We start from the raw sequence: 144,179 nt of genomic DNA, 5'->3' as shown, positions 1-144,179 counted from the left end.
ACCTTACACAGTGATCAATGCTCTGCAACCTGTCATTGGTATCACCTTACACCATGATCAATGCTCTGCAACCTGTCATTGACCACACTGCCTAAGGTGACATCCTCAGGGGACAATATAGAGTAGGGAGGGATAGCTGGAGACAAGAGGGTCAGCCTGATAGTCTGAAAGACCACTCACCACAACCGCAGATTGACAAAGGGTCAACAGATTCACTGCTGTGACTGTATTCAAGCAAGTTGCAGTTCTGACGTTCAACAAAACCTAAAACTAAATCTGTGTGTTATTATGAATACTCATACCTTAATACCGGATGGTTTTTGCAGAACCCCCCGTTTTGAATCAATTAGCCTGAAGTTCTAGTCAGCATAACATTCTAGTCAACATTGACAAATTGAGTTTCACCAAGCTTCCAAACAATCTGTCAAATGTACTTGTCCAATGAGCACAATCAAATGACTAACAGCAGGATGTTAAGAAACAAAGAACATGCAGTATCAATCACAGTCCATTTGGGCTGACTGAGATCCATTTGGCCCGGTCTCTGTATAGTCAGTCAGCAGACTGGCCTGGCCTACATCAGAAACATTCATTATGATAGATGTAGTCCTAGGAGAGCTAGAGGTGAACAGTGTCGTGATGGTTAATGTGTGGATCCATGCTAAATGTCATGCAATTAATATATGTCTGGAGGCAGCATGCAGTCTCTGGCTTAAATTAAATGAATATCACTCAATGGTGATTTCTCAACCAGGATGCCCTACTTATTGATCACCATCCATTCTGCTGTGTGACTGTGTCCTTGAGGAGAAAAGGTTGGAATGAGTCAGTAACTGTGTCCTTTATTGACACTATAGCTACTCTGCTACAGTATTCACAACGTCCCAAGCTCCAGTTCGGTTGGCCAAGAGTCGACACAATTAAAAACACAACATAGAAAGATATGTCAGGAGGATAAATTAACCATTTACAAAACAGTGTGCAGATAATAACCAGTCCACTTGAAAACAGTTTCCTCCACTTGGTTTCTGTTGAGACCACAATAGGTCCATAGACAGTGATGGAGGAAAGCAAGAAATGATGGGCCAGGTAGGATGAAGTATAACACTTGTCCTGCCACCTCACTTCCAGGAAAGACGCTTCACTGGCACTCATAACACCTCTCCACAGCCCTCAACAATAGCCCACAATGCCCCACTCTACAACATATTAAAGGAACTATTTATTATAGCAGCTTGCTAGAGGGTATGAATTGCTCTGAAAGTGGGCAAGGGCAAGCCATAGTATAAAATAGAGTGGGGTGGGATATTACTTCTAAAGTTAGTTGGAAAATAAACTGTCTTCTTTCAGAATCAGAGTATCATTAAATAGGCCTATCTACCAAAAGTGAAAACATCTGAGGAGATCTGTTTACAGTTTGGTCAAGGGTATGTTGTTGTTTACGTGGGCTACATGCTTCAAGGCATCTGAATACTACAAATAAATGCAGGCTTTTGTGAATCCCAGCAGCTTGTTTAGACCTACTCAAACACCAAATCCCAAAAGTGGCTAGAATAAATATACAGAGAAACAAGAACAGCAAAGCTACTAGGAGCCTGACATCTAGTGGCAAACTCAGGCTACACATGTAAAACTCATATACCTTTACCTAGCGTTACAGTAGGATTTCCAAGCTGTAAATGGCTATGTCTGTGGGTTAGCCTACCTGTTGATTAGCTATGGAGAACTATTAGAGGTCTGGCCCATACACTCTAGAGCAGCCCAGTCGGAGCCAAAGTTAGGCCTCAGACCTGCCTCTTCTACTAGATTCACCCAATCTGGTTCAAAGAACCCTACAATTCAACAAGAAGAGATAAACTCAGGATAATTCTCTATCTTATTCTCTATTATGTGTAATGCATTAGTGAACACGCCACATGACAGACAGACCTTGGATGGATATAAAAGGAGGTCATGCATCATTTCTAAGTCTCAAAATACCACATCATTCTAGGATATTTCTACATGCCATAGAAATACAAGAGTGAGCAGCACTTACTTTCTTGGCCCAGACTCTTATCATGATGTTGTAGAAACCTATGTGGAGCAGCTTGCGCCGGCTGATGCGGTGGTGGCTGAACAGGAAGCGATGGGCTCGGTCAATGTTCTCACAGCACACACAGACCTCTAGGTAGCAGCGCACACTACGCTGGACATCCCCGTTCACCCTGGCCTCGCTGTTGTCCTGCACGTGCTGGCCAACACAGCCCACTGGTTGAGCTTTGTCTCTAGCTCCTCCGCCTCAGCCAGCTCCCGGCCTTGGCCTCGGCCTTCCTCTCCCGCTCCTTCAGCTCAGCCAGCTCCCGGGCCTTCCTCTCCCACTCCATCAGCTCAGCCAGCTCCCGGGCCTCTGCCTTCCTCACCCACTCCTTCAGCTCAGCCAGCTCCCGGGCCTCGGCCTTCCTCTCCCACTCCTTCAGCTCAGCCAGCTCCTGGGCTCTGGCCTCGGCCTCTTACAACTCAGGAGCCGGCTCCTTCGAGGCATTCCCCTTCCCTTTGGCGTTTTTAATAGGCACAGGAGCAGCAGCATCCGGTGCAGCTGGTATAGTGTGCTTTTTGTTTGCAGCTGCCAAAGTTGGCGCTGGGTTTTTCAGAGTTTTGCTCTTTTTAGCCGTTGAACCTGTATTTCTTCCTGCTTTTGTCAATATGGTTTTATGTGAGGTACCTGTTAGCTTCAGTTTGCTCGTTTTCACAGGTTAAAACTCTAATTTCTGCTTCAGTGTCTTTGTTTTCTCCTGACTCAGTGTCTCCATCCAGCGGGATTTGGAAGCTGAAGCACCTTTGCCCCTTCCCTTACCAGTCTATCGTGCCCCCTTACTAATAGTCTGTCCCACATTGGGCACCTCAGTCCTCTCTTCTTTTAGTGGTCTTAAAGATAGCAGGCCTAACGGTGTCATGAGGAGGCCGCAGCGAGCATGCCCATCAGTTGTTGGAACGTTCGTACTTTCACCAACATGTTCAACTGGAATTGTTGCAGAAGATGAAGAACGCTGTCCATGCGCCGAGGGGTTATATACGCCCTCATGGTGCAGGAGTTCAGAGTCATGCCAATAAAGGTGATCTTTTAGCTTGATATTAAGTTGCTCTTTTCGTTCTTCACGGTAAGACAGTGACGTGGGTCAGTGTCAGTGCTGTGCTCTCGGCCACACTCTTGTGGGAGGGGGCCCAGATGAACCAGTCATTGAGGTAAGGAAGGATCTTGATTCCCTGTAGGTGGAGGAAGCTCAGGGCTGCACTCACACATCTTGTGAAGACACGAGATGCCAGGGAGAGGCTGAAGGGTAATACCACCAACTGGTATGCCTGGCCTTGGAAGGGGAACTGTAGAAAACGTCTGTGTTCCGGTGAGACAGGAACGTGAAGGACAATAACCACCCAAGCCACTATCTGTTCACCCCGCTACCATCCAGAAGGCGAGGTCAGTACAGGTGCATCAGAGCTGGGAAAGAGAGATTGAAAAACAGCTTCTGTCTCAAGGCCATCAGATTGTTAAACAGCCACCACTAGCACAGAGAGGCGGCTGCCTACCTACAGACTTGATATCAATGGCCACTTTAATAAATGGAACACTAGTCACTTTAATAGTGCCACTTTAAGAATATTTACATATCTCGCATTACTCATCTCATATGTATATACTGTATATTTCACTATCTATTCTTTACTATCTATTGCATCTTAGCCGCTCTGTCACTGCTCATCCATATATTTTATACTTATATTTTCTTATCCCATTCCTTTACTAGATTGTGTGTATTAGGTTTTGTTGTGGAATTGTTAGATATTACCTGTTACATACTGCTGCACTGTCAGATCTGTAAGCACAAGCATTTCACTACACTCTCAATAACGTCTGCTAACCATGTGTATGTGACCAATAACATTTTATATTATTTTATTTGAAAGTAAGCGTCCTTTAAGTCTACCATTCCCCTGTGGCTACGATCTGGAGAATATTGTAAAACATGTAACATGCAACACCGCAACATGTAAAAGGCGAGAACTTTTAGGAAAACATTTAACTGTTTTAAATCCAGAACTGGATGGAAGCCTCCGTCTTTCTTCGGAAACAGTTTGAGTAAAAGTAATCTTGCGGTTCTGATGCTTTTACTCTTGTGACTGCTCCCTTCACCAGGAGAGATGTCATCTCCTGGCTAAGATGTGTGACTGAGATCCTTCTGACCCTAGAGAATGGTAGGGTCAGCGTCAGAACTGCAGCGAGAGGGTCATCACCACCCAGGGGTCTGAGGAGGGAGATGCCCAATAAGTCAAGTGCTGCTAGGTAAATCGGCCAACCCCCACCATTCAGTTTCAGCTGAATTGTGGGGTTGGGGGTGGGGCTGACCACTCAGTGTATACACTCAGTGACATGTAAAATAGAAGACATGTAAAATGTGTCAAATTGCAGGAACTGAGCTTTAAAACTGATATTTTTCCTCTCTGCCAACAAGAGGGTGTAACGATTGTCTATTTCGTCCTCCTCATCGGACGAGGAGAGGCGAGGAGGATCGGACCAATATGCAGAGTGGTTCGTGCTCATGATGATTTATTAAAACCGAACTGAAGACTGAAATACAAAAACAATAAACGATGTGCAGAAAACCGAAACAGTACCGTGTGGTGAAAAAACACTAACACGGTAGACAAACACCCACAAATCAAACGTGAAACCCCGGCTGCCTAAGTATGATTCTCAATCAGGGACAACGATTGACAGCTGCCTCTGATTGAGAATCATACCAGGCCGAACACAAACCAACATAGAAAAACACACATAGACAACCCACCCCAACTCACGCCCTGACCATACTAAATAAATACAAAACAAGGGAAAATAAGGTCAGGAACGTGACAGAGGGGTGTAACCATTTTGGGTTTGCAAGGTGGGGGTTTGTTGCTATGATAAATGATAAATGACAATATCCATCCAGACCTTACCACCTAGAGAATGTGTGACCTGACCTTCTCAAATAGTATCAGCTATTTAAAATTAGTATCAGCTTTAAAATTCAGTTTTAAAGCTGATTTCCAGCAATTTGACACATTTTACATGTATTATACACTGAGTGTACAAAACATTAGGAATACCTTAATATTGAGTCGCACCCACTTTTTCCCTCAGAACAGCCTCAATTTGTTGGGGCATGGACTACAAGATGTCGAAAGCATTCCACAGGGTTTGTCACGATCGTCTTGACGTGGAAGAGAGGACCAAAACGCAGCGTGTGAAAAGTACATCTTTTAATAGATGACGAAGACGTAACACGAATACTTGATCAAAACAAAACAACAAACGTGAAGCTACAAACGTTAGTGCATACACAAGCTACAAACGTTAAACATAGACAATTACCCACAAACACCTAAAGCCTATGGCTGCCTTAAATATGGCTCCCAATCAGAGACAACAATAAACAGCTGTCTCTGATTGAGAACCAAACCAGGCAACCATAGACTTTCCTAAACACCTACACTCAACACAACCCCATACATTCTACAAATCCCCCTAAATAATACACACACCCTAAACTAGACAAAACACACAAACAACACCCATGTCACACCCTGACCTAACTAAACTTATAAAGAAAATCAATATAACAAAGGCCAGAGTGTGACAGGGTTACTGACCCATGTAGACGCCAATGCTTCCCCCAGTTGTGTCAAGTGGGCTGGATGTCCTTTGGGTGGTGGACCATTCTTGACACAGACGTGAAATTGTTGAACATGAAAAACACAGCAGCGTTGCAGTTCTTGACACACTCCAACCAATGGCACCTACTACCATACTCCGTTGGCACCTACTACCATACTCCGTTCAAAGGCACTTGAATCTTTTGTCTTGCCCATTCACCCTTTGAATGGCACACATACACAATCCATGTCTCAAGGTTTAAAAATCCTTCTTTATCGTGTTTCCTCCCCTTCATCTACACTGATTAAAGTGGATTTAACAAGTGACATCAATAAGGGATCATAGCTTTTACCTGGATTCACCTGGTCAGTCTATTTTGTGGAAAGAGCAGATGTTCCTAATGTTTTCTACGCTCAGTGTATTCTCTAATGCTAATATACTAATTAATCTAATTAACTAATACAATAGTAAGCAGAGACTATTACAGCAGCTATGATAATACAAAGTAAAGGTAGAGAGCCAAAATAATATGGCGGGAGTTGTACAGCAACTGCAAAATCATTTCAAAACATTTTTATTTAACTATTATTTAACTAGGCAAGCCAGTTAAGAACAAAATCTTATTTACAATGACCCAGTCGAAAACAAGGTTGAATCATGACATGTGTGATCTTCATGTCGGAGCTCAATAAAGTTTTCCGAGTCAAAGGTCTTCTTTTTCAGAGTTCTCAGTTGACATGAACTTACGGAAGTCTGAGATTTCCCAGTTCTGAGTTTCCAGTTGTTTTGAACACGGCAGAAGTCATGTTGGATTTACAACATGGCCAATGTTGAATGTTCATCATTTTAAACTTGGAAAAGAGACCCTTAAACCCAGACTTGGAAAACTCCACTGAATAGCAGGCTAGTGTTTGCTTTGCAATGCTTGCAGTTAGCCACTGATTCCTTCCAAACCCCTCATTGATGAATTTACAATTTCCAACTTGTTGTGTAATGTTTATGTCCAATGGCCGATGAGCAGCGATACGTTTTATCTATAATTTAACTTCATCATTTAATTTCATATGACAAGGATTGAATAGGATTTGCCAGTAGAATGTCAACTTGATTCATGATGACTGCTAGCTTGCTAGCTAAGATTTTGATGTATGACGTTGACATGATCAGTCCAATCAAAGCTATAACGTGATTTGACAATTTTATCTGTGGCCAATGACCTTGAGCCTTCTTGGATGGGCACTTCTTAATTACGTGCTGTTGTTTTTTTCTCCCCAGTTTCATGATATCCAAGTATGATCTTGTCTCATTGCTGCGACTCCCCAACAGGCTCGGGAGAGGCGAAGGTAAGGTCATGCATCCTCCGACCAATCAAGCCGCGCTTCGTAACACTCGTCCGCTTAACCCGGAAGCCAGCTGCACAAATGTGTCTGAGGCCTTTGGATGGGCACTTGTAATGTAACTCAATGGCAGCACCCAAGGGGCTTGAATTTTCGAGCTCTACCCGTAGATTTTGCGATGACGTTGTGTACCCGTGAGTGACAGAACACTGAGCCAATCATTGCGCAGCTGGAGAACATTACCAACTCCTATGCTCCGTATTTTCTGCTGGCTGCACCACCACCACAAAAAGCACTGCACTAGGCTGAAACACCTGCACACTCTTTATTGCCTTACTCAAGAAAGCAATAAAGAGACTATGTTTGTATGCGGCTTTATTAACCCCCTAATTTTTTTTACATTGTTTGCAAACTGATATGTGACACGTATTAATACCAAAATAACATGCAAAACAGGCAAAAAAAGTTCTGCCCCACCTGCCCTTAATGATGGTTCACTACTGCTGGTGAGCCTAGGTACTACCACAGGGTTGGAGCAGGAGAGATACCATGTTTAAAGTAGGCTTATTTATGTGAAACATGCACTAATGGCTTTCATTTGGTAACGCAAGCTGAGTGGCACACACAGTGGCATCTAGGTTGAGTTTGTAAGCTAGCTACAGTATCTTGTACCGTGCTAGTAATAGCAGGAGAGACGGATGCCTGGGGAGGCAGTCCGAATCTCACATAGTATAGCTGGCTAGGCTAACAACCTTCTTAGATGGCATGCGCTCTCAGAGAGGCAGTATAAGGAAAGTGACTAGTTCGAGTTTTAAATAGTCAAATGAAGACTAGTGCCCTGTGGCCTCGATAACGAGCATGGCAGCGGAGGATATCTTGACAAGTATAGCACTGAAGTATGGTGGCGAACACACACTAGCTGGTGGGGATAGTCAGCCCAGGACAAGGAAGAAGGATGTCCTCGGCTAAAAAGGATGGGTAGGGGAGAGCTGTCACAGCCTTGGAGGGCGGATTTTGCACCTACAGGTCACAGGCTGTTGCTAACAGACTGACAATATACACAACTCACTCAAAGTTTAGTTCACCCTACCTGGACCTGGGAAGATGCAATCCGAGAAGCGGAGCAGTCAACTTGCCCGATCCCGATACAGCAAAGATAACTTTGCAAGAAGAAATAACTGGCGGTGACTTTGTAGTTATTATTACTCCACCTGCACGGAGTGCAAGGGATATAATCCATACTTTCAACTGTACTGACGGTCTGAAAGGTATGAAGTAGAACCATTATATTGACCAGATACTCAAGGGGCCGCTCTAACAATGAAAATAAATATCTTTAAAAATGTAAGGCAGTCGGGAGGAGGCAAGATCAGGTGGGACCATTCTAGCCAAGGAGAGGGCAGATATGCCTGTGAGCAACAGGCACAAAATCAAATCAAATCAAATTGTATTTGTCACATGTGCCGAATTCAACAGGTTCAGACCTTACAGTGAAATGCTTACTTATGAGCCCCTAACCAACAATGCAGTTTAAAAAAAATACGGATAAGAATAAGAAATACAAGTGACAAGTAATTAAAGAGCAGCAGTAAAATAACAATAGTGAGACTATATACAAGGGGGTACCGGTACAGAGTCAATATGCGGGGGCACCGGTTAGTTGAGGTAATATGTACATATAGGTAGAGTTATTAAAGTGACTATGCATAGATGATAACAGGCTTTTTAAACCGGATGCTGCTTTAATTATTAGTATTATCATTATTTTAGCCAGCCTGCCAGCTTAGTGTAGTCTGCCACTAGCATAGTCAGTGTAGTCAGCTCAGCTATCCCCATTGAGACTGTGTCTGTGCCTCGACCTAGGTTGGGCAAAACTAAACATGGCGGTGTTCGCCTTAGCAATCTCACTAGGATAAAGACCTCCTCCATTCCTGCCATTATTGAAAGAGATAGTGATACCTCACATCTCAAAATAGGGCTACTTAATGTTAGATCCCTCACTTCAAAGGCAGTTATAGTCAATTAACTAATCACTGATCATAATCTTGATGTGATTGGCCTGACTGAAACATGGCTTAAGCCTGATGAATTTACTGTGTTAAATGAGGCCTCACCTCCTGGTTACACTAGTGACCATATCCCCCGTGCATCCCGCAAATGCGGAGGTGTTGCTAACATTTACGATAGCAAATTTAAATTTACCAACAAAAAAAATGACGTTTTCGTCTTTTGAGCTTCTAGTCATGAAATCTATGCAGCCTACTCAATCCTTTTTTATAGCTACTGTTTACAGGCCTCCTAGGCCATATACAGCATTCCTCACTGAGTTCCCTGAATTCCTATCGGACCTTGTAGTCATAGCAGATAATATTCTAATTTTTGTTGATTTTAATATTCACATGGAAAAGTCCACAGACCCACTCCAAAAGGCTTTCGGAGCCATCATCGACTCAGTGGGTTTTGTCCAACATGTCTCCGGACCTACTCACTGCCACAGTCATACTCTGGACCTAGTTTTGTCCCATGGAATAAATGTTGTAGATCTTAATGTTTTTCCTCATAATCCTGGACTATCGGACCACCATTTTATTACGTTTGCAATTGCAACAAATAATCTGCTCAGACCCCAACCAAGGAGCATCAAAAGTAGTGCTATAAATTCTCAGACAACACAAAGAATCCTTGATGCCCTTCCAGACTCCTTCTGCCTATCCAAGGACGTCAGAGGACAAAAATCAGTTAACCACCTAACTGAGGAACTCAATTTAAGCTTGCACAATACCCTAGATGCAGTTGCACCCCTAAAAACTAAAAACATTTGTCATAAGAAACTAGCTCCCTGGTATACAGAAAATACCCGAGCCCTGAAGCAAGCTTCCAGTAAATTAGAACGGAAATGGCGCCACACCAAACTGGAAGTCTTCCGACTAGCTTGGAAAGACAGTACCGTGCAGTATCGAAGAGCCCTCACTACTGCTCGATCATCCTATTTTTCCAACTTAATTGAGGAAAATAAGAACAATCCAAAATTTATTTTTGATACTGTCGCAAAGCTAACTAAAAACCAGCATTCCCCAAGTGAGGATGGCTTTCACTTCAGCAGTAATAAATTCATGAACTTCTTTGAGGAAAAGATCATGATCATTAGAAAGCAAATTACGGACTCCTCTTTAAATCTGCGTATTCCTCAAAAGCTCAGCTGTCCTGAGTCTGCACAACTCTGCCAGGACCTAGGATCAAGAGAAACACTTAAGTGTTTTAGTACTGTATCTCTTGACACAATGATGAAAATAATCATGGCCTCTAAACCTTCAAGCTGCATACTGGACCCTATTCCAATTAAACTACTTAAAGAGCTGCTTCATGTGCTCTATCCACCGGATGTGTACCAAACTCACTAAAAGTGGCAGTAATAAAGCCTCTCCTGAAAAAGCCAAACCTTGACCCAGAAAATATAAAAAACTATCGGCCTATATCGAATCTTCCATTCCTCTCAAAAAAATTGAAAAAGCTGTTGCGCAGCAACTCACTGCCTTCCTGAAGACAAACAATATATACAAAATGCTTCAGTCTGGTTTTAGACCCCATCATAGCACTGAGACTGCACTTGTGAAGGTGGTAAATGACCTTTTAATGGCGTCAGACCGAGGCTCTGCATCTGTCCTCGTGCTACTAGACCTTAGTGCTGCCTTTGATACCATCGATCACCACATTCTTTTGGAGAGATTGGAAACCCAAATTGGTCTACGCGGACAAGTTCTGGCCTGGTTTAGATCTTATCTGTCGGAAAGATATCAGTTTGTCTCTGTGAATGGTTTGTCCTCTGACAAATCAACTGTACATTTCGTGTTCCTCAAGGTTCCGTTTTAGGACCACGATTGTTTTCACAATATATTTTACCTCTTGGGGATGTCATTCGAAAACATAATGTAAACTTTCACTGCTATGCAGATGACACACAGCTGTACATTTCAATGAAACATGGTGAAGCACCAAAATTGCCCTCGCTAGAAGCCTGTGTTTCAGACATAAGGAAGTGGATGGCTGAAAACGTTCTACTTTTAAACTCGGACAAAACAGAGATGCTTGTTCTAGGTCCCAAGATACAAAGAGATCTTCTGTTAAATCTGACAATTAATCTTGATGGTTGTAAAGCCGTCTCAAATAAAACTGTGAAGGACCTCGGCGTTACTCTGGACCCTGATCTCTCTTTTGACAAACATATCAAGACTGTTTCAAGGACAGCTTTTTTCCATCTACGTAACATTGCAAAAATCAGAAATGTTCTGTCCAAAAATGATGCAGAAAAATTAATCCATGCTTTTGTTGCTTCTAGGTTAGACTACTGCAATGCTCTACTTTCCGGCTACCCAGATAAAGCACTAAATAAACTTCAGTTAGTGCTAAATACGGCTGCTAGAATCCTGACTAGAACCAAAAAATGTGATCATATTACTCCAGTGCTAGCCTCCCTACACTGGCTTCCTGTTAAGGCAAGGGCTGATTTCAAGGTTTTACTGTTAACCTACAAAGCTTTACATGGGCTTGCTCCTACCTGTCTTTCCGAGTTGGTCCTGCCGTACATACCTACACGTACGCTACGGTCACAAGACTCTACGGTCACAAGACACAAGAGATCTCCATTTTTATGGAATGGTCTGTCTACCCATGTGAGAGACGCAGACTCGGTCTCAACCTTTAAGTCTTTATTGAAGACTCATCTCTTCAGTAGGACCTATGATTGAGTGTAGTCTGGCTCAGGAGTGGGAAGGTGAATGGAAAGGCTCCTGAGCAACGAACCGCCCTTGCTGTCTCTGCCTGGCCGGTTCCCCTCTCTCCACTGGGATTCTCTGCCTCTAACCCTATTACAGGGGCTGAGTCACTGGCTTACTGGTGCTCTTTCATGCCGTCCGTAGAAGGGGTGCATCACTTGAGTTTGTTGAGTCACTGACGTGATCTTCCTGTCTGGGTTGGCGCCCCCCCCTTGGGTTGTGCCGTGGCGGAGATCTTTGTGGGCTATACTCGGCCTTGTCTCAGGATGGTAAGTTGGTGGTTGAAGATATCCCTCTAGTGGTGTGGAGGCTGTGCCTTGGCAAAGTGGGTGGGGTTATATCCTTCCTGTTTGGCCCTGTCCGGGGGTATCATCGGATGGGGCCACAGTGTCTCCTGACCCCTCCTGTCTCAGCCTCCAGTATTTATGCTGCATTAGTTTATGTGTCGGGGGGCTAGGGTCAGTTTGTTATATCTGGAGTACTTGTCCTGTCTTATCCGGTGTCCTGTGTGAATTTAAGTATGCTCTCTCTAATTCTCTCTCTCTTTCTCTCTCTCGGAGTACCTGAGCCCTAGGACCATGCCTCAGGACGACCTGACATGATGACTCCTTGCTGTCCCCAGTCCACCTGGCATTGCTGCTGTTCCAGTTTCAACTGTTCTGCCTGCGGCTATGGAACCCTGACCTGTTCACCAGACGTGCTACCTGTCCCAGACCTGCTGTTTTCAACTCTCTAGAGACCGCAGGAGCGGTAGAGATACTCTCAATGATCGGCTATGAAAAGCCAACTGACATTTACTCCTGAGGTGCTGCAACCTTGACAACTACTTGATTATTATTATTTGACCATGCTGGTCATTTATGAACATTTGAACATCTTGGCCATGTTCTGTTATAATCTCCACCCGGCACAGCCAGAAGAGGACTGGCCACCCCTCATAGCCTGGTTCCTCTCTAGGTTTCTTCCTAGGTTTTGGACTTTCTAGGGAGTTTTTACTAGCCACCGTGCTTCTACACCTGCATTGCTTGCTGTTTGGGGTTTTAGGCTGGGTTTCTGTACAGCACTTTGAGATGTCAGCTGATGTACGAAGGGCTATGTAAATACATTTGATTTGATTGATTTGAGAGTATCAGCGGTGTAAAAAGGGGGGGGGGCAATGAAAATAGTCTGGGTAGCCATTTGATTAGATGTTCAAGAGTCTTATGGCTTGTGGGTACCGCTCCGGTAGCGCTTGCCATGCGGTAGCAGAGAGAACAGTCTATGACTAGGGAGGCTGGAGTCTTTGACAATTTTTAGGGCCTTCCTCTGACTGCCTGGTATAGAGGTCCTGGATGGCAGGAAGCTTGGCCTCAATGATGTACTGGGCCATTGGCACGACCCTCTGTAGTGCCTTGCGGTCGGAGGCCGAGCAATTGCCATACCAGGAGGTGATGAAACCAGTCAGGATGCTCTCGATTATGCAGCTGTAGAACCTTTTGAGGATCTGGGGACCCATGGCAAATCTTTTTAGTCTCCTGAGGGGGAATAGGTTTTGTTATGCCCTCTTCACGACTGTCTTGGTGTGCTTGACCATGTTAGTTTGTTGGTGATGTGGACACCAAGGAACTTGAAGCTCTCAACCTGCTCCACTGCAGCCCCGTCGATGAGAATGGGGGCGTGCTCGGTCCTCTTTTTCCTGTAGTCCACAATCATCTCCTTTGTCTTGATCACGTTGAGGGAGAGGTTGTTGTCCTGGCACCACATGGCCAGGTCTCTGACCTCCTCCCTATAGGCTGTCTCGTTGTTGTCGGTGATCAGGCCTACTACTGTTGTGTCATCGGCAAACTAAATGATGTTGTTGGAGTCATGCCTGGCCGTGCAGTCATGAGTGAACAGGGAGTATAGGAGGAGACTGAGCACGCACCCCTGAGGGGCCCCTTTGAGGGCACTATGGTGTTGAACGCTGAGCTGTAGTCAATGAAAAGCATTGTCACATAGGTGTTCCTTTTGTCCAGGTGGGAAAGGGCAGTGTGGAGTGCAATAGAGATTGCATCATCTGTGGATCTGTTGGTGCAGTATACAGGGTTTCAGTACACGTCCTGGTAATCCGTATGGCCCTGCAGCCTTGTGAATGTTGACCTGTTTAAAGGTTTTACTCACTTTGGCTGTGGAGAACGTGATCACTTCCAGAACAGCTGGTGCTCTCTTGCATGTTTCAGTGTTATTTGCCTCGAAGCGAGCATAGAAGTAGTTTAGAAGTAGTTTAGAAGTTGTTTAGCTCACAATTTTCAGAATTAATCAAACCACTGTATTTTTTTTGTTAATCAATATGTTTTGTGCATAAAGGCTCACCAAACCAATTTTGTATAATTCAAAATTATTCCGAATTATAATCATAATTCATAATTTACAAGATCAGAGTATTTTTTTATCTACAAATTGGTGCTGTAACAGAAACAAATATGCATATATTTAAATGGCTTTCTTACATTGACCACTACTGCATTCTGAACCCGTTCTCTCGATTTATTCTAGTGAGTCTGTCAAAACAATTCTAACTAAAAGGTACACCGTATTTAAAGGGATGGCTTAAGATAAATGTACTGAAAACTCTATTGAATAAAACTCCAGGAGAAATCTGTTGGCCAGCAAGTGGGGGGGGGGGGGGGTTTCAGGGTTGAATTTCATTTATTCAGAGCGTGCAAGGTAGCCACACCCACAGAACGCCTTCCGTGACTGAATAAGGTAAGTATGAATACCAAATACTGAGAAGTGTGTGGGAAAGATATGTATCTGAATGGCATACATTTCCTAAATCAGAATCGGCCCCATGGAGGGGCAGAATAATTCATTTTGAGTTGTCAGGCAACTTATGTACCGGGTTAAAAATGCAGTCAGTGACACTTTCAGTACTGCCTTGCACACTCTTGCCTGCATCTAACTGATCTAGTGTGTAATAGTTCGTCCAAACAGTTTATATTGGCCGCGAGTTTATATTGGACAAGTTCAGGTAGGTCCATCCCCGTTTCGTTCCATTTCCTTCCTTTTAAGAAAAGTTTTGCAACGGAATCAACAGAATGAATATACCCCTGATCACCTGCACGCACTGTTCACTTTGATAGCAGACATACAAACAGCATCGTCACATCTGCGCGCTCTCCTCCTCCCACATTTTCCCTTTGCTTGTGCACAACACAACAGCTGTCTGTGACCAGGCGAACAACTCTAAAAGCCAAACCTTCATATCATAACCACTACATCGTTGTCACCATATTAGCTAACGTCATAGTCAACATAGCTACTATAACTAACGTGTTTGTAAACCCACAATCCCATCCATGTGTACAATCGCTCATTACAGTGCACAGCAAGCAGTGTAGTTAACAGTTACACACGGCAATAAATTAATTCAACTGATAGTTTACTTTGACTTGGAAGAGTTGGAGTGTTGGATAGCCTTAGCAGCGAGCTAACACAAATAGCGTTCCACTTTGTTTGTGTCAGGTTGTTGAGTAGGCTAAATTAGCTTTATTAGCTAGCTAATTAGTAAGTGAAAGTGAAAAGAATACAATAAAATATATATCTCTCTTTCTTCTCTCTCTCGCTTTCTGCTTGTAAGGAGGCGGACCAGCTGGAGAGGTGTCTAAGGTGCCAAAGGACAGGACAAGAGGATTGTTTATATTATTTATTTTTTTCAAGCAAAGGTGAATGGCTTAAAGTGCTAGAGTCCCAAAAATAAGAAAAATCTAACATGACAAATCAGTTTTTTTTTTATAAACTATAAACTCCAAGCATAAATTATAAACTTCAAGCATAAACATAATAAACTCAAATCAAAACAAAACCCTTGCACTGTGTTAGCTTAGCATTAGACTAGCATAGCTGGGAGGCAGGCCAGCCTGCTCTCTTGGCATTCCAGCTCTGACTGGTCCTGCCCAGCCAGTCAGGCTCTTTATACAATGACAATGTGGAACAAAGCAACATATTCGTTAACTTCAACATTCACCAGTTTACATGTTATCCCATTATCCTTTTCATATGTTCATATTTAACAGTTATACAATGTTGACAAATAATATAAATGTCACGGGAATTTGCTATCTCAATGGTTGAACTCAACTACTACAAAAACTCTGTCTAATTCCTGAAGGTTGTAAATCTCCAGTTCAAAGAAAAAGACAACGTCTCAGCCTGCAATAGATCAATTCTTTATTCAGAGAGCGCTCTATCTTCATAATGAGAACACAGTCTTTTTATAGCACACACACACACAATGAACTCACATCAGTAGAAACTCCACCTCGCTTTAGGTGGGCTGTATTTTTCCACAGTTCACATACATTGTTTATCGCCCTTCTGCAACATGTTTCATTATCTTCTGCAAGCCTAGCCGTTTCTAACAGTTTTTCTCCTCCCTAGGGTGGGCCTCTTTCCAGTTATTAGTTTCACCGTTATCACAAGTCGACAGTTCAGTTGTCCTTGAATGTCTCAACTATACCCTGCTCATATTGTGAAATAGTAACACAATGACCTAGTCTTAAAAAGTCTAGTCACACACATTATTGGATTATGACTCTAACACATTTCATACAATTATATGGTTTCAGGATGGAATACTTTAGTCATTATCTTAACTTCTTACGGCTGGGAACCCGTTAATTGGATCGACTTGACAACAGCCAGTGAAAGTGCAGGGTGCCAAATTCAAAACAACAGAAATCTCATAATTAAAATTCCTCAGACATACAAGTATTTTACACAATTTTAAAGATAAACTTGTTGTTAATCCCACCACAGTGTCCGATTTCAAAAAGGTTTTACGACGAAAGCACAACATATCATTATGTTAGGTCAGCACCTATTCACAGAAAAACACAGCCATTTTTCCAGCCAAATAGAGGAGTCACAAAAAGCAGAAATAGAGATAAAATGAATCACTAACCTTTGATGATCTTCATCAGATGACACTCATAAGGCTTCATATTACACAATACATGTATGTTTTGTTTGATAAAGTTCCTATTTATATCCAAACATCTCCGTTTACATTGGCGCGTTATGTTCAGTAATGTTTTGCCTCCAAAACATCCGGTGATTTTGCAGAGAACCACATCAATTTAGAGAAGTACTCATAATAAACATTGATAAAAGATACAAGTATTATACATGGAACTTTACATAAACCTCTCCTTAATGCAACCGCTGTGTCAGATTATTTTTTTACTTTACGGAAAAATCACACCATGCAATAATCTGAGTACAGCGCTCAGAGCCCAAACAAGCCATGAAGATATCCGCCATTTTGTGGAGTCAACAGATGTCAGAATAGCATTATAAATATTCACTTACCTTTGATGATCTTCATCAGAATGCACTCCCAGGAATCCCAGTTCCACAATAAATGTTTGATTTGTTCGATAAAGTTAATAATTTATGTCCAAATACCTCCTTTTTGTTCGCCCGTTTAGTACACAATCCAAACTCACGATGCGCGGGCAAGTCCATGCGAGAGTTCAGACAAAAAGTCATATTACAGTTCGTAGAAACATGTCAAACGAAGTATAGAGTCAATCTTTAGGATGTTTTTAACATAAATCTTCAATAAAGTTCCAACCGGAGAATTCTTTTGTCTTCAGAAATGCAATGGAACTTAAGCTAACTCTCTCACGTGAACGTGCGTGGTCAGCTCATGGCACTCTGCCAGACCCATGACTCAAAGAGCCCTCATTCCCCCATCCTTCACAGTAGAACCATCAAACAAGGTTCTAAAGACTGTTGACATCTAGTGGAAGCCTTAGGAAGTGCAATATGACCAATATCCCACTGTATCTTTGATAGGCAAAGGTTTTTGCCTGCCATATGAGTTCTGGAATACTCACAGACATCATTCAAACAGTTTTAGAAACTTCAGAGTGTTTTCCATCCAAATCTACTAATAACATGCATATATTAGCAACTGGGCAGAGTAGCAGGCAGTTTACTCTGGGCACCTTATTCATCCAAGCTACTCAATACTGTCCCCAGCCATAAGAAGTTAAACAGACAAATTCTTCTATCAATAAAACATAATGACTATCAATTAAGTCTGGAAATACACATAATCACGTTTCACTACTGACTTGTATGTTCTGTTACAGATTGCTGTGTGCCCACTATGTCTTCCCCCGGCTCCCAACACCTTGTGCATATGGCGGTATGCTGCACCTTACACACCAGTGCTCAATAAACAATTAAATAGTACCTTGTAATTCGTGATAATTTCTAATAGATGGTGACAGGAATGAGAACCGTCACACTGCTAGTTCTCCTTAATTTTAGAAGAAATGAATTTGTTCAAAACTGTTGTCTTTCTCTTTGAGTCAACTGCTCACCACATTTTATGCACTGCAGTGCTAGCTAGCTGTAGCTTATGCTTTCAGTACTATATTCATTCTCTGATCATTTGATTGGATGGACAACATGTCAGTTCATGCTGCAAGAGCTCTGATAAGTTGTAGGAAGTCCTCCGGAAGTCGTCATCATTACTGTGTAAGTCTTTGTAAGGGGGAGAGAATCTTGAACCTCCTAGGTTTTGTGTAAATTTAGTGTAAAAGTAAATAAGTTTTGTGTAAAAGTAAATGTAACCAGCGGTGCTAACTATGTACACTATGGTGCTAACCTACAGAGTGCTGTTAAGGCTGTTTTAATCAGTTATTTGGTGACGTGAATATATTTAGATTTATCTAAACTTTAATAATGTTTCACTAACCTGAGCTTGTGACTCCGTAGGAGAATAAGCAAAAGTCACTTTGACATTCAATTTGTTTCTCTGCATCTGTGTCAACTCCAAGCTGTGCTGTTCATCAGACTATTCATATACACTGAATATATCAAATATTATGAACACCTTCCGAATATTGAGTTGCACCCCCCCCTCTACTAGATGTCGAAAGTGTTCCACAGGGATGCTGGCCCATGTTGACTCCAATGCTTCCCACAGTTATGTCAAGTTGGTTGGATGTCCTTTGGGTGGTGGATAATTCTGTTGAGCGTGAAAAACACAAAAGCATTGCAGTTCTTAACACAAACTGTTGCACCTGGCACCTACTACCATACCCCGTTCAAAGGCACTTAAATATTTTGTCTTGCCCATTCACCCTCTGAATGGCACACATACACAATCCATGTCTTAATTGTCTCAAAGCTTAAAAATCCTTCTTTAACCTGTCTCCCCCCCTTCATCTACATTGATTGAAGTGGATTTAACAAGTGACATCAATAAGGGATCATAGCTTTCACCCAGTGGTGGAAAAATGACCCAATTCAATTGTCATACTTGAGTAAAAGTAAAGATACCTTAATTTAAAATTACTCAAATAAAAACGAAAGGCACCCAGTAAAATACTTTGAGTAAAAGTCAAAGTATTTTGTTTTAAATATACTTACATATCAAAAGTAAATGTAATTGCTAAAATATACTTAAGTATCAAAAGTAAAAGAAAAAGTATGAATAATTTACTTTAAGAATAAGCAGGGGCACACTCCAACACTCAAACATCATTTACAAACGAAGCATTTGTGTTTAGTCAGTCCACCAGACCAGAGGCAGTAGGGATGACCAGGGATGTTTTCTTGATAGGTGTTTGAATTGAACCATTTTCTGTCCTGCTAAGCATCAAAATGTAACGAGTATTTTTGGTGTCAGGGAAAATGTATGAAATGAAAAGTACATAATTTTCTTTAGGAATGTAGTAAAGTTAAAGTAAAAGTTAGAAAAAATATAAATAGCAAAGTACAGATACACAAAAAACTACTTAAGTAGTTATTTAAAGTATTTTTAGTTAAGTACTCTACTCCACTGCTTTCACCTGGATTCACCTGGTCAGTCTATGTCATGGAAAAGGCAGGTGTTCTTAATGTTTTGTATACCCAGTGTACAATTGAACAACTGATAATATGCTCACCCATCAGACTATTGTCAATTTAATCTGGTTGTTAGACTAACTCTATTATTATATGTGTGAAATTATCCTGAACAAAACTACGAACCCAACATGCACAATAATTTCATTTTTTTTTACTGAGTTACAGTTAATAGAAGGAAGTCAGTCAATTGAAATAAATTCATTAGGCCCTAATCTATGGATTTCACATGACTGGGCAGGTGCGCAACCATGGATGGGCATAGGCCCACCCACATGGGAGCCAGGTCCACCCACTGGGGAGCCAGGCCCAGGCCCAGCCAATCAGAATTAGTTTTTCCCCACAAAAGGACTTTATTACAGATGGAAATACCTCTTAGCATCCACCCGTCCCATCCACCCGTCCAACGAAAATGACGTTGGAGACGGATTATGGTAGAGAAATTAACATTCAATTCTCTGGCATCAGCTCTGTTGGACATTCCTGTAGTCAGCATGCCAATTGCACGCTCCCTCAAAGACATCTGTGGCATTGTGTTGTGTGACAAAACTGCACATTTTAGGGGCCTTTTATTGTCCCCAGCACAATGTGCACATGTGTAATGATCATGCTGTTAAATCAGCTTCTTGATAAGCCATACCTGTCAGGTGGATGGATTATCAAGGCAAAGGAGAAATGCTCACTAACAGGGATGTAAACAAATCTGTGCACAAAATTTGAGAGAAGTAAGCTTTGTTAGTACGGAAATATTTTTCTGGGATCATTTATTTCATTTATTTCAGCTCAACACTTTACATGTTGTGTTTATAATTTTGTTCAGTATAGTTTCGGGTATAGTTTGGGTGAGGTTTAGATGGGCCATCATCAGCTGCGCAAGCGGCGGCATGGGGAAAAAAATGACTACATTAAGAAATGGCAGTAAAAAGGTAAATACATTTTGAGTCAATATGACGCTCTCGGCTCACCTATTGTTATGGTTACATTTGTGACCGCCTAGCCTATTTTCTCCTGGTCTGAGAGGTTGACAAGCCTATTGTTTCAAATGTCAAGTTTTAATGTCACGTGCACATGTACAGTGAAATGCCTTTCTTGCAGCTCCAAACCCAACAATGCAATAGTCAATATCAATGTAGCTGTCACGCCCTGGCCTTAGAGAGCCTTTTTATTTCTCTATTTGGTTAGGTCAGGGTGTGATTTGGGTGGGCATTCTAGTTGTTCTATTTCTTTGTTGGCCGGGTATGGTTCCCAATCAGAGGCAGCTGTCTATTGTTGTTTCTGATTGGGGATCATACTTAGGCAGTCTTTTAACACCTTTAGTTGGGATCTTGTTTTTGTGTAGCTGCCTGTGAGCAGCACAGAACCTCACGTTTCGTTTGTGCTTGTTTGTTTCGATTTATTAAAATATGTGGAACTCTACGCACGCTGCGCCTTGGTCCATTCAATTCGACGAGCGTGACAGTATCACTAAAAATAACATGAAATAAAAATAAGAAGTAACAAGAACACGAGAAAGTATGAAGCTATTGCATATACAGGGTAATTTACAATGTGCAGGGATACTGGAGTGATAGAGGTAGATATGTATAAGGGTAAGGTAACCAGGCGTCAAGGACATGTGAGAAATAGAGTATCAGCAGCGTAAATTATGACTGTATGTGAGTGTGTGTGCATGTGTGTAGAGTCAGTATAAATGTGTGTGCATGTTATCTGCTGATCTGCGCATACTCTGAGAACACACCCTGGAATAACGTCTGGCCCCACGTCCTTGCGAGTGTTGATCTGAATAAAGATATTTTTCACATCTTATGACTTAGAATATGTGGACAACTAAAAATACCTAGGTGTCTGGTTAGACCGTAAACTCTCCTTCCAGACTCACATTAAGCATCTCCAATCCAAAAATATATCTAGAATCGGCTTCCTATTTCTCATCAAAGCATCATTCCCTTGTGCTGCCAAACATACCCGAGTAAAACGGACTATCCTACTGATCCATGACTTCGGTGATGTCATTTACAAAATAGCCTCCAAAACTCTACTCAGAAAATTGGATATAGTCTATCACAGTGCCATTCGTTTGGTCACCAAAGCCCCATATACTACCCACCACTGTGACCTGTATGCCCTCGTTGCATGGCCCTCGCTACATATTCGTCGCCAAACCCACTGGCTCCAGGTCATCTATAAGTCTTTGCTAGGTAAAGCCCTGCCTTATCTCAGCTCACTGGTCACCATAGCAGCACCCACCCGTAGCACGCGCTCCAGCAGGTATATTTCACTGGTCACCCCCTTAGCCAACTCCTCCTTTGGCCGCCTTTCCTTCCAGTTCTCTGCTGCCAATGACTGGAATGAATTGCAAAAATCACTGAAGCTGGAGTCTTATATCTCCCTCTCTAACTTTAAGCATCAGCTGTCAGAGCAGCTTACCGATCATTGCACCTGTACACCGCCCATCTGTAAATAGCCCACCCAACTACCTCATCCCAATATTGTTATTTATTTTTTGCTCCTTTGCACCCCAGTATCTCTACTTGCACATTCATCTTCTGCACATCTACCACTCCAGTGTTAAATTGCTAAATTGTAATTATTTCGCTATTTACTGCCTTATCTCCCTAATCTTACTACATTTGCACACACTGTATATAGACTTTTCTATTGTGTTATTGACTGTACGTTTGTTTATCCCATATGTAACTCTGTGCTGTTTGTGTCGCACTGCTTTGCTTTATCTTGGCCAGGTCGCAGTTGTAAATGAGAACTTGTTCTCACCTGGCCTACCTGGTTAATTAAACAAAGGTTAAATTTAAAAAATGAAAAACGTCGGCCTCAGAGAGCCAGATCACCCAGTACTCTGGGTTGGTGAGGGCCCTCACGCATGGTACGGTGTTGTTATTGTCAAAGCGTTGAGTTTGTTTGGAAGAGAGGCATCGTTGGGCCGATCACGGCTGGGTCTTCCTTTGTATTCAGTAATGGACAGTAGCCCCTGCCATATGCAGCGGGCAGTTGAGCCTGTGTAAGATGATTGTATCTCATTCCGATATTGTCCTTTTGCTCGTTTGATGACTGTGGTGGTCGTCCTCAGCTGTAGCCTGAGGGTTGTCTGCGATAGCCCTGTGTGCGGTAGTCCCTTTGATTGGGAACGTTGAAAACCTTCACTATTGGGACAACGTTCCCGATGCATTTCCTTGTGAAGCCGGTGACAGAGGTGGTTAACTCGTTGATGTTATCGGCAGAGTCAGCGCTAGCAAAGCAGTCCGGGTATTGTGATTAATACTTTCGTATCAGGGCATTATGTTCTAGTCTTATAGTCTATTAATTAAGATACACTGTGTACAAAACATTATGAACACCTGCTCTTTCCATGACATAGAATGACCAGGTGAATTCAGGTGAAAGCTATGATCCCTTATTGATGTCACCTGTGAAATCCACTTCAATCAGTGTAGATGAAGGGGAAGAGACAGGTTAAAGAAGGATTTTTAAGCCTTGAGACAATTGAGACATAGATTGTTGATGTGTGCCATTAGGGTGAATGGGCAAGACAAAATATTTAAGTGCCTTTGAGGTGCCAGGCACACCGGTTTGAAAGTGTCAAGAACTGCAACGCTGCTGGGTTTTTCACACTCAACAGTTTCCTATGTCTATCAAAAATGGTCTACCACTCAAAAGACATCCAGCCACAACTGTGAGAAACATGGGAGTCAACATGGGCCAGCATCCCTGTGAAATACTTTCAACACCTTGTAGTCCATGCCTCGACCAATTGAGGCTGTTCTGAGGGCAAAAGGGGGTGCAACTCAATTTTAGGAAGGTGTTCCTAATGTTTTGTACACTGTGTATATCGGCCTATGGTTTATTATGTATAGGTCTATGTGAGTCGCATGTTAAATGCATTAGCAATGGATTAACGTAGGTTTACGACTATTTTGGTCTTTAATGCGAAATCACATTAGATGGTTTGTTGTGTGTAATCGATTACAGTATGGTTTAGGGTAGGTTATGTTTTTTGGATAATTGAATGATAATTTAAGTGTCTAAATTTTGTCCCACATAAATCTTTGCTGGCCATGCCATCAATGGATTTCTGCCTACGCCACTGCTACATACCCTAAATTAACCAAACTAGCAGAAGAAGGCCACCTTTGGTCTGGCTGTGTTCTCGGTCTTCAGCTCCTCCAACTCTCTCTCACAGGCTGTCACTCGGTCTTTCAGGGCTGCATTCTCTCTCTCCAGCTCATCCACTTTGTTATTTTGGAACTGCAGTTCAATCTTAGTGATGCTCACCTCCTTTTTCTGCCCCTCCATCTACTTCTCACTGGCTGTCACTTTGGCCTCCATGCCTGATAATTCAGCTGCTGTATTCTCGGTCTTCAGCTCCTCCATCTCCTTCTTGGTCAGCCTAAGCTCAAACTGTTGCTCGTCTGCCTGGTCAAACCGTTGCTCGTCACTGTCTTTGTCTGGCCTCCATGTTGCTCAGCTCTATTTTCTATTCCACCACCACGTCTCTAAGTTCCTGATGCTGCAAAAAGCTGTGGGAGAACTCAACTTTTTATTTACTTGATGTTCTCTTTTTATCTTGATAAAGCCTCTACATGTTAGCCCTGGGTTTAGTGCAGTGTGAACACAGCTTTTGTGGATCAGACAAATCAACATTTTCAAAATACTGTCTTGAGTGAGGTTTATAAATCGAACACTTTTATTCTTAGGCTTATAATCTCTCTAAACTGGAAAACTAGCCGTCATGAAAAATATATTGCTGAATGTAGAAATATACTTATACTGATGATAGCAGTGTCAACTGTCTCCCCAGCCTCAATACAGTGGAACCACAGCTACACCACTTGTTCTGATTTAGTACTGCTACTAATATATTGGTCAAATCACTGTCATTCCCAACCATGCTCACTAGATGGCACCAAGAAAACAAATGTAATCAATATCAAGCTTGCCATTTCAAAAGCAGGATGTGTTACCGTTAAGCTGTGGGTAAAAAGCCCATAAACTTAGCAATAATTCACCATAATATGAATTAATGTATCTTAACAGTAAGTACATTGTCTGTATTTATGTGAACTTTGTTTCATGACAGACCGGGAATGCTTCATTCTTAAAATCATAAGTCATATCCCAATGATTAAAATACAGTCAATTGTCATGGCTCCTGCAAAGGACAAATGAAGATTGTATAATGACAACAAGTATATTATCGTAAGTGACTAATTTGACACTCAAGGAGAACTGTCACTATGAGGCTTGTACAGCATTATGTCACAGTATTTTATATGGGTGGGTCTAATCCTGAATTGGTTAAAAACGCATTCCAGCCAGTGGCTATTCCACAAGTTACCACCGGCTAAATCTATGACATTAAAATTCCTATTTACTCTGTTCCATCTGACTACGCAATCCACTGTCTCATCAGCCCAGCCAGGCAATTTATGAACTTGATCTCCACTATAAAAAGCATCTAGACATTACCTCACATTTCTTTTAAACTAACATTTAGTTTCAACAGTGGAGATTTGTATAAATCTTGCTGACTCTCTCCAACATTTTCAACATTGTTTCAATATTCAAATTCGATCTCCAGGTGTCCCGTAGTAATGAATGTGTCGGGAGTCAGGCAGGCAGACAGCTTTTCTCAGCTAGTTGAAATCATGAATCAGCATAACTTTTACGGATATATACAAAACTATCGAAAACAAGTCAAACGAAACGAAGTGCAGCTAGTTTGCAGTCTTTCCAGCTTCAGTTTGAAGTGATTGTGTTAGCTGTGTTGTTGGCAAGCTCCTCTGAACAACAGTGTCCTGACAAGAGAGAACATTTTCTATGCCAGGCAAAATTGTGCATCAAATCAAATTTGATTTGCCGAATACAACTGGTGTAGACCTTACAGTGAAATGCTTACAAGCCCTTAACCAACAGTGCAGTTAAGAAAAAAAGTGATAAGAAAGTATTTACTAAAATAAACTGAAGTAAAAAATTTATAAAATAAAAAATTAATAAGAAAAATAGAAAATAAGAAATAATTATTGAGCAACAATAAAATAACAGTAGCAAGGCTATATACAGGGAGTACAGGTACAGAGTCAATGTGCGGGGGCACAGGTTAGTCGAGGTAATTGAGGTAATATGTACATGTCATTAGCTCATTGTTTTGGATGTATCCAAATAAATGTCACTAGAAAACAGATTAAACAAAAGCAAATGCAGCTACTTTGCTATTATTCTGGCTGCACTTTTTGATGTAAGTTAGCCGTAGTTGGCTAGCTAGCAAGCAAGAGATCAAAACATTGCCAGCCAGTATGGCTATGGAACATTTAGAACTGTCACGGCCGTCGTAGGGAGGAGACCAAGGCGCAGCGTGATAAGCATACATTCTTCTTTATTTAAAGAACGAACACTGAACAAAACGAACAAAATAACAAAACGAACCGTGAAGCTAATATGGCTAGTGCAGACAGGCAACTAAACATAGAATAAGAACCCACAAAACCAAAAGGGAAAATTGCAATCTAAATATGATCCCCAATCAGAGACAACGATAAACAGCTGCCTCTGATTGGGAACTAATTCAGGCCACCATAGACATACATATGCCTAGACTTACAAACACCCCATGACATACAAAAAACCCTAGACAATACAAAACAAGCATACACACCCTCGTCACACCCTGACCTAACCAAAATAATTTTAAAAAAAAACATAGATAACTAAGGTCAGGGCATGACAGTACCCACCCCCAAAGGTGCGGACTCCCGACCGCAAACCTGAACTTATAGGGGAGGGTCCGGTTGGGCATCTACCCTCCGCCTTTGTAAATCCGGGCCGTGGATCATCGCCGGAGGCCCCGGACCGGAGACCCTCGCTGGAGACCCCTGGCTGGGGACCTTCGCTGGAGACCTCGGGCTGGAAACCGTCGCTGGAAACCCCGGGCTGGGGACCGTCGCTGGTGACCCCGGGCTGGGGACCTTCGCTGGAGACCGTCGCTGGAGGTCCCGGACTGGAGATCGTCGCTGGAGGCTCCGGACTGTGGCCCGTCGTTGGAGGCTCCGGACTGTGGCCCGTCGTTGGAGGCTCCGGACTGTGGCCCGTCGTTGGAGGTTCCGGACTGTGGCCCGTCGTTGGAGGTTCCGGACTGTGGCCCGTCGTTGGAGGTTCCGGACTGTGGCCCGTCGTTGGAGGTTCCGGACTGTGGCCCGTCGTTGGAGGTTCCGGACTGGGTACGGTCGCCGGAAGCTCTGGACTGGGTACTGTTGCCGGAAGCTCTGGATTGGGTACTGTCGCCGGAAACTCTGGACTGGGTACTGTCGCCGGAAGCTGTGGACTATGGAAGCGCACTGGAAGCCTGATGCGTGGTGCCGGAACTAGTGTTACTGGGCTGAGGCCACTTTCCTGCCGTACTGGACTGTGGAAGCGCACTGGAGGCCTGATGCGTGGTGCCGGAACTGGTGGTACCGGGCTGAGGGCACGCACCTCAATGCGGGTGCGGGGAAGAGGCACAGGCCGTACTGGACTGTGGAAGCGCACTGGAGGCCTGATGCGTAGTGCCGGAACTGGTGGTACCGGGCTGAGGACACGCACCTCGGGGCGAGTGCGGGGAGGAGGAACAGGATGTACTGGACTCTGGAGGCGCACTGGAAGCCTGGTGCGTGGTGCCGGTATTGGTGGTACCGGACTGAGGACACGCACCTCAGGGCGAGTGCGGGGAGCAGGAACAGGACACACTGGGCCGTGGAGACGCATTGGAGATCTGGAACGTAGAGCTGGCTCAATGCGTCCTGGCTGGATGCCCATTCTAGCCCGGCAAATGCGAGGAGCTGGAATAGATGTCACTGGGCTATGAATGCGAACTGGAGAGACCGTGCGCAATTCTGCATAACACAGTGCCTGACCAGTCACACGCTCCCCACGGTAAGCACGAGGAGTTGGCTCATGTCTCCAACCTGACTCAGCCAATCTCCTCGTGTGCCCCCCCAATTTATTTTATTGGGGCTGCCTCTCGTGCTTGCCTTGTTTATATTTCTCCTCATAATATCGCCGTTCCGCTTTTGCTGCCTCAATTTCTTCCTTCGGGAAGGCGATACTCCCCAGCCTGCGTCCAGGGTCCTGCTTCATCCAGTATCTCCATCCAGGTTCATTTCCCCATTAAACGCTGCTCCTCCTTTTCACGCTGCTATGTCCTTTTGTGGTGGGTTCTTCTGTCACGGACGTCAAAGGGGAGGAGACCAAGGTAATAAGCATACATTCTTCTTTATTTAAAGAACGAACACTGAACAAAACGGACAAAATAACAAAACAAACCGTGAAGCTAATATGGCTAGTGCAGACAGGCAAATAAACATAGAATAAGAACCCACAAAACCAAAAGGGAAAATGGCAACCTAAATATGATCCCCAATCAGAGACAACGATAAACAGCTGCCTCTGATTGGGAACCAATTCAGGCCACCATAGACATACATAGGCCTAGACTTACAAACACCCATAGACATACAAAAAACCCTAGACAATACAAAACAAGCATACCCACCCTCGTCACACCCTGACCTAACCAAAATAATAAAGAAAACATAGATAACTAAGGTCAGGGTGGACAAGAACGAACGACTGGGTAGCGTCCATAGATACAGAAGAAAAATTATGAACGACTCGGTCGCGCCTCTGGCAACCGAACCGATAGAACAAATGACCAGCCAGCTTGGGTAGCAACCCTAGAATTGTGTCGGGACTATATCTTGTGGAAGGATTAAATTGTATGAATAAATTAATCAAAATAATGTTCTCACGAGTCACCATCCCGGATCCGGGAGTACCCTCATCAGTAAAAAAGCTGACTAGCATAGCGCCACAAGTAAATACTAGCATCTAAATATCATGAAATCACAAGTCCAAGACACCAGATGAAAGATACACATCTTGTGAATCCAGCCATCATTTCCGATTTTTAAAATGTTTTGCAGGGAAAACACAATATGTATTTCTATTAGCTAACCAGGATAGCAAAAGACCCAACCGCATATTTCCACCATTTTTTTACTGCATAGGTAGCTATCACAAATTCGACCAAATAAAGATATAAATAGTCACTAACCAAGAAACAACTTCATCAGATGACAGTCTGATAACATATTTATTGTATAGCATATGTTTTGTTCGAAAAATGTGCATATTTCAGGTATAAATCATAGTTTTACATTGCAGCCACCATCACAAAATCTCACCAAAGCAGCTAGAATAACTACAGAGACCAACGTGAATTACTTAAATACTCATCATAAAACATTTATCAAAAATACACAGTGTACAGCAAATGAAAGAAAAACATCTTGTGAATCCAGCCAATATTTCAGATTTTTTAAGTGTTTTTCAGCGAAAAAACAATATAGCATTATATTAGCTTACTACAATAGCCAACCACACAACAGCATTGATTCATGCACGTTAGCGATAGCGAATAAACCAGCAAAAGATATTAATTTTTCGCTAACCTTCTCAAAATTCATCAGATGACAGTCCTATAACATCATATTACAGAATACATATATGGTTTGTTCGAAAATTTGCATATTTAGTGGTACAATTTGTGGTTGAACAATGTGAATACTAGCCAAACTGCCCAAAATAATCCGGATATATTTCTGACACTCACATCATCTTATCAAATAACTAATCATATACTTTACTATAAAATACAGGTTGGACAGCAAATGAAAGATACACTAGTTCCTAATGCAACCGCTGTGTTAGATTTTTAAAAATAACCTTATTACGACATACAGCTTACGTTATAGCGAAACAGCGCCCGAAATCTGGGCGGAATATAGTCTAAACATTTTTCGACAGAAATACGAAATAATATCATAAATGGTTCCTACTATTTGATGAGCTTCCATCAGAATCTTGTACAAGTTGTCCTTTGTCCAGAATAATCGTTGTTTGTTTGTAAAATGCCCTCTTCATCTGTAGAATTAGCAGCCAACGCTAGCCATGTGGCGCAGCAGTGTCCAACGCACCATAACGCAAGACAAAGAAATTCCAGAAAATTGCAATCAACTGATATAAACTGCTATAAGTCGGTTTAATATAACTAGTTTATGATGTTTTTAACACATATATCGAATAAAATCAGAGCCGGATATATCTAACGCCTATAACGACAGCTTTTCAGAACTCAATCCTGAGGTCTGTCTCGCGCCAAGACGAGCGGTGAAAAGATCAGACCTTCCGTTCCAAGACGTCTTGTTCGGCCTCAGATCTAGCTAGACACCCCATTCCAACTCTCACTGCATACTGACATCTAGTGGAAGGCGTATGTAGTGCATGTAGACCCATAGATTCCATGGAAATTAATAAACTGACCCTGGAACAGAGCCCTCGATTTCAGATTTCTCACTTCCTGACAGGAAGTTTGCTGCAAAATGAGTTCTGTTTTACTCAGATATACAGATATAATTCAAACGGTTTTAGAAACTAGAGAGTGTTTTCTATCCAATAGTAATAATAATATGCATATTGTACGAGCAAGAATTGAGTACGAGGCAGTTTAATTTGGGAACGATTTTTTACAAAGTGGAAACAGAGCCCCCCCTATTGAGAAAAGGTTTTTAATGAAAATATGTCAATCATTATTTGAGTATTTTGGTATCCCATTGTATAAAAGGGATAATGCCCTCGAAGCCGGTGTTTGGAGGATATATTGGCACAGTTTGCCGGCCCTCGACTTTCTTCTCGGTCCTAACAACACCAGTGCCAATATATCCTCCAAACACCGGCTTCTCTGGCGTTATCACTTAAATATCTCAGAGGGACTGAGAGGAGCTCTGGGGACAGAGAATAGCCATTTTCTCCAGCTAGTTTCCAATTTGACACAAATACCCTGAGGTAGCTACCAACACTGACTATGACTGCTTAATGCTGTAGCCTCTTTGATATTAGTATTGCTAGTTGCCAACATTATAGCGAGGGGGTGAATTCCCAAGAGCATGGTTAGGCTATGTATGCATCCTCCATCTGTCTACTTGGGAGAATATCGTGTTTGAATGACTTTTTTTTCCTGATGGCACTTTAGGAAATTATGACTTGTGGGCAATACAAAGTAATTACATTTCTTGTGCCTCGGCCCAGATGAGATTCAGCATTAATAATGAATTGAGAGTTGGAGGCTCTCTCTCTCATACAGCAGATGTGCTTCCTTGAAACAGTAGTCGTACAGGAAACAACAAATTGGTTTTATTGACAATGGCTGCCCAGGGCTATCAGGGATAGATTGAAGAGTAGATATATCATTTGAAGATACACAACAAGAAGTTTGGGTTAGTAGAATATTTGTTATAGCTTCACAACAGAGCTTAGAATATAATTATTGAGTGATATTTTTTACAACCAGGAAATGATGGATGCTTGATGAATGATGCTTAACATCTTATTAAACTAAGATATAACCTAAAATGCATTTATTGCAATTGCACTAAACAAAATTGTTTGTTATTAAATAATAATTTCCCCGCAAGAAAGAGAAGAGCTGGATCAAGTTTTAATTTTCAAAGTTTATTTGTTACGTGCACAGGATACAGCAGGTGTAAAACAGTACAGTGACATGGTCACTTGCAAGCTCTTTCCCAACAGTATTTTTTTCAGAGTTCTATATGCTCAATTTAGTGTTGATATTTAACTATGCATCATTGTGTTTCACTCTGTGCAGTATTATTGAAAAAATTACTGTTATTTTTTAACTCTGCAGTGTTGTTCAGTATTTTAGAGTTAGTTATTAGAGTAATGTTAACTCTCAAAATATAATCACAAGAGTGAATTCAACTGCTATGGCGTCAAACAACACTATTTGTGGGTTTACATGGTTCGATATGAGGTGTAAAGTCTCATTTAAATATATCTTACTGTGTCATATTATGGTGTCTTGCAATGTGACATCCAATCTCTATTAGTATCCATTTAAGAGAGAGGATGTCCAGCAATTTTACATCACCCACAATTTACATTCACAATGCATATCAGTGCAGAGACCAGATTACTATTGTTAGAGACTACCTATATCATGTCAACTGGAACAGCCTTCTCAGTAACGGTTGCAATAAATCCAACCAAATACAGATTAGATTCGTTTCGTTTAGAAAAATGTATGCTACACATCAATGTGTCGCATCAGATAAAAAAAAATCTATGTAAATGTGAAACACCCCTCCCACATCTGTGGATACGCCATAGTTTTAACTCCCTGTCACTGTTTACTCTTATTGAGTTAAAAGTACTCATTCCCAATCAACAATAACTCCAGGTAGCGTATCACTCTGTTGAGCGTTAAGATAACTCCAGTAATTTTAACTGTAATTTGTTCAAATCTGTGATTTAAACTGTCCTTAATTTACTGTGTGGCTGTTGAAAAAATAAAAAAGCAAGAGATAAAAATGTTGCCAGTCAGTATGGCAATGGAACATTTAGAACGAACGACTGGGTAGCGTCCATAGATACATATCAAAAAGACTGAACGACTCGGTCGCGCCTCTGGCAACCGAACCGATAGAACGAACGACCAGCCAGCTTGGGTAGCAACCCTAGAATTGTGTCGGGACTATATCTTGTGGAATAATTCAATTGTATGAATACATTTATCAAAATTATGTTTTTAATGAAAATATGTCAATCATTATTTGAGTGTCGTTAACCCATTGTATAAAAGGGAAAATGCTCTCGAAGCCGGTGTTTGGAGGATATATTGGCACAGATTGCCGGCCCTTGACGTTCTTCTCGGGCCTAACAACACCCGTGCCAATATATTTGGTTGAGGTCGGGAGATTGTGGAGGCCAGGTCATCTGATGCAGCACTCCATCACTCCCCTTCTTGGTAAAATAGCCCTTACACAGCCTGAAGGTGTGTTTTGGGTCATTGTCCTGTTGAAAAACAAATGACAGTCCCACTAAGCCCAAACCAGATGGGATGGCGTATTCCTGCTGAATGCTGTGGTAGCCATGCTGGTTAAGTGGGCCTTGAATTCTAAATTAATCACAGACAGTGTCACCAGTAAACCCCCACACCACCATAACACCTCCCCATCTATGCTTCACTGTGGGAAATGCAGAGATCATCCATTCACCCACACGTGTCTCACAAAGACACAGCGGTTCAAATTTGGACTCCATACCAAAGGACAAATGTCCACGGGTCTAAGGTCCATTGCTCGTGTTTCTTGGCCCAAGCAAAGTCTCTTCTTCTTATTGGTGTCCCTTAGTAGTGGTTTCTTTTCGGCAATTCGACCATGAAGGCCTGATTCACATCATCTCCTCTGAACAGTTGATGTTGAGATGTGTCTGAGATGAGGCTGGTAACTCTAATGAACTTATCCTCTGCAGCAGAGGTTACGCTGGGTCTTCATTTTCTGTGGCGGTCCTTATGAGAGCCAGTTTCATCATAGTGCTTGATGGTTTTTGCGACTGCACTTGAAGAAACTTTCAAAGTTCTTGACATTTTACGTATTGACTGACCTTAATGTCTTAAAGTAATGATGGACTGTCATTTCTCTTTGCTTATTTGAGCTGTTCTTGACATAATATGGACTTGGTCTTTTACCAAATAGGGCTATCTTCTGTTACCACCCTTACCTTGTCACAACACAACTGATTGGCTCAAACACATGAAGAAGGAAATAAATTCCACAAATTAATATTTAACCAGGCACACCTGTTAATTGAAATGCATTCCAGGTGACTACCTCATGAAGCTGGCTGAGAGAATGCCAAGAGTGTGCAAAGCTGTCATCAAGGCAAAGGGTTGCTACTTTGAAGAATCTCAAGTAAAAAATATATTTTGATTTGTTTAACACTTTTTTGGTAAAGCGGTAACGTAACAAAATTTGGAAAAATTCAAGGGGTCTGAATACTTTCTCTCTGTACTTTGCTCCATTCATCTTTGCCTCGATCCTGACTAGTCTCCCAGTCCCTACCGCTGAAAAACATCCACACAGCATGATGCTCCCACCACCCGGCTTCACCGTAGGGATGGTGCCAGGTTTCCTCCAGACGTGACACTTGGCATTCAGGCCAAACAGTTCAATCTTGGTTTTATCAGACCAGAGAATCTTGTTTCTCATGGTCTGAGTTTCCTTCAGGTACCTTTTGGCAAACTCCAAGCGGGCTGTCATGTGCCTCTTACTGAGGAGTGGCTTCCATCTGGCCACTACCATAAAGGCCTGATTGGTGGAGTGCTGCAGAGATGGTTGTACCTAGAAGGCCAGCATCCCGGAGTCGCCTCTTCCTTGTTGACAGAAGAGAAAGTTGGACCTGTAGCTAACTCTAGGGCTGGGTATGTTCCTAGCGGTTTGAACGTTCTGCAAACACTAGGTGGAAGATGGTGGACAAGAAAAAAAGTAGGAAAGTGGAAGATAGTTTGAGTAAATATGGAGTGTGGGATTGCACAAGCCTTTTGGAAAATCTAATGAAGGAGAAGATGGCGGACAAGGTAAAAAAGGAGAAGTGAGTTTTGAGTGAATATGGAATGGAGGATCACACAGAATGTTTGGAAGAGCTAGAGAAGGAACTTAAACGTGATGAGTGTGAGAATGGATTAAATGCGGTGGCAGGTGCAGTGATGACCACCTAGAAGGAGCTAAGTGTATAGAGAAGTGATGTGGTGAGGAAGGTTTGTGTCAAGTACAAAAAGAGGGATATGTGCTCCAGTAGCTCAGAGATTGAACCTGACGAGAGTAAGGAAGAAGTACCTGCGTTGAGGACCACCGAGTTCAAGCCTCATCCCAATGATATGAAGGATTCTGGCCCAGTGCGCGTGAGCTTTAGGGAGAGAATGGATCCTTGTATTCTGGCTGATCCATATGTGATGTCAGGTTGAGTGGAGAAGAGTTTGGGAACTTTTGAGTTGTTTAAAGTAACGCGAAGTGGACTTGTGGTGATTTATTCTGTCTTCCATCCAGAGTGCTCCGAACCACAGGACTAGGGACAAGAATTTACTTGCTTTGCTCTCCAGAGAAGGGTGCCTTTGAAAGGAGTGATAACAGGACTGGCATTAAATGTTGAGGAGGATCAGCGGAAATGGAAGATTCCTGGTGTCTGTGATGCCCGCCGTTTGGTGCGACGCAGACACGATGTAGAGCGTGGTGAAACGGAGAAGATATTGTCTGTCTTGCTGAGTTTTGATGCAGAGTCTTTGCCCGACAAGGTCAAGTTAGGCTTTGCCAGTTATGCCGTAAGAGCTTTTGTTCCAATAATACTACAGTATTTTAGATGCCAAGCTTATGGTCATGTTGCAGCAGTGTGTAGGAGGGGGATTCGTAGATGTGAGAAGTGTACAGTAGGGAATAAGACAAAGGAATGTGTAGTATTGGTGGAGAAAGTTGTGTGTTAGCTGTGGGAGTGCCCATGGGGCTGGAGATCGGAGGTGTCCGATGGGAGAAAGGCAGGTTGTGGTTACCAGGGTCAGAGTAGTACAGAAAGGGTTGTATGCTGAAGGAGTGAAGAGAGTGGTAGAGAAAGATGGGGTGAGGGATCCTGAGAGAATTCCTGTGAGTAGGCAGAGACCAATATAGAGGGATGGGAATAATATGTGTTTCAGCAAGGTGGGTGTCTTAGCATTCATAGTCATGTTTGTCAATTTAATGCAGAAATGGAACGTAAAGTCACAGAAAACAGAGGTTGCGGTGGTAGCTGCAGAGAGTACTTGGGGTTGCGAGGTTTTACTGCAGAACAGTTGCAGGGGGTGTTGAGGGGTAGTGTTCTGTCCTCCCAGACCGTTGGCCTAGAGTAGGATTAGACAGAGTTAAATAGTGGAGTGGGTGTTGGCTTTTTTAGTGAGAGCTATTAGTTGGAAGGTTCATTTTCCTTTACCATTTTTTCTATTTTCTATTACTGGAATTGAATGTAGGTAGGCCGTGACTGGCCTCACACTCCAGTACAGTAGGTGACGGTGAATGCACCTAAAATTAGGATGCGATCCGCAAACCAGATCATAAAGAAAGACAAATAGAATATGTATGTGTGCTATTTTTTTTATTTTACTAGTCAAGTCAGTTAAGAACAAATTCTTATTTTCAAAGACGGCCTAAAAACAGTGGGTTAACTGCCTTGTTCAGGGGCAGAACGACAGATTTTTACCTCGTCAACTCTGGGATTCAATCTTGCAAACTTTCGGTTACTAGTCCAACACTCTAACCACTAGGCTACCTGCCGCCCCATGTGTGCCATTCAGAGGGTGACTGGGCAATACTACAATACTGCCTTTGAATGGGGTATGGTAGTACTATAGGTGCCATGCACACTGGTTTGAGTGTCTCAAGAACTGCAACACTGCTGGATTTTTTATGTATCAACAATGGTCCACCACCCAATGGACATCCAGACAATTTGACACAACTATGGGAAGCATTGAAGTCAACATGGGCCAGCATCCCTGTGGAACGCTTTCGTCACCTTATAGAGTCCATGCCCCGACGAATTGAGGCTGTTCTGAGGGCAAAATTGGATGCAACTCAATATTAGGAAGGTGCTCCTAATGTTTTGTACGCTTTAATGCGCGTTTTGGATTAAGGCCAGTTCAAGTCATTTTCAGCTGAAGACCACAAGGGGGCTTATTGGTCCTATTTCATTGGCTATATTCTCCTTTACTTCCCACCCTGAAAGCGGGTACCCTCGCTCTCCTCCGCCGCGCTCGTGCAGACTGCTGAACAGAGCGTCTCCGGGACTGGTGAAACTTGTTTTGTTACAACCTCTAGGCTATTGCCTACCCACTTGTGTTGCCGACGGACCGATGCCTGTGTAACAGACCTGTAACGGAGTTTGTACTGAATGGAATAATATCTCTGGCGTCCAAGTTCTGAATCTGATACGGTTTTCACAAGTGTGGGATTTGTAACACTGCGCTGGTGTGACATCGTTCGCATGTAAACCGATTGAGCAGGATTGACTCTTGGAAGTGGACAAAAGATGGACTACTGTTAATTTTGATTCACAATGGGATTAAAACTATTTATTTTCCTCGGTTTATTCTGCGTCACCTCAGGTAGGACACACATAATGTCTTGTAGATAAAAATGTAAATTACTTGAGACACCCATTTTACAACAAAGTATGGTATAGGCTTTCATAAAAGGTATTGTTATTGTTTAGTGTTTATCCTATCAATTTTCACCTATTATTCCAAATTGCCAGTTTAAATATCAACTGGAATTCTGTACACTTTGATGCGCATCTATCTAGCACCTTATAACGGTTCGGAAACGGGTCACTGAATTGATGCTATGAATTGTGTCCATGCGTACTGTGTTTGTTTCTGTCACTTAAGTTTTAGGTTTCGGGGTTGATCCTGCTCTATGCATCAATGTTTTCGATGAATTGACGCTTGGAGGGGGTTTTGATGGAGTTACTCAAGTCCAGGGCTTCCACAGCGAGTCTCGGGCGTTCCACTTTCAAGGTAAGATGCTCCCATAAAGAAACCTAATAGGCTATGCTATGTGGTATGTTGAAGGCGAGAGGGCAACAATGGTTATTTGCAGTTTTTTCCTCATCAGAATGAGACAACAAAACAGCAGGCATTATGAGTTCAAAAACTCATGGCAAGGGAAAAAACGTGTTTCTTTCCATATAATATTAGATTGACTGTCATGCATGGTGAATGGGTGTTGATGCTTTTAGAAGCTCTCACATAAAAGGAAAACCTTCCATTTATACATATTGTCCACAATACAACCTGTTTGTTTGCGCAACCATTTATTTTGACATACTTATCCTAGTGTTGTCATTTTCTCTCTGAATGAGGCCAGGGGCCCGGGGATGCCACCTGCCCAAAGCAAAGAACAGTGTTCCCATAAGAGAGAGGGAAACGCACATGCAAAGAATTATGGAAAGACTGGGCATAATGAGAAGTCAGCAACAAAACCCCAGGCTCATGGCGATGTATGGAGTGTGGTTGATGTTGAATGAGCCACTCTACAGGCCCCAGCCAGAATGGACCTTTAATGACCCCCCTGTGTCTGAGGTCTATGGGTTGTCTAGCCTGAACCTGTTGTTGGCGATTCCTACAGTGGACCAGTATGAAAATGTATGCACTCACTACTGTAAATCACTCTGGATGAGAGAGTCTAGTAAAATGTAATTCTATGCTCCAGTTGTACATCCTACTGCTCTGCCCTCGGACAAGCACCTCTCAGAATATCACTACATGATACATCGTGTTTCCAGGATAAGTTCTCTGGAGAAGAATTTCAACCTGGACAAATTGGCACCTGATGCAGTAAGCATCCAGATCAATGTATACAAAATAATGAGTTATGGCTTCAAAAGGAACATTTGCCATCTTATAGCACATCATCCTGTATAAAAGTAAATAACATTGTTATAGGAATAACTCATTTCCAAATCCTTCTACGTGTACCTCGTATCTTCTCCTGCCTATCCTCACATATACTTCTCTGTAGCGACGCCAGCACAGTTACTGTATGTATAGTGCAGCTGGAGCCCCTCTTCCTCTTTGAAGATAGGGGGACATGATGTCCCGTCCTCTACTCCAACGCTTATACATTCCACCTAGGCGGGGTTCCACCCGCCCTCTCTCCTTCAGTTTGCTATTAATGTCACAAAATGGAAACATGACTCAGACATCCCCGTACATTCTTCAGCGTTGCCCCTTATTTCATTTAGGATGTCTCTGTTAAGTAAGAAATGCTGGGTGGAGGCGCGGAGCGGCAGTCAAACCTGCTGGCCTCTGTGTAGTGTAGTCACTGAGCAGGCTGTCTAGAGCGAGGGGAGCTGTCTGAGTCAGGAGAACATTCCCTAAATGTCAAACAGAAATTACCCTGAACGTGGTTGTCATGTTCTCAGAACATAAGATATTATTGTTCTAAACACATTTCAAGGGAATGTTGCAAGAACATTTCTGTGTATCAGTTGTCAGAACGTCACCTGATGGTCCCAAAGAAACATTCTCCCCAAAATGTTTTGTTTCGTTACACATTGTTACTGTTGCCGAGCCCATCAAGGACCTGATTAATTTACCGCTGATCTATTCACAGCTCGTTGTCAGTTGGCAATGTTAGGGGGACACATGGTGATTTTAAACAGTGCGTTCTATTGACATACATAATTACATTGCTCATGTTCATTTAAAGCATTCCAATCTTTCTGCTACGCCACCATGTCTGTCAGTTATCAGTTATGAGTTAATCTGACTATTTTCTCATTGATTTGATTTTCTTATTTTAGCTATTTTAGTGTTGGTGGGGCATTTTACCCTGTTTTAATGTTACTCCTGATTCACTACGATCAATAAAAGTTTTTTATTGTGTATACTTTTAAACAGAGCTGAGATTTACTTCAAAGTGTGTTTCAAGAAGATGACGGAGAGATGCTCAGCTATATATAATTAATGAATACTCATAAATTATGAGAGGTAGTGGAAATGTAATTTGTGCTCAAGGGGTAAACTTACAGATTCACTTCTTTCAATGATAAACTGATTTAAATTAGATCAGTTAGGGGTGTTGTATATGTTACCAAATAATGACATTAACATACATTGCTTAGAAAGGGAGAGTAGTGTGACACCCCATGCAGGTCTCAAACCCAGGCCACCAACACCAATGAAGAACACCCTAGCCACTCTCCCAATAAGGGATGTCCCTAGAGTGTACAGTATGTGCTTATTGGGCCAAAATAGTTAGGTCCTGTCCTGAAGCCAACCCTAATTCCTTCTCCCTAGACACTTGTGTAGATCTGAAACTGGGTGGATATAAGCAATAGGGCAAATTAACTTTGAAGTAAATCTCAGCTCTGTTAAAAGTACACAAGAAAAATGATTTTATTGATCATAGTGATTCAGGAGTAACATTAAAACAGGGTTATGCCCCACTAACATTATACAACTATACAAAAAGCCCTAAAATTGCTGAAATAAGTCAATCAAATCAATGATGAGAAACTGCTCATTAACTGATACAGACATGGTGGCGTAGCAGGATGATCAAAATGCAGTGAACCTAAAGGTTGAGTTCAAATCCCAGGGCTGGATATTTTGAATAATAATTACTGTACTAATGAAGATGCACAATATAATAATTGATGTCAAATGTAAGTTGAAAACACTGTTAAAAGCGTTGTTTGAGTGTACCTAAACTTGCCAACAAACAAAGAGCTGTTGTTCACCAATCAGCCTTGATGGGCTTGGCCACAGTAACAAGGGGTGATGTGTAATGATGAAACAAACATCTTTGGTGACCATCAGGCAACATCCTGAACACTGATACACAGGAATGTTCTTGCAACATTCCCATGAAACGTGTCTAGAACATTAATATTGAATATTCTGAGAACATGGTAGCCAATTCCAGGTAAGTTATGTTTGACATTAAGGGAATGGTCTCTGGGAAACAGTCCTTGCATGTCACTGGAACATTCCTATGAAAACGTTAGGTAATGACCTAATGAGGCTCTTAAGAGAACGTTCTCTAAAGTTGTTTCATTCTTAAAGTTGTGTGAACGTTTGTTGTTAGCTGGGTGCCTGATTGCCCATGGGGATGGCTGGTATCTCTAGGAGGGGGGAGAAGAAGGATATGTGTGTGTGCACTGGCTTGCATGAACTATGTGTGTGTGTGTGTTTGTGAGAGAGCTGGGAAGGTGGGGATTACATTTTAGAACTTCTCACCTGCTGCAGATTGCCTTTGAAATTACCTGTCAGCCGTACAGTGAGTGGCAGTACTATAGATATACAGAGGTAGGCCTCGGACTGATATGATAAAGCTGGAGGAAGGAATGTCCCTGTGCTACATATGAAGCAGACTGCCACAACCAGAGCACTGAACTAGGATCAGACTCTGTCCTAACTGATCCTGGAAGAGGAGCCTACAATGGTCACGACAGCAAGCAGCCAATGAGCAGTATCCTATCTACACAGCTGCATGCATGTGAGCCCCGAGACCCACATGCTGATTTTATGTCATCATCAGTGTCAGAAAGGCATTCGTTCTTGTTGAGTGTTTGGGCACTGAGCAGCACTGCCGGTGAAGTGTTTCTGTGTATCTGGTGGTGGTTATGCTCCTAACTGAAACTGCCCTGGAGGGTAGCAGGATGGAAGAGACTCATTTGTTATACAGCAGCGCTCCCTGTGTGTGTGTCAACTAAATAGGAGGCAACTAATGGGCTAACCTCTGGGGCTACAGCCACCAATGCCAGCTACCAAAGCTATTCTGGCAAAAACACTGAATTCCTTTCTGACTGATTCTGTGGTTGGACTTGTAACAGTAACTTGGAATCCAGGTGTCCAGGTGCCCTCTTAGTCCAACCAGATCCTTTATTCCAGAATTGCTTATGGTGGTTGAGTGATATTTGTGTCAGCTCCGGGCCACTATAAATAGAGTGTTTACACTTAACCTTTTATTTAACTAGGAAAGTCAGTTAAGAGCAAATTCTTATTTACAATGACAGCCTAGGAACAGTGGGTTAACTGCCTTGTTCAGAGGCAGAACAACCGATTTTTACCTTGTCAGCTCAGTGATTCAATCTAGCAACCTTTCGGTTACTTGCCCAACGCTCTAGGCTACCTGCCGCCACCATAGATATAGGACTAGTGGCTGACACAAGCTCAAAGACTCAATGTCAGACAGCCAGTGGCTGACGGTCAGTGCAGAGTCGATCAGAGAATTTGGGAGAAAGTGCTGCCCCAGCAGTCCTGGAGGTGCCCTTGGCTCGGTTTAGTATTTGTTCCAGTAGAGTGGACACACAGTGGAGGGAGAGACCATCCTCCGAATGCAGATTTCTTGAGTCAGCCGGAGCCGGAGCTGGTATTGGAATGTTCAGGGTGTAGGCTAGCCAGAAGGGGGCTACGTGAGGGTTTTGAGTTGCTGTTGAGTTTATTATTAATGTAATCCCCCTAGAGAGATGTTCTCAAGCCCAACCCTCCCACGCAGATGCCTCAGCCTCAGCACCGATGTTTAAAGCAGAGTGTTTTGAAAAAATGCTATGTCATTTTCTAACTGGCAGTGTTACGCAATGTTGAATGAGTCATGAATATTTTTATCGTCTACCTGTGGTAGAGCTCTGCTACCCGAGCCGAGCCTGATGGGCCCCAACATTATACATTGGGTAGGGCCTGTTTTCTTCCATCAATAACAAGGGTATAGGTACGGCTCGGGCATCATTAAATTGATCACTAACATTTTGAAGCTGAGCCAGTACAGTCATATCTTACTAAGATCAAAACATGCTGTCAGAAGTGCTTCAACCTCGTCAAATATAAGACAGGAGAGATTATTTCACAGAAAATAATAATGTTCCTTGAGTTTTGTCTGGGTTTAGAGTGACAAAAAGTAGTTAACAGCTCACTGCTCTGTCTCGTCATTGAGCAGAGAGGCCCAAGCGGAGCTGTTGCTATGGTTACTCACAGACTCAGAGCCGCCATGAGCAGAATGCATGCAGAGCGAGCCTCCTGTGCACAGGGAGCCAGTGACCAACAGAGACGAGCGGCTAATGGATTTACGGTCATGACTAGAAGGAATCCAGCTTTTGTCAAATTACCTTCAGATTTGACTTTTCGTAGCAGGTTAGGAGAATTAACGTAGCAGGTTACGTGAATTAGGTTAAGGTTAGGAAAAGGCTTAGAGTTGTTATTATTGGCTAAACAATTTAACTTTTGACGATAATTTTACAAAAGCTGGATCCCTTCTAGCCATGATTTGTATTTACTAACTGAGGAAGTTATTTCTGATTTCAGGCAGGGCTGGACTTTAAAATTTGGCAGAAGCAATCGGGCCTGGGTAGGGTAGGGCCTGAATGTCGCAGGCATGGGTAGGGGTCGGGCTAAAAATGAATGCCCATGCAGAGCTCTAATCTGTGGTATATTATTTGTTCTCTAATATGGCCGTTTTTGATTTTTTTAATGTTTGGACTGACTGGTCCCACTTGGTCATTCTGTGCCAAGGATATTTATGCAACTCACAATAATAGCATTTAATAATAAACCAATTCAAATACCCTGGGTTAAATAATCTATGGGTCTATTTCAATACCTCAGGTAAAATCACGTTCTCCCTTCTATAGTATCAATTATCAACAGTACAGTTCAATTCAGAAAATTACATTCAAATACAGATACAGTATTTCAGTCTTACCACATAACATGGGGTGATCCGTTACTGTTCAATTGAATGTTAGAATGGGCTAAACGAGTGACTTAAGTGAATTTGACTGTGGTATGATCGTCGTGCCAGGCACCCCAGATCCGATATTTCAGAAACAGCTGCCTTCCTGGGCTTTTCACACACACAACAGTGTCAAAGGTTTACATAGAATTGGGCGACAAACAAAAAAATATCTAGTCACCGGCAGTCCTGTGGGCGAAAACAGTTAGTTGATGAAAGCGGTTCGAAGGAGACAAACACAGTAGAGCTGTGGAGAATAGTGTACCTCAAGAAAAAGTCCTCTTGAAAAGATGTCTTCAGATGTTTTCTTTCTTTTGCATGCAATGGAAGATGTCGTTCTCCCTGGGTAGGCTCGCCATCCAAGAAGACTCAAACTCCATCAAAAAACCTGACCTGCGTGTTGAATAAGCAGGCCAAAACTTACAATCATGCATACTATGGATTAATTAACTGTACTTGGCTCCAAAAGGGGGCTTCGCCCCATACCGCATTGGTAATAAAACATCATTTGTTCGACCGCAACTTCTGGGGTAGCTAGCTTTAGCTTGGTACCTAGCTAGCACCAATACAACCAGCCTGAAAACAATGACCAGTAGAAACTGCAGTCATTTTCATTATTCTTAGCAATGATTTAGGAATTATTTTGAGTAAGTATTAGCTAGGTTGCCACTTGTTGTTCGCCTATTGAAATTGAACCTCAGTTCATGAAAATAAATAGCTATTAACCCTGTTGCCCAAAGCTAACATTATAAGCAGCCAGCTAGCTTCATTTGGCTAGTGATGCTCGACCGTACCGGGTTTTGTGTTGTGAAGCTAGCCACAATAAGGATTAGGCACAATAGTGGAATTTGTGATTTGCCTTCAAAATTACTTTTTGATTTGTGTATATTGTTGTGAATTGTTAGATACTACTGCGCTGCTGGAGCTAGGGACGCAAGCATTTCGCTACACCCGCAATAACATCTGCTAAAAATGTGTATGTGACCAATATAATTTCATTTGATTTACTCTTCGAGCTCCTTCCTGCGATCAGAGACTGATCTACCTTGCAGCTGCTTGTATGCATTAAAGATTTTTCTATGATACAATTAAATAGTCTCAGCCTTAATCTTTGGATCTAGTTTTCCACAATAATAACAAGGAAATAAATGTACAAATAGAATAAACTGCTATTAAAATGTCTTCTCTATGGTTACACAACATGTGCGTCTCAAAAGTTACCGTGAAATGGCATCTGACATTAGCTAGTGCTATGTACGTTTCAATGTGTCAGTCAACTAACAAATAACTGTAACGTCCTGACCAGAGTTACATTTACATTACATTTAAGTCATTTAGCAGACGCTCTTATCCAGAGCGACTTACAAATTGGTGCATTCACCTTATGATATCCAGTGGAACAACCACTTTACAATAGTGCATCCAAATCTTTTAAGGGGGGGGTTAGAAGAATTACTTTATCCTATCCTAGGTATTCCTTAAAGAGGTGGGGTTTCAGGTGTCTCCGGAAGGTGGTGATTGACTCCGCTGACCTGGCGTCGTGAGGGAGTTTGTTCCACCATTTGGGTGCCAGAGCAGCGAACAGTTTTGACTGGGCTGAGCGGGAACTCTACTTCCTCAGAGGTAGGGAGGCGAGCAGGCCAGAGGTGGATGAACGCAGTGCCCTTGTTTGGGTGTAGGGCCTGAAGGTACGGAGGTGCCGTTCCCCTCACAGCTCCGTAGGCAAGCACCATGGTCTTGTAGCGGATGCGAGCTTCAACTGGAAGCCAGTGGAGAGAGCGGAGGAGCGGGGTGACGTGAGAGAACTAGTTCTTATGTGAGTTCTTATGTGTCTTGCTTGTTTAGTGTTGGTCAGGACGTGAGCTGGGTGGGAATTCTATGTTGTGTGTCTAGTTCGTCTGTTTCTGTGTTCAGCCTAATATGGTTCTCAATCAGAGACAGCTGTCAATCGTTGTCCCTGATTGAGAATCATATATAGGTGGCTTGTTTTGTGCTGGGGATTGTGGGTGGTTGTTTCCTGTCTTTGTGTTTTGTCTGCACCAGCTAGGACTGTGACGGTTAGTTTGTTTTGTCATTTTGTATAGTGTCTTGTTTAGTGTTAATTAAATCATGGAAAATTACCACGCTGCACATTGGTCCTCAGATCCTTCTCGCCTCTCCTCGTCTGAGGAGGAGGACGACTTGGACTGCCGTTACAATAACTTTGAACAAAGTACCAATAAGTTGACTTTTCTACAATATATTACTGACACCAAATGCATCCGTTTGATATATTGTTCGCTTGGGAGAATTATAATTACTGCTACAAAAGTTTGCTTAGCGACTAGCACAAGTTACACTATTTACATTCACTAACATATAGAAAAGTTAGCATTGGCCGGCTAACGTGGCGCTAATACAATAGCTTCATTAATGAAAAGAAAACTCATCGAGTAGATGGTCCACAAATGCATTCAACCACTTCTCAAGATGTTGCAATGAATAGAGCATCAATTATCAGCGTTTTTCTAAAGATATATCCATGTTTTACTCATTATTTTTGCTTTAGAGCATAGGAGAGAATGTGCCATAAATGGCGCTTCCTCTACATGGCTTGCTCGACATTGCAACGATTGAACTGTCAAAGGTGGGACCTAAAGGATTTGCGCACTTCTGTTTGGGGGACAATATAATTGGTTTGTATGCTCATATTTACATAAATATTTCACCCATTGTTTTGACCTGGGTTACACACAGTTGCCTTTTGAGAGAGATGACATGAAATGTTGGAGAGGAGTGTTATAAACGTGACCAGTGTTATTTCGATCAGAACACCGCTGTGATCTTTTACTTGCTGTTGTTGCTTTGTTATGGGTAAAGTCAGGCATCTTCATAATTTGAAACCAGGGCCAAAATGAATTTAAATGTTACTGTCACGATCGTGTGGTGGATTGACGGACCAAAATGCAGCTCTTGGAAAATAAGCCATCTTCTTTATTAACACACAACACGAAGATGAACACGACACAAAACACTTTAACAAAAACAACAAAACGACCGTGAAGCTACAAACGTTGTGCACAAACATACAGGCTACTAACGTTCTTACATAGACAATTACCCACAATTAATGAGAGCCTATGGCTACCCTAAATAAGGCTCCCAATCAGAGACAACCGACATCAGCTGTCTCTAATTGGGAACTCATTCAGGTAACCATAGACTCTTCTAGATCACTCACCAACATAGACAACGCTAGACATCTACACTAAACACAAAACCATATTTTACACCCCATAACCCCTTTACCAAATAAACATCAAAAACCAACAAAACATAAACATTACCCATGTCACACCCTGACCTAACTAAAATAATCAAGAAAACAAAGAATAATAAGGCCAGGGCGTGACAGTTACCCAGTGAATTCATATTGTTCTTAGGAGGCTGTTTACATCTCAATAAACTAAGTTCTTCCCTGTACAGTATACAGTAAAGAAGTCACTCTGAAAATACAGGAACATATGAGAGCAGAAAGGATTATGTGATAGTTAGGTTAATGTACTGTAGGGCAGCTTTTCAAATTGAGCTTTTAAAGGCACCTGATCTAAATAGTAAACAAACGAACCATTGATTAGATTGGCAGTATTTATTTTGCAATGGTAGGGAAGCATTCACCGTTGTGCACGGACTTAGAGTTCAAAACGACAAAATAAGGTATTATTACTCAGTGACAGATTAGAGTCAATCCCTATGATGGAGACAATCGCCTGGTTTGAAACTGTTTATTAAAGCTGTTTATACTGGATCCTGCAGATAAGATTAGCGTGCCGGCAAGGCTACCACAAAGCTGTGCTTCCCAGGAACACTCTCTGAGACTTTGGACTTCTCACTCTGTCAATGTATTATTTGATTCCTGAAAATGTAAATGTTTTCTTATTTTTTTCAGTAATTATCTGTGTGCATTAGTTTTAATGACACATTGAAAACGGTGCTGATGTGAGATAAGGTATGCCGATGTGAATTGATTGGTATTTATTTGGTGGGGGGGGGGGGTCTGGCCCTCTTATCAGAGCAGAGTCTCATCCACTCCTCTTTCATGTGGAGGGTTTTTGGGAGGGTTACTGGTAGGGTACTACTGTCTGGTGGTAATCTTATGCCATGAGTGAGCAGCACCGATGCAGGGGTCCTATCTCTGTGCTTTAAATGCAGGCTTCTCCAAGGACAGCCGTGCTTATCAGTAAGTCTTAGAAAGGGGTCCGGTGAATCCCACCCTGCCCCTCCCCCCACTTGGGCGTCTCGCCATCCCCCGTGGGGAGGCAGGCTGTGTCCTGGAGAAGAGAAGCTACTAACAGATCAAAGGCTGATGGCTTTCTGTGGAGCCCTGTGGTGGGGCTCAGTGCCAAGGTCCCTCGGCCCAAACTGCCCCCTAACCATTGTGTCTGGGATTGAGGTATCACTGTGGTCCTCCCCTTGCCTTGCACAGTCACACCCGCCCTGCTTAGGTCTGGCACATGACTGACCAGCACGGCACTCTACCATCTTCGGGCTGGAGTCTTTTGCTTGAGTTTTGTTTTGTTTCAAGTCTGACAAATGGCTTATTGTATTTCTGTTGTAGAAAATTCCACGGGATCTGAATGCAATTGTATAATTTTTCCAAAGGGAAAAAATGCACCAAACCCTTTATTTAATCTGTAATTGTGATTCAATGAGGCGGTCTACTAAGACACTTCAAAGCATTAATCATTTCCACCAATGTCCTACATTATTATGAAAAGTGGTCACTTATATTTAATTATTCATTCAGAGGCTTTCTGTTGCTCCCATCATAACTGCAAAAAGTGAAATCTAGACAAGCCTAAATATATTTTGAGTGATAATTCACTTTTTAAAATAAATCCTCACCAAGCTAAAATTATCTAACCTCATTGGCAAAAATGGGTAAAATATATAGAAAAATTATCTTGAAATAAGATAATTTACTTGTATTAAGCCTTTGGGGGGGGGGGTGGGGGGGGGTAAAATAAGAACAAGTATCTACCAATGACGTTAGGTAATTTAGCTTGGTAATAGACACTAAGTGAATTATCACAATATAAGATATTTAGGCTTGCTTAGATTTCCCTTTTTGCAGTGCAAAAAAAAAAAGACCCAAAGACCCACCTCAGCCAATAACACTTTAATGATAGTAGCTCTGTTGAGGATGTACTCAAGCCCTGTATCTGTCTAGTTGACCTAAAAACCAGACAACCTTTTTGTTTTGACAGAAACGACTCAAAACATGGCCTCCCCATGGAGTAGCCTAGCCAGGATCAGACAGATGCTAATGCTAGCAGCACACGCTACACTCCTTCTCTGAAGACTGTATAACGTGCTTCTCTCCAATCGCATGCATTGAAGCATCTACTCTGTGTACTCACCCTGCACAGTGACAGGCTTCATCATGGCCTTTTTAGCATTTTCATACTACATTGTGCTAATTGGCTACTCCCACCAGCTGGAAGTAAAATGTTTATGCGCTGACGAGAAGAGAGGCAGCGATGCTAGCTTAGCTTCCTGTAGCTCTAAAGTGTGCCATGGCATCATGCATGCATCCCCTGGCTGGGAGTGAACTCTTTGATGTGATTTGCTTCTGAGAAACATCATCATTTATTGATGCTTCCATTAAAGTAGCATAGATGTCTGGGTGGAGTTAGGGGGAGAAGGTGGCACACTAGTGGGACTGGAGAACAGAAGACTAGCTACAGAACAGCAGCTACAGACTAGCCAGGCTACACAGAGATCTGAATGTCCACCGCACTTCTTCCTTCTTTTTCTTTAATCTTTCTTCTTCTTCTTATTTCTTCTTTCCTTTTTCTTTCTTCTTCAAGCTGAGCTCAAAAGGTGCAGCTCTGAAGCTGCTTGTCGGAGATTGTTCAGCTTCAGAGGAGCTGATGTCTTTTGTTTGTATTTTCTAAAACAGCCAGATGTGTTCTGCTATAATTTCAAGAGTGGATAGTTTCAAGCTGTGTTGAAATACTTATTTTAACTGTCTGTACCAACAACTGAGGCATTTGTGAATCACGCTAACGTGGGGTTGTTTCTCTATTCTGGCTCTGTTTGGCTTCAGTTGAGACACATTTACATTTTAGTAATTTAGCAGACACTCTTATCCAGAGCCACGGTGTAACACTGATCTCCCTGTTATTAATCTAAACACATTATACTGGTTGAAATAATCCTTCATTTCTAATATGGCACTATGGTTGAACAATCATGAATATCCTTTGTGTTTTGCAACAATGATAACCTGTAATGAATGAAAACACATGGAAAGGAAATGCCTACATAAATAATGCTAATGTATTTGAATGCACAAGTGCTACTACAATATTGCCTTTTAATGACCAAACTGCCAACCACCCTTTCCCCAGGTTCGTCCAGGGAGGTGAAGGCTCCTGAGGATGTGTCTGAGCGGATGCTCCAGAAGCTGAGGGGCCGGAGGGAGTTCACCGTTGTGGTCACCCTGAAACAGGAGCACTTCAACTCTGGGGTCATCCTCTCCATCCACCACTCTGAACAGAGGTATGGCCAGAGCCATTACAAATACGTACTGAATACAATGCTAGAGTCCTCACAATACCCACTGACCACAATGCCAGAGTCCTCATAAAACACACTGGTCAGAGTATGAATGGCTCACCTTTGCAGTGAAGTCCTTTAAAAAATATGTGGGATTGTCATCTATGCGTAAAATGTGTTGAGGGTACATACAGTATTTTTGTGTTTTTGTAAATCTGTTAGTGCTGCAGGAATCAGATGACAAAACAGACGAAACAATGCTGTACAGAAAAAGCAAATTACACCAATACTTTATTCCTAGTACATCACCAAACTAAACACACAACCGTGGTGATTGTGAACAGTTAGTTAGCTAGTATGCTGATCTGTTTTCCAGTCAGGACGCCACATAATGTGTTGATTGAACTGTGTATATTCAAGTCAGCGCAGAGTAAAGACCTCATAGCGACGTTAATGACTTTCCCCAGCTTTGATTAGCTGAGCCAGACTGTGTGCAGAATGTGTGTTCACGCTACAGAACCATTGTTTCATTTGGTTTAGAAATGGGTTGTTGGGTGATCCCGGCAGGCAGAGTTACTGGATTTGTGCAGCTGGTATATTGTGCATGGCTGGAGGACAATAACTCATTAGATTCGGTTTGTAGATAAATCCACTCCACCGCTACAGTTCTCCTAAATGGCTGTTTTTCTTTTGAATAATGCTTTGAAGTGAGTAGAAGTCTTTAAAGCCAGAGCTGATGAATCTGTATTGGCAACTCTGTCAGCTCTTTCCATTAGTGTCGCTACTTCATATGGGGAATCTCAACGGACTAGACAGAAGGAAGGCAGGGGTTTCCTGGAATACCAATGTACCAATGAGTTTACTCCTCTCACTCACATTACACATATGCATTAGTGTTGTCTCACTGAAGCTGTCCTTGACAGCCGTTGAGTAGCATTAAGCTTGCACTTCAAGTGATTGGATCTTGAAAGGGTTTGCAGATCTACAGAGGAATGTGTCATGATTCTTTGAAACAGGGTGAAGCACTTATAATTTACCATGGGGTGAGTGTGGTGCACAATACACTTTACTGGAAGTATTCTGATTCAGGGAATGAACAGGAAATGTTCAGCTATCTGTAGAGTTATGGGTGTGGTCTGTCCTCAATTTTACTGCCTTTTTACCTGTTAGTGATGTTGTGGTTGAATTGGGTAGTGTGGGTGTGCACGTGCAAAAAGTATGTGGACACCCCTTCAAATTGGTGGATTCGGCTACTTCAGCCACAGCCGTTACTGACAGGTGTATAATATCGAGCACACAGACATGCAATCGGCATAGACGAACATTGGCAGTAGAATGGCCTGTACTGAAGAGCTCAGTGACTTTCAACGTGGCACCGTCATAGGATGCCAACTTTCCAACAAGTCAGTTCGTCAAATTTCTGCCCTGCTAGAGCTGCCCCGGTCAACTGTAAGTGCCTTTATTGTGAAGTGGAAATGTCTAGGAACAACAACTGCTCAGACGTGAATAGGTAGGCCACACAAGCTCACAGAAGGGGACCGGTGAGTGCTGAAGCACGTAGTGCGTAAACATTTTCTAGTAGAAAACCTTCCCAGAAGAGTGGAGGCTGTTATATCAGCAAAGGGGGGACCAACTCCATATTAAAGCCCATGATTTTGGAATGAGATGTTCGACGAACAGTTGTCCACATACTTTTAGCCATGTAGTGTATGTGTGTAGCATTTTCTCTCTCCATATTCCATCTGTTCATTCTTTCAGGATCCACTTTAGACAAACTTGTGTCCATATCAATTCTTCTCCATCCATATTCTGTCTGCTCGTCCCTTCAGGTTCCTGGAGTTGGAGAGCAGTGGGCAGCGCAATGAGGTGCGTCTCCACTACCGCACCAAGGGTCAGAAGGCCCACACCGAGGTGTTTCCCTACAGCCTGGCAGACGGACAGTGGCACAAGGTTTCTGTGGCTGTCAGCGCCTCCCACATCATACTGCACGTTGACTGCAACAGGTAGGCTAAACGTACTGAGATATAAACATGTTTAATTTAATCCAGTATTATTCCCAGTATAAACAACCTATAATAAGTAGGGAATAGGATGACTGAAGAGGGTGTATTTTAGTGTTAGAGGCATTATTACCAATCAATTTAATGACTCACCACCTGGATTTTGTCTTATGTAGCAAAATTTGAAATTGTGTTTTTTTTTATATTGGATAAAAGTAGAGACTCAGAGCTACAAAATGGTATATCATACACTGCATTTCTGAGGAACAATGGGAAAGTAATTATGCTTTGAAAGTTGATAAACTTGTAAACTCACTTTTGAGAATGTTTTCTGAATGTTTTGGTGTCTAGTGAAGAGCTCTTCTTTGTCTACACCCATTCAGCATCGTTCACACCCTCTTAAGCTTGAGCCCCACCCACCTCGTTTCGCTTTCGGAGCGTTCAAAGCGCACACTTGACGCTCTGGATGATTTGTTTACCTCTGGATAGCATGAAAACAGCCTAACCAGCTCTGCTGGGAACAATTTCATGAATCTTTTTTTGCCGACGTTTACTGACACCGGCCATATTCAATGGGTGTTTTACACTTTAGCTTAAGACATGTAGCTAGCTAGCTAGGTAAACAACGTATAAGATCACACACGTCACGTAACGTTAGCTAACGAGCCAGCCAGCTAACGTTAGCTAGTTAAACAACAATGAACATCGTGCCAAATCATATCGCTAGTACCCTGCATGAATCTGCTGGGAGCTAACCAACCAGGTTCAATGTTAACTAGCTAACATTAGGCTCTAACTAGCAAAGCAAACGACTCTGGGATACGAATAATAACGTCATACACGTAACGTTAGCTAGGGAGCCAGCCAGCTAATGTTAGCTAGCTAGCTAACAGTATACTTTAGCTTGAAATGAAAACACTTTCTGACAAAATCAGAAACTTGTCATATCTGAAAATGTAGCTAGCTAGACTATCTTACCCGTATACATCATCATGCATGATGGATGCGTCTCCCTGTCACGGATGCCATACCACGGTTGCCCTTAGTTTGAAGATGTAATCCGGTGTTTTCTCCATCTCTTTAGCTATCATATTCCAATTCCACTGATTTCAAAACTCGATCCTCCAGAAAGTGGTGAGCAACACTTACGCAGCTCCACTACACAATACATTTAAAAAAAGGCTCATTCAACAGGATTACCAACACAGACTGACCAGCTCAAATAGACAGAAGCCCTCTATATGGCAGACCAATCCGAACTCCTCTTTCGGCATGTCTAGCCCACTCATTATCTCAGCCAATCATGGCTAGTGGAAAGGTTGCTGACTTTTTCTGTGTCTTAACCAACAAGGCTCATAACTGTAAAGTTTTATTCGTATTTACAGATGGCATATACGTTTCTTATTAAGGCACATGAAAGTTCACATGTTCCTGAAGGCATTTCTACCAAAAAACACATTTTGATTTATTTATTTTAAGAAAAAAAAGATTGGCTCTCCTCTGAAGTCATGACTTGTGACATACGCCTAGATTCCTGAAACGGGTCACATATTATTACTGTTACAAGCTTTAGTGGTTGTAGTATTAGAAGGTGTGGTGTGGTTGGCCAATACAGTATGTTTTATGATGAGCAGTAATCATGTTTTGCTGGCTCGTTCCTGTCTTTCTGTCTCTGTAGGATCTATGAGAGGGTGGTGGAGATCCCATTCATGGACATCCCTGAGGACACAACCTTCTGGTTAGGGCAGCGGAGCAGCGCCCATGGCTTTTTCAAGGTAAATATGACATGTTTTGTAAAGCTGAAGACACTTCATGGTGGCTTAGGTTTGACGGTGTGGCATAAACGGTGCTGATGCTGCATAATAAATTATTCAAATAATTGAAGAGGAAATTAAGCGCGTTGGCTCATGGACGTTGTTTTCCCACATGCCACCCTGGTACGTACCCCGCACCCCCCTTCCCATCCTCGGTTGTTTAGCCCTGGAATTGTTTTATTTATTATGGCTGGGAATTTAATTGCTCGCATTTTCTCAAGACTGTCAATGTAATTTGTGCATTCTTTCTCCTTTCTCTCCCTCACTGCTAAGAATACATTTACAATTGTGTCCCATAAATTGTTTCCCCCCTAGTCTGCTGCTCTATGCATTGCTACCGTAATTATCCCACTAACACTGATTTGGGAGAAATCATTAAACTCTCTGGACCGTGCTCATTAAAGATGGTCCATTGTTTATCAGACATGAAGACATGTATCACCCCTCACAGCGGTTTAATCCACATGGGAACATCCTTCCCATATTGATAACTTAGAGTATAATGTCAGCTTTAATGTCGGGTTTTACCTATTTTAACCACACTGGTACTACTTTTTGTTTGCTGTCGGGCAGAACGTGTATGTGTGTCTGTGTGTTGAACTGCGTGTGTATAATTTTATGTGACGCTCCTGGCTGTTGCATTTCCTCTGCGTTAATTGGCAGATGAAAGAAGACTTGGAGGTCACCCACTAATCTTGACGTGTGCCCACCACACCTCCCCCTTTTGTGCCTCTGAAGCCCTGATTAGTGCTGGGAAAGGAAAGCCACATCTCATCTAAAGGAAAACTCCTTCATTAACGATCAGACATTCTTTCTCTCGGTTTGGATGGGGGTTTAAAGGAAGCAAAAATTGCATCCCCAGCAGTATAGTGGCAAACACTTTTATCACAGAGATGTGATGATACCCATTCAGCAGTTCGATATTATAGCATCCTACATGTATAATATACCATGATGTGTGTGAAGGAGAAGTCCATAAGATGATTCATTCACAATTGATTACCAATTTAGTTGCATTTAGATCTTCATCTTTCATTAAAAGTCACTGTGTGTGGTTTACAGCTGTAGTCTACATCTGGAAAGGAGCTAGTTAGTAATCATACACTCAATAACCTTTCACACTAAATGCACACATTCATCAGTGATACATACATGCATTATCGTCCCTAGTCTAATGGTTTTTCAGCCTTCCACTGAGTTGGTCTAAATTACCGGGAGATGGAAACATGTTTAACAAAACATGACTCATGCCTGCTTCCATCTCGCATGATGTTGCCATGAGAAATCAGCTAATTGGTTTCTTTGGATTTTAATTCGTGGCCAGTAAATTAAAGTGGCAAGACAATTAAAAAAATTCTCATAAGTTGCGTGGCTCCACTTCTGTAAGAGAAGTACATGCACTCAAGGAATGAGATGGGCCAGGTGTCCATGGTTACTGAGTGTCTGGATGTGTGCTTCGACCACACGATGATATGCTATACAATGAGGATACCTATGAATCAAATTTAATGTGTATCTCATAGCTATGCTTATCAAAGGGAATCAGGAGAAAACAGAAATTGCGAATACATTCATTATTGGTTCACTTTACATCCCATTTCAGTCCAATTACCTCAACGGACATCAGGCTGTACCAGTCCAGAGAACACATTAGCTCAGAATAAACTTGTCAGACTCCCTCCCTGCTATCGAAACATACATTTCCAGTAACAGTAATCTTCACTAGATATGTAATACAGTTGTTTACTTATAGCACAGTATTTATTGGGCTTTGTGCGTGACTTGAGGTGTGTGTGTGTGTGTGTGCTAAGAATATTAGACCATCTCTCTTATCTATTTTCTACCTATTGCACATGTAGTTGTCCTAGCTTCTCTTTCTATAACACCGTCCACTGCACTGTGATGACGGCTATCCTCTCATTTAGGGGTGCTATCTGTGATCAAGTAGGACACATTTAGTCAGATGAGACAGTACGCTCTGTGCTGGCTGTAACTAAGCCAGTGTTTTTTTCTATGTGTGTCTGCAGGGTGTAATGCAGGACGTTCAGATATTAGTCATGCCTCAGGGATTCATCTCCCAGTGCCCAGATCTCAACCGGAGTAAGTCCACATTGTAGGAGGATGCTGAGGAGAGAACAGCTCATAATAATGGCCGGAACGGAGCAAATGGAATGGTATCAAACACCTGGAAACCATCTGTTTGATACCATTCCACTACTTATTGGTGCAGTCATATTAAAATGTTATTCATCTGTAACAAAGTTATGTGTAAACATGTTGTCTCTGTGGTCTGTTCTTTTCTAGCTTGCCCAACCTGCAATGACTTCCACGGACTGGTGCAGAAGATCATGGAACTGCAGGATATCTTAGCCAAAACATCCAGCAAGGTACTGTAATGTATCCTGATCATAAACCTTTGTTGTCAAGGCTGATACCTCAGGTTATTCATTTCTGTTTCAACAAGTTTCATTCACCATCAAAGGGCATCTATGGTCTACCTACAGTGCCTTTGGAAAGTATTTGATATTTTGATATGTTACAGCCTTATTCTAAAATGGATTAAAAAAATTATAATAATCCTCAGCAATGTACAAGCAATACCCCATAATGACAAAGCGAAAACACGTCTTTAGAAACAGAAATACCTTATTTACATAAGTATTCAGACCCTTTGGTACAAGACTCAAAATGTTTACCATTGATCATCCTTGAAATGTTTCTTCAACTTGATTGGAGTCCTCCTGTGGTAAATTCAATTGATTGGACATGATTTGGAAAGGCACACACCTGTCTATACAAGGTCTCACAGTTGACAGTGCATGTCAGAGCAAAAACCAAGAATTGTCCGTAGAGCTCCCGAGACAGGATTGTGTCGAGGCACAGATCTGGGGAAGGGTACCAAAACATTTCTCAAGCATTGAAGGTCCCCAAGAACACAGTGACCTCCATCGTTCTTCAATGGAAGAAGTTTGGAACTCCAAGACTCTTCATAGAGCTGGCCGCCCGGCCAAACTGAGCAATCGGGGAAGAAGAGCCTTGGTCAGGGAGGTAACCAAGAACCCGATGGTAAGTCTGACAGAGCATTAGAGTTTCTCTGTGGAGATGGGAGAATCTTCCAGAAGGACAACCATCTCTGCAGCACTCCACCAATCAGGCATTTATGGTAGAGTGACCAGACGGAAGCCACTCCTCAGTAAGAGGCACATGACAGCCCGCTTGGAGTTTGCCAAAAGGCACCTAAAGACTCAGACCATGAGAAACAAGATTGACTGGTCTGATGAAACTAACATTGAACTGTTTGGCCTGAATGCCAAGCGTCACGTCTGGAGGAAACCTGCCACCATCCCTACGGTGAAGCATGGTGGTGGCAGCATCATGCTGTAGGGATGTTTTTCAGCAGCAGTGACTGGGAGATTAGTCAGGATCGAGGCAAAGATGAACAGCGCAGAGATCCTTAATGAAAACCTGCTCCAGAGCACTCAGGACCTCAGACTGGGGTGAATGTCCACGTTCTAACAGGTCAACAACCCTAAGCACACAGCCAAGACGACACAGGAGTGGCTTTGGGACAAGTCTTTGAATGTCCTTGAGTGGCCCAGCCAGAGCCTGGACTTCAGAGCCCGGACTTGAACCTGAAGGAACATCTCTGGAGAGACCCTGAAAATAGCTGTGCAGCAACTCTCCCATCCAACCTGGCAGAGCTTGAGAGAATCTGCAGAGAAAAATGGGAGAAACTCCCCAAGTACAGGTGTGCCAAGCTTGTAGCGTCATACCCAAGAAGAATCGAGGCTGTAATCGCTGCCAAAGGTGCTTCAACAAAGTACTGAGTAAAGGGTCTGAATACTTATGTAAATGTGATATTTCAGTTTGGTATTTTAAATAAATTAGCAAACATTTCTGAAAACCTGTTTTTGCTTTGTCATTATGGGGTATTGTGTGTAGATTGATACATTTTTGGGATGTTTCAGTTTTAGAACAAGGCTGTAACCTAACAAAATGTGGAAAAAGTTAAGGGATCTGAATACTTTCCAAAGGCAATGTATATGAATCTACTTTGATGATGTCATACACTGTAGATCTCCTTTAGTGCATGGTTGACTCTAGCAAGGCTTGTAGTAGAATGCATTTTATGTGTATATAGATCAGTGGTCACCAACCTTTTCTGAGTCATGATCGCTTTCTGAGTCAAAATGCAAGCTGAGATCTCCTGCTCAGATTTTTTTTTACATGACCTAGAAAATGTAAGCCTATGCAACATTAACCAATCAAAAACAGTAGCAATGACGTTTGTGCAGTAGGCTATAGGCCCAATACATTCTCATTGCATATTGGCTAATCTTGAATTGCCTTGCCATTGCTGTTCTTCTCAGACCATTTTGAAATTATATTTACAAAATGTAGGTGTATGATCACTCTGGTAATAGATCATTTGTTGTATTACTTATGAAGCACAGCTGAGAGAGCATAATAATTATAATAACAACGCAAGCTTATCGGAAATAATTTGCTATACTCATTCTTTGCAGTGCTGGTTGTATTGTGAGTGGAAGTAGGGAGAACGTGCATTTTATGGCTTATAAAAGGGTTGAACAAAGTGTAGATAGTGCTGAATAACAATTTAAACATGAACATACTTTTAAAAACAGCAGCCGTTTGCTGTATGTGTTGAGTCTCTCTCTAGTCATGGTTTTAAGTTTTGCTGTATGTGTTGAGTCTCTCTCTAGTCATGGTTTTAAGTTTTGCTGTATGTGTTGAGTCTCTCTCTAGTCATGGTTTTAAGTTTTGCTGTATGTGTTGAGTCTCTCTCTAGTCATGGTTTTAAGTTTTGCTGTATGTGTTGAGTCTCTCTAGTCATGGTTTTAAGTTTTGCTGTGCATTCGAGATTTATTTTTTACAGTCTATGGCTCAAGGAAATTGTGCAGACACAGTGGTCTGAGCTATCTGATTGGCCAGCGGTAAGCCTATAGGTTCACTTGATCTTCTCTGGGCCAGACACATGAAATGGTTAAAAATGGGAACACTTTGCCTTTCCGGGGCTAGGGCTGCTGAATCAAGTGCACCTCCAGCCAACAGCACAAAACAAATAAAAAAACATAGGAACGCAAGGCTTTTTGGGGTTTTTACAGAAATGTTTGGTGATCGACTACGAATGGCTTGGAGATCAACAGGTTGGTGACCACTGATATAGATGGATTATATGCACCGATCTGAGACCCTCTCCCTCCCTCCATCCCCCTCCCTCCCTTTGTATCTGGGCCTGGCTTGGCCAGCTGTCCAGAGCAGAGGAGATGATGAATGGTCTGGATGGATGCTACTGTGAGAGGACCTGCAGCGTCAAGGGGGTCGTCTACAGAGAGGACGAATCATTGACAGATGGCTGCAGGAACTGCACATGCACGGTGGGCTATATCAGTGTGTGTGTGTGTGTGTGTGTGTGTGTGTGTGTGTGTGTGTGTGTGTGTACTATGACTGTACAAAATAATATGAACAACTGCTCTTTCCATGAAATAGACTGACCAGGGGAGTCCAGGTGAAAGCTTGGATTATTGATGTCACTTGTTAAATCCACTTCAATCAGTGTAGATGAAGGGAAGGAGACCGGTTAAAGAAGGATTTTTAAGCCTTTAGACAACAGAGACATGGATTGTGTATGTGTGCCATTCAGAGGGTAAATGGGCAAGTCAAAAGTTTCCCGTGTGTATCAAGAATGGTTCACCAACCAAAAGACATCCAGCCAACTTGACACATCTGTGGGAAGTGAACATGGGTCAGTATCCCTGTGGAACGCTTTTACCACGTTGTAAAGTCCCTGCCCCAATAAATTGAGGCTGTTCGGAGGGCAAAAGGGGCAGGGGTGCACTCAATATTAGGAAGGTGTTCTTAATGTTTTGTACACTCATTGTATATAACTGGTGTGTGTATGTGTGTGCACGCATGTGTCTGTGTGCGTGCATTTGGTTTTACTATCCTTGTGGGCTTCAGAAGTCCTGGACAGACCCTCTCAAGGGTCTACTTTCCTCTTCACCAAGTATGTCAAAGGAGCGTAAATACTTATGAGAGTGCTGTGGTTATTTACCACATCAAAAGAGATTTCACCTCTGTCACTCTCCCAGCTATAGGACATGCATTACTCTCTATGCCACTGGACTCCTGAAATGAGCCAATGGGGTGGATCTGTGGCTTAGCACCTGCAGCCGAGAAACTGAGGAGATCACATATTTCTCAGTACATTACATTGGTATAATGTGAGTAAATCACATCTCTCACTACATTGCACCTAATTACTCAAGACAGATGATAATTATCGTCTGCGATTCGTTCCGCCCCGTTCGTCGAATGAATCATCGGTGCTCATCGACGTGTCACTTCCCTGATGCAGACTGCAATTATGCCATTAGATAGGCGTGTTCGTTACCTTATGTGTGGCAATTAGCGGCGACCTTTGAAACTCAAAGGTCACGGCATTAAGATGTTATCAATTATGGTGGATCAGTCACATAGAGTGGTTCTTCCTTCAAAAGTTGCATCATACTGCAGCACAGCTTGAAGGGTGCTGCAGAATGGTATGGCACGTTGGAGTGCATGACACCATCGTATTTTACTCTCAGCCATTGTCTCCATTAATGCTAGTTAATTTTAGTTTGACCACCAGAGGACATCTTTGAGATGTTAAGTTATTGAAATGACATGGAGCTGTAGACCTAGTGTCCTGTTTACTGTAGCTATTTTAGCGTAACTTACTTATTGGCATACAGGCCTACTTCAATATAAAGTATATCAATCAATCAATCATTCATTTGTGTGTGTCATCACACAGCATACTGTAATGGTCTGGATGTAGCTGGTGCAGAGGAGTCAGGCGCAGGACAGCAGAGACGAGTAACACAAGTAACTTTACTCAAATATTCAAATAACATGTCGTAAATACCGAGGACACAATAACGGACCGAACATACATAAAACAATCACGCACAAAAACCATGGGGAAAACAGAGGGTTAAATAATGAACATGTAATTGGGGAATTGAAACCAGGTGTGTAAAACAAAGACAAAACAAATGGAAAATGAAAAGTGGATCGGTTATGGCTAGAAGGCCGGTGACGTTGACCGCCGAACGCCGCCCAAATAAGGAGAGGGACCGACTTCGGCGGAAGTCGTGACACATACAAGTCATCCATGTCTTTAAATACAGCATTTTAGTTCTAAAACGAAATAACAAAGGGTGCCTTGAATAATTAAACAATGAATAAACCGCAACACGTCGGCTAAAGCAATTGAATTCACAAATGCATTTGACTGTTTTTAATATTGGTTGTACTAGAGACGTTAAAACCGTTTTTGTTAATTAACAGACTATATGGGATTGATTATAATTTGTTTGTAAATTATTCATGTATTTGTTGTGCTGTTTATACTGTTAGAAATGTTGCTTAATTAAATTGATTAATATCATGGTGTTTCTATTCCAAGAAAAACTCAAATGCAATTTACGGTAGCCTATGTAGGCCTCAGAGTTTCCGTTAGGAAGATATGGCTCTGTACAATGTGACCGGTCGGGAGTAGACCTAAGCTACTAAGCGACTGCAAGTGAAGAGCAAAATAATCCTAATATTTCCACACCCTAATTGTAGGCTAACCAATACCCACATGGAGATTCAGTGAAAATAAAAAACGGATTTATCAAGACCAGTCCTCTCAAAGCAGCACGAAACGGTGCTGAAATAGTTGACCACATGCTGGTAGGGTATTGCTTCAAATCCTATTATCACAATTGGATGACTTTGGGTGTTTCATTAAGCAACAATTTGTTGCCTTCAATTCTAATAGCCTACTTTGTTCCAATATTTTTGTCATTCAGTGATATTTATTCCCATAGTAATTCGTTATGGATCCATCCAGATCTGAATGGAAAACAATGCATGTGGTGGGCTATACAAAGAGATGGGTGAAGTAACGTATCTCGCAAACATCCATTAATACATTTAAAGTCCCTAAACTCGGCAAGAGTCTATTGTCCTGCTGATAGCCCATCAAGGGTGAATGGCTTCTTTTCTATTCCAATTTATTGGAAAGGCTGCTGAACCACACTTGGACCACAGCGTTGTTGCATACTTACAGTACAGTGCACTTTCACTCCATTCTCCGCCTGTCTCTCTACCAATGCCACCAGATTATTATTGTTGTTATCGGTAACATTCTACAAGTAAATGTGTAAATGTAATAAATAAAATACCTACATTAAATAGCTCAGGTCTTCAAAATATGTGAAACCTTTTTTTAATTATTTTTTATCTACGCTTAGTAGCGGAGCTTTATGGCTTTGCCATTAACTTGCATATATTCAGTCAACACATATATTTTAAGAATATAATTCAATATAACAGACCATTTTTGTTTCTCTTACAATAAAAACCTTATAGTGTAACAACAGTTTTTAACTTGCGTATATTCAGTCAACACATACATCTTAAGAATATAATGGAATATAACAGACCATTTTTGTTTCTCTTACAATAAAAACCTTATAGTGTAACAACAGTTTTAGTAAGTAATAAGCTACGGTCCAGTTACAGCTTCTTCTGACAAAGTAGGAACAAAAAAAAGTATATTTTAAGTGTTCTCATGGACAGAGGAAGAGCAATTTTTACACTATTGTTCTAAATTCAATCACTCTTCTTCTTCATCCTCATCATTCAGTTCATTCAAATTCAATTGTAATACATTTTGTCACTCTCGTTGAACAAGTCCAAATCCCTTTTGCATGTGCTCCAAAGGGATAACTTTAAAAAAAACATGATATAGGTACATTTAAATAATCTAAAGGAAAAATGTTATTATTTATGCCTACTCTAGTGGATATAAGTATTTGAGGCATATCATGTGAATTAGGCCTCATGTAAAATCATTGTCAAAAGTGCCAGAGATACTTTTGCATGACAAACAGGTTCCGTTAGATTACAATATAAATTATCTCTCAGCTTGGAACAGTGTAAACAATAATAAATAAAGTAAAAGTAATACCAGAGTATGTTCTAATGTGAAAAAAATGTAAATCCTTTAATACAGCATAGCAAAGTTTAAAAACTGCCAGATTTGTGAAATTGCTATATCCAATATTTTGCGGTTGCATGAGGCTTGGCGATTACAGAATCAGTAGGATCTTAAGCAAACACTCACATAGGCAAGAGAAGCAGGAACAGCGGAAGGTAGTCTAGTGGTTAGAGCGTTGGACTAGTAACTGAAAGGTTGGAAGATTGAATCCCCGAGCTGACAAGGTAAAAATCTGTTGTTCTGCCCCTGAACAAGACAGTTAACCCACTGTTCCTAGGATGTCATTGAAAATACGAATTTGTTCTTAATGGACTTGCCTAGTTAAATGAATAGGGCTGAGTGACTCACTCATTTCTGGCTTCTGTTCAAAATAAGTTATATTAAGGTTAAAGACATTCTTTCTGATTGTCTATAGCATGCAGTCTCTCCTCTCGCTACAGGTTATTTTGTTTTAAGTACTATGTGGATTGTAATAAATATATATATTTGTAGGGATTGATGTATTTTTCGTAAGGCTAAATCTGGTCTGTGATATTGAGTACTTTGGCGTACTTAAACATCAAATACATTGCAAGTTTGCCCTTTTTTGGCCATTAGGATACACTTCACATTAGGTCTCAACTATGACTGACCACAGTATCTGTCGGTAGTCTAAACTGTGGCACAAATTTAGGTATTTTTCCCACCTAGCCGAGCTATTAGACTAACCATTTGTAAATGAATGGAGGTGTAAATGTTTCAGTCAGTCTTTCTCCTATCGCACTAGAGTCCTGCATCAGGCTTAACAAAATCAGCTGGTGGGTGGTCCTGGAGTTGAGAGAACTTTGGTAAATAAATGTTAAATAAATACACTTGACATGTGGAATGACAATTTTAGAAAAATAGGATACTTGTGCCCTACAGCCCATTACATAAATGAAAAGTGGATGTTATCCACCACGGAGTAGGGCAGAGCAGCTCAAAAATACAGATGACATAAGACCAGCTATTGTGAAAGAATACTTGTGGATCTTGTTGATTTCCTCTATCGCTTCAAGAGGCCTACTGTCCACCTGGTAATTGTGTGGATCCAAAGGATAAAGGGTCACCTTCAGATGGACGAAATGAATAACATACAGTTGGCGGTTATACAGTGCCTTGCGGAAGTATTTACCCCCATGGCATTTTTCCTATTTTGTTGCCTTACTACTTGGAGTTAAAATAGATTTTTGGGGGGTATGCATCATTTGATTTACACAACATGCCTACCACTTTGAAGATGCAAAATGTTTTTTATTGTGAAATAAACAAGAAGTAAGACAAAAAATAGAACTTGAGTGTGCATAACTATTCACCCCCCCAAAGTCAATACTTTGTATAGCCACCTTTTGCAGCAATTACAGCTGCAAGTCTCTTGGGGTATGACTCTAAAAGCTTGGCACATCTAGCCACTGGGATTTTTGCCCATTCTTGAATGCAAAATTGCTCCAGCTCCTTCAAGTTGGATGGGTTCCGCTGGTGTACAGCAATCTTTAAGTCAAACCACAGATTCTCAATTGGATTGAGGTCTGGGCTTTGACTAGGCCATGCCAAGATATTTAAATGTTTCCCCTTAAATCACTTGAGTGTTGCTATAGCAGTATGCTTAGGGTCATTGTCCTGCTGGAAGGTGAACCTCCGTCCTAGTCTCAAATCTCTGGAAGACTGGAACAGGTTTCCCTCAAGAATTTCCCTGTATTTAGCGCCATCCATCATCCCTTCAATTCTGACCAGTTTCCCAGTCCCTGCCGATGAAAAACATCCCCACGGCATGATGCTGCCACCACCATGCTTCACTGTGGGGATGGTGTTCTCGAGGTTATGAGAGGTGTTGGGTTTGCGCCAGACATAGTGTTTTCCTTGATGGCCAAAAAGCTACATTTTAGTCTCATCTGACCTTCTTCCATATGTTTGGGGAGTCTCCCACATGCCTTTTGGCGAACACCAAACATGTTTGCTTATTTGTTTCTTTAAGCAATGGCTTTTTATGGCCACTCTTTTACGTAAAGCCCATGTCTGTGGAGTGTACGTCTTAAAGTGGTCCTATGGACAGATACTCCAATCTCCGCTGTGGAGCTTTGCAGCTCCTTCAGGGTTATCTTTAGTCTCTTTGTTGCCTCTCTGATTAATGATTGCCTGGTCCGTGAGTTTTGGTGAGCGGCCCTCTTTTGGCAGGTTTGTTGTGGTGCCATATTCTTTCAAATTTATATTAATGGATTTAATGGTGCTCTGTGGCATGTTCAAAGTTTCGGGTATTTTTTTATAACCCAAAACTGATCTGTACTTCTCCACAACTTTGTCCCTGACCTGTTTGAAGAGCTCCTAGTTCTTCATGGTGCCGCTTGCTTGGTGGTGCCCCTTGCTTGGTGTTGCAGACTCTGGGGCCTTTCAGAACAGGTGTATATACTGTATATATACTGAGATCATGTGACAGATCATGTGACACTTAGATTGCACACAGGTGGACTTTCCTTAATTAATTATGTGACTTCTGAGGGTAATGGGTTGCCCCAGATCTTATTTAGGGGCTTCATAGCAAAGGGGGTGAATACTTATGCAAGCACCATTTTTCAGTTTTTTATATTTTTAGATTTTTTAAAAACATTTTTTCATTTCACTTCACCAATTTGGACTATTTTGTTTATGTCCATTCCAAGAAATCCAAATGAAATCCATTTAAATTGCAGGTTGTAATGCAACAAAATAGGAAAAATGCCAAGGGGGGTGAATACTTTTGCAAGGCACTGTACACAGTACACTGTATCGGCAGGATAGAACAGCAGCCTCTTGTAAGACAAGGGATGACGGTCTATGTATATTTGTAAACAACAGCTGGTGCACGATATCTAAGGAAGTCTCGAGGTTTTGCTCACCTGAGGTGGAGTGTCTCATGAGAAGCTGTAGACCACACTACCTACCTAGAGAGTTTTCATCTATATTCTTCGTAGCTGTCTGTTTACCACCACAAACCGATGCTTGCACTAAGACCGCACTCAATGAATTGTATATGGCCATAAACAAACAGTGAAACCCTCATCCAGAGGCGGCGCTCCTTGTGGCCGGGCACTTTAATGCAGGGAAACTTAAATCCGTTTGACCTAATTTCTACCAGAATGTTAAATTTGCAACTAGAGGGATAAAATCTCTAGACCACCTTTACTCCACACACAGAGACACGTACAAAGCTCTCACTCGCCCTCCATTTGGCATATCTGACCATAATTCTATCATCCTGATTCCTGCTTACAAGCAAAAATTATAGCAGGACTCACCAGTGACTCGGTCAGTTAAAAAGTGGTCAGATGAAGCAGATGCTAAGCTACAGGACTGTTTTGCTAGCACAGGCTGGAATATGTCCTGGGATTCTTCCGATGGCATTGAGGAGTACACCACATCAGTCAATGGCTTCATGTACGTACAGTGACTGTACGTACAGATCCCAACCAAAAGCCATGAATTACAGGCAACATCCGCACTGAACTAAAGGGTAGAGCTGCCGCTTTCAAGGAGTGAGACTCTAAACCGGAAGCTTATAAGAAATCCTTTATATTGCACTCCACACTGCCCTTTCCCACCTGGACAAAAGGAACACTTATGTGAGAATGTTATTTATTGACTACAGCTCAGCGTCCAACAGTATAGGGCACTCAAAGCTCATCACTAACCTAAGACCCTGGGACTAAACACCTCCCTCTGCACCTGAATCCTGGACTTCATGACGGGCCGCCACCAGGTGGTAAGGGTAGGTAACAACACATCCGCCCCTCAGGGATACGTGTTCAGTCCCCTCCTGTAGTCCCTGTTCACTCATGGCTGCACGGCCAGGCACGACTCCAACACCATCATTAAGTTTGCCGATGACACAATAGTGGTAAGCCTGACCACCGACAACAACGAGACAGCCTATAGAGTGGAGGTTAGAGACCTGACAGTGTGGTGCAAGGACAACAACCTCTCCCTCAACATGATCAAGACTAAGGAGATGATTGTGTACTACAGGAAAAGGAGGACCGAATAAAAAAAAAAGTTTTATTATCCAAATGTTGAACTCCGGGACCACCAGCAAGCCATTTTTTGGGGGTTGCTTGATGCAGGACTAGCGGCAGACAAGAGAGACTCTTGGACTGAAACATTCACACCTCCATTCATTTACGAGAAGATAGTCAATTTGTACGAAAGTTCCGACTACCGATAGATCAGTGTTCTAACTCCCCCTTGTGATAGTGTGGTGCCATGACAGAATGATGCAATTTACCACAATCTGCCACCATCTACCACAAATAGTCATGGCATATTTTTTTTATTTAACCAGGCATAAGCTCAACATTTAATTGAGGAACCACTGTACATGTTCCTTTTGAGCAAAGTTGAATTATCTGAGAGGAATGGGGTGAGCTACAGAGGTAGAGATACAGTATGCATCTCATACTTATTTCATTCTTAAGACTGAATACTCCCCTGACCTCTTATTTAAGATACGTTTAATTCTGTTGCCTGTCAGTTTGAGTGACTTCCTGTCTTTTCTCTTTCCTACAGAACGGCACGGTGCAGTGTGAGACTATCTCCTGCCCTCCCCCTCAGTGCCCAGCGGACACCACGCCTGCCTACGTGAAGGGTGCCTGCTGCATGGAGTGCCAACGTGAGTAAAATGTTTTAACATAAACACGCACAGATGGACACACGTATGCACACACATACACACATAAACACTCCTCTTCTCACACACACACACAGAAACACCAGAGACACACATAGCACGCCTCCACAACGGCTGCCTGGCAACTGACCACAGCTCTGCGTTGCTAAGCTGCTCCCCAACACACCTCCTGAGATGCTCCATACTTTTGCATATACATGGACCAATCAATTATTCAACAGCCAGCTTCTCAACAGAGCTGGCCACATTGACACAAATGGGAAACAGAATTCAGGGGTCGCAGGATATGAGATGAACTAGTTCCTGTTTACAATAGACAGGATGATGCTATGAGCCGGGAGCTCGTCCAAGGACTTTCAGGGAGTTTTCTTTATAAGAAAAATGTCAAATTAAGAAATGGAAGTTGGAAGCTGTTGGAGTATCCTTTTGTCTGGCTGAGTGGGTGGTTCTGTAACGGCTTTCCTCCTCCTCTTCATCCGAAAAGGAGGAGCAGGGATTGAACCAAAATGAAGCGTTGGAATATGACATACTGATTTATTGAACAAGACGAAAAAACACGAAAACACTTTAACAAACTACAAAACAACAAACGACGTAGACACACCTGAACATAAGAACTTACATATAACGAAGAATGCATGAAACAGGAACAGACTACATAAACCGAACAAACGAACAAACAAACCGAAAACAGTCCCGTGTGGCGCAACGTACACAGACACAGGAGACAACCACCCACAACAAACAATGTGAAAACACCTACCTTAATATGACTCTCAATCAGAGGAAATGAAAACCACCTGCCTCTAATTGAGAGCCATATCAGGTCACCCTTAAACAAACATAGAAACACATAACATAGACTACCCACCCAAACTCACGCCCTGACCGTCAAACACATACAAAATAACAGAAAACCGGTCAGGAACGTGACATAACCCCCCCCCCCCCCTCAAGGTGCGTACTCCGAACGCACCACCAAAGGTCTAGGGGAGGGTCTGGGTGGGCGTCTGACCACGGTGGTGGCTCAGGCTCTGGGCGAGGTCCCCACCCCACCATAGTCAATCCCAGCTTACGTCTCCCCCTTAGAATGACCACCCTCATAATACACCCACTTAATTTTAATGGTAACCTTACGATAAGAGGCAGCACCGGGACAAGGGGCAGCACCGGGATAGAGAGATAGCTCAAGACAGAGAGGTAGGTCAGGATAGAGAGGTAGCTCAGGATAGAGTGGCAGCTCCGGACAGAGAGACAGCTCTGGACTGAGGGGCAGTTCTGAATAAATGGCCGCACTGGGCTGAGGGGCAGCTCATGACTGGCTGACGGCTCTGGACGCTCATGGCTGGCTGACGGCTCTGGACGCTCATGGCTGGCTGACGGCTCTGGACGCTCATGGCTGGCTGACGGCTCTGGACGCTCATGGCTGGCTGACGGCTCTGGACGCTCATGGCTGGCTGACAGCTCTGGACGCTCATGGCTGGCTGACGGCTCTGGACGCTCATGGCTGGCTGACGGCTCTGGACGCTCATGGCTGGCTGACGGCTCTGGACGCTCATGGCTGGCTGACGGCTCTGGCAGATCCTGTCTGGCTGGCGGCTCTGGCAGATCCTGTCTGGCTGGCGGCTCTGGCAGATCCTGTCTGGCTGGCGGCTCTGGCAGATCCTGTCTGGCTGGCGGCTCTGGCAGATCCTGTCTGGTTGGCGGCTCTGGCAGATCCTGTCTGGTTGGCGGCTCTGGCAGATCCTGTCTGGTTGGCGGCTCTGGCAGATCCTGTCTGGTTGGCGGCTCTGGCAGATCCTGTCTGGTTGGCGGCTCTGGCAGATCCTGTCTGGTTGGCGGCTCTGGCAGATCCTGTCTGGTTGGCGGCTCTGGCAGATCCTGACTGACGAATGGCCCTAGCGGCTCCTGACTGACTAACGGCTCTGACGGCTCGGGACAGACGGGCGGCTCTAATGGCTCGGGACAGACGGATGGCTCAGACGGCAATGGGCAGACGGCACTGGGCAGACGGATGGCTCAGATGGCGCTGGGGAGACGGATGGCTCAGATGGCGCTGGGGAGACGGATGGCTCAGATGACGCTAGGGAGACGGATGGCTCTGGCCGGATGAGGCGCACTGTAGGCCTGGTGCCGGAACTGGAGGCACCGGGCTAAGGACACGCACCTTCAGGCTAGTGCGGGGAGCAGGGACAGGGCACACTGACCTCTCGAAGCGCACTATAGGCCTGGTGCGTGGTACCGGCACTGGTGGTACCGGGCTAAGGGCACGCACCTCAGGGCGAGTGCGGGGAGAAGGAACAGTGCGTACAGGGCTCTGGAGACGCACAGGTGGCTTAGTGCGTGGTGCCGGAACTGGAGGCACTGGGCTGGAGACACACACCATAGGGAGAGTGCGTGGAGGAGGAACAGGGCTCTGAAAACGCACTGGAAGCCTGGTGCGTGGTGTAGGCACTGGTGGTACTAGGCTGGGGCGGGAAGGTGGCACCGGAAATACCGGACCGTGTAGGCGTACTGGCTCCCTTGAGCACTGAGCCTGCCCAACCTTACCTGGTTGTATGCTCCCCGTCGCCTGACCAGTGCGGGGAGGTGGAATAACCCGCACCGGGCTATGTAGGCGAACCGGGGACACCATGCGTAAGGCTGGTGCCATGTAAGCCGGCCCAAGGAGACGTACTGGTGGCCAGATATGTAGAGCCGGCTTCATGGCACTTGGCTCAATGCTCAATCTAGCCCTACCAGTGCGGGGAGGTGGAATAACCCGCACCGGGCTATGCACACGTACAGGAGACACCGTGCGCTCTACTGCGTAACACGGTGTCTGCCCGTACTCCCGCTCTCCACGGTTAGCCTGGGAAGTGGGCGCAGGTCTCCTACCTGCCCTTGGCCCACTACCTCTTAGCCCCCCCCCCCCCCCCCCCCCCCCCCAAGAAATGTTTGGGGTTTCTTCTCGGGCTTCCTTGCTAGCCGCGTACCTTCATATCTGCGGTTTTGAGCTTGATTCTCCGGCTTCCAGCCACGTCTCCTTGCTGCCTCCTCATACCACCGCTCCTGGGCTCTCGCTGCTTCCATCTCCTCACGAGCGCGTCGATATTCCCCAATATGAGCCCAGTGTCCTTTTCCCTCCAATATTTCATCCCATGTCCAGGATTCCTGTGTAGCAGGCCACTGCTCGAATTCACGCCGCTTGGTTCTGGTGTGGTGGGTGGTTCTGTAAAGGCTTTCCTCCTCCTCTTCATCCGAAGAGGAGGAGCAGGGATTAAACCAAAATGCAGCGTTGGAATATGACATACTAATTTATTGAACAAGACGAAAAAACACGAAAACACTTTAACAAACTACAAAACAACAAACGACGTAGACGCACTTGAACATAAGAACTTACATATAACGAAGAACGCATGAAACAGGAACAGACTACATAAACCGAACAAACAAACCGAAAACAGTCCCGTGTGGCACAACGTACACAGACACAGGAGACAACCACCCACAACAAACAATGTGAAAACACCTACCTTAATATGACTCTCAATCAGAGGAAATGAAAACCACCTGCCTCTAATTGAGAGCCATATCAGGTCACCCTTAAACAAACATAGAAACACATAACATAGACTACCCACCCAAACTCACGCCCTGACCGTCAAACACATACAAAATAACAGAAAACAGGTCAGGAACGTGACAAGTGGACTATGAAACATAAAGATAAATGTCTGTGTTTTGTATTTGATCAATAGCCGTTTGCTATATACGCTCAAACTTGTAGTGTATTTGAGGTTTAAAACTGCTTCTAAAGTTTGTAGTTTCCACTTGATTTTCCCTGACAAAAAATGTATCAACCCCTAGAAAAATGTTAATTAATTATAATCCACATAATAATTCACATTTCCTTCTACTGCGGGATTATTTTCCTGCTGTAGCAAACTGGCTCAAATTAGGATCCTATATCTGTACATGCTGTATGTCATATATTCAAAGGTTCTCTCAACTTTGTTTGCTCTCAATAAGGCATGGCTCTTATTTTTGTCTCTTGTGTGACTACCTATACCTTATATATACAGTACCAGTCAAAAGTGGGTTAGTACCCGCAAAATACCAGTCTCAATGTCAACAGTGAAGAGGCGACTCCAGGATACTGGCCTTCTAGGCAGAGTTGCAAAGGAAAAGCCATATATAAGACTGGCCAATCAAAAGAAAAGATTAAGATGGGCAAAAGAACACAGACACTGGACAGAGGAACTCTGACTAGAAGGCCAGCATCCCAGAGTTGCCTCTTCACTGTTCACTTCACTCTTCACAGACGTTGAGACTGGTGTTTTCCGGGTACTATTTAATGAAGCTGCCAGTTGAGGACTTGTGAGGCATCTGTTTCTCAAACTAGACACTCTAATGTACTTGCCCTCTTGCTCAGTTGTGCACCGGGGCCTCCCACTCCTCTTTCTATTCTGTTTAGAGCCAGTTTGCGCTGTTCTGTGAAGGGAGTAATACACAGCGTTGTACCAGATCTTCAGGTTCTTGTCAATTTCTCGCATGGAATATCTTTCATTTCTCAGAACAAGAATAGACTGACGAGTTTCCGAAGAAAGTTATTTCTTTCTGGCCATTAGAGCCTTTTTATCGAACCCACAAATGCTGATACTCCAGATACTCAACTAGTCTAAAGAAGGCCAGTTTTATTGATTCTATAAATAATATATCATCTATAAAATGATAATGGGCCTATGTAGATATTACATAAAAGAAATCAGCCGTTTCCAGCAACAATAGTCATTTACAACATTAACAATGTTTACACTGTATTTCTGATCAATTTGATGTTATTTTAATGGACAAAAAAATAGCTTTTCTTTAAAAATCAAAGACATTTCTAAGTGACCAAAAACCTTTGAATGGTAGTGTATATGAGGCCTGGGTGGGTTAAACAGTACATACTCTCACATGTAAATTGAATTCACTTCAAACTCACACTCTACAAAACCTCCATTAGCTTAGCTAGCTAATCAGGCTGTGTTGATGTAAACACTCACTCCATACCCACTTCATACCCAACTGCACTGCGTTGTGGCAGGGGGAGTGGATCATAAGGCCTGTAAGCATCCTAATCTGACATCAACACACTGGTATTAATCCTCCTGCTACTGTGTCTCTACCGTGTCTCTGTGTACAGCGCTTATCTCACTTAGGTAGACAAACACAGGGTTTATTAAGCTTGCTTTGGTGTTAGACACAAAGACACAGCGCCCTCTCCAAATTAAAACCTTATCTGTTCACATACTGTACAGTACCCTCGTCCACGGAGCGGGAGGCAAGGAGCTAGGTTCTCGTTCTAATGACTTGTCAAACACAATGTTTAATTGCGTTGTCAAAAGTTCATCATTGATTTTCCTTGTAATCACCATTCTAACATACTGGATGTGATGTATCAGTTTATTCAGTTTTACTACTGTAGTTCTTGTGCAGATGTAGGAATTCACAGTTTGATTGAAGTGTGAAGTGGCTTAGGGCTAGTTCTATATCGTGCTTTCCTCCAATAATTCTGATAACCAGGTAGCCAACCACTCAAACCTCCACATCAAACTGACACATTTAATACGATGTTCTGCCCAAGTAAGAATGACATTGAAGTCCAATGCTCCAATTCTATTTTCTGATAATAAAGATTGCCATGTCTGATCCCAGTGTCTCCACACCACCACAGGTTGTCACAGACTGCCATACTGAAAAGTGTGTGTGTGTGTGTGTGTGTGTGTGTGTGTGTGTGTGTGTGTGTGTGTGTGTGTGTGTGTGTGTGTGTGTGTGTGTGTGTGTGTGTGTGTGTGTGTGTGTGTGTGTGTGTGTGTGTGTGTGTGTGTGTGTATGGATGTGTGTCCGTGGCATGTGTCTATTTCCAGCTGTATGCCATTTCGGAGAAGAAGAGTTGGTGGAGGGAGATCAGAAAGCGGTGCATTATAACTCTGGCAGATGCCAGCTGTCTGAGTGCAGGGTGAGTAACACGGCAGCCCTAATGAAAACATACAACTGTTTTTCTGCAGTACTGCTTGCTTAAAACTCCTTCAACTCTTCTGAAAAAATACAATAATTCAAGCAAACAAGCGCTAAAAGTGTATTTCAGTGTTTCCATTTTCATCTTGATGTGTATGACAGCCTCATTTAAATACTGATTCCAGACTGGAGCTGCGCTCCTCAGGCCAGGGGCTAAATCAAGTCTGAATGAGAGACTGTGATGGGCCGTCAACATCAGCTAAATGAATTGATCCGTTGGTTGTCAACTCTCCATTTTTTCTATTGCTCTCTAAGGAGAAAGTAAATGGGCAGAACTGAGTAATTGAGTTTCCATAAGGGTACCAAACTGTCACAGCATGTCAATCACTCCAGTGTTTTGATCCATCCTCATCAAATAGATCTCCTGTGGATTCATGCATGGCCCTATAGATTTTATTTAAAAAATACCTATATTCTGCATTGTTGGGAAGTGCACGTAAGTAAACATTTCACTGTTAGTCTACACCTGTTGTTTACGAAGCATGGGACAATTAAGATTTGATTTGAGACTGATGGATGTACACTCAGAAAAAAAAGGTGCTAAGTACTGTACAACCATACAGGGTTCTTCGGGTTGTCCCCATAGGGGAACCGTTTTTGGTTCTGTGTAGAACCCTTTGCATAGGGTTCTACCTAGAACCCTCTATGAATGGTTTTGCCTAGAACCCTCTATGAAGGGTTTTACCAAGAACCATTTTATCATCTAAAGCAGGGGTGTCAAACTCATTCCACGGAGGGCCTAGTGTCTGCAGGTTTTTGGTTTTTCCTTTCAATAAAGCCCTAGACAACCAGGTGTGGGGAGTTCCTAACTAATTAGTGATGTTAATTCATCAATCAAGTACAAGGGAGGAGCGAAAACCCGCAGACACTCGGCCCCCCGTGGAATGAGTTTGACACCTGTGATCTAAAGGTTCTTCCTAATACCGTCTATGAAGGGTTCTACCGAGAACCCTTTTATCTTTGGTGGGTTCTTCCTAGAACCCTCTATGAACGGTTCCACCAGCGTTATTAGCCTTTAACATGTATAATTTATGATAATACATTACATATATTGAGGCCTTTTTTAAGGCCTAGTTATACCCTAACACGGCGGTGTTAGGAATCTCCTGGTTGACAGGCCACATCAGGCCTGAAAGTTACATAATGCTGACTTGCAAAAGTGATGTGTAATTCTATTGAAATCGAGTTAGGATATTGTTGTTGTTGTTAATTGTTGTTAATCACCCGCAACCTACATTCAGGGTGACTGCCAGGGTAGGAAAGATTAAATACTGAGACGACCTACAATCATCTAAACTGAAACAGCCAGTAACGGGTGTAATAAATCCAACAGATTGGATTAGTTTAGAAAACCGTATGTTATCACTGTGTAGCATAAAATGTATCAACCAATCAATGTACATGCACAAACAAATATTACAGTAAAACAACCAATTCTGAAAATCTCCCTGCAATAGAGCATGCTGTGAAATATTATAAATGGTTCAATCTAGAACCCTTCTTGCCTTCCAAAGAATCATCAAAGAACCCTTTCTTCCAAAAAAGTTTACTATGATGTTAAAGGTTCTAGGTAGAACCTTTTGCCTTAAAAAAAGAACCCTTCTCTTCCAGATACATTTTTCTGATCAAAACAATTCTTGGTAGAACCCTATCGCTCCACAAAGAACCCTTTTTTTCTAAGAGTGTATGGTTAGGTCACTCACCTGGCCCACTGACAGCCCCTGCTTTCTGACAGCACAGATACAGACATGGATAAAGATACAGCTACAGACAGACAGACTCAGAGATAGACATAGATAAAGACACAGGTACAGACACAGATACACACATGGATAAAGATACAGCTACAGACAGAAAGATACAGACTCACACAGACATAGACACAAGCAACAGACAGAAGCTGCAGAACCAGACATCAGCTGCAGATGAAAGGACTGGGTGATGGCAATAGTCATCCTGGTCCTCCAGTCTCAGACAGGTGGCCATCTGGCTACTGGTGACAGCTGCCTGTCATGTCTTGTGTCTCTGATCTCATGTCTGACTGCTGCTGGTTGAAGGAGGTTTCTGGGGAGAGGGTGACTAACATAGAGAGACAACTCTTAGATTTATCTCTATTTTGACTGAGTTGTGTGGAACGTAGCTAGTCAGAGATTAGTTCTAAGTTGGTTTATTAGGTTGGTTTTCTCTTGTTGTGTGTTAATGATCATGAATTGGCATCAGTCAGGTAGACAGAGTGGAGAGGAGCGGAGCTGTTGAAGAGATGGTGGGAGAGGGAGCCCCCTTCTCCCACCATCACGTTACTGTCTAATCACACAATTGGGGACAAATAAACTGGTTTCATATCCTATCCAATGAGCTCTGTTCAATTGGATATCATGCTCATACTCATCATACATCTTAAAAGACGGGTTGGTTGTTTAGCATCAAAACCGACTCGTGCACAACTATGGGGCAAAACAGTAAGGGTTGGCTTATAAGCTATATTTCCTCTCCAAATGTTGATTAACAGCATAAATACTTTTGTACAATGAGCACCTGTTGTTGCTCAAATGCATAGTTACAGTTGTTGGTTAGCTAGCTAGGGAATTTTTGCCTTATTAGCATAGACATGACATGAGTCAAGACATGACATCAATAACAAGCTACAATGAGCTGAAATGAGACACCTACAATTCTCCACATGGCAGCTTCTTGTCATTGTTTCTAGCTATCTGACCATTCAGAATCATAATGTCACACGGCCTTCTACCTCATCGATGCAAGTGCATAATTTTCATGACGTTGTCAGCCAATCCATCTATAGGTAAGAGAATCAACGTGCAGAGTTTACTACATCGCTAAAAACTAACCTGAAATATGTAGACCTTACTGCTATTGACCCATTATGTCACTTTAGTTGGGAAGATGTGCACAGTGAGGAAGGAGGCACACAATGGATGGCTTACTGCCTCTAATTAAATTCAAGCCTTATCAAATCTGTGGGAAACTAGCAGCTGAGCTAATCTAACCCTCCATTGGGTTGTGTCTCATATTGTTTCTCATTGGTTCCCTGTTACTAGGAGAGGACCATGCATCGGGTCGTCATGACTTTCCCCTGTCCTGAACTCAACTGTCCAGAGTCCGAGCAGGTCACCCTCAACGACAGGTGCTGCAAAGTCTGCAGAGGTATTGGAAAATACATTCACCTACCTATATTCTACTGTACAGATGTAAACCTTAAAATAATCTGCAAATCATGACTGGAATCATTGCAAGAAACCCACCTGGACTGTTAGACCCAGTCTGAGAGGAGTGACCTGTGTGTAACCTCCATAGAGATGGATAGAGGATTAATCTTTGTATCTGTATCGTTATAGCATCTGTTACAGCATGGGCAGCGCCATTGAGGCTATCTCCATTTTAATGTAGTCCATTTTCTTCTTCTTCTTCATTGGCTGATTACTCCCAAGTCATAGGAATCCCCACCCAGTTGACTGTTTTAAAATGGTGGAAGCTATCAATGGCAATGTCCATGCTAAAACGGCTTATATCCATGATGAGTCTTCTATCTATCTCTATGGTAACCTCTGACCTCTGTGCCCTAGGTCACGACTTCTGTGCGGAGGGCCACGGCTGTGTGGAGCACTCTGACTGTATCAACTTGGAGGCTGGGGCCTGCTGCAGCTGCAAGGACGGCTTCCGCCCGCTCCGAGATGACAACGCATACTGTGAAGGTACATAAAGGATTCTAATAAAATAATAATAGAATTGATAACAAACGCCTTCCATTGATCTACTGTTTTCCTCCAGGATAATTTATTTTGTGTATCCAGTTTGCTTTTCCTTTTGTGCACTTTGGTTGAACTGTGAGGTACTTGTAACAGCATAATTCTTATTTTGCAACATAACTACATCTTTCAACACTTTGAGAGATGGCATACTGTTAAACAGACTCTCTGCTGTGATTTGTGTGGAGGTATTAGACATACGTACAGTGTCTGATCCAGGGACTTACTTTCACTGACATTCTCACACCACTCTTGTCCCTTTGTCTGCTTGTGGTTAGTCTCTACTGTCTATTGGTATGAAAATACAGAACGCTCCCTAGCTGTGTTTATTGTATCACTGTCAAGAATACATCAGTGCTATTTTATGAGCAGAGATGCTCATAAGTAGTGCTGTCATGTAAGTAGTTACACTATATATACAAAAGTATATGGACACCCCTTCACATGAGTGTATTTGGCTATTTCAGCCACAACCATTGCTAACAGGTGTATAAAATCGATCACACAGCCATGCAATCTCCATAGACGAACATTGGCAGTAGAATAGCCTGTACTGAAGAGCTCAGTGACTTTCAACGTGGCACCGTCATAGGATGCCACCTTTCCAACAAGTCAGTTCGTCAAATATCTGCCCTGCTAGAGCTGCCCCGGTCAACTGTAAGTGCTGTTATTGTGAAGTGGAAACGTATAGGAACAACAACTGCTCAGCCGCGAAGTGGTAGGCCACACAAGCTCACAGAATGGTACCGCCGAGTGCTGTACCGCGTAAAAATTGTCTGTCCTCGGTTGCAACACTCACTACCGAGTTCCAAACTGCCTCTGGAAGCAGCATCAGCACAAGAACTGTTCGTTGGAAGCTTCATGAAATGGGTTTCCATGGCTGAGCAGCCACACACAAGCCTAAGATCATAATGCCAAGCGTCGGCTGGAGTGGTGTAAAGCTCGCCGCCATTGGATTCTAGAGCAGTGGAAAAGCGTTCTCTGGAGCGATGAATCACGCTTCATCATCTGCCAGTCCAACGGATGAATCTGGGTTTGGCAGATGCCAGGAGAACGCTACCTGCCCCAATGCATAGTGCAAACTGTAAAGTTTGATGGATGAGGAATAATGGTCTGGTTATTCATGGTCCGGGCTAGGCCCCTTAGTTCTAGTGAAGGGAAATTCTGGACAATTCTGTGCTTCCAACTTTTGGCAACATTTTTGGGAATTCCTTTCCTCTTTCAGCATGGCAATGCCCCTGTGCACAAAGCGAGGTGATTTGGCCCTTCACTTTTGAAGATTGGAAAACGTGTTAATACATCAAGCGCATTATAATTTCACATGGGTTGCCTGCTAAAATACATGCTCGTAAATGCTATATAACACACTGTGAATATAGATGTCTTTGCCCCTCCTCCCCTCCCTCTGTTGAACTTCCCACATACATACAGTACATGTATGCTTCTTACTATACGGAATCTTCCTGGGATGATCAAAGACGAGATGACTGCTTCATCTGCAGTGATGTCATGCTTTAACATCTACAGTGTTTACCCCAACTCATAGTAATACATGTGGGATTCCGGGAGCTAAATCTAAACATGACGTTGATGACTAGTGCAAATAAGCCATTAAATCTTGGCTCCATATCGCTTTCTTCCTCACTGCCTCACTCCGTGCCTGTGTGCATACATGCCCTACTTTTAGCAAGCTGACAAATTCCCTCCAACTTCTCACCTTCACCAAGATCAGTGGGATGTCTTTGACTACATGTTCATTGGCACTGACAGAGATATCCAAGGAGGGAAAGGCATGTGTGTGAGAAAGAGAACAGTTATTCCTGACCTCATGTCAGTCTGTTTTAATATGCTGAATATGACCAGTTGGTCAGGTAATTACACTATCTCTGGGAATCTGCATAATTGAAGATGCCATCAGCCCCCAGTCTCAAATGAATGGAGTGTATGGTCTCTGGGCTTCAGGTTAAGCTCTTGCCACACGGCACCACCTCCACGCACTGAAATAGACTGGAACCTCCCTCCGCTGTGTACATGCAGCACTACAGGCAGCTTAACCCACTATATGTTGGAGGGAAGAATTTTGCTAAAGGCTTTGCAAAATCTGTGAAGAAGACGTGTCCAATGTTTTTGCACACCTATTGTGTTATGAACCTGAAGGTTCAAATTAGGTGTGCATATTTCAGTTTCGAATTTAGCCATATTAGTTTTTTTTGTGTTTTTATTTTGCTTTATCATGGTGTTGTAGTATGTTTGGAAATTGACCATATTCATGACTGTATTCAGTTGTTCACTGAATGACTCAGAACAGCCATTCCATCAAAGGGGCGATCAGCTGTTAAAACGACAACAAAGCGTTTTCCCTGCCACTGTTTCGGTAAAAAGCTGAGGGATGCGGCTGGAAGAATGTAATCACTCTTACATTCCTAGACTTAGCTATGGATGCATGGACCGGCCCACTCACCTCGAGAGTGACCCGGTCTCTGTATGAAATTGGATAGGGGTGTGATCTGAAAACTGCATTTGCATCTGAAATTGCGTAGGGACCAAATTGACTGTAACTCTCACAAAATAAATGTCTTTTTGAGGGTGTTTCTGGAAATCACTTACATTTTGAGTAATGTGCCCTGCTAAAATAAGTGGACCCGTCAACATACACTGTAGTTGTTTTGAGGATCACACAGGTGTATGAGAGAATGTTGTTGTTCAGATAATAGTCTGGACAAAGGTAGTTATGCCATTTTGCTGTTGAGGGTTGGTATATGTTAGTAGACAGATGCACACAGACATTGAAATTGGCAGGTTCCAAATGTTTGTCAGCTTCATTATCAGATCGCAGAAGAGATGAGATGGACTCTGATCGACAGTCTTGCTGCACACAATGTACATAAAGTACATACAAAATACCCCAATACAGTTCCCTGCACCCATCAGGCAGGAGTCAGATAGGACTAGGTATATCTCTGTCTAGAGGAAAAGACAGACACTAACATTAGCTCTTTAAAACAGTCCTAGGTCACTGATGTGCTGAAAATAGCATATGAGATCACTCCTGTGTAAATGTTTCATAGAAGCAGTGGTAGCAGAAACAAAGGGGGGCAGATGCACTCCTCTCCCAGCCTCTCTCTGCTCTGTGAGATAGATAAAGTGCTGTTCTCTCAGACAGAAAAGCACCAGAACCCATCTCTAAGGGGTTGTGTCCCAAATGGCACCCGTGTTCCCTATGTAGTGCACTACTTTTGACCAGAGCCCTATGGCACATGTGCAAAAGTAGTGCACTACATAGGGAATGGGGTACCATTTGGGATGTAGCTCAGTCCCTCAGAAGGCAGCCATTAAGAAGGCTCCTGAACAGCTTTTACCCCCAAGCCATAAGACTGCTGAACAGTTAATCAAATTGCTACCCAGACTATTTACATTGACCCCTTTTATTATTATTATTATGATTTTTATTTTGTTTGCACTGACTGTATGAGCACTCTACACTCTACCCACACACTCACACATACTACACTGAACCTTCAACACACACACTACATACGCTCACAAACACACACACACACACATGCATATTGACGCCACACACACACACTCACTCGTAAATAGACACACTTTCACACTCTTCACATATGTTGCTGCTACTCTGTTTAACTATGCAGTATAAGAGCAGTGAAGGCATTGTGTGTGAACAAATGTGTGAACAAATATTTGTGTGTTGTGTGTGAACAAATATCCTGTTTGCCTAGTCACTTTTACCCTTACTTACATGTACATATTACCTCAACTACCTCCTACCCCTGCACATTGACTCGTTACCAGTACTCCTTGTATCGCATTGTTATTTTATTCATACTATTTCCTTTTATGAATATTTTTTATTTTGCAAATATTTTTCAACTCTGCATTGTTGGGAATGGGCTCGTAAGTAAGCATTTCAAGGTAAAGTGAAATTTGACGCATATGTGTTGGGGTGTATTAAACATAACTGTTAGAGTAAGAGCCAAGCTGCTGTGGCTATGTGATGGACTGTGTTATTGGCTCTAAATTGAGGCATCAGTAAAGCGCTCTAAAGGTTGAAGCTAGTCTCATTATTAGTATTTTTACCACAGGAGAAAAGGCAAGGGGCAGATCGTGTAGGTTTTCCTCTTACGGAAATCATTATTTTCTGGGTCTCTGAAAATTACTGTAGTATCACTTTTCTTTTTATACCTCAAAAGGACAATTTGAAATGCGTCTCTATTTTGAAGTACACAGTAATTTAGTCAACTATCGGCATTTGCACATTGCAAACCTCACAAGAGATTCATCTAGTGTATGATTACCATTCAGAAGGACTATGGTTGTGTACCATCCAGTGCATTGTGACCTGGCCGGTGTATTTTGCAGCGTGTATTAATGTCACAAGGTGGAGGGAGGCTAATTGGTGTTGACTGAGGAGCACAGCTCACTCCCCAACGCAATCACTGCTGGGATGAGCCTGACCCACACAGCGTGCAAACGCCAAGACTGCTGACAAACACCCTGTGGTGCTGAAAACCAGGCCAGTCTGTAAATAGCAACAGCATATGACAGCAACCGCGCTCCTACTGTGTCCTTCATCACCAGAGACACTTCCCCTGTGTTTGTCAGGCAGCATTAGAGACAGCTACAACTACTAGCACCTGTTATTCAGAGAGAATGATGATAGATGATGGTGATTCATTGATTCATTCAGAGGCAAGATTCCTCAAGATTAATGAGTGCCGTGAAGGAGCGTAAAGCCCACTCACTCGCTCAGACAAATCCCCCATCATTTCCTTACATGCTTGATAGCATAGCAAGGACTTTTTTCCGTAAAATACATTAGCATTCATCTTGCTTGTCATGACACACACGCACGCACATGCACAAACACGCACACACACACACACATACACACACACAGTGCATTCCTCAGTGTCTGCAGAGTTCATTCATACCAGTCCATTATTCTAAACTCAGGTACTGTAGTGGGATGATTCCTCACTTCATTCTCGCTATGATTTATCACTTCTGGTTCTTGCTTTGAAAAGAGACAATGGCTGTACTGCTTTTTAAACAGAATTGAGACAGAATTGTTGTTGCATCCTAATGTGCTTCTTTTCACTCCATTGTGTTAATTGTTTCGCTTTCCAAAAGAGTTTGAGATGCTTTTCCATGTTTGTTTTGGTCTTTTTAAAGATTACTCATTGCCTGGTTTTTGAATGAAATGAAAAGATGTTGAGCATTGTCTCTCGCCCATTAAAACACAAGCAACAAAGCATATAATCTCCCCACCAATGTTTAGGCAATTGTTCTGAAGAGATACTAATGGCTTCCTAGTTGTTTACTGAGAGGCCTGTTTGCGTAGAGTGATTATAACATGTAGCTTGAAAATAATCGGAGACTCTTGGGATTTTAACATAAAGGAGCCAGCTATTTTTTCCTCTATCAATTACAGCTGCAGACTCTGCTGAATGAAGGAAATGGAGTCGCATTTACTCTCCCTCCTAATATACCATGCTCTGCCTCCTTCGACCTAAGCAATATATTGTGGAAATTATTACACAGGAACACTCAAAGTCAATCTTAAATTAATCATTGTTTATTGTCAGCATGCTTGAGAGGTTCCAACAAAGTTAATTCCCCATAGTGAACGTCTGTCAGAAGCTCGAACGGGGCAGTCCCGTTAGTTCCCTTATATACTGACAAGTCATATTTGCATGATTTAGCTTATTCACTGTTCCCCGAGCGCCAAAGACGTGGATGTCGATTAAGGCAGCCCCCCCGCACCTCTCTGATTCAGAGGGGTTGGGGTAAATGCTGAAGACACATTTCAGTTAAAGGCATTCAGTTGTACAGCTGACTAGGTATCCCCTTTTCCCTTTCCTAATGAATTAATCATTCATGTTTGCTTCATTCATGTGACCGACCAATACTGGGTCATGCATGTGACAGACCAATACCTCACAAGGCTTCTTCTCTCTAAGCGGAGACCTTAAAACTGAGATATCTCTTAACAAGGCTCTGTGTGTACTGACAAATTGCAGACACTGATAGTGAGGATTCGTTCAATCAGTCACTTGCATAAACACAGAAATTGGTTTATAGAAAAGCACAAACATAGAACATAGAAATTGGTAAATAGAAAAGCACCAACAGCAATAACCTAAAATGACAAAGCAAAAACAAATTTCACATTTACATAATCATTCAGACCATTTACTCAGTACTTTGTTGAATGTGGAAAAAGTAAAGGGGTCTGAGTACTTTTCGACTGCACTGTATACAGTAGATCACTGATTGTTGGTTGAGCTCTGTTTGCATTGCACTGTGTTGAATCACAATATGAGCATTTTATTTACCCCAGCAGTGAGATTCTGCATGTTGTGTATAATGCTTTTGATAGGTTATTTTGTTTGTGTACTTTACAAAGAGTTGCTGTGACCACTCTCCAAGGGTCTCTCAGGGGGATGCAAACCCATTTCACACCTCACACATGTACAGGTTACCCACTTGTACATACAGTGAAACAGAACTATATAAGCACCCCCTAATTATTATATTAGCTAATGGGATTAGGAATACATTTATAAAAGATTGAATCTACTGCCTTGTGGTGAGTCATTATGCATAAAGAACATATATAGACAGTTCTGTGAAGTTGACTACTTGGCTTCTCCAGTACAACAGCAGGGATAGGCAACTGGCCCTCCTTTTGAAGGCCCTCAATGAAAAATATATCTCACTCAGATATCATATTAAAACCTGCAAACATTTCTCTCCACCCTATTGGAAAATATGTAGAATTGCAGGAAATTAGCTGTTAAACAGCAACATTTTCTCTCCGCCCCATGGCAAAATGTGTAGAATTGCACAAAATTAACTCTAAAATGTAAAAAATGTATCTTCTGTCAAAGTGGGCTGCTAAAATGTTTTGCTTGCAATGTGGTGGTGGGGGAGAGGTACGCAGACCTGCGAGCAACTGTCGCCCTTCAAGATTTTTGATGGCCACCACCCCATCAATGTTGCCCATCCCTAATCTAAAGTATGAGTAAAGGATGTTGTTCTTTGAGTACATGGAAGATCTAGAAGCATACCCTCCAGTGTCCCCCTCCATCTCCCCAGGGTCTCCACTGATGAAGAAAAACTACACTTGAGCTCTCCCTCCTTCCCTAGCTTTGTATGAGGACTTTAAGCTGATCTGGGGCCCTTGTCTTTAGTAGAGCACCAGTTAGAGGATCCTAGGGTTGGCCATGCATGACCAGCTGTCCCATCTTTACACCTCTCCCCAGATATCGATGAGTGTGCAGAGGGAAAGCACTACTGCAGGGAGAACACCATGTGTGTCAACACCCCCGGCTCCTTCATGTGTGTCTGCCACACGGGTTACATCAGGATCGATGACTACTGCTGCACGGGTGAGTCCTTTCTTCTGGCAGACTCTTATGGCTGCTAACAGGAGAGACCCATACTGGCCTACCAAGCAAAAAGACAGTAACTGCTAATTTGGTCGAAAATGAGTTAATGTCATTTTTGCTACATTAAATACATGCTTAATCATGTGGACAAGTGTCCTTCCACTATTGTTTCTTGGAGAAAATGGGGGTCATGTCAGCAGTAACTGCATAAAGTTATTGTGAAACCACGTTAATAAAAGCCATTTTTCTTAGTTCCACGCTATGAGCAGTTACTGCCTTTTTGCTTGGTAGGGCAGCATACTGTACTTGTTTCATGTTTATGACTTCGGACTAAACCGTTGAAAGCTGCAGAGGGGAGCCTTTTCAACAGAAGTTATTGGAAGGGATATTATTTAATAAGGCAACTTAGCTGTGCTCAGTGTGTGCGTCAGCGTTTGTGTGTGTGTGTGTGTGTGTGTGTGTGTGTGTATGTCAGTATGTGCGCACAATTGTGACTCATGCTTGTGAGCCTTTTTAAAACAGTTCCAGAACTATCATCATGTGATGAAAACACTTCAAACACTGCATAGCCATGTACAATTGAAGTCAGAAGTTTAGATACATCTTAGCCAAATTGTCACGCCCTGGCCTTAGTATTCTTTGTTTTCTTTATTATTTTAGTTAGGTCAGGGTGTGACATGGGGAATGTTTTTGTTTTGTTGGTTTTGGGTGTTGTTTATGGTAAAGGGGTTGTTGTATAGTATATGGGTTTGTGTGGAGTACATGTTTCTAGTGTTGTCTATGTATGTTTAGTTGTCTAGGAGAGTCTATGGTTACCTGAATGAGTTCCCAATTAGAGACAGCTGATTTCGGTTGTCTCTGATTGGGAGCCTTATTTAGGGTAGCCATAGGCTCTCATTGGTGGTGAGTAATTGTCTATGTCAGAACGTTTGTAGCCTGTTGTATGTGCACGACGTTTATTAGCTTCACGATCGTTTGTTGTTTTGTTAGTTTGTATTAAGTGTTTCGTGTTTATTTTTCGTCATCTTTTAAAATAAAAGAAGATGGCTTACTTTCCAAATGCTGCGTTTTGGTCCATCAATCCGCCACACGATCGTGACAGAATTACCCACCATTATAGGACCAAGCGGCATGGAAAGCGGCAACAGGACCTACCTACACAGGATTCATGGACATGGGAGGAGATACTGGATGGTAAGGGGCCGTGGGCACAACCTGGAGAATATCGCCTTCCTCGTGAAGAGCTGGAGGCAGCTAAAGCCGAGAGGAGGCGATATGAGGAGGCAGCACGGAGACAAGGCTGGAAGCCCGTGAGTACAACCCAAAAATTTCTTGGGGGGGGCCTTAAAGGGAGTGTGGCGAAGTCAGGTAGGAAACCTGCGCCTACTCCCTGTACTTACCGTGGAGAGCGAGAGTACGGGCAGACACCGTGTTACGCAGTAGAGCGCACGGTGTCTCCTGTACGCGTGCATAGCCCGGTTCGGTACATTTCAGCTCCACGTATCGGCCGGGCTAGACTGAGCGTTGAGCCGTATGTCATGAAGCCGGCCCAACGCATCTGGTCACCAGTGCGTCTCCTCGGGCCGGCGTACATGGCACCAGCCTTACGCATGGTGTCCCCGGTTCGCCTACATAGGCCGGTGCGGGTTATTCCACCTCCCCGCACTGGTCAGGCGACGGGGAGCATACAACCAGGTAAGGTTGGGCAGGCTCGGCGCTCAAGGGAGCCAGTACGCCTGCACGGTCCGGTATTTCCGGCGCCACCTCCCCGCCCCAACCCAGTACCACCAGTGCCTCCTCCACGCACTAGCTATATGGTGCGTGTCTCCAGCCCTTTACCACCAGTGTCTAAACCACGCACCAAGCCTCCTGTGTGTCCCCAGAGTCCTGTGCGTCCTGTTGCTGCTCCCCGCACTAGCCCTGAGATGCGTGTCCCCAGCCCGGTGCCACCAGTCCCGGCACCACGCACCAGGCCTACAGTGCGCCTCAGCCGGCAGGAGTCTGCCGTCTGCACAGCGATGACTGAACTGCCCGTCTGCCAAGCGCCATCTGAGCCATCCGTCTCCCCAGCGCCATCTGAGCCATCCGTCTCCCCAGCGCCATCTGAGCCATCCGTCTGCAATGAGCCTGCAAAGCCGCCCGTCTGCCATGAGCCTGCAAAGCCGCCCGTCTGCCATGAGCCAACTGAGCCGCCAGCCAGACAGGAGCCGCTAGAGCCGCCAGCCAGACAGGAGCCGCTAGAGCCGCCAGCCAGACAGGAGCCGCTAGAGCCGCCAGCCAGACAGGAGCCGCCAGAGCCGCCAGCCAGACAGGAGCCGCCAGAGCCGTCCGTCAGACAGGAGCCGCCAGAGCCGCCAACCAGACAGGATCCGCCAGAGCCGCCAACCAGACAGGATCCGCCAGAGCCGCCAATCAGACAGGAGCAGCCAGATCAGTCAGCCAGCCATGAGCAGCCAGATCCGTCAGCCAGCCATGAGCAGCCAGATCCGTCAGCCAGCCATGAGCAGCCAGATCCGTCAGCCAGCCATGAGCAGCCAGATCCGTCAGCTAGCCATGAGCAGCCAGATCCGTCAGCTAGCCATGAGCAGCCAGATCCGTCAGCTAGCCATGAGCAGCCAGATCCGTCAGCTAGCCATGAGCAGCCAGATCCGTCAGCTAGCCATGAGCAGCCAGATCCGTCAGCTAGCCATGAGCAGCCAGATCCGTCAGCTAGCCATGAGCAGCCAGATCCGTCAGCTAGCCATGAGCAGCCAGATCCGTCAGCTAGCCATGAGCAGCCAGATCCGTCAGCTAGCCATGAGCAGCCAGATCCGTCAGCTAGCCATGAGCAGCCAGATCCGTCAGCTAGCCATGAGCAGCCAGATCCGTCAGCTAGCCATGAGCAGCCAGATCCGTCAGCCAGCCATGAGCAGCCAGATCCGTCAGCCAGCCATGAGCAGCCAGATCCGTCAGCCAGCCATGAGCAGCCAGATCCGTCAGCCAGCCATGAGCAGCCAGATCCGTCAGCCAGCCATGAGCAGCCAGATCCGTCAGCCAGCCATGAGCAGCCAGATCCGTCAGCCAGCCATGAGCAGCCAGATCCGTCAGCCAGCCATGAGCAGCCAGATCCGTCAGCCAGCCATGAGCAGCCAGATCCGTCAGCCAGCCATGAGCAGCCAGATCCGTCAGCCAGCCATGAGCAGCCAGATCCGTCAGCCAGCCATGAGCAGCCAGATCCGTCAGCCAGCCATGAGCAGCCAGATCTGTCAGCCAGCCATGGGCCGTCCCTCAGTCCGGAGCTGCAGTCTCTCAGTCCGGAGCTGCAGTCTCTCAGTCCGGAGCTGCCATTCCTCAGTCCGGTGCTGCCCCTTACCCTGGTGCTGCCCCTTACCCTGGTGCTGCCCCTTACCCTGGTACTACCCCTGACCCTGGTAATGCCCCTGACCCTGGTACTGCCCCTGACCCTGGTACTGCCCCTGACCCTGGTACTGGCCTTTACCCTGGTACTGCCCCTTAGTCCGGAACTGCCCCTTAATGCAATGGGGTTAATGTGGAGGGGGGTCGTTTGGAGGAAGCCTAGGAGGTGGTTAGGTACTGTGGTGACGTGGGGACCGCGACCAGAGCCGGAGCCGCCACCGTGGAAGGAAGCCCACCCAGACCCTCCCCTAGACTGTGTATGGTGCGCCCGGAGTTCGCGCCTCAAGGGGGGGATTATGTCACGCCCTGGCCTTAGTATTCTTTGTTTTCTTTATTATTTTAGTTAGGTCAGGGTGTGACATGGGGAATGTTTTTGTTTTGTTGGTTTTGGGTGTTGTTTATGGTAAAGGGGTTGTTGTATAGTATATGGGTTTGTGTGGAGTACATGTTTCTAGTGTTGTCTATGTATGTTTAGTTGTCTAGGAGAGTCTATGGTTACCTGAATGAGTTCCCAATTAGAGACAGCTGATTTCGGTTGTCTCTGATTGGGAGCCTTATTTAGGGTAGCCATAGGCTCTCATTGGTGGTGAGTAATTGTCTATGTCAGAACGTTTGTAGCCTGTTGTATGTGCACGACGTTTATTAGCTTCACGATCGTTTGTTGTTTTGTTAGTTTGTTTTAAGTGTTTCGTGTTTATTTTTCGTCATCTTTTAAAATAAAAGAAGATGGCTTACTTTCCAAATGCTGCGTTTTGGTCCATCAATCCGCCACACGATCGTGACACAAATGCATTTAAACTCAGATTTTCACAATTCCTGACATTTAATCCTGGTAAAAATTCCCTGTCAGTTAGGATCACCACTTTATTTTAAGAATGTGAAATGTCAGAATAATAGTAGAGAGAATGATTTATTTCAGCTTTTATTTATTTCATCACATTCCCAGTGGGTCAGAAGTTTACATACACTCAATTAGTATTTGGTAGCATTGCCTTTAAATTGTATGACTTGGGTCAAATGTTTCGGAAGCCTTCATCAAGCTTCCCACAATAAGTTGGGTGAATTTTGGCCTATTCTTCCTGACAGAGCTGGTGTAACTGAGTCAGGTTTGTAGGCCTCCTTGCTCGCACTTTTTTTCAGTTCTGCCCACAAATGTTCTATGGGATTGAGGTCAGGGCTTTGTGATGGCCACTCCAATACCTTGACTTTGTTGTCCTTAAGCCATTTTGCCACAACTTTGGAAGTATGCTTGGGGTCATTGTCCATTTGGAAGACCCATCGCGACCAGGCTTTAACTTCTTGACTGATGTCTTGAGATGTTGCTTCAATATATCCACATAATTTTACACCCTCATGATGCCATCTATTTTGTGAAGTGCACCAGTCCCTCCTGCAGCAAAGCACCCCTACAACATGATGATGCCACCCCGTGCTTCACGGTTGGGATGGTGTTCTTCGGCTTGCAAGCCTCCTCCTTTTTCCTCCAAACATAAAGATGGTCATTATGGCCAAAAAGTTATATTTTTGTTTCATCAGACCAGAGGACATTTCTCCAAATAGTACCATCTTCGTCCCCATGTGCAGTTGCAAACCGTAGTCTGGCTTTTTTATGGCGGTTTTGGAGCCGTGGCTTCTTCCTTGCGGAGCGGCCTTTCAGGTTATGTCGATATAGAACTTGTTTTACTGTGGATATAGATACTTTTGTACCTGTTTCCTTCAGCATCTTCACAAGGTTCTTTGCTGTTGTTCTGGGATTGATTTGCACTTTTCGCAGCAAAGTACGCTCATTTCTAGGAGACAGAACGCGTCTCCTTCCTGAGCGATATGACGGCCGCGTGGTCCCATGCTGTTTATACTTGTGTACTATTGTTTGTACAGATGAACGTGGTACCTTCAGGCGTTTGGAAATTGCTCCCAAGGATGAACCAGACTTGTGGAGGTCAAAACATTTTTTGTGAGGTCTTGGCTGATTTCTTTTGTTTTTCCCATGATGTCAAGCAAAGAGGCACTGAGTTTGAAGGTAGGCCATGCACAAAGTAGATGTCCTAACTGACTTGCCAAAACTATAGTTTGTTAACAAGTTAAACAAGTTTTAATGACTCCAACCTAAGTGTATGTAAACTTCCAACTTGTACATACAACCTCAAATACCAGTGCACCCGCACATTGACTCTGTATCGGTACCAACCTATATATGGTCTCGCTATTGTTATTTCACTGCTGCTATTTAATTACTTGTTACTGTTATCTCTTATTCTTATCTGTATTTTTTGAAACTGCATTGTTGGTTCGGGGCTCGTAAGTAAGCATTTCACTGTAAGGTCTACTACACCTGTTGTATTCGGCGCATGTGACTTGTGACATGAATCTGTGACTTGAATCGCTTTGAGATTCTTTGAAAGCGCTATGTCAGTTGAACAAATTAGAGCAGGCAGGGCGTGCATGTGACAGTTAGAGTGGGGAGGGAGAAGCGGCAGCCAAGTCAATCTATACTGAACAACAATATAAACGCAACATGCAACAATTTTACGATTTTACTGAGTTACAGTTCATGTAAGGAAATCAGTCAATTGAAATAAATTCATTAGGCCGTAATCTATGGATTTCACATGATTGGGCAGGGGCACAGCCATTGGTTGGCTTGGGAAGGTATAGGCTCACCCACTTGGGAGCCTGGCCCACCCACTGGGGAGCCAGGCCCAGCCAATCAGAATGAGTTTTTCCCCACAAAAGGGCTTTATTACAGACAGAAATACTCCTCATTTCCATCAGCGGTCCAGGTGGCTGGTCTTAGACGATCCCGCAAGTGAAGAAGCCGGATGTGGACGTCCTGGGCTGGCGTGGTTGCAAGTGGTCTGCAGTTGTGAGGCCAGTTTGACATACTCTACTCCAAATTCTCTAAAACGACATTGGAGGTGGCTTATGGTAGAGAAATTAACATTAAATTCTCTGGCAACATCTCTGGTGGACATTCCTGCAGACAGCATGCCAATTGCATGCTCCATCAACTTGAGACATCTGTGGCATTGTGGTGTGTGACAAACTGCACATTTTAGAGTGACCTATGCCACACCTGTCAAGTGGATGGATTATCTTGGCAAAGGGGAAATGCTCACCAACACGGATGTAAACTAATTTGTGCACAAGATTTGAGATAAATAAGCTTTTTTTGCTTATGGAACATTTCTGGGATCTTTTATTTCAGCTCATGACAGATGGAACCAACACTTTCCATATATTTCTATATATTTTTGTTCAATATAAAAAGACTGCAAGCAAGATTCCTCATCTTTCTTCTCCTCTGTTCTTCCCTGTTCTGTTTCTCTGTCAGCAGTACTGTAGCCCTCCATGTTCAGGTCAGCCAGTTCTCTTCACACCAGATTGAAATGCCACATGGTGACACAGTTACTACTGACACAAGCACTCTTTTTCTGTAGAGCTACCCTTAGAGTTGTGTTCCCTTCGATTGTTTCAGGCAGTGAGTTTAAGAAACAGACTTTGGGAAATATTTACTAAGTTTGCATCAATAAAGTTTGTGGTTTTCAGAAGAGAATGATACTGCAGCTAAAAAGCTTACAATTTCTTCTAAAGTCCATGTTTTTACCATGAATGTCATATGTAGGTGCAGACCTTGAATAGATAAATGGCAAATGCACTACTTGAACTTGAGTAGACCTTTGTGACTACACTCAGGCTTTAATGAAGATCATTTGATTATGGCCCTGACTTCTTGATGACCCACAAACTGTTGACGAACCACCATTGTTCCATTAGTCATTTTAATCAGTCTTACGTTTCACAATAAACAATATCACAAAGATAAAGAAAGAAATCAAATATTTAAAATAACATCATGACTAATATTGTTACTGAACAGCAGGCCCATGTCTCCTTCCAGTTGTAAAGATGACTCAATGGTATACGCATAGATACAGTATGTAGCATGGTCGTCATGTTCGCTGTGAATGCATTACAGTGCGAGTTATGAGGCTAAGTAGATCCCTGTGTGTGTCGTCTCTGAGGGGGACACAAAACATTTCCTCTTCGTCTGTAATTAAAAAAGCAATTACCACTAATTCAAACTAACTCAGCACGGAGGAGAGGAGACAGAGAGAAGAGGAGGTAGAATGCATAGTAAAGGAGCAGCCTGCCTGGCTGAGACGTGCCAGAAAGAGGGTTGCATCCCAAATGGCACACTATTCTCTTTATAGTGCACTACTTTTGACCAGGGCCCATAGGGAGGGCCCATAGGGCTCTGGTCAAAAGTAGTGCACTATATAGGGAATATGGTACATTTGGGACATAGCCAGAGAAAGGATTCGGGCCTGCTGCAACGCTGCTGCCCCCCACCCCCCTTCCCCTCTGAGCTTCTGGGTTTGACTTAAAGCAGTAAGAGTCTGTAAGACACACCAAGACAATGCAACAACACAGCAGATTTTTTACATTTCCTGACTGCCACAACTATGCCAATGGTGGGTTTCCCCTTGTTGATGGGAACAGGAAACAGAAGAGGATATGGGAATGGAGATGGTGAGGCTGTCAGTAGGTATTTTAGGAATGTTTCAGAAGGAATAATCATGAGAATTCTCACTCATCTCACACTTTTTTGTTCTCTTATTTATTCAGTGAAGAAGAGACACACACCTTGCGTACTCAGTCTTTTCTCTAGTGTTAGTTCTCCTTAGACACACCCTGAATTACATTCCACTCACAGTTATATTTCTATGCATCTTAGAGCCGGATGCAGTCTCCTATTCATTTGTCTCCTATCCTGCAACCCATTAGTTTCACCGATTTACAATGAAGATTAATACTGCAGCCCAGTGGATTAAGTTGTGTCTCTGTATTTTAAATAGAATCTTATTAAAATGCCTTCAAGTCAGAGCCATGCACACCTCTGTTATGCATCATGATTAAACCGAGGTGTATTCAGGGGGCCTGATGTAAGGACTTTCTGCCTGCTACAGTACAGTCAAATTACTGTCGTAATCTCTCTCTGGGTTATTGGACTATCAGTGTATATTCACAAGCATTGCCTCAGCGCATGATATAGAATCGCTCATATAGAGCCACACTCCACCTCTTATCTGATATTAAAAAGATGAATTATGGTTAAACTGTACTTAATTCAAAACTTGTCCGATGGACCCATATGTGGCTAAATCAAATCAAACCGACACAATCTTATTAGAGCACATACACAAGGCACTGCCTCCGACAAGATTCATGTTTATTTCCAGAGTATGCCATCTCGCCCATTCCTGTTGCACTGTGATATGTTAGCGATAGGGGCCCTTTGCTAAGGTAGCTATGGGGTTCTATTCATTATTAATAGCAATCAAACATCTGTTTCTGTTTGAACAGGACCCAGAGGGAATGGGCTATTCCCCACGTGGCTTAGAAAGGAAATATAGCACCAGCTCAAGAAAACACAAAATGTAATATCTCCCATGTCCATTAGAATAACTTATTCAATATGAGGATCTTTATTATTCTCCGTGGATTCGAGCAATTACTAGATTGCAAACCTCAGCAGAAATAATGCACAGGTAGCCTAATTATATTGTTTTTCCATAAGTGCATGTATCTATACTAGTCCACATAGTGATTAAGAAAGAATACACTTATTTAATTGAGTTACTCTAGTAACAGTAGGCTAAACCCAGAGAGATTTTCTATAGTAACATCATGAGGTTCTGGGTTCAAGTGAACATGGTATTTACATAAAACACCCCACAGTGAAGGGGGTCACTATTTAACATCCCAGCTGGTCAATGTCGAATAGAGTCAGGACAGAAAGGAGCAACCCAACTTTCCCCTGCTCTCTGACTATCATTTTAGCCTTGATCTTGAAGGTCAAGATAGCCCTCCTCTCTTCCTCCCTCCCCAAAGTGTCTGGGGAGTGCTCCTCACTCCTAAAGATGAGTTGCCTTTGAATGTTATTAGAGGGCTGCTGTCCTGAGGTGTGTGTGATGGGATGTGAGGTGTGTGACCCCGCTCTTATCCGATGATGACCAATCCGGCCTTGGTCTCAGAGGCAGTAAGAAAGGAGGGAGGGAGGGAAGAAAGGAGAAAGGGAGGACGGAGGTGGGGATGAAGGAAGGGCGGAGGTGGGGATGAAGGGAGGGCGGAGGTGGGGATGAAGGGAGGGCGGGGGTGGGGATGAAGTGAGGGTGGGAGCTGGATATGAAGGGAGGGCGGAGGTGGATATGAAGGGAGGGCGGAGGTGGATATGAAGGGAGGGCGGAGGTGGATATGAAGGGAGGGCGGAGGTGGGGATGAAGGGAGGGCGGAGGTGGGGATGAAGGGAGGGCGGAGGTGGGGATGAAGGGAGGGCGGAGGTGGGGATGAAGGGAGGGCTGAGGTGGGGATGAAGGGAGGGCTGAGGTGGGGATGAAGGGAGGGCTGAGGTGGGGATGAAGGGAGGGCTGAGGTGGGGATGAAGGGAGGGCTGAGGTGGGGATGAAGGGAGGGCTGAGGTGGGGATGAAGGGAGGGCGGAGGTGGGGATGAAGGGAGGGCGGAGGTGGGGATGAAGGGAGGGCGGAGGTGGGGATGAAGGGAGGGCTGAGGTGGGGATGAAGGGAGGGCGGAGGTGGGGATGAAGGGAGGGCTGAGGTGGGGATGAAGGGAGGGCGGAGGTGGGGATGAAGGGAGGGCGGAGGTGGGGATGAAGGGAGGGCGGAGGTGGGGATGAAGGGAGGGCGGAGGTGGGGATGAAGGGAGGGCGGAGGTGGGGATGAAGGGAGGGCGGAGGTGGGGATGAAGGGAGGGCGGAGGTGGGGATGAAGGGAGGGCTGAGGTGGGGATGAAGGGAGGGCTGAGGTGGGGATGAAGGGAGGGCTGAGGTGGGGATGAAGGCAGGGCTGAGGTGGGGATGAAGGCAGGGCTGAGGTGGGGATGAAGGCAGGGCTGAGGTGGGGATGAAGGCAGGGCTGAGGTGGGGATGAAGGGAGGGCTGAGGTGGGGATGAAGGGAGGGCTGAGGTGGGGATGAAGGGAGGGCTGAGGTGGGGATGAAGGGAGGGCTGAGGTGGGGATGAAGGGAGGGCTGAGGTGGGGATGAAGGGAGGGCGGAGGTGGGGATGAAGGGAGGGCGGAGGTGGGGATGAAGGGAGGGCGGAGGTGGGGATGAAGGGAGGGCGGAGGTGGGGATGAAGGGAGGGCGGAGGTGGGGATGAAGGGAGGGCGGAGGTGGGGATGAAGGGAGGGCGGGGGTGGGGATGAAGGGGGGAGCTGGATATGAAGGGAGGGCGGAGGTGGGGATGAAGGGGGGGCGGAGGTGGGGATGAAGGGGGGGCGGAGGTGGGGATGAAGGGGGGGCGGAGGTGGAGATGAAGGGGGGGCGGAGGTGGAGATGAAGGGGGGGCGGAGGTGGAGATGAAGGGGGGGCGGAGGTGGAGATGAAGGGGGGGCGGAGGTGGTGATGAAGGGAGGGCGGAGGTGGATATGAAGGGAGGGCGGAGGTGGGGATGAAGGGAGGGCGGAGGTGGGGATGAAGGGAGGGCTGAGGTGGGGATGAAGGGAGGGCTGAGGTGGGGATGAAGGGAGGGCGGGGGTGGGGATGAAGTGAGGGCGGGGGTGGGGATGAAGTGAGGGCGGGGGTGGGGATGAAGTGAGGGCGGGGGTGGGGATGAAGTGAGGGCGGAGGTGGGGATGAAGGGAAGGCGGAGGTGGGGATGAAGGGAAGGCGGAGGTGGGGATGAAGGGACGGAGGAGGTGGGGATGAGGGGAGGGCGGAGGTGGCGATGAGGGGAGGGCGGAGGTGGGGATGAGGGGAGGGCGGAGGTGGGGATGAAGGGAGGGAGGAGGTGGGGATGAAGGGAGGGCGGCGGTGTGGCAGTGGGGATTAGAAAGGATAACTTCCACTGTGTGAAGTCAAAGGGCCTGGCAGACATAGAGGATTATGGGAAAACAGTTGGCCTTGACCCCCGTCTCTCCTCCCCATCCTTTCACGCTTTGTTCCCACTCTATTATATCTCCCTTTATCTCAGATATTGCATCTTATGATGACTTTGATACTCTCCCAAAGATGGAAAACAGACACTGCTATTTCAGCACAGCCTTCACATTTAGAACTGTTATTATGATATGCCTGTGAAGACCCAGAATGTCTCCATTTTCCATAAAGATCAGTGAGTTCTCCAAGAGTTTATAAGTAGTTCTAGATGCAGTGACAGTATTAACTGATACAGTGACTGTATTACCACGGCCTAATGCAGTTTTAGTTACAGTGTGTCGGTCAAATTGTTGGACAAAGGCTGAGTTGGCTCCAGGCTGGGCTGAGGCTCCAGTCAGTCAGTCTGCTGAAGCACACTACAGAGGGCTCCCTAGTGACAGCCTGTACATAATTGATTGTTTATCTGTCTGCAGCATGAGCAGCACTAGTCAAGAAGAAAAACCCCTACACAGGAGGCAGAGGCACACACATACACAGATGGACGCACGCAGACACATGTACTGTACGCACACACACACACACACACACACACACACACACACACACACACACACACACACACACACACACACACACACACACACACACACACACAGGAAGGATAACCTCGTCGCAGACACACACATGCACCTAGTCTGCCAATTTCTCCATCCTGTCGATTCAGAGTGATGGCACACAACTCCCCTGCCCGGCAGGCATAGACAGATGTGACCTTGGGCAAATCTCCTCTCTGTTTTTACTCTCCCCTTCTGTTAGTTTTATATGCTATCTGCATCTCATACGACACCCTGTTCCCTATAAAGTGCACTACTTTTGACCAGGTCCCATAGGGTTCTGGTCAAAAGTAGTGCACTTTGTAGGGAAACGGGTGCCATTTGGGACTCATCCTATATGCTGCCTCAGTGGGGACTCAGAGCAGGTTTTAATGCAGGACATCAGCAGGTGTGATAGAGCAGCAGGACCGGTGTTCCTCCATGTTCTTGACTCTGTAATATAGACATTATACCCTCAAAGGAGAAGCTCAACACCACATCACTTTCAATTTGTTTGAGCCTGATACTGTTCAGGAAATGTAATGGATGGGATGATGACAATGAAATGGATGTAGCTTAGGTCTCTCCCGTGGCACGCATTCTCATTCAGATACGTTCTTGTTCTCAGATAGTAAGACATTCAGTTTGAGGGCCGTTTGTTTTTTTGCTGTATTACACAATAGAAGTCCAACAACTACAGAAAAAATACTTCCACTAATTAGGAGAAAAGCACAATATATTAATACTGTACTTTATTGTTATTGTTTAGTAAGACTCCTGAGAGCTAGTCGGTTGGTGTATGAACATGTGTGACCACAGCAAAGAGGACTTGATGCCAGGCTTTGGATGGCCCAGAAATCCACTAACAAATGGAAGAAGTGTTACCCAGAGATAAGCAATACAATGTAATGCACCATAGTTTTTCATCTGGTATTATTGATAGAAGTGGTCAACTATTACTGGTGTAATAGTGTCATGTCATCTCAGTGCAGAGCAGACTCAATCAGGACTAGAACATTCTCTCTGCCAAAGGGAGTTGGATAGTTTGATAACCAATGACAGGTTTGGGTCCTTTGAGACCTGACTTTTTGTGTCATTCTAGATACTGAGTCATAACTGAAGTTTTGTTTTGCTTCTATGAAGGTACACAGTAAGTTTCCAGTCGTTTTTGGAAGATCACAACTCAACACCAAAAGTTTAGTAACCAACTGCCTTAAGTTGTACACAGTAAGCAAATACTTATCACGAAGTAGTAGTTCTCTACACCTACAATAACATCTGCTAAATATGTGTATGCGACCAATAAAATTGAACCTTCTGGAACGGTCCACACAGAATAGATTTATTCCTGTGTGTCTGTGGGATAAAGATCTCACTGTGTTCGGCTTGGTACTGATGATAGTGTGTGTCTGCCTCTCTCTGCTTCCCGCGGTTAAGGTGTGATTGACCTGTGTAAGGAAACGTTTTGTTTAGGTCTTAAAGGTGCTGTTATGTAATGATTGACCTGTGTAAGGTGAAGTTTAGTTCAAGTCTTAAAGGTGTTATGGAATGATTGACCTGTGTAAGGTGAAGTTTAGTTCAAGTCTTAAAGGTGTTATGGAATGATTGACCTGTGTAAGGTGAAGTTTAGTTCAAGTCTTAAAGGTGTTATGGAATGATTGACCTGTGTAAGGTGAAGTTTAGTTCAAGTCTTAAAGGTGTTATGGAATGATTGACCTGTGTAAGGTGAAGTTTAGTTCAAGTCTTAAAGGTGTTATGGTATGATTGACCTGTGTAAGGTGAAGTTTAGTTCAAGTCTTAAAGGTGTTATGGAATGATTGACCTGTGTAAGGTGAAGTTTAGTTCAAGTCTTAAAGGTGTTATGGTATGATTGACCTGTGTAAGGTGAAGTTTAGTTCAAGTCTTAAAGGTGTTATGGTATGATTGACCTGTGTAAGGTGAAGTTTAGTTCAAGTCTTAAAGGTGTTATGGAATGATTGACCTGTGCAAGGTGAAGTTTAGTTCAGGTCTTAAAGGTGCTGTTATGGAATGATTGAACTGTGTTTGTTTTGCTGTTCCAGAGCATGATGAGTGTGTGAGCGGACTGCACAGCTGCGCCCAGAATGCCCTCTGTTTCAATACGGTGGGGGGACACAGCTGCTCTTGTAAGCCGGGATACACTGGCAACGGTACCATCTGCAAAGGTGAGATCCTACTGACCAGACCCACACAGATAGGGTCCTTTTTCATTCTAGTACCCCTTCCCTAATGGATAGACCATTACTAACCATCCAACAAGTAGTGGATGAATTCTAAAATATATATTACATTTATCTCACTGAAATAAATTAATCAAAAAAGCGGTATGAGTTTGAAAAATGTAATCACATTGCAAAATGACCCCATGGACAGTACACTTAGCACCTTTTTTTCTATCTAGAACCTTAAAGGGTTCTTTGGCTGTCCCCATAGGATAACCCTTTTTGGTTCCAGGTAGAACTCTTTCTACAGAGGGTTCTACATGGAGCACAAAATGGTTTTACCTGGAACCCAAAGTGTTCTACCTGGAACCAACAAGGGTTATCCTTTTTTTAACCTTTTTTTCTAGGCCTAATTCAAATGTTAATTGAGCTAAATTAATGTTGAATACTGACTTTGTGGTACCTGTGTTCTTCCTCTAGCGATGTGTGATGGCCTGTGCCAGAATGGAGGAACCTGCATCTCCCCTAATAACTGCATCTGCCAGCTAGGCTTCACAGGGAAGAGCTGTGAGACAGGTAAGACTTCCTGTGTCTAGTCGGCAGTCCTCTGACTTAAACACTGCATCAAGACTACAGAATAGAAAGTATGAGGGAAGAGGTGAAGTGTGGAGTTGTTTAGATAGATTTGATTTGTATTTCAAAGGATCAAATATGATTTTTTAAATCAAATGTTATTGTCACATGCGCCGAATACAACAAGTGTAGACCTTGCAGTGAAATGCTTACTTACAAGCCCTTAACCAACAATGCTTTAAGATGTTTTAAGAAAAATAAGTGTTAAAGTAGTCCCTCAAGACTACTTTAAAGTAGTCACTCTTGCTGAAAATAAAATCTTAAGAGGATACTTTCAGTGTTATCATCGCTTTGGTGCCAGAGTTTATTTCATTTTCTAGACATACCAGAAAGAGTCCAGTAAGTCATCTGCATCCTTATTTAAAATAAAACCAATGACTTGTGTTCAATTGGAATACATTTGACTGAGACAATCAAATGAGACTGTTGTCCATTTTAAGTGTTGACCGGGCCCTGTCTGTACTTGGTGACTGTCTTTATTTACTCTGACAGTAAAAATGGCATGTGATATTACTGAGATATTTTCAGTATACTCCAGCTGGGTTATTTGGAGTTTGCAAGAAAGGCATTTCGCTGTACTTGAGACATTAAAACTTGAAATTATTCACAAAAAGCACCCACCTTCAGTTTCTCCAGAACCGTTTTCCATAAATACATGGCTCTTAGTTTCCCCATTTCCCCTGTTCATCCTCCTTCATTACCTATGTGTTCTGTTCTGTGGTGACTAATAAAATAGTAATCTGTTCCAATGTGCCATTGGAGGATTTTAACTGCAGTCGCAGCACTATGGGAATGACTGTCTGCATCACACCAGATATTATTCAGTATGGCATTTTCTTTTACAGGGCTTTAAACTTTCTCACTTTCAAATGACAATAGCACACAAACACTGATGCACTGTGCATTATAGTGCATCAAGCATTATACTGTAGATTTACCACTATGCATCAAACTCATCCTATATTGATGTCTATCATTTGTAATCTGTTTTCGTATATATTTCCATCTGCGGTGGTGTATATGTAAGCATCATGGCGAGAGGTTGAAACGGCGTTGACATGCTCATGTAGCAGCTTAACACTCCGTATCCCTGATCTATACAACAGATGCTTTGCTCTCAGCCTGTCGTACATAGAGAATAGCTGTCAGGACAAGACAACATGGAAAGCTGATAAAAAAAAACAGGGCCTTAAAGTTTGAGACTGTCTTTAGGCTCTCAGACAGGGCAGACAGAACAGAAACCGAGATCTGCTGAGCTGAGCCGCTGCCTACTTATTGGTGCAGGTATTGATTGCACATAAAGGACCTTTATGAGGCGTACCCTTTTACTGCCTGTCTTAAAGTAAATTATTTTTCTCAAGGTGCTGTTCTGTCCTGTTTTGTGATGCTGAGGACGGCTGAAGGGAAGGCTAGAAAGCTGGCTGGTGTTATGAGCATAATAACCATGATCTCTTAACACTCCATCTGCTCTCTGCAGTAGACCAGCTCTGATGACCATGTACCCTAGTAATGATATGGCCAGAGCACTCAACCATTTCACTACCTTCACTAGGCTGGGCTTTGCCTTCACTAGGTTTTCTCTGTAGAATCTGCAATTTTCTGTTCTGTAGATCTAGAATAGTGAGTAGCAGGGGACATGGAATTGTGAGAATGTATTTTCTGTTTAATAGAACAGTTTAGAACATAATGCTTAAAGCCTAAATAGGGACAAACAAATAGTTGTGGGGCAGAGTGATTTTGTCAATGTAATCACAGAATGAGAGAAAACAGTAATGATGCTGATGTGGAGCTCAGGCCTCTGTTAATTTTTGGCTCCTTCCTTCCCAACAGTTAATCATCAACGTTGATTTTAATTCACACACAAACACTCAAACAGATTCCCAGAGAGGGTGCCTCAGGTGACAAGACTTTTGTCACCACCTCTGCATCTGTTTCTCTCCTCCTTTCCCCTCTGAGATTCTTCCCCTCTTTTCCACTCTGTCTCCAGCCCCGTCAGGCTTGTGACAGCTCCTGTCCTCACGTGCCCATTGTGCCCTCAACAAATAGCTGGAGCCACCTCTGGAGTTGCCTGACGACTCAAAGTGAATTCTTCCGCTGCTCTACGTTCACTACATACTTCAGTCTGAGACTTCCATAGTTGAAGTCGTTTGTGGTGACGTCAAAATGAGGAATGTTGTACAAAACATCAGCGATTTGATCATCTCTAACCAATCAGAGTATCAAAGCCAATGATGCATTCTTTTTTACACCCTTTTTTGTGATATCCAATTGGTGGTTACAGTCTTGTCCCATCACTGCAACTCCCGTACGGACTCGGGAGAAGCAAAGGTCGAGAGCCATGCGTCCTCCAAAACACGACACTGCCAAGCCGCACTGCTTTTTGACACACTGCTTGCTTAACCCGAAAGCCAGCCGCAGCAATGTGTCAGAGGAAACACAGTACAACTGGCGACCGAAGTCAGCGTGCATGCGCCCGGCCCGCCACAAGGAGTGGCTAGAGTGCGATGGGACAAGGACATCCCGGCCGGCTAAACCCTCCCCTAATCCGGATGACGCTGGGCCAATTGTGCGCCGCCTCATGGGGTTCCCAGTCGCGGCCGGCTGCAACACAGCCTGGGATTGAACCCGGGTCTATAGTTACGCGCCACTCGGGAGGTCCCACCAATGACACATTTTCTAAACGCTGCTTTACCCACGTATGAAACCCATCGGTTTCTGGAAATAGTCTGGTGGTACTCAGATCCAGGCTCATTGAGGAGAAGAAACTAACGTCCATGGGCGTGACGCAGCGTTTGGCTAGAGCAAGGAGTTTGGGAAATCAGGCAACCTCTGGAGGCCTCTTCAGAGACCTCACCAGGCAGTCAGTGGATGGACTGGAGGAGTCAGTGCTCATGTGCTTATGAGCAGAGAGAAAGAGAGAGAGAGAGAGCTCCATCTATCCATCCAGCCTGGGGAGCAAAGCTAGTCGAGGTCGAGCAAGGCTTGGTGACTGAACATGGAAAAGCTTTCACAGTGGCCCGCTCCCCCAACCAACCCACCGTGCTGCTTTTAGACCCCTCCCCCCCCCCCCGGACACACACTGCCTCCAGAACAGTGGCAAGCTACCTGCCTGTGACAGCTGAGAGTGAGGTCCTAAAACACAGAGCGAAGACACACACACACACACTACATCTTTCTTTTGTTTTTAGCTTATTACCTTCTCCCTTAATTTATATTCAAAGCCATTCCAAGCTTGTTAGGCTTTATTGTTGTTTTTTTCCTCCACTCTGGTAGCCCACTGTGCCTTCAGTCTCTAATGGCAACCCATTGTTGCCCTTGGCGGCAGTTATCTGTGGTTACAATAAGACAATGAAAGCAGCCAAAAGAAGAGTGATCTTGGTGTTGTGTAGTGTCTCACTCCCTCTGTTTGTGACTCATCTTTACACTAAAATTGTTCTTCAAGGACCAAGATAAAGAAATAGGGGCTTGTGTTAGATGTTATTGATGTGCTATAGAAACAACTCTGCTCGACATATGGAGAACAACCCGGTGGAAAGCTTTGAAAAGCTTGTAACTATTCAAGGCTCGTTATTTTTCTACTATTACAGTAATTACATACTCAGACTTACATACTCGCCTTTCTACATTTAAGAAAGGTCCGGAAGGTCTTAAACACGCTTGATGAACCTTTCAACATCCTCAGGTAACTTCATATTTGAGGCTTTTTTTAGGCTCTATTAAATGAGAGTTGTTGCCTGACTAGAGGAAGAGAGGAGAGGATACAGCACAGTTCTGTTACAAACCAGACAGCAGAAGAGCCGGAGCCCAGGGGTCACTCTGACACACCGACCAGGAGGGTGGATGGGTGGACGGATGCAGACAAACAGTTTGTTACTACAGACCTCATTAACATGGAAGACAGACAGACAGACAGACAGACAGACAGACAGACAGACAGACAGACAGACAGACAGACAGACAGACAGACAGACATCTTCTAATCAAATCAATTGTTATTTGTCACACATACACATGGTTAGCAGACAGACCTCTTCCCATCTTAGTTACTGTTACATAAAAAAATGTTTTGACTATGTCAGTTTACAATCTTGTGTTACACTAAGCAGTTTAGTCTCCTCAACAGGTGAGACTAATGACTGACTAATGAGGCGACAGGTGCAACACATCCTGACCAATGAGAATGATTCCAATCAGTGTGTGTCTACACCTGAATAGAACCAACCTTGAAAACCAAAGCCGGTAACAATGAGGATTAAGGTTTAGCAAATAATTTGTCCCAAATACTATGCTTTTAGTTTTTGATATGTTTAGGACTACCGTAATACTAGCCACCCATTCTAAAACTGACTACAGCTCTTTGTTAAGTGTTGCAGTGATTTTACTTGCTGTGGTAGCTGACATGTATAATGATGAGTCATCAGTGTACATAGACACACAGGCTTTACTCAACGCTAGTGGTAGGTCATTAGTAAAAAATGAACAAAGTAAGGGGCCAAGACTCTACCTGGTTTACTTTAGGAATTCCTGATTCTACCTGGATTATGTTGGAGAGACTTCCATTAAAGAACACTCTCTGTGTTCTGTTAGATAGGTAACTCTCGATCCACAATATGGCAGAGGATGTGAAGCCATAACACAAGGTTGTTTCAGCAGACTATGATCGAAAATGTCAAAAGCTGCACTGAAGTCTAACATAACTGCTTCCACAATCTTCTTATTTTAGCCAATCATCAGTCATTTGTGTCAGTGGCGTACATGTTGAGTTAGCTGACAATGTCATGAAAACAATGTGCACGCTTCAAAGCGGCCAGATAGTTAGCAACAATGACAAGAAACTTCCATGTGGGGAATCGTAAGTGGCTCATTGCAGCTCATTTGATCTTGTTCTTGATACCATGTCTCGTTTTGAGGTGTTTTGACTGATTTTGCATCTATGCTATTATGGCTAACATCTGCTAGCTAGCTAGCTAACCAACAGCTGTAAATATGTATTTGAGTGCTCATTGTGGAACTTTAGTTATGTTTTCAAAAAACATTGTCTACTAAATATAGTTTACATGTTAAAAAACAATCTGAGCCATCCGTCTGTTTTTCCTCGTAGTTGCGCACGCGTCAGATTTGTTGCTAATCAACCAACCCATTTATATATATTTAACCTTTATTTAACTAGGCATGTCAGTTAAGAACAAATTCTTATTTACAGTGACGGCCTAGGAACAGTGCCTTGTTCAGGGGCAGAATGACAGATTCTTACCTTGTCAGTGTGCTGAAAGTCAGTTAACACATTTACTGTGAAATAGCATTGTATCTGGTTAAAAAGTTTACTAAAGGTTGGTAGCAGGTTGCTTTGGTCGGCTGTTTGAACGAGTAAAGGGCTCTTTGCTATTTTTTGGTTGTGTAATTACTTTTCACTGGACGCAAACGGTCTTATCAGGGTATATATTTAATAACATGTTAGATATCCGGAAATATATAGATAGATGTAGGAGTAGACATGCTCCAGAGACTCATGTCCTTACTTTCATATACAGAGCTAGGATATTCTCCTTAATGGGACAGTTTCTACATGCGTCCACTCTGGACTTCAGAAATCTCCCTGCTACCGTATGAGTCCAGAGAGATATCTGAGGGGAGATATGTTCAAGACACGCACCTGATGCGCGTGCACCCGCTTACATATTTTCAGAAATGTATCATATCTGTAGTCATTACCTGATCATTTATGTATATGATTTTTTTTAATACTGAATTTCTTCAATAGATAACCTTAAATGATATGTAATAATCATCCTTGCATGTCTGATCGAAAATGGGCTAAATCCAACTCATTAAATGCCCTGTGACCAAATGATTTTACCTGTTCAGGTGCCGAAAATCATTATGCTTCTGCACATATGATGGTGACATATCTGAGCATACATTTGCACCATATTCAGTAGGAGGCTATACAAAGCATAGAAAGGCGAACGTCATCATATTTAATCCAAGATGCTATTTCCAAAGCACATCTTTTTCTGTTTAAAATATGCAGCACAGCAAATCCAAATGTAGGCAAATCTTTGCTAAAAATAAATGTTGTTTATGTAGCCATCTCCTGCAGTCGAATGACCAAAGAGCCCTCTAGTGGCCTCATGGGTGGAATGTTATTCATATTTATCACAATTTCATAATTAATAATCATACAACAACAAAAAATTACTAAGGTGTTTCTATGTCAATTTTTTTTATTTTGAATTAAAGTCTTCTGTGATGTATATGAAGTGTAATATTGAATACATTTAAACTCTATATTTGACATGGTACAGGTGTCTTTTTTAAGCCCATAATCATATACATGTTTCCGTGAAACAGAGTATGTTACAATCCCTGATGTCTCTCTGGAAAGCAACCCTTACCCTGATTTCGTCAACTTTGTTATCTAGGGACTGGACATTAGCGAGTGATATACTCGGAAGCGGTGGGTGGTGTGCGCCTCCGAAGTCTGACTAGAAGACCGCTCCAACTCCCTCTCCTCCGGCGGCGTTGTTTTGGGTCAGCCTCAGGAATCCGTTCTTCCCGGCTGTATGTAATAAAACTTAAGATTTTCTGGGCTGACAATGTAAGAAATAATACATAATAAAACAAATACTGAAAAGTTTCCTAAGGACTAGACCATGAGTAACAATATACTCTGGTCTGATGAAACCAAGATTGAACTCTTTGGCCTGAATACCAAGCTTCACAACTGGAGGGAACCTGGCACCATCCCTACAGTGAAGCATGGTGGTTGCAGCATCATGCCGTGGGGATGTTTTTCAGCGACAAGGACTGGGAAACTAGTTAGGACTGAGGGAAAGATGAACAGAGCAAAGTACAGAGAGATCCTTGATGAAACCCTGCTCCAGAGCACTCTGGATATGACTGGGGTGAAGGTTCACTTTCCAACAGGACAACGACCCTAAGCACTCAGCCAAGACAACGCAGAAGTGGATTCAGGACAAGTCTCTGAATATCATTGAGTGGCCCAGCCAGAGCCCGGACTTGAACCTGATTGAACATCTCTGGAGAGACCTGATAATAGCTGTGCAGCAACGCTCCCCATTCAACCTGACAGAGCTTGAGAAGATCTGCAGAGAAGAATGGGAGAAACTCCCCAATTACAGGTGTGCAAAGCTTGTAGCGTCATACCCAATAAGACTCAAGGCTGTAATCGTTGCCAAAGGTGCTTCAACAAAGTACTGAGTAAAGGGTCTGAATACATTTGCAAAAATGTCTAAACCTGTTTTTGCTTTGTCATTATAGGGTATTGTGTGTCGATTGATGAGGGGAAAAAACAATGTAATCCATTTTAGAATAAGGCTGTAACATAACAATATATAAAAATTCAAGGGGTTTGAATACTTCCGAATGCACTGTATCTGTATTCCCAGTCATGTAAAATCCATACATGAAGAGAGAAAATAGGATGTCATATCTCAGGATATTGAATGAGTCTATATCTGGCCATAGGAAATGTCAAGATGTGATATTCGGAGTAAAAGACTCATCTGGATTCAGAATTTGTCAGGATAAGGTGCATATCCACAAAACTCCAAATATGCATTGGATATGGTCTGTATTCTCTAGAATATCAAAAACGTGTCCTGTAAAGATATCCGCTGATATGGACCCTTTACACCCAGTGTTTGCTTTCCTCCCGGTCCGAGGGCACACACTTTCCTGTAGGCTTAGAATTAATGGGAAATAGGAGTGACAATATAGTCCGCTACCATCCTCAGTAATTTTCCATCCGGTTGAGAAGGAGGAAGTGGCAGTGTAACAAATAGGAGGAAAGGTAAGAGAAAACATCAACCAAGTAGTTGAGTGCCTTTGGAGAGCTGTTTAAATAGAGACTTTGTTTCAAGCCTGTCGCTCACCATAACGAGAGAAATAACCATGTGTGTCCCATCAGCTCTCTCCCTCCACCTCCCTCCTTCCCTCTATCGTTTGTTCCTTCGTTCGTTCTTTCTTTCCTTCTTTGTTTATCACTTTCTCTCCCCCTGTTTCCATCGCTATCGCTCTCTCTTTCGGTAGCCATTGTTTTTCACTGAAAATAAAATATTATTCCATTTATGGCCAAGATGTACTAGAATATGATTCACAGACTTGAATCAGGCACAGCCACTGCTTATAGTGATTCACAGACATTCTACCTCATGCATTCATATACAGTTAATTTCCTTCCTCTCACCAGAAATAGGTCATTTTCACATGAAACGCCCATATTGTTATTGCTCTTGATTGTAAATTATGAATTGTAAGATGTAAGGGGAAATGTACACATGTGCCTTGCAGTCTAATTCAGACGTGACAGGAAGCAGTCGTTTGAGAAGGTATATTTAGACCCACCATCAATTTTACAAAGTCCTCGGAAGTGCTTTGTTGTAACTGTGATCGACAGCTGTGGTATCACATAAAGGAAGTAGAGGGTGAAACGTTTAATTGAAAACGTGACCCCTTGTCACCATAGCAGGGCATTTAGGCATAGCAACAGAACAGTTTGAATGAATATACGCTGAAAATAGTTCAATTTGTGTATATTTAGAACTGCATTCCCTCTAGGTTGCTTATAAATAGTAACTACATCTTTCTTTGAACAATTTCATACAGTTAGATTGGAGAAAATATAATTTAAATAGATTGTTTTTCCCCCCTTCCCCATCCTGGCTTGAGACCACATGCCGCTTCTCTATTTCAAAGCATGCCAAGCTCTGTCAACTGAAATTCACTGGCAGCAAAGATCATGAGAGATTTCATTTTATGACTGAGAGACGAGAGAATATGCTTAATTTCAAGGCTGGTTATTATTTTTGGTGTTACCATATGATTTTAGGTGACAAGGTGGCTGTAAGGGTCTGCATTTATTTTCTTAGTCAACCTTGTGTTCTGTTTCGTTGTGTTTTTGAACGTAGCACTGTTTCTTTGTGTTCTTGAACGTAGCCCTGTCTTTCATTTTTGTTCATTGATGTCACCTGTGTTAGTTACTTACCTGGTCTCATCAGCTCCTTATTTAGTTCAGTTCATTCTGTTTGTGCCTTTGTGAGGTATTGTTCATTTTGACTCTACTAAGCCTTTTCCTAGCTCGTTTGTTAGAATCAGTTGTAGCCTTCAGTCCTAGTTTTGATTCACCTGCCTGTTTGCCTACCTGTGTATGATCATTGCCTGCCTGTTGACCACGATTCCTGCCTTCTGCGAAGGCGAAATAAACGCCTGCCGCGCACTGCGTGTGAATCTACACATTTTTCTCCCTGAGTATTCATTACTCAGGGAGTAATTCATGACACCCAAAAACTGAATGGATTCAGCGGAGCTACAGCGGCGCATAACCCAGCAAGAGGAGCGTATGGAGGAAATCTGCCATCTTCTCCGCCAGCCTGTCCCTACTCCTCCGATGCCAGGTTTCCTAACCCATAGCCCTCCTTCATTCATATCCATTTATGGACAATATGACAGACCTGGGAAATGTCAGGGATTTCTGATGCAATGCAGCAAATACATTGATCACAACCCCACTAACTTCGCCACTGACAAGAGCAGGGTGGATTTTGTTGTCTATACTCACAGGCAAAGCCCTGGATTGGGCCACCGCCATATGGACTGCCAACAGTAACTCGGATCCGAGACCCATTTCCACACCCTCTTCAGAGGTATTCGATCACTCTCCTTCCGGTCGTCCTATAGGAGACCTCCTTCATAGAACTTCAACAAGGACGCAATTCAGCTGCCGAGTATGCCCTCGAGTTCTGCACCATGGCTGCAGGGAGTGGATGGAGTGAGGCTGCTTTACTTACCGTCTACCGAAGAGGGCTCAACAGGGAACTTCAGGCGGAGCTGGCCTGTAGAGGTGACCTTCAGGATTTAAATCAATACATTCGTATGTCCATCTCCATCGACCACCTCACCGCCGACCGCTGAAGAACTCTGCCACCCAGGAACCCGAAACCTTCTCTTTCCATGATTCCGTAATCCCGTCAGAGTCTTCCAGAGCCCATGCAGTTGGGCCATGCTCCTCTCCCGTGTATCAAACGTCAAAGGTGGATCCAAGAAGGGCTCTGCCTATACTGTGGAGGGAACGATCATCTACTCAGCCATTGCCCTGTTCGCCCCCCACGGAGAGATATGGACCCCTCCACTGCCATGCAATAAGGCGTGTCCTTATTTCTAAATATCTCCCAGAAGCAATTCTCCATCCCAGTATTGATAACCGTGAAGGGGGTTACTAAGTATGTAGAGGGCTTGATAGATTCGGGAGCAGCAGGTAATTTTATCGATCACCAGCTAGTACAAGTGCTTGACATTGATCTAACACCTGTCACCCCTCCCTTAAGGAATAACACCCTGGACGGGCAGCCATTGTGCACAGGCTTCATTACGCACCTGACACAGAGCGTCACCCTTCAGATTGGAGTCTTCCACATCGAAACCATTCAACTCATGGAACTCTCATCCTCGGACACCCCTGGATTTATCGTCACGACCATGCCATCGTTTGGTGACAAGGTGAACTACTGTCTTGGTCTTCTACCTGCTTCACCAGTTGTCTCAGCCTACCCTGCAAAGCCACCATCATTGAGGACTCTGCCTTTGCAGTGCCACCCACCATACCTTCTGAATACGCCCAGTACAGCAATGTTTTCGTCAAAATCAAGGCCTCCACTCTGCCACCAGATTGCCCAGGGGACTGTGCTATTGACTTACTCTTTGGAGTGTCCCCACCGATGGGCCCTGTTTACACCCTATCTATCCCGGAAAATGAGGCAATGGAGAACTACATTGATGAAACACTCAAGCGGTTTCATCCGTCCTTCTTCCCCGGCTGTGTCCAGCTTCTTCTTTGCTGGAAAAAAGGACGGTGGTCTCCGTCCATGTATTGATTACCGTTCCCTGAATGACGTCATGGTCAAGAACCGTTTCCCTCTTCCTCTGATCCCAGTAATCCTTGAACAAGTGGGTCGTGCCAACAACTCTACAAAACTCGACCTGCGAAGTGCATATAACCTTGTCCATATACGTGAAGGCGACAAATGTAAGACGGCCTTTATCACCGCATGAGGGCACTACGAATACCTGGTCATGCCCTACGGCCCTACTTTTTTTTTTTTTTTTTTTTTTTTTTAGGGGTGGATCAGCTTAATATTGCGGAAAGAATGTTGCTTCCAATGTAATTGTCTGCATCATTTCCATTCCCCCATATTTTTTGGGGTAAATATATATATCCATACACGTATGCATACATATACACATATATACATACACATACCTATATAGACATACATACTTTTTTAAAGAATATGCCTTTATTATTATTCCCCGCGACCCTACCACCAATCCCCCAATTGGAGTAAACTTATAAACACTTCTGCTTTTACCTTCAATTTCTACATCTTATACCTATCTTACAGACACAGTCCACTTTACAATAGTTCTCTCTTATTTGTTCTTAGTCCTTCCACTATTTCTGTTGTCCATCCAATTTTATTTCCACTTGTAACTGTGCTATTTCACAAAAGCTCCGCACCTGTACACATTTCACAGATCCCGTATGCCCTATATTGTTTATCTTGTTATTAGTCCCACCCTTCAGGTCCACCCAACCCCTCCCATCTATCTTCCAACATCATCCATTTCGGATTTCTATTTGCCATACATTTCTCAACTGTGCTGTGATGCTTCACAAAAGACCTGAACCTTCCTATTCTCATAGCTTCTACAGATTGTAAATTAAAAATAAACATCTTTGCCAAAATAATTATTATATTATTGATTGATTGACTATGGCTTTTCAAATCCCCCAGTATTGCTATCTGTAGCGTTAGTTTTAGGCAAATGTTGCAATTCTTCAGCCATTCCTGGACCTGTGACCAAAAACGAGCTACATATGGACAATACCAAAATAAATGATCTAATGACTCTGCCTCCTCACAACAGAATCTGCAGAGCTGGGAAGATTGTATACCCCATATATATAACATTCTATTAGTTGCAAGAATTTTGTACAGTAATTTATATTGAAAAATTCTAAGTTTTGAATCCGGCGTTGTTTTGCGTATCAATTCATAAACCATGTGCCATGGAATGGGTACATCGAAAATCTCTTCCCAACTATTTTGCAATTTGTATGGCACAGCTGTTAGTTTTTTGGTCCTTAAATGAAATTGGTATATGTTTTTATTTATCACACTTTTCTTTAACCATTTTTGTTCTTTAATACAGGGCCGACATACAAGTTCCTTACTTTTTTCCCCTTCTACTTGCCTCTTCCATTTTTGTGGTAATGCTGCAATTAATTGGTTGTAATTTTGGGTAGAGCAGACTTTTCCATATGTCTGTGTTAGCTGCATGTGTGACATAACTCCACCAGTCCTATTTATGATATCATTCACAAAAATTATACCTTTTTTAAACATTTCTTCGATAAATACAGTTTTTTTATCAATTATTATATTTGAATTTAACCACAATATTTGTTGTACTATTTGTTCCGTCCCTTCAGGTGGATTAAACTGAAATTGCAACCAACTTTCTAAGGCTTGTTTAAAGAATAAGGATATTTTGGAGATCATTTCCTTTTCAAACAACCGAAAATGAGCAGGTGTAATCTGAATAAAGGGAAAAAGGCCCTTCTTGAACATAGGATGAGACATTCGTACCAGTTTACTAGAGAACCAGTTTGGATTTAAGTATAACTTTTGTATGACCGATGCCTTTAGTGAGAGGTCTAATGCTTTAATATTTAATAATTTCTGCCCTCCGAATTCATATTCGTTATATAAATAGGCCCTTTTAATTTTATCTGGCTTGCCGTTCCAAATAAAATTGAATATTTTTTGTTCATATAATTTAAAAAACAGGTCACTAGGAGTAGGCAAAACCATAAGCAAATAGGTAAACTGTGATATGACTAAAGAGTTAATTAGGGTGATTTTTCCACAAATAGACAGGTATTTTCCTTTCCATGGTAGCAAGATCTTATCTATTTTTGCTAACTTTCTATAAAAATTTATTGGAGTGAGATCATTTCTTTCTTTTGGGATTTTTATACCGAGTATGTCCACATCTCCGTCAGACCATTTAATTGGTAAACTACATGGCAATATAAAATGTGTATTTTTTAGTGATCCAATACGTAATATGGTACATTTATCATAATTTGGTTTTAACCTCTACAGAGTACCTAACCCGGATCCGGGAGCACCCCCCACACCCCCCACACTGATTAGCATCGCTAGCATAGCGTCACAATTAAATAGTAGCATCTAAATATCATTAAATCACAAGTCCAAGACACCCAATGAAAGACACAGATCTTGTGAATAAAACCACCATTTCAGATTTTTAAATGTTTTACAGGGAAGACACAATATGTAAATCTATTAGCTAAACACGTTAGCAAAATGACACCATTTTCTTACTCCAACAGTTTCTTACTCCATCAGGTGCTATCACCAATTCGGCTAAACTAAGATATTGATAGCCACTAACCAACAAACAAATTCTTAAGATGACAGTCTGATAACATATTTATGGTATAGCATAGTTTTTTTTTTTTAAATGTGCATTTTTCAGGTATAAATCACAGTTCTACATTGCAGCTGCAATCTGATATAGTGCTGATGCAGCTAGAACAATTACAGAGACCAACGTTATATAACTAATTACTTGTCTTAAAACATTTCAGAAAAAATACACAGCGTACAGACATTGAAAGCCCAACATCTGGTGAATCCAAACAATATTTCAGATTTTTTAAATGTTTTATAGCGAAAACAAAATGTATCGCTAAATTAGCATAACCAGGCCAGCCAGAACCAGCTGGACGCGCGCGACCAGTTCACATGCACGACAGATATATGAAATAACATCGTAAATTGGGTCTTACTATTGCTGGTCTTTCATCAGAATGTTGATCAAGGTGTCCTTAGTCCTGATGAGTCGTTCAATCCATTCACAATGGCAACCTCCCCTCTTCATTTAGCCTGGGTACTGGTCGACTGGCACGGTCCATGTCCAAAGTTAAAAAACTCAAAGAACGGAACACGGCAAAACTCCCGAAAAAATTCTAATAATCTGATTAAACTATATTGAAAAAACATACATTACGGTGATATGGTCACATGTATCAAACAAACTTCGACACGGAGATAGTTTTCATCCGTAACGTCAGCATAACAAAAGACAATGGCACCTCTGAAAACGCGCATCTCAGAAACCGGAAGTTGTCGGTCACGCTAAAGAAATAGGTCTTATTTCACGTCAGTACAAGATAAACAAAAAAATTCTCCTCTGACGTCTTCCAGACACCCAGAGGAAGAAGAAGGAAGTGTGTTTCGGGTCATAGGTCGCGTGACCATATATAGGCAGAGCTTTGAAGCGAGCATACACATCTTGCAATCTTCTTCTGGCTCAGGGAAAGTGCTGTGAAATGACCTGTGTTTGACTCAGAGACAAAATTGGAACGGTTTTAGAAACCATAGCTTGTTTTCTATCCAATGGCATATGGTTATATGCATATAGTAACAGCAATAATTGAATAAGAGGCAGTTTAATCTGTAGAGGCAATTATGCTAATGCGAAACAGCACCCCCTGTATTCTCAAGAAGTTAATCCAGAGAGGATAGCAAAGGTATCTAGATCCTCTATGAGGCCCTGGAGAGACTCTAGTTGTGGTTTTAAAAGAAAACATGAATCATCAGCGTACAATGACACCTTAGTTTTTAAGCCATGGATTTCTAATCCTTTAATATTAATGTTTGATCTAATTTTAACAGCTAACATTTCGATGGCAATAATAAATAGATATGCCGATAGTGGACAACCTTGTTTTACTCCTCTAGATAGTTTAAAACTTTCTGAGATGTAGCCATTATTTACTATTTTACACCTAGGGTTACTATACATAATTTTAACCCATTTTATAAGAGATTCCCCAAAATTGAAATATTCTAGGCATTTATATATAAACTCCAGTCGTACTTTATCAAAAGCCTTTTCAAAATCAGCTATGAAAACCAGGCCTGGTGTCCCCGATATCTCATAGTGTTCTATTGTTTCCAGTACTTGCCTTATATTATCTCCAATGTATCGTCCATGTAAAAAACCTGTCTGATTAGGATGAATAATATCTGACAAAACTTTTTTTATTCTATGCGCCAAGCATTTTGCTAGGATTTTTGCATCACAACACTGAAGTGTAAGAGGTCTCCAATTTTTTAATTGGACTGGATCTTTATATATACCACTTGGGTCCTGTTTCAGTAATAACGATATCAGACCTTCTTGTTGTGTGTCTGATAATCTACCATTTATATAGGAGTGGTTAAAACAAGTTAATAATGGTCCTTTGAGTATATCAAAAAACGTTTTGTATACTTCCACTGGTATGCCATCCAGCCCTGGAGTTTTCCCATCTTTAAAGGCCCCAATTGCAACAAGCAGTTCCTCCTCTGTAATTTGGCCTTCACATGAGTCTTTCTGTTCAGATGTTAATTTTACATTATTAATAGGAAAAAAATCCATACAATTAGTTTCAGTTAGTGGAGATGGAGGAGCCTGAAACGAAAACATATTCTTAAAGTACTTTACTTCCTCTTTCAAAATATCATTTGGTGAATCATGCGTGACTCCATCATTTGTCACAAGTTTTAATACATTTTTTTTGGTAGCATTTCTATATTGAAGATTGAAAAAGAATTTGGTGCATTTTTCCCCATATTCCATCCAGTTCGCTTTATTTTTATAATATATTACACTGGATCTTTCTTGAATAAGTTCCTCCATTTCTTTTTGTTTTTCCTCTAAATTATTCTGTGCCTCTATGGTACCGTTTTTATTGCTATCTAACTGTACTGTTAGTCCTTCAATTTCCTTTGTTAATATGGACTCTTTTGATCTAAATTGCTTTTGTTTTATAGATGAGTACTGAATTGCATGGCCTCTAAAGGCACACTTAAAAGTGTCCCATACAATAAGGGGATCTGCTGTACCTATGTTATGTCTGAAAAAGTCAGTTATAAAATCTTCTGTCCTAGTTCTAAACAATTTATCATCTAGTAGACTTTGATTAAATTTCCAATATCCTCGCCCACGTGGAAATTCTGTAAGAGAAATATATATGCCAATTATGTGATGATCCGACCGCATTCTATCCCCTATCAACACTTTTTTAACTTTTGGTGCCAGAGAGAATGGAATAAGAAAGTAGTCAAGACGACTAGCTTGATTCAGCCTCCGCCATGTATATCTCACTAAATCAGGGTATTTAAGTCTCCATATATCCACTAATTCCAATATATCCATGACATTCATGATTTCCTTAAGTGCCTGAGGGTGATAATTTGTAGTGTGATTTCCTTTCCGGTCTATAGAGCTATTTAAGACCGTATTAAAATCTCCCATTATAATAATAGAGTCTAGTGTTGCTTGTAGAGTTGATAAGTTCTTATATATATTTTCAAAGAAGCTTGGATCATCATTATTCGGACCGTATAGGTTAACAAGCCATATTTGTTTATTGTCCAATAACATATTTAAAATAATCCATCTACCTTGAGGATCTGTTTGGACAATTTGCACATTTGGATCAAAATTATTGTTAATTAAGATCATCACCCCTTTTGAATTTCTTTGCCCATGGGAGAAATATATTTTGCCCACCCAGTTCTTTTTCCACAAAACTTCATCTAAAACTGTTGAATGGGTTTCCTGTAAACAATAAATATTATAATCCTTCTCTTTTAGCCAGGTAAATACTGATCGTCTTTTCTTATTATCTGCTAAGCCATTACAATTGTAACTGGCTATACTTATTTCACCACTTACCATGAGACACACCTTTCATTCTTTTAATCAGAATATATTTTTGTAAACGTACTATTAAAAAGTAACATAATGATTGAGTGTCTATATAGTTGTACCATGATATTTGCATTTCTACTAAGTAAACCTCCAATTGGTCCCTACTATTCCACCCGCTAAAAGGCCTCATCTCGAGATGGCTTGTCATCCCAATGCCCGGCAGACCACCCTCGACCCCCTGTATCCCATAGCCCTGAACCGACTGGGATCCATTCTTTGAAAAGAGCATACAGTTCCATTTACCGAATTGAAGTAAATCAATTGCCATATGCATTTCCATTGCCGTCACCTCGATTTGTATTATATATAGCTGTGGATCATCCTCTATTGTACCTTACATCTTTTACTTCTTCTTTCGCAACAGTTGTGGGATACACACATACACACTCAGCCCTTACCCCCACACAACCATAAGCTCACTTTCTCAACAGTTGCACCATCCCAGAGCCCAACTCAAGATGGGTCATGATTTCCAAATGCCATTGCAGTTGCAGCTGCATGAGAAGGCCTGCAAGACCGCGCAAAAAAATAAGCAAAAATTGAAATTTATTTACCATTGTCATATCCTAGATAATGGCCGTCAAATGTACACCCTATTCCTGAAAGAAACACCCACAATACGGCCACCAGTCATGACCATGTCCCCACGCAACTCCATGCAGTCCGACCTTGATTCTGTGCCACCAGGGCCACAATAATATACCCCCTCTCTGAATGTCCGAGTGTGACCCCCTCCCCATGGGTTACTGCAGCTAGTGTTGCCAGCACTGCCACTGCCTGGGTGGGGGTACCCCACCGGAATCCCCACCGGCTAGGTACAAGGTCGTCAAGGTTCTCATTAGCAGCTTTGAGAAATTCCTTGTATATTTTCCTCTCCCTTTAGGGGGCTTTGGCTTTGCAGGACCAACCCTGCCAAGCAGGCTCAGAATCTTGAGGGGGCAGTGCTGCTCTTGGTCTCTGACCTCATTTTAGCTGCATATAGACCGCTTACAGCGAGCACATAAAACAGTTAGGGACTTCTCCTTAATATCTGGGTCATTCAGGTGGGTGTCTAGGGTATAGGGCCATAGACAGTACCATTAAAATAGGATAATAATTTTATAATTTATTAAGATAAAAAAAATGTAGTTTTCCATGATAGGACAATAAATAAATAAGACGTATAATTCATTATAAAAGTATATCCATCATCTGAACAACATTGAAAGCCCTCTCATACCCGGCTCACAGCAATACATTGGCTCTGGGATATGCAACCATTTCATTACTCACTCACTCAACTTTCCAAACATAACAAATAAGATAAAAAATAAAATAAACACAAACCATACCATCCACACATACTGTGCCTTCTGTTTACTTAGTTTTTATCTTCACTGTGTAAAAATAGTGCTTGTGTGTTCAATTAGTTATATGTGAAGATTTATAAAAAAGCTATATTTTTTGTTGTATTGTTACAATCAGTAACAGGGCTTGAATTGTGTTTATTTTCCTCGTCTATGAGAATTTTGTAAATTTTAAAATAACCATGGAGTAGTCTTTGTGTCTCTGAACAACTGGTTATCAATATATAGTTTATCAACGACGAGAGCTACTCGTTTCGCTTTTAATCTGTTTTCTTTGAAAATTGGATACAGAACTTTGCGCCGTTCTGCAATTTCTTTCGGAAACTGATCATTCATGCCAATTTTGGTCCCAGCAAGTCTTTTACCTAGGCTTTTAACCATTATTTTATCTTTAAATGAAGCAAATTTTGCAACGATTGGGCGTTCGTACCTCTGCCCTCTCTGTCCGAAGCGGTGAACACGTTCAAGTTGGATTTTGTCGACAACTTCGCATGGAATCTGAAGCGCTGTACGGAGGAACTCTCTAACTATAGATTCAGGAACTTCTCCTTCTTTTTCTTGGATACCTGTAAGTACCAAATTCTCTCTCATGGATCTAGTTTGAATCTCCAGTAAGGCTTCTTTCAGAACGATGTTCTCTTTTTTAATTCCATTCATTTCGGTTTGAATCTTATTGACTGTCCCTTTTAGCGCGTGTGTTTCCTTCTCCAATGTCGCAGCTTTTTCATCACTCACCTACGGCCTTACTAACGCCCCCGCCGTCTTCCAATCCTTTGAACGAGATTTTCCAAGATGTGATCAACCGCTTTCTCATCATCTACATTGATGAAATCCGGATTTACTCCCACTCCCTGAAGGAACACATACAGCATGTGCAAAAGGTTCTTCAATGGCTCCTTGACCATATCCTTTATGTGAAGACTGAAAAGTGCACCTTCCATGTTACCTCTGTAAACTTCCTCTGTTTTGTACTGACACCTGAAGGGGTCAGCATGGATGAGAACAAAGTCACCGCCATCAGTAACTGTCCCAAACCCACCACCGTTAAGGAACTCCAGCATTTCATTGGGTTCTCCAACTACTATTGCCGGTTCATTTGGAACTTCAGTTCCCCTCACTGCACTTACCAGCCAAAAGACCCGGACACTTCAATGGACTGATACCGCCCTGACTGCTTTCAACAACTTGAAACACCTCTTCACCTCAGCTCCTGTCCTTCGCCAACCTGATCTGATCCTTCCTTTCATCTTGGAGCACGCCCCCAACGTAGGAGTAGGAGCCATACTCTCTCAGCGGGTGGGAACACCTCCAAAATCACATCCCTGTGCCTTCTTCTCCAGGAAGTTATCCTCCGCTGAGAGGAATTACGATGTAGGGAACAAAGAACTCCTCGTCATCAAGCTGGCCCTCGAGTGGCACCACTGGTTGGAGGGCGCACAACATCCCTTTCTTGTCCTAACAGATCATCGTAATATGGAATATCAGAGGGGCCAAGAGGTTAAACTCCAGACAAGCCTGCTGGGCTCTCTTCTTCACATGCTTCCATTTTCATGTTTCTTACATTCCTGGAAAGAAAAATGTAAAAGCTGATGCTCTCTCCCACCAGTTCGACCTTCCAACCAGTAACTCAGACCCTACACCCATTCTTCCTTCCTCTTCCTCCTGCATTTCGGGACTGGCACAGTGGGAGGTTCACTCTGCCATACAAGAAGCACTAACCTTAGACCTGGCTCCTCCTGAGACTCCAGCTGGGAGGAGTTACGTACCAGCAGCTGTTAGACCCCAACTGATGCAATGGTGTCACACGTCTTTGGGGTTAGGACATCCGGGAATTACACAAACCACCGAACTTCTGGCCCGTACGTTCAGGTGGTCCTCACTGGCATTCAACGTAAGGGATTACGTACTCTCCTGTCGAGTCTGCGCCCAAACCAAAAGCCCTTGTCATTTATCTTCCGATAAGCTTCAACCTTTGCCTATCCCTCACAGACCCTGGTCCCACATAGCTGTTGACTTCATCACAGACCTTCCTGAATCCTCTGGTAACACCACCATCCTTGTCATAGTAGACCATTTTTCAAAAATGTGTCTTGTTCCTCGTCCTCATTTACCTAACGTCATGGAATTGGCTGAGTGTATGTTCCAGCAGGTGTTCCGTCTGTTTGGGATTCCGGAGGACATGGTCTCTGACCGCGGGCCCCAGTTTGCAGTTTGTCTCCCGCGTGTGGCGAGCTTTCTGTGACTGACTGGGGGTCGCCTCCAGCCTCTCCTCCGGGTACCATCCCCAGACCAACAGACGAAACGCATGAACCAAGAAACAGGGAAGTACCTCCGCCAACAATGTTCTGCCTCTCCACACGACTGGAGGCAGTATATGGCCTGGGCCGAATACGCTCAGAACTCACTCATGCATTCATCCCTCTGCCTTACCCCGTTTCAGTGTTTACTTGGTTACCAACCCCCCATGTTTCCCTGGGAGGCAGAGCCTGGTAGGTACTGTAAGGTTCTGTAAGGTACTGGTAGGTACTGGGGGTACTGTAAGGTTCTGTATTTATTTTCTTAGCCAACCTTGTGTTCTGTTTCGTTGTGTTCTTGAACGTAGCCTTGGTTCATTGTGTTCTTGAACATAGCCCTGTCTTTCATTTTGGTTCATGGATTTCACCAGTGTTACAGTGGCTTGCGAAAGTATTCACACCCCTTGGCATTTTTCCTATTTTGTTGCCTTACAACCTGGCATCAAAATTGATCAAAATTGGAATTAAAACTATTCACCCCCCCTACTTTGTAGAGACACCTTTTGCAGCAGTTACTGCTGCAAGTCTCTTGGGGTATGAGACTATAAGCTTGGCAAATCTTGCCACTGGGATTTTTGCCCATTCTTCAAGGCAAAACTGCTCCAGCTCCTTCAAGTCAAGTTGGATGGGTTCCGCTGGTGTACAGCAATCTTAAGTTATACCACAGATTCTCAATTGGATTGAGGTCTGGGCTTTGACTAGGCCATTCCAAGACATTTAAATGTTTCCCCTTAAACCACTCAAGTGGTATTTTAGCATTTTACATTACATTTACATTTTAGTCATTTAGCAGACGCTCTTATCCAGAGCGACTTACAGTAGAGTGCATACATTTTATTACATTTTACATACTGAGACAAGGATATCTTTACCAGCCAAACCCTCCCTAACCCGGACGACGCTATGCCAATTGTGCGTCGCCCCACGGACCTCCCGGTTGCGGCCGGCTGCGACAGAGCCTTGGCGCGAACCCAGCCCAGCCTGGGCGCGAACCCAGAGACTCTGGTGGCGCAGCTAGCACTGCGATGCAGTGCTCTAGACCACTGCGCCACCCGGGAGGTGTAGCAGTATGCTTAGGGTCATTGTTCTGCTGGAAGGTGAATCTCTCTCCCAGTTTCAAATCTCTGGAAGACTGAAACAGGTTTCCCTCAAGAATTTCCCTGTATTTAGCACCATCCATCATTCCTTTAATTCTGACCAGTTTCAATGTCCCTACTGAGGAAAACATCCCCACAGCATGATGCTGCCACCACCATGCTTCACTGTGGGGATGGTGTTCGAGGTGATGAGAGGTGTTGGGTTTGCACCAGACATAGCGTTTTCCTTGATGGCCAAAAAGATACATTTTATTCTCATCTGACCAGAGTACCTTCTTCCATATGTTTGGGGAGTCTCCCACGTGCCTTTTGGCGAACATCAAACGTGTTTGCTTATTTTTTTCTTTTAGCAATGGCTATTTTCTGGCCACTCTTCCATAAAGCCCAGCTCTGTGACTTGTATGGATTAAAGTGGTCCTTTGGTCTCTTTGGTCTCTTTGTTGCCTCTCTGATTAACTCGCTCCTTGCCTGGTCTGTGGGTTTTGGTGGGCGGCCCTCTTTTGGCAGGTTTGTTGTGGTGCCATATTCTTTCCATTTTTTTAATAATGGTGCTCTGTGGGATGTTCAAAGTTTATGATATTTTTCTATAACCCAACCCTGATCTGTACTTCTCCACAACCTTGTCCCTGACCTGTTTGGAGGGCTCCTTGGTCTTTATGGTGCCGCTTGCTTGGTGGTGCCCCTTGCTTAGTGGTGTTGCAGACTCTGGCACCTTTCAGAACAGGTGTGTGTATGTGTATATGTATACAGTGGGGAGAACAAGTATTTGATACACTGCCGATTTTGCAGGTTTTCCTACTTACAAAGCATGTAGAGGTCTGTAATTTTTATCATAGGTACACTTCAACTGTGAGAGACGGAATCAAATACTTGTTCTCCCCACTGTATATTGCACACAGGTGGACTTTATTTAACTAATTAAACTAATTATGTCACTTCTGAAGGTAATTGGTTGCACCAGATCTTATTTAGCTTCATAGCAAAGGGGGTGAATACATATGCACGCTCCACTTTTACGTTTTTTATTTTTTAGAATTTTTTGAAACATGTACATTTTTCATTTCACTTCAATAATTTGGACTATTTTGTGTATGTCCATTACATGAAATCCAAATAAAAATCCATTTAAATTACAGGTTGTAATGTAACAAAATTGGAAAAACGCCAAGGGGGATGAATACTTTTGTAAGGCACTGTAGTTACTCACCTGGTCTCATCAGCTCCTTATTTAGAGCAGTTCATTATGTTTGTGACTTTGTGAGGTATTGTTCATTTTGACTCTACTAAGCCTTTTCCTAGCTTGTTTGTGAGAACCAGTTATAGCCTTCAGTCCTAGTTCTGATTCACCTGCCTGTTTGCCTACCTGTGTATGACCCTTGCCTGCCTGTGACCAAGGGTCTTGCCTTCTGCAAGGGTGAAATAACCACCTGCCGCGCTCTGCGTGTTAATCTACACTTTTTTCTCCCTGAGTATTCATTATAGTGGCAAGGTGCTGTAGTTAGCTTTTTTTGTGTTATTTCTTAAATTATTTGCTCAGAATGTTAAGTATTATGTCCTACAACCAAAAATAACGTTTGGACATTAGATTGGAGGTCACTCGAGAAATTAGACCAGAAATGTTACTTCCCTGATCTGGATCCTTTGTTTGGACTTCCCGAGGCAGCCCCATTCATCCTGGGTGCTACACCCAAATGTTGATGCCAGAGAAAAGAGAGGAGAAGTGTGGTTCTAGTCAGGCGGCGAGCAAACAACCCTCCGCTTCCAAGTATATTACTCGCAAACGGTCAGTCCCTGGACAATAATGTAGCCAAGCTCAGGGCAAGGATCTCCTTTCATTGAGACATAAGGGACTGTAGCATACTCTGTTTTACGGAATCATTACACTGGACTTCAACGTCAGCAAGACAAAGGAGCTGATTATGGACTACAGGAAACGGAGGGCCGAGCACGCCCCCCATCCACATTGATGGGGTCATATTGGAGCGTGTCAAGAGATCCATGTTCCACGGTGTCCACATCACTAAGGAATTAACATGGTGCACACAAACCCACATCGCTGTGAAGAGGGTACAACAGTGCCTCTTCCCCCTCAGGAGGCTGAAAATATTTGGCATGGGCCCTCAGATCCTCAAAGTTCTACAGCTGCACCATTGAGAGCATCTTGACTGCCTGCATCACCACTTGTTACGGCAACTGCAAGGCAAGGCGCTACGGTGGTGAGTACCACCCAGTACATCACAGGGGTCGAGCTTCCTACCATCCAGGAGCTCCATACCAAGTGCTGTCAGAGGAAGGCACTGACTCTATGCACACACTGGACTCTACCCACAAACTCACACATACTTACACTGACAGCGAAACACACACTACATACGCATAACACATGCATACTAATGCCACACACACACTTTCACACTCACCACATACGCTGCTACTACTGTCTATTATCTATCATGTTGCCTAGTCACTTTACTCCTACCTATATGTACAAAGCAACCTTAATTACCTCGTACCCCTTCACATCGATTCGGTACTGGAACTCCCTGTATATAGCCATGTTAATTTTAGTGATCGTTATTTGTTTTTCACTGTATATTTATTCATTTTATATGCAGAACCAGTCAAAAGGTTGGAAAAACCTACCGATTCAGTCGTTTTTCTTTTTTACTATTTTCTCCATTGTAGAATAATAGTGAAGACATCAAAACTATGAAATAACACACATGGAATCATGTAGTAACCAAAAAAGTGTCAAAAAAATTAAAATATATATTTGAGATTCTTCAAAGTAGCCACCCTTTGCCCTGATGACAGCTTTGCACACTCTTGGCATTCTCTCAACCAGCTTCATCTGGAATGCTTTTCCAACAGTCTTGAAGGAGTTCCACATATGCTGAGCACTTGTTGGCTGCTTTTCCTTAACTCTGCAGTCCAACTCATCCCAAACCATCTCAATTGGGTTTAGGTCAAGTGATTGTGGATGCCAGGTCATCTGATGCAACACTCCATCGCTCTCCTTCTTGGTCAAATAGCACTTACACCGCCTAGAGGTGTTTTGGGTCATTGTCCTGTTGAAAAACAAATGATAGTCCCACTAAGCACAAACCAGATGGAATGGTGTATTGCTGCAGAATGCTGTGGTAGCCATGCTGATTAAGTGTGCCTTGAATTCTAAATAAATCACTGACAGTGTCACCAGCAAAGCACCCCCACACCATCACACCACCTCCTCCATGCTTCACGGTGGGAACCACACATGCAGAGATCATCCGTTCACCTACTCTGCGTCTCACAAAGACATGGCGGTTGGAAACTAAAATCTCAAATTTGGACTCATCAGAACAAAGGACAGATTTCCACTGGTCTACAGTTGATGTTGAGATATGTCTGTTACTCCGTGAAGAACTTATTTGGGCTGCAATCTAAAGTGCAGTTATTCTAATGAACTTATCCTCTGCAGCAGAGGTAACTCTGGGTCTTCCTTTCCTGTGGCGGTCCTTATGAGAGCCAGTTTAATCATAGTGCTTGATGGATTTTTTCGACTGCACTTGAAGAAACGTTCAAAGTTCTTGACATTTTCCGGATTGACTGACCTTCATGTCTTAAAGTATTGATGGACTGTCGTTTTCTCTTTGCTTATTAGAGCTGTTCTTGCCATAATATGGACTTGGTCTTTTACCAAGTAGGGCTATCTTCTGTATACCATCCCTACCTTGTCACAACACAACTGATTGGCTCAAACGCATTAAGAAGGAAAGAAATTCCACAAATTTAATTTTAACAAGGCACACCTGTTAACTTAAATGCATTCCAGGTGACTACCTCAAATCAAATTTTATTTGCCACATTGTCACGATCGTCTATAGGTGAAAGAGAGGACCAAGGCGCAGCGTGATTAGAATAGATTCTTCCTTTAAATAATGAAGAAAACTTAACAAACAATACAAAATAACAAAACGAACGTGACTGCTATAACACTGAGTGCAAACATGCAACATCACATAGACAATTACCCACAATAGCCTAATGCCTATGGCTGCCTTAAATATGGCTCCCAATCAGATACAACAATAAACAGCTGTCTCTGATTGAGAACCAAACCAGGCAACCATAGACTTTCCTAAACACCTACACTGAACACAACCCCATACACTCTACAAAACCCCCTATACAATACAACCACCCAAGACGAGACAAATACACACAAACATCCCCCATGTCACACCCTGACCTAACTAATATAATAAAGAAAACAAAGATAACTAAGACCAGGGCGTGACACACCTGCGTCGAATACAACCGTTGTAGACCTTCCAGTGAAATGCTTACTTACAAGCCCTTAACCAACAATGCAATTTTAAGAAAGAAAAAAACTGGGGGAAAATAAATAGAAGTAACAAAATTAGTTGAGGTAATATGTACAGGTAGGTAGAGTTATTAAAGTGACTATGCATAGATAATGACAGAGTAGCAGCAGCATTAAAGAGGGGGGGTAGCCATTTGATTAGCGGTTCAGAAGTCTTATGGCTTTGGGGTAGCAGCTGTTAAGAAGCCTTTTGGACCTAGACATGGTGCTCCGGTACCGCTTGTCGTGCGGTAGCAGAGAGAACAGTCTATGTCCAGGGTGGTTGGAGTCTTTGACAATTTTTGGGCCTTTCTCTGACACCGCCTGGTATAGAGGTCCTGGACGGCAGGAAGCTTGGCCACAGTGATGTACTGGGCCGTACGCACTACCCTCTGTAGTGCCTTGCGGTCGGGGGACGAGCAGTTGCCATACCAGGCACTAACCAAGATGGCGCCGACAGAGAGGGCCGCCTCACTATGAGTCCATAGCGGGTTTCGCACACCATCCAAAGCTTCCCAGTATATTACTCGCTAATGTCCAGTAGATAACAAGGTAGACAAAATTAGGGCAAGGGTTGCTTTCAAGAGAGACATCAGGGATTGTAACATACTCTGTTTCACAGAAACATGGCTCTATCGTGATATGTTGTCAGAGTCAGTACAGCCACCGGGATTCCCAGTGCATCGCGCCGACAGGAGTAAACATCTCTCCAGGAAGAAGAAGGGCGGGGGAATGTATGTTTCATGATTAACAGCTCATGGTGTAATTGTAACAACATACAGGAACTCAAGTCCTTTTGTTCACCTGACCTAGAATTCCTGAAAATCAAATGCTGACCGTATTATCGCACAAGAGAATTTTCTTTGGTTATTGTCACATCCGTGTATATCCCCCCCTCAAGCCGACACCACGACGGCCCTCAAGGAACTTCACTGGACTTTATGCAAACTGGAAACCATATGTCCTGAGGCGGCATTTATTGTAGCTGGGGATTTTAACAAACTAAATTTGAGAACAAGGCTACCTAAATTCTATCAGCATATTGATTGTAGCGCTGGCATAAAACTGGATCCCTGCTACTTCCACGATGCATAAAAGGCCCTCCCCCGCCCTCCTTTCGGCAAATCTCACCAAGACTCCATTTTGCTCCTCCCTTCCTATTGGCAGAAACTCAAACAGGACGTACCCGTGATAAGAACTATTCAACACTGTTCTGACCAATCGGAATCCACACTTCAAGATTGATTTGATCACGCGGACTGGGACATGCCCGGAGGTAGCCTCAGAGAATAATATTGATTTATACGCTGATTCGGTGAGTGAGTTTAAGGAAGTGCATAGGAGATGTTGTACCCACTGTGACAATTAAAACCTACCCTAACCAGAAACTGTGGATAGATGGCGGCATTCGCACAAAACTGAAAGCGTGAACCACCGCATTTAACCATGGAAAGGTGACAGGGAATATGGACGAATACAAACAGTGTACTTCTTCCCTCCGCAGGCAATCAAATAAGCGAATTGTCAGTATAGAGACAAAGTGGAGTTGCAATTCAATGGCTCAGACACGAGACGTATACTGCAGGGTCTACAGAAAATCGCGGACTACAAAAAGAAAACCAGCCATGTCGCAGACACTGATGTCTTGCTTCCAGAAAAACTAAACACCTTCTTTTTCCGCTTTGAGGATAATACAGTACCACTGATGCGACCCGCTAACAAGGACTGTGGGCTCTTCTTCTCCGTGGCCGACGTTAGACATTTTAAGCGTGTTAACCCTCGCAAGGCTGCCTGCCAGCACGACATCCCTAGCCGCGTCCTCAGAGCATGCGCAGACCAGCTGGCTGTTTTGTTTACGGACATATTCAGTCTCTCCCTATCCCAGTCTGCTGTCCCCACATGCTTCAAGATGGCCACCATTGTTCCTGTACCCAAGAAGGCAAAGGTACCTAGTCAAGGATAATATCACCCTAGACACACTTCAATTTGCGTACTACCACGAAAGGTCCACAGACGATGCAATTGACAAAACACTGCACACTGCCTTATCACATCTGGACAAGAGGAATATCTATGTAAGAATGCTGTTCATTGACTACAGCTCAGCATTCAACATCATAGTACCCTGCAAGCTCATCATTAAGTTTGAGGCCATGGGTCTCAACCCCGCCCTGTGCAATTGGGTCCTGGACTTCCTGACGGGCTGCCCCCAGGTGGTGAAGGTAGGAAACACCATCTCCACTTTGCTGATCCTCAAGCTACTTTTATGTCTGTTATAGATTATGGGGATATTATCTACATGCATGCTACGGCATCCACACTGAAACTGCTGGATGCTACTTATAATTGCGCACTTAGGTTTATTACGGGTGCTAGCTACAGAACTCACCACTGTGTTTTATATCCAATTGTGGGTTGGACTTCGCTGTCCATGAGACGAGAGCAACATGCTCTCGTGTTTGTCTATAAAGCACTTCTGAATAATCTACCTTCTTATTTATCATCACTCATCAACATTACAATTCATAAAACCAGGTCTCAAGTGGATTACACTTGAGGCCCCTGCGATCTCCACAGAGTTGGCTGCCTTTTCCTGTTACGTTCCTTGCTTATGGAATAGCCTGCAGACCAAATTTAAACTTGAGACTCTTGTCCCCCTGTTGCCCATTTTAAACATTTATTGGAGGATTTTCATTTTTGTATTGCTTGTAACTTCTTTGGGGAATACAAGTTATTGTGCTATTAGGGGAATAACCTATGTCTAAATGTAACAATCTCCTGCTGTATTGTTTTATCTGTGATCGTTTTATTTGTCTTGTGTAATTTCTTAATAATTGTACCTAAACTGTATATGTATAAGCAGGGCCCAGATGTAAAGGAGACCTTGGTCTCAGGCTGTGTTCCTTGTTGAAATAAAGGTGAAATAACACTGGGGCCCCACAAGGGTGCATGTTCAGCGCTCTCCTGTACTCCCTGTTCACCCATGACTGCGTGGCCATGCACTCCTCCAACTCAATCATCAAGTTTGCAGATGACAGCGATAGTAGGCTTGATTACCAACAATGACGAGACAGCCTATAGGGAGGAGTTGAGGGCACTCGGATGTCAGGAAAACAACCTCTCACTCAACATCAACAAAACAAATGATCGTGGACTTCAGGAAACAACAGAGGGAGCTCCCCCCTATACACATCGATGAGACAGCAGTGGAGAAGGTGGAAAGTTTTAAGTTCCTCGGCACATCACGGACAAACTGAAATGGTCCACCTCAAACAGATAGTGTGGTGAAGAAGGTGCAACAGCAACTCTTCAACCTCAAAAGGCTGAAGTTGGTTTGTCACATAAAACCCTCACAAACGTTTACAGATGCACAATTGAGAGCATCCTGTTGGGCTGTATCACCGCCTGGTACGGCAACAGCAGTGCCCACAACCGCAGGGTTGTGTTCAAAGCTGTCTTTAAGGCAAAGGGTGGCTTCTTTGAAGAATCTCAAATATAAAATATGTTTTGATTTGTTTAACACTTTTTTTAGTTACTACATGATTCCATATATGTTATTTTATAGTTTTCATGGATTCACTATTATTCTACAATGGAGAAAATAGTCAAAATAAAGAAAAACGCTAGAATGAGCAGGTGTGTCCAAACTTTTGACTGGTACTGTATATTATCTTTAACTCTGCATTGTTGGAAAAGGACCCGTAAGTAAGCATTTCACTATTAGTCTACACCGTTTTTTTACGAAGCATGTGACAAATACAATACAATTTGATTGATTTGACTTTGTGCAAACTGGAAACCGCAATTCCTGAGGCCACATTTATTGTAGCTGGGGTCTTTGATAAAGGAAATCTGAGGAAAACACTCCCGAAATTCTACCAACACGCTTGACCATTGTTACTCTCACTTCCGGGACAACTGCAAGGCCCTCCCATGCGGCAAATCAAATCACGCCTCCATCCTGCTCCGCCCCGCCTATAAGCAGAAGCTTAAACAGGAAGCACCCATGGTAAGGTTTTGTTCTACGTTGGTCTGAACAATCTGAATCTATGCTTCAGGATTGTTTTGATCACGGGTTGCGTCTGGGAATAGTATCAATGTAAACACTGACTCAGTGACTGGGTTCATCAAGAAGTGCATAGAAGATGTTATTCTTACTATGACGATTAGAACTCCAAACAACGTGGATAGATGGCAGCATTTGGCAAAACTGAAATCGCAAACCACCACAGTTATCCACGGCAAGGTGACTGGAAACATGGACGTGTAAAAACAGACCAGCGAGGACCTCCGTAAGGAAATCAAAGATGCAAAACGACAGTACAGCTGGGTGGAGTTTTTACAGACATATTCAATCTCTTCCTATCCCAGTATGTTGTCCCCACTTGCTTCAAGATGTCCACCATTGTTCCTGTTCCCAAGAAAGCAAAGGTAACTTAACTAAATGACTATTGCCCGGAAGCACTCACTTCTGTCATCATGAAGGGCCTTGAGAGGCTAGTTAAGGACCATATAACCTCCACCTTATCTGACACCCTAGACTCACTACAATTTCCATACCGCCCCAACAGATCTACGGACGACGCAATCGCCATTGCACTGCACACTGCCCTCCAAGCTCATCACTAAGCTCAGGGCCCTGGGTCTGAACCCCTCTCTTTGCAACTGGGTCCTAGACTTAGTGACCAGACAACCCCAGGTGGTGAAGGTTGGCAGCAACACCGCCACACTGATCCTCAACACGGGGGGCCCCACAGAGGTGCGTGTTCAGCTTCCTCCTGTACTCACTGTTCGATCATGACCGCATGGATACGCACATCACCATCTCAATCATCAAATTTGCTGAGGCCACAGAGCCTCTTCAAACTCAAGAGGCAGCCAGCCAGGATCCGCCAGAGCCAGCCAGCCAAGATCCGCCAGAGCCAGCCAGCCAAGATCCGCCAGAGCCAGCCAGCCAGGATCCACCAGAGCCAGCCAGCCAGGATCCACCAGAGCCAGCCAGCCAGGATCCGCCAGAGCCAGCCAGCCAGGATCCACCCCTCAGTCCGGTGCTGCTCCTTAATCCAATGGGGTTTATATGGAGGGTGGCCATTGGAAAGAGGCCACGGAAGCGGGGTTTGACTATGGTGGGGTGGGGACCACGACCAGCGCCAGAGCCGCCACCGTGGACAGACGCCCACCCAGACCCTCCCCTAGAGTTTATGCTGGTGCGCCCGGAGTTTGCACCTTAAGGGGGGGGTTATGTCATGTTCCTGACCTGTTTTCTTTTGTCTTGTATTTATTTAGTTGGTCAGGGCGTGAGTTGGGTGGGTTTGTCTGTGTGATTTTCTATGTTGGGATGTTTGTGTTCGGCCGGGTATGATTCTCAATCAGAGGCAGCTGTCAATCGTTGTCCCTGATTGAGAATCATACTTAGGCAGCCTGGGTTTCACGTGTGTGTTGTGGGTGTTTGTTTCCGTGTTTGTATTCGTGCCACACGGGACTGTTGTCGGTTGTATTCATTTTGTTATTTTGTTTCATGTTAGTGTTCAGTTTCGATTTAATAAATTATCATGAGCACTACCCACTCTGCGTGTTGGGTCCGATCCATGCTCCTCCTCGTCTGAGGAGGAGAACGACTATGACGATCGTTACAATGCCAAGTGTTACGTCTGGAGGTAACCTGGCACCATCCCTACGGTGAAGCATGGTGGTGGCAACATCATCATGCTGTGGGGATGTTTTTGGCCACAGGGACTGGGAGACTAGTCAGGATTGATGGAAAGATGAACAGAGCAAAGTACAGAGAGATCCTTGATTAAAACCTGCTCCAGAGCCCTTTAGACCTCAGACTGGGGCGAAGGTTCACCTTCCAACAGGACAACGGCCCTAAGCACACAGCCAAGACAACGCAGGAGTGGCTTCGGGACAGGTCTCTGTCCTTGAGTGGCCCAGCCAGAGCCTAGACCTGAACCCAACCGAACATCTCTGGAGAGACCTGAAAATAGCTGTGCCGCGACACTCCCCAACCAACCTGACAGAGCTTGAGAGGATCTGCAGAGAAGAATGGGAGAAACTCCCCAAATACAGGTGTGTCAAGCTTGAAGCGTCATAACCAAGAAGACCCGAGGCTATAATCGCTGCCAAAGGTGCTTCAATAAAGTACTGAGTAAATGGTCGGAATACTTATGTAAATGTAATATTAAAAAAAAAAAAAATTGTTATACATTTGCTTAAATGTCTAAACATGTTTTTGCTTTGTTATTATGGGGTATTGTGTGTAGAGGAATATAATCAATTTTAGAATAAATCTTTAATGTAACAAAATATGGAAAGAGTCAAGGGGTCTGAATACTATCCAAATGCACTGTAAGTGACTTTGTTGAGTTTCACAATTAATTTTAGATACTTTTAGATGATTTGGACACGATAACATGTACCAAGACTTGGATGAGATGTTTGCCACAAATCCTAAAACATTAGCATTTGGAAACAGTGACAGAGAAAGTAAACCAAAATCGTGGATTGCTGTCAAACCTTGTCCATAGACTGCTTACAGTGTAAGGAAACCAATATGTAATTTGGGTGAACTATCCCTGATAAGTGCCTAATATCCACAACATTTCTGCTGGATAAATTCTAATAAAGGGGTGAATGCTCATTAGCCAATAGATCGTAATCCTATTACTGCTGTGGCAGAGGGAGAGGACAAGAGGAGAGGAAGGGAGAGGAGACGAAAGGGAAGGGGAGTAAGGGGAAGAGCAGAGAGGAAAGGAGAAGAGAGGGAAGGAGTAGAGGAGCGAATGAGGGGACGAGGAGGCCTGACCTGGGCCCTCCAGGGGATCCTGATGTGTTCTATTCTGTCTGGACTCTGGGGGAAGTGAATGGGAAGGTCACTGATAGTACAGGGCAATTTTCATAATGAGGGACTCTGATAATGCATCACACACGCACACAATCATAAAAATTCCATCCGTGCCTACACAGACACATTTAATCACTCTGCAACCTGGGCCCTTACATTTAGCCCCAATCCCGTAATCACTAGCTAAACTTTTCTCATCTGGCCAAGCCAGTCTAATTAAATATTAGTTGAAATATTAGGGCATCTTCTTATTCAGTACTCACATAAATCCAGTTGATTTGAGATGTTTAATTTATTTGCACCTCGTTCCTTTGTAATAAACGGATGGTCAAGTTGTTGTTTGTCTAAATAAATTGTCACGGTCAATGTTGAAAATGCCTGTCAGGCAAGAATGAAGCTAAATTCGATACGCTGTTCCAAACTTAGGGAGATAGAGGTCTAGTCCTCACTGTTCTCTCTCTCTCTCCTGACAGACATTGATGAGTGTTTTCATGGTTTCGTGGAGTGTGATGACAAAGCCATCTGTGTCAACCTGCCCGGCTGGTACCACTGCGAGTGTCGGGATGGCTACCACGACAACGGCTTGTTCTCTACTAATGGGGAGTCGTGCATAGGTGAGTTGACTCGCTCCTTTCATCACAAGACCAAAAGAAACACTGCGATTGTAGGCAATCTTTATTCACCTAGTCACATATGATAATTTATATTGAAATCACATGCATAGAGTATACCTGCACACTAGTTTGTTTTTCCATTATTCTAGTCTAGTGTATTCTAACATTGATCATAGCAGCACATCTAACCATTGCAGAGCTAGGAATTTCCTTGGTCTTCTTTTGACCAATTGTTTTTGCTGTCGGGTGTGGGTAATAGTATGTTTGGACTGGACATACCATTACTGGTGCATTTTCCTCAAAATCCCTGTCTGCTTTTTACTGCTCATTCAATCTTTCTGGAACATTCTCTGAAGCTGCCTGACAAGAGCTTGTCACATGTCAAAATGGAGGGAAACCTTTATGCAGTTACGCCTCAGTAGTGACAGTACTACAGCTCTGTGTCTGTCTGTCTGTCTGTCTGTCTGTCTGTCTGTCTGTCTGTCTGTCTGTCTGTCTGTCTGCGCTATAGACAAATTTTACCTGTCAAGTCTAGCCGATCCTCACAGAGCACATCAGAGACTGTCAGAGAGGTGAACATACTGTGAAGAACAAAGCCAACTGCAGTTATAATTTGACGAAAAATGGTCTCTGGGGGGACGAAATTACAAAGTGTTTTGACAAGAAAGCCCACTTTAGTTTACTGAGGCTGAGAGCTATTAAAATATAATACATGTGCTTCCTTTGTATTTTTTAAAGCAGTAAGATGCATGTGAATTTAAGCATGACCTACAGCATTTTACCTGTGTTGAGCATATGCCTGAAGTCATCTCTCTGGCTCCCTACAGATATCAATGAATGCAAGACTGGGAGGAACACCTGTGCCAATGACACGGTGTGCTTCAACTTAGAGGGGGGCTATGACTGCAGGTGCCCCCACGGGAGGAACTGCACCGGAGACTGTATTCATGACAACAAAGTCAAACACAATGGACAGATCTGGGTGCTGGACAATGATAGGTGCTCAGTCTGCTCTTGTCAGGTGAGACAAAGAGGATGATGGGTGAAAAAAACAATGGTCAGGTTAGGGGCCTTCTATTGGTTGATGTAAAGCATTATGATGACTTTATTAATTCAGTTAGTTATATGATTAATACAGGTCTGAAGAATTTAGAACTATTTGGAATAGTTAGTTTTTAATTAAGCAAAAAACCTAACATTTATCTAAACATTATTATGCTACAGTCTTGTCATGTTTAGTCATTTAGCGTTTACTTTTGGATAATGTCTGGTGTATGGGAATGCTTGCAGGTGATTATAGAGGATTAGTATGGGTATTTAACAATCAAGCATCATATTATTCATTTGATTAAAGAGGAGGGCAGAAATGAAGCTTTAATGAAATTAGTCATTTTAATTGATTGGAGAAAATGAGAACCTGCCTGTCAGAATTAGTATTATTGAACGGCTGAGCAAACAGAGAAATGAGTAAACATGTTATTGTTTTGTAATGTTCACGGTCAGCAGGTGGAGAGCAATGGTAATGTTGAGTGTGTGTAATCAACCAATAACCAAGGTCAACAACTAGCAAATATTGAGTTTGGGTTATGGAGACTGTACTTTACAATAGTCGTTCAAATCAAATTGTATTTGTCACATGCCCTGAATACAACAGAAATGCTTACTTACGAGCCCTTAACCAACAATGCAGAGTTTAAAAAAAGTAAGTTAGACTGTACTTTACAATATAGTAGCTACAAACTATACTTTGTAGTTTGAGACTTCACAACATGTTTGAGTTGAGTGTTAATGTCAGTTGATTGACAGACAGTGTATCGCCCCCCTCCCCTCTGTGCAGACTGGCCGTGTGATGTGCAGGAGGATGGTGTGTGACTGTGAGAACCCGACAGCTGACCTGTTCTGCTGTCCAGAGTGTGACCCTCGCCTCAGCAGCCAGTGTCTGCACCAGAACGGCCTGCTGACCTACGGCAGTGGAGAGTCCTGGGTGGAGAACTGCCAGCAGTGCCAGTGTCTGGTGAGTACCAATAATACACACCCTATAAATAGATAGAACACACTGTACTGGACTCTGCTTTAAATTAAATCAAATCAAATTGTATTTATCACATGCGCTGAATAACACTGGTGTAGACTTTACAGTGAAATTCTTGCTTACGAAATTTTCCAAACAATGCAGAGTTAAAAAAAATATATAATAAATAGTATCTAACACAAGAGGAATAAAATAAAATATGCAAGAATGGAGCTACAGTATATACAGGGAATACCAGTACCAGTACTTTCGTAATTAAAGTACGGGAGATACTGTGTGTGTGTGTGTGTGTGTGTGTGTGTGTGTGTGTGTGTGTGTGTGTGTGTGTGTGTGTGTGTGTGTGTGTGTGTGTGTGTGTGTGTGTGTGTGTGTGTGTGTGTGCTGTATACAGATTTCTATGTTCACAGGTCTCTATGCCCTGCAATATATATAACTGAATTACGATGTGTCAAGAGTGTTCTCTATTGAATCTACTCAAAGAAATACGCACTGTTTGCATTGACTCTCTCCACTGTTGACCTTTTCCAAGGTTCCCGCATCCCTGCTGTTCAAACAATAGGAAGGCTTTTTTACGAGGATTTCACACTAAATCTGACAGAACATCACATCCTACCGCCTTCAATAAGCCTTTTAGACGCTCTTCACCACCAGCCATATGTTTATTAAATGCAAATGTCACACTTGGCATTCACCCTGGCCATTCCACTCCCGGATAAAAGTAACACTTAGCTGCATTTTTGTCAATCTGCCTTTGCGTCGACCCATAAATCATCTTTAGCTTTGTTGTTCTGCCAGCTCTCTCCCGCCCGCCCGTTCCCTCGGAGGAGTGGCATTACCGTTGGTTCTTTTTTCCCTCAGATCAAACAGAATGTTGTAGCCACACATACAGCCTTCCCACCTCACTCTCCTTCTGTGATTAGCATATGCATGCACACACATACATCATGTTGCACACACACATACAAACACAGCTACCAGCCAAAATGGTATAAACAGCAGCACACGAAAGAGAGGAGTGGAGGAGAATGGGGAGAGATATGTATCGTGACCGCGACGTGAAATTAACCTTGAATGCCTACACAGTTAGCAGAGCCAGAACCATACTGGCTCTGCTCTGATCAGCAGAGAAACGGACAAGCAATTCTCTAAGACAAAGATACAAATCCCCTTTTAAATTACAGAATATGACAGAACATGGCTCTTTGACGTATGTATCTCTGAGTTGCTACTATAGGTATTGGACGTAATGGGTATAGGATACTATTATAGCCTTTGATTTGGAGGAATGAAAAATGGTTGGTGTTCGCCACGCTGTTGCGAAATTTCGTTGTTGCGAAATTTGCCACCAAGGCAAATTTCTGGCAAAGCTCCCTAAACCAAATGTAATTCACTTGTAAATGTAATTCTCCTGAAACACGCTGCAACATTTATGCCTTTTTATAGGACCATCTTCTGTAAAGCGTACTGAGATCTAAAAACATGATTCTTTTTAAGAGTGGCCTATTTAGAAACATATCAGTGACTTGCCCACCTGCCAGGGCTCATGTAAAGGTGATTGAAGGACATCACATACTCTATCACAGGGTTCTTCAACCCTGTTCCTGAAGAGTTACCCTCCTGTAGGTTTTTGCTCCAACCCCAGTTTTGACTGACTTCATTCAGCTTATCAACCAGCTAATTATTAGAATCAGGTGCGCTAGATTAGGGTTAGAGCGAAAATCTACAGGGCGGGAGGTCCTGCTCTATCATGTTACACGTCAATATGCACAGATACTAGTCTCCCTTTTTCTAGATGTGATGGAGACCTGAGTCTACAGCCACACCCACTGCCTGTGGCTATGATGAAAAAATTCTGCTACAGAGGAACCACACTTCAAATGTTTACAATTAATGACACATTAGCATGGCATGGGCCTTTATTTTATAGCCTGAGTAATTTACTACAACATCACATAAATGCCGAGCTAGCTGATTTTCGGGTATATTAAATATCCCAATTGGAGACTTAAATCAAGTCAAACTCTTGGCTGTTTGGAGTTTCTGTGTGTGTGTGTGTGCGTGTGTATGCGCGTACGTGTGTTCACATTCACGCACATGTGTGTGTGCACGCATGCATCTTTGCATGCATGTGTGTGTGTGCAGGTGTGTATTCATTAGTCGAAATCCGTTGCAAAACGTTTAGTCTGTTGCAAAAGAAACCATTCATCGTTTACTCGTTTACTCTTTACTCTGAAGCAAACAGAGCAAACGGAACAAAACGGGGAGCGCCAGAGCAAAGGAGCAAACAGAGCAGCTGCATCGCCACTTTCAAAATAGATGCAAACGTATGTTTTTGAACCCCCAAATTCCCTTTCTCCTTCATTTCTCACTCACTCAAATGTGTTCTGACCACTCCCTCTACACATGCATCCTGAGTGTGCACACAAGCTCCCATTAGGACTACAGAAATGGCTATAAAAACATATCTAACTGATGGGATAGACAAGTTCCATCCCTTGCCAAATGACAACAGTTTTATCACAAATTATAAATTGACTGGTTGATTGAAGTTGGGAAATATGTGTTCAAACAACGAGCTGCAGTTTTGGAATAATTGCATCCCGTCTAGGCTACTTTGCGAACTGCTATTAACATTTAGAATTGGTTAACCTGGGGCTAGGCTATAACCCCCCTAAACATAGACAGGTTCCACACTGAAAATATGCAAAAACAGTTTGATAAATACAAAGAGTGTATTTTCTTCAGCATCATTACGCTTAGGCCTACTCACAGATGTTGTGGCTGTAATTCATCACCATAAGTCCATCAATGTGGAATTGTCCATTTAGAACATTCAAAAGAACAGGCATACTGAACAAAAATATAAATGCAACATGTAAAGTGTTGGTCCCATGTTTCATAAGCTGAAATAAAAGATCCCTGAAATGTTCCATACGCTCAAAAAGCTTATTTCTCAAACATGTGTGTTTACATCCCTGTTAGTGAGCATTTCTCCTTCGCCAAGATAATCCATCCACCTGACAGGTGTGGTATATCAAGAAGCTGATTAAACAGCATGATCATTACACAGGTGCACCTTGCGCTGGGGACAATAAAAGGCCACTAAAATGTGCAGTTTCGTCATACAACACAATGTCTCAAGTTTTGAGGGAGCGTGCAATTGGCATGATGACTGCAGGAATGTCCACAATAGCTGTTTCCAGAGAATTTAATGTTAATTTCTCTACCATAAAATGCCTCCAACGTCGTTTCAGAGAATTTGGCACTCCGTCCAACCAGCCTCACAACCGCAGACCACGTGTAACCACGCACCCCACCCAGGTCCTCCACATCTGAGACCAGCCACCCGGACAACTGAAGAATTTCTGCACAAACTGTCAGAAACCGTCTCAGGGAAGCTCATCTGTGTGCTAATCGTCCTCACCAGGGTCATAACCTGACTGCAGTTCGGCGTCGGAGCCGACTTCAGTGGGAAAATTCTCACCTTTGATGGTGACTGGCACGCTGGAGAAGTTTGCTCTTCACAGATTAATCCCGGTTTCAACTGTACCAGGGAGATGGAGTCGTGTGGGCGAGCGGTTTGCTGATTTCCTACATTTTGAACAGAGTACCCTATGGTGGCGGTGGGTTTATGGTATGGGCAGGCATAAGCTATGGACAATGAACACAATTGCATTTTATCAATGGCAATTTTAATGCACAGAGATACCGTGACGCGATCCTGAGGTCCATTGTTATGTGATTTATCCGCCGCCATCACCTCATGTTTCTGCATGATTATCTGTACACAATTCCTGGAAGCTGAAAATGTCCCAGTTCCTCCATGGCCTGCATACTCACCAGACATTTTACCCATCGAGCATGTTTGGGATGTTATGGATCAACGTGAACAACAGCGTGTTCCAGTTCTCGCAAATATCCAGCAACTTCGCACAGCCGTTGAAGAGGAGTGGGACAACATTCAACAGGCCACCATCAACAGCCTGATCAACTGATCAAGATGTGCCGTGCTGCATGAAGCAAATGGTGGTCACACCAGATACTGACTGGTTTTATGATCCACGCCTCTACCTTTTTTTTTAAGGTGTTTGTGACCAACAGATGCATATCTCTATTCCCAGTCATGTAAAATCCATAGATTAGGGCCTAATGAATTTATTTCAGTTGACTGATTTCCTGAAATGAACTGTAACTCAGTAAAATCATTGAAATTGTTGAATGTTGAGTTTATATTTTTGTTCAGTGTAAATTGAACGTCTGTATATCAAAAAGAAGAGCGGTTTTGGTTTGTAACCCTGGAAAAATGGTCTTTCAACTCGCCAAATTGAGCCCTTTTTCAATTGATCCCTCTTTGAGAATAACTGCTCCAAAAGCGAGATGCGCATCTGGAAAAAATATTCTGTTATATTTTATTCTGTTATATTACGTCATGTTTTGTACTATAAAATAGGTGAGTCTTAACTGTGAACTGGGCTCGGGAAATAAGTATCTTGTCTGCTAAATTAACAAAACAAGGCTATGCCATTGCGCAGCCACAGGCTTCCACAAGCAAGCGCCATTGCTGAGGTTACTGCCTTTTTGAAGATTGTGTTCCACGATAATATAACCCGTTGATATTATGGTTTCATCAAATCAACAGCCTCGATTCGTCGGCATGGGCTCTACAAGGTGTCAAAAGCGTTCCACAGAGATGCTGGCCCATGTTTACTCCAATTCTTCCCACAGTTGTGAAGTTGGCTGGATATCCTTTGGGGGGTGGACCATTCTTGATACACATGGGAAACTGTTGAGCGTGAAAAACCCAGCAGCGTTACAGTTCTGGAAACAAACGGGTGCGCCTGGCACCTACTACGATACCCCATTCAAAGGCACTTAAGTCTTTTGTCTTGCCTATTCACCCTCTGAATGGTACACATACACAATCTGTCTCAATTGTCTCAAGGTTTAAAAATCCTTCTTTAATCTCCTCCCTTTCATCTACACTAATTGAAGTGGATTTAACAAGTGACATCAATAAGGGATCATAGCTTTCACCTGGTCAGTCTATGTCATGGAAAGAGCATAATGTTTTGTACACTGTATATATGTATATGGCCAATTTAGCAATTAGGATTTGTTATCTGTAATGGCTATGATATATTAGGCATTGTTGGCCTATAGATAAATGAGCAAAAACATTTCTGGCCATGTGTCCTAAAAATATATTTTTTATTAGAGTACTTGAGTTCAATATAATTTATTATGGCAAAACCTAATAAAAATTGTTGTGTTCTGTTCATCACATTGAATTTTTTCAAACAATTTTGGGGAACCCCGAATTTCAGACAGTCTGCCACCCATGGAGGGACCTTTGTCCAATAGAAGCTCTTGTTGTCATTGCAAAACGTTTTCCGTTTTGAGTTAACAGTTTCCTTTGCAAAACGTTTTGCAACAGATGAAATGTTTTGCAATGGAATCCGACTAATGAATACACCACGTGTATGTGTGTGTGTGTGTGTGTGTGTGTGTGCTTGTGCTCTTTTTCCAAGGAGGTGTAAACCACAAAAGCTCAGGGATGAAAATGTTAACAGAACTAGGTCATGCAGAATCATAGCTTAACCAGGATCTATAAAGTTGGCCAGAATATATGACATGTATTCACTGGCTTATTGAAACGACTGCTGGAGAAATCCAATAAGGCGTTCTCTGCTACAACTGTGTAGTGATTAATATGAGGGAGTATGAACGGGTGACCAAAACAACTCCATTAGGAAACACATTTAGCCCAGTGTCTGAAAATTTCTTTCTTCTCATACTGCTACTCCTACGCAACAACATATTCTTAGCCCCATGTACTGTACATCTATGATGTATCAGGACAAAATGTCTATGTTAATGACTTCATCAGGGCGGTATAGAAGTATGCCTAAACATTTGGCAAGGGGCAGGATCTATTCAATACAAATGTAGGGGTGATGGGCTGCACATACCAGTGGAGGCTACCAAGGTGAGGACACCTCTTAATAATCGCTGGAATGGAGTCAATGGAATGGTATCAAACACGTGGTTGATACCATTCCATTGGCTCCATTCCAGCCATTATTATGAACCGTCCTCCCCTCAGCAGCCTCCATGGGTATGTATCATTGTATTGTCCCCGTGATATGACTCCAGTCTGTCTTTCTGTCTCGCCCGTCCACAGCAGGGGCAGGTGGACTGCTGGCCACTGTTGTGCCCCCATGTGGACTGTGAATTCACGGTGGTGCCCGAGGGCGAATGCTGTGCCCGCTGCGTCACTGATCCCTGCCAGGCCGACACCATACGCAACAACATCACCAAGACGTGCATGGACGGGCACGGCATCCAGCGCTTTAGCGGCTCCTCCTGGATCAAACACAGCACCGAGTGCACCCTCTGCCAGTGCAAGGTAACAGCCATGGATATTCATTATATCTATGCAGACTTCAGCCAACTATACCCCATGTTGGCGCTAATCACTCCATGACTATCGAAATTCTAAATGTCAAACAAAGTTTGCCTTTCAGTGAGAAATAACAGAACATAATAACAGCACCTCATTCTGCAGTAGAAAAACTTCAAAGAGAAGAACTGTATTGTGGTTAAAGTCTAACAGTGACCCACTCTAAAGTCTCTCTCTCTCCTGCTCTCTTTCAGAATGGACATATCTGTTGCTCAGTGGACCCCATGTGCCTTTAGTTCCTGAAGCTCTGAAGGCACCTCCCTGTACAGTGTTATCCATGTAAAAACAACCAGCGTTTTCCACCCTCCTGCCCAACTTCTTTATACCAAATACAAAACATGTATCATAGAACACAGATGGACTACAGTATCCACAAGCCCCCTCTGTGTTCAGCCTCACCAATCAGGGTGACCTGTGCATTGAGGAACACCCCCAAATCATCTGCAACATGACGCTGTAAAATACTATTATACTGGCATGAATGTTCTCGATGTAGAAACATTTTGCTCATTTCTAAACTCTTTAAATCTCAACGATATCCTAGATAGCGGTTGTTTTAGTGTAAGTTTCATTTGCTACATTATTAAAGTTGTCTATATTTTGTGGTCCTCTAGCATTATTTTCTATTCATCTTTTACATTTATTTCCAGGCTTGTTAATGTGTAATGGTGAATAAACTATTTCAATTTACATTAATTGTTTGAGCTTGTCTTTTTTAGGATGTTGTTGTGTATTAGTCATTAGAAATCATCGATCTCCTACGTAACCACGACTTGTGTCTGTATTCATATGAAGTCAAAAACTTATCCTCTCAGGTCTCGTGTACCCGAAAATTCAATCAACACAGATGACAAATTTCTTGAGCTTTGCCTTACCAGACCTCCCCACTTCCTGTGAAGAGGATAGCGAGGTGAGAGTTAGTTCATGTCAGAACACATGTTTGTGTGACAGTGTGTTAGAGCAGAAAAGAGGAGAGGAAACTCAGCCTGACACCAGCAATCACAGCCTATCAGTGGTACCTACACATCATCACACCTGACCTTTCACATCAAATATGAATTGAGCAGGTGGACTTCCTCTGTCTGCACTGCTGCCGGTGTACATGGTGCTGGTGATGATTACATAGTACAGTGCAGGATCCAGAACCATCCAGATCAGTCTGATTTTGAATGGATAATTGGAAGGTGTTTGAAGTTTAGGATTTTAAGGATAGCATTTTGAGGGTTTGCCAATACACACACAGTACTTGATTGAGTACTGTATTTGATTGAGAACTTTCATTTGTTCAATACATTGAGCATCTCATTTGTGTATACTGTGATACAGTATACACAATGTCCCAATTGGTTTGCTTTGCTTCCTTCCACTGGTTCCAGAGGTAATGGTAATACTTGTATGATTCAGAGTACAGTGCTTTAAACTCCTAAAATAATTAGCATATTAATATACATGCTGGCTGGGAGGAATGAGTTGTGCCTGAAGAAGACTAACCCACTAATTCCCTGGGTCTCCCTAGCAGCAGCTTCTTACATGAACAAAAACAAAGCGGAACCGAACCATGGAGCACATTGTTATTCTACCATTTCCTCTCCTCCCTCAGTGGAACATTTGCCATCTCTCTCTCCTACGAAACGTGTTATACCTGTCAAATGATGAATATAGACTACTGTGAACGTGTGCCTGACTGCAATAAAAGCGTGCGTGTGTGTCTGGTTTGTGTGTGTGTATATGTACGTCCGCAGTGGCTGGAAGCACACTGGCAAGGGCACCATCTGGCAGGCTTTGGCCCAGTGACTGCAAGCCGGTGGTGACTCCTAGCCGGTGGTGGCTCCTAGCCGGTGGTGGCTCCTAGCCGGTGGTGGCTCCTAGCCGGTGGTGGCTCCTTGCCGGTGGTGGCTCCTAGCCGGTGGTGGCTCCTAGCCGGTGGTGGCTCCTAGCCGGTGGTGGCTCCTTGCCAGGGGCAAAGGGGTAGTGGCACAGCGGGGCTAAGTGGCTGTCCAGCTGGCTCCTAAATGTCCAATTCTCCATGGTGGGGTAAGTTGAACTCACCGCAACAGATGTCTCCGCCCACATTACTGCCTGTCCTGTGTTCATTACTAATGGACACTTATATTATTGGGTTTGGCAAAGGCAGGAGGACTAAGGCAGTGGAGCAGCGCAATAGTTTTACGTGGAGATCTGTAAACACTGTAGCCTTCATAAACCATTAGTTTACAACATGCGTGTTAGTTGACATTGACAACTCTCAAGGCATCAGAAGGGTAATGTATTGGATGTCATTCATCAGACATTATTGAACCCTTTCATAGATCTTAGACGTACAGTGTAGAATGCAACAGTAGCTTGATTCCTCTGTAGGGGACCTGGTTCATATTCTCTGTGTGTCAGAGGGAGCAGCAGAGACTCAACCTCAACTCTTTAATTATCAATTGGCAAATTTGTTAATATGTAAATCCAAAACAGTGCTGATTCTATGTATAGCAAAGCCTCCAATTATCACTATGTCCGGATTTAGCCTACATTTAACTAGATATGACATGCAGTATGTGCTTATCTGGCAAAATAGTTGGTTGGTTGAATGCACTAAAGCTGCAGTCACTTATTTTTGATTCTCCCAACAAGTGTTGTGTATTGCATCAGTAAGTAAGTTAAGGGAGATGTCAACACTCAAGGCTACACTAGCTGAGAAACCACCTCCGCTACATAGCCATACAGTATATGTGCAGGTATTAGTTCCACAGTGTGCAACCACTATTGCTTAACTCAAAGCACTTCATCCTCGCTGATAAAAATGAACTCTCGCCACCTCTCTATTCCAAAAAAAAGGAAGCAGAAGAAAATCAATCGGAGTAATACTTTTTTTTTGTCCGTCAATCTCTCTTCCAAGTGAGTGACTGGATATAGGCTACTCAGAGACTAATCTGAACCCCTCGTCTCACTGTTAGGCATCAGAGGCACAGTAGGAATCAGACAGGGATAACATCATCACCCACAGCGTCAGTCACAGCTGACAGACTGAGACTGTCTTCAGACCAGTCAGTCTCATGGGGAAACCACCCTGCCTCTGTCCTGACTGATGGATTCACAGGAGACTCACAGTTCACAGACATGAAGTTGAACTAAAATTCGTTTGAAGCCAATTCTTGCAAAGTTGCATGACTATTCCTCACTTACAGAAGGGCCTACTTTACCCATCTCATTTTTGGAGTATACAACTTGGGCACAGACGTCCCACCTTTCTCATCCCGAACATTATTGAAACTCTTGGTTTGATGATTTCCCTCACTTACTGCATACACCCATAAATCAATATCTAATTTCTCACTGCAGTGGCACACTGGGAATGGCTTCAGCATAAGACCTAGCACTCCAGCTGTAAGAAATATGTTTCCCTTAGCCAACAAACTACACTGTAGAGTGACTAGTTGATGGTTTGACTGCCCA

At 43.2% G+C, this 144,179-nt stretch overlaps 1 protein-coding gene and 1 pseudogene across 1 annotated transcript; one reads left to right on the top strand and one right to left on the bottom strand.

The window, feature by feature from the left end:
- The window catches only part of LOC129866546 (DNA-directed RNA polymerase, mitochondrial-like), a 19,104-nt pseudogene extending 16,019 nt beyond the window's left edge, over positions 1-3,085 (bottom strand).
- A 33,207-nt stretch (positions 3,086-36,292) lies between these two features.
- On the top strand, positions 36,293-141,425 carry LOC129867220 (protein kinase C-binding protein NELL2-like). The gene is made up of 20 exons (XM_055940479.1): positions 36,293-36,693; positions 36,976-37,104; positions 49,213-49,363; positions 51,190-51,363; positions 53,039-53,135; positions 55,202-55,274; positions 55,479-55,561; positions 58,445-58,573; positions 66,781-66,883; positions 72,799-72,890; positions 76,009-76,114; positions 76,534-76,662; positions 84,006-84,131; positions 98,079-98,201; positions 98,679-98,774; positions 132,103-132,243; positions 133,071-133,264; positions 134,081-134,257; positions 140,457-140,681; positions 140,930-141,425. Exons 1-20 carry the CDS (start codon positions 36,645-36,647, stop codon positions 140,969-140,971), a joined length of 2,439 nt encoding a protein of 812 aa, XP_055796454.1. The 5' UTR covers positions 36,293-36,644; the 3' UTR covers positions 140,972-141,425.
- The last annotated feature ends 2,754 nt before the right edge of the window (positions 141,426-144,179 follow it).

This window comes from Salvelinus fontinalis, chromosome 12 (assembly GCF_029448725.1).
Source record: "Salvelinus fontinalis isolate EN_2023a chromosome 12, ASM2944872v1, whole genome shotgun sequence".
NCBI lineage: Eukaryota > Metazoa > Chordata > Actinopteri > Salmoniformes > Salmonidae > Salvelinus > Salvelinus fontinalis.
The sequence above is the reverse complement of the archived record's forward strand: the minus strand, read 5'-3'. Positions and strand labels throughout refer to the sequence as shown.

Excerpts from the sequence above, each read along its gene's own strand:
- LOC129867220 (XM_055940479.1), top strand. The coding sequence starts at position 36,645 with ATGGGATTAAAACTATTTATTTTCCTCGGTTTATTCTGCGTCACCTCA. Across the intron at positions 49,364-51,189 it reads ATCCACCACTCTGAACAGAG|GTTCCTGGAGTTGGAGAGCA; the intron begins GTATGGCCAGAG and ends TCGTCCCTTCAG. Across the intron at positions 98,775-132,102 it reads AGGGAAGAGCTGTGAGACAG|ACATTGATGAGTGTTTTCAT; the intron begins GTAAGACTTCCT and ends CTCTCCTGACAG.